Below are 133,086 nucleotides of genomic sequence, written 5' to 3' on the forward strand. Positions count from 1 at the left end.
TTTTTACACTTAAATAAAACCAAATTTTTTATTCAAAAGTTTTAAACAACCTAATAATTATCCTAATTTTTAATTTTATTTAATTATTAATGCTGAAATAAAGATAAATTAGCAAAGTAGAATATTTATTCTGACATGCAGTTATGACAGATATACAAATCTTCTTGACGAGTGCATTCTACATGTGACCATTGGTGGCAATCAATGCATTGCACCCATGAACGGCTATTTCTATATTTTATTCAATTATTTCGATTCAAACATACTAGACAAAAAAGTCTTTATTGTCACTGCTGCTATCGTCCTGACTATTCTGTTGACGAGTTTTTTTGGACACTGGTGTTTTTGATGTATTTTTTGGATCACCAATTTTTTTTTTCACTTACTTCTTTTTTTTTGCTTCATATTCTTGTTGAATAGCATCTTTTTCTGGTGCGTCCGTATAAATGGTGGATTTTCTACTTTTGTGTTTCGCTGTAGTTTTCCGAGAAAGAGCTTTTGGTAACGGCCTTATTAGCTCAGGTGAAAACACATCCAAAGAGAGGTTAGAGGCTGACTGGACACTTGTAGATGCAACTGGAGGCGGGGTGCTTGGTGGCTCTAACGAAACAGTTCCGCTCGTTGACGCTCTTGGAGAGTTAGAATTTACTAATTTTGGAAAAGAATCAGTCCTGCTTAAATCTTTATTCTCTCTTGAACCTACTGCCTGGACTTCTTGGGGGATATTTATCTGCAAACTTTCGGGAGCAGGCCTGTCAGTTACATATGATGGAGCAAAATCCAAAGCCGTAAAAATATCTCGATTAAATACCAGTGTACTGGAATCCAGCAACAATATTAGATTGTGTTAAAACCATAGAGAGACTCTGTTTAACGATGCTGGGGATGTCATAAATTGCATCGTTTTGCCTGGGTTGATTCTCATCCAAGAATCGCAAGTTGAATTTACAGCTTTTTTTAATGGACCATAAATCGATCGATCCAAAGGTTGTAGTTTATGTGAACAGTGTGGGGAAAATGAGAGGACAACAATGCCGTTTTCTTTGCAAAAGTCCAAGCATGGTATGCTTACATGTGATTGATGGTTATCTATTAAAAGCAAAACTTTATTTTCAATTGAACTGCTGGTATGTTTTTGAAAGTGTCTTAAGTATAGCAAGAATTCATCGGCATTGGAGCAGGAAATCCATCCACTAGCATTTCCTGCTCCAATGCACCCAGGTGGACTGTCACGAACGAAATGATCCTGATATCTTAATCTTGGAAAGATAAAGATTGGTGGAATGCTATTTCCAATTGCATTTACCGCTATTGCCACTGTAACCAAAGTGCCACGTTCTCCTGATGTAAGTGCCCCTACCTATTTGCGTCCCTTTTCTGCTACGATTTTAGCAGATTTTTGTAACATCGTTGTACATTTGTTGGGTTAAAACTGGTCGCTCTTGAAAGGCTTGTAGCCTGGGGACAACGGATTGATAGTTCAGGATTACGTTTCATAAACCCGGATAACCAATCTTCTCCTGCCAATGAGTTTTTAGTCCATGTATTCGGCATATTCAATAAATATTTGCGGCTATTTGGTAGGCCAGTTTACGTATTTCTTTTGGCGATAGACCGTAAAATATTTGAGATCCCTTTATTATGTATTTAACAATGGATTTTTCCTGCTCAACGTTAAATACTCGTCGTACGCACCTATACCCCATTGTTATAGTTTCAGTGGACCCTTGTTCAATAGATTCTTTCTTTTTCTTAATAAATCTGCCTAATGTAACATGATTCAATTCAAACAAATCTGCCGCAGACCTTACTGATGCTCCATTTTCAATAACCTCCCTATACGCATTTTCGTAAACCAAGTTGGATTTGGTACCTCTATTTGTTTTCCTGACCCTTTCACGCGGCATTCTATAACAAAATAATAGCCCTCAGAGAGTTTATTACAATCGGTTAATAAGTTTACGCAAAAATAATACCAAAAGCCTTCTATAAATTATGTTTCAACCGTCCCCGTAAAATTATTTACATCTTGTTTCAATTGTCCCCTTCAGTTTTTTTTGGCAAAATATTATTCTTCTTTAAACTCTTTAATTAAAACTAACAAGTTAAGGCTGCTAAACCTAAGCAAAAACATAAAAAAATTGATTAAAAACAAAAAAGTGGTGTACTTACACTTAAATTTCCTGTTTCCACACTCTTTAGATGAAACGTAAAAATTACTTTGTTGACATAAAATAAGAGAGCCGAGCGCAAACACACCCACTTTGCTCAACTGCTAGTTTCACACTGTCGAGCAGAAATGTGGAATTAGTCAAACGTTTTGAGGCTGCGTACACGAGTTTTTACCTTCGCGTCTAAAAAAAATGACGACTGTTTCAACCGTCCCCTGTTTCAATTGTCTCCGGTCTCCCCTACACTGAGTAGAAAAATCTGATTGCACGGATTGCAGGCTGACATTTTAAAAAGAGAATAGACATACAAATAGTGGATCTTTATGTTGTAAAGAGAGAGAGAGAGAGAAATTCGATAAAATAGGAAATCTGGAAACCTTTATTTTAGTAAAAATTTAGTAAATATGAATAAAAAAGCTAGTAACCAGAATCAGGAACCAGAACGGGACATATGATGCCTAAATTGATTACTAGTTGGAATGCTTTATGAAGAGCTAATTACAGATTATAAAGGAAACAATCTTGAAACAACCCAATACGTTTTTATTCATGGAAACACTGTGTTAACAAATAAAACAGATATCTGGGAAAGACCAATTAGACTTAAAGTTACTATATTCGGAGTACTAAAAGCCCTAAGCAGTAACCAGGAAGTGAAGATAATTGGGATACTAAGAGGCTTAAAATATTAGGCTGGGATATAACTTGAACTCTGTTATTTACAGAAAGTCAAACTCAAGCCAACTGATATACATTTGCCGTACATAAATATTAGTACACAGAATGTATTATAGAATATTCTAATATTCGTGTTGACGCAGCTTTATGCAGAAATTCTCTCTGCGAGGTTAAGTACCGGTGAAATACTACTATTTAGGTAATCTATAAGGACCGCATAACTTTTTTACTTGTCTTTGTCTTATCTTTCCCCTTATTATATTGTTCTATGGTCTTTGTTCTGTAAATGCTCAGATCTATACAATGCTATATAATACACTTTTGATTAGCCAAATAATACCATATATTAAATAGCAAAAGGACAACATTTCTACTAAAGCTGCAAAGACTCGGTTCATGTATTGTTCCTTTTAGATTTATAGCTTCTCTTTGAATTATATCGGCATAAGATGATCTGATTACCGATTCATGAAGCTGGAATATTTAAAAACCCAAAGCTTCTGTTTTTGGGATTTCTCCAATTACTTAGACTGCTTAAGAAACCGTACCACAGTATTCTAGACAGATATCTTGACAATTCTCGACTGTGCAACGAAAAACAAATAGAAAACTTTTACTTGCAAGCAGGTTCTAATTAACTTAAATAGGCAGGTAGCTAGCTCTAAGAGCTCTTGCGAACTCTACGGTATAATCAGAATGATACCAAACGTCAAATGAAACTAAACAATATGGAAAACGTTAACTCACACAGAACACAGTGGAGTGCCAGGAAAAGATAAATCAACAAAACTTGGAAATTTGTTATCCCCTAGTATCCCTTAAATTGGATTGAAAATCAAAATATGTTTATATAATATAATATAGACAAAAAATATTAAGAAACCTATTAACATCTAGTGGAGACAAGCTGCAAAAAATAATCAGGATAGCAAACAGACACTTGGTCATTAAAGGACACTTAAAGACAATCAGGAATTCGGAACTAGATTTTTTAACTAGAATTTAAAATGTCAAAACATGACATAAAAGATCAGTTTGATATCATAATACATCAATTTTTAATACGCTTTGCGTATTCATATTTCAAAATTTTCGTGTTTGCCTCATGAATCAGAATCGTCCATTTTTTTCAACAAACACCAACTGTTATGACGAATCCTTCACATCATCTGGTAAACAAAAAATTAAATAATCTGATACAGAGGCAATAGTAAACGATTTTAGCTCCAACTCAAGTAAACGGCGAAAACGTTATTTTATCACAAGAACAGCAACGAAGAGTGTGTGATACGTTGAACACTTCTATAGTAGGAAACCCAAATATATTTTCTGAACCAGGCAATAATATGAATCAAATATTATACGCTCAGAAGCAGTACTATCCTGGAGGAGTTCTTTTTACCTTTCCTTCTGCACCAACAACGAGTTTTGGGCAACAACAAGGGCAATCTTTTGGACCAGGATTGTAAGAAATTTAGACTAAGAGTAAAAGATGCTAAAACATAACATTATCTTACCAGATGTTATCCATGTCCACCAGTATCTTATCCAACTCCTATTCAGACCGCACCCATATCAACCCCAATGGACTTCTCATTTCAGCAACCAGCATTCCAGCAGCCAATGCAATGTGTAAATACATTTTTTCCTTCTTCCTTGGAATATCAGCAAATGAATCAAAATGCACTGCAGCAACCGTACCAATACCACAGAGAGCCATACCAGCTTAAATTTCATAATGATAGAAGCACTTCCTGTTCGGACATGTTGAAAGGTGAAACACAAATACCATCATCAAGTAAGTACTAGTTTTATTTCAAAGTTCCTTCTCTTTTGCACAAAGATTACTTCCAGACGGTCTTCCAGATTTTACCAACATTAACGGTGTCATACAAAGACTTCAACAAGACTTGGCTACCTTAAATACTTGCAAGGATCTGCCATGTACTTGTCCTATCGAGTTCTCGTCTAACGTATCAGTCATTAAATATTTAGCATTTTTCATATAATAATGCTATTTATTTTAGGTCAAAAAGCTGGTGTTATCTAAGCCTGTAAAACAACCATCTGGACATGTAATAGATGTCCTTGATGACAAGCAAAATGGAAAAAAAGATAATAAACCGCGGGTTTCTTTTTCAGATAAGCCAGTTGATGAGGGAGCTCAGGTTGATAACGAGTGCTTTTGTATTGGTAAGCAAAAAATTACACATTTACCTATTTAAATTAGAAAATTATTGGCCAGTTTATAAAGTATGTTTAATAAGGTTTATAATGTACGTAAAGTATTCGATGAAGAGGAATGAAAGCTGAGGATCGGGTTAAAATAGCATAATAGAATTTTACTGCTTACCTTGAAACGACATGGTGTCGCTGTTCCTATAAATTCGAGAACACATTTTAATCAATTTGGCAACATTTTGGATAAATCCATTCCTCATCGATTAACAAAAAGAAAACAAAATTCATGATCTATGGCATAAATAGCAAATAAAAAGATAAAACCAAACCCATGACGTTCAGACAATAATTAGTATGAGTGGCGCATGAAAAGCTGAAATATATTTTTAAGACTTGCAGAGCTGAGGATAGAAAGAGCTGTGCTTGGCATAAATATACGAGAGCATGTTCATGAAACAAAAATTCAGGACATGATACATAGAATCATCACACGTAGAGTAAGGGCGACAAATATGGAATAGGTCAGTAATATGGAATAGTTGTCATGAAGTGTCGATGTGCATTCATCTAAGGTTTTTTTCGATCGGTCCGTCTCTAGTTTGTTTTGTTGGCTCACCATGGACAGTCGTTTTTTTTGCGGCATCATAAGTTTTGCAGATCTTGCTGTTTCCGTGTGTTAGCGATAAAATACTTATTTTTTATTCAAACTGTTGTGCATTTGTGACAGTTCAAACATCATAGTCTACAATAGTTTTTAGGTAAGTTTGTTTTTTAACATAGAAATATTTTTTTAGAATATTATAAGATTAGGTTATGAGGGTCACTAATATGGAATTTTTTGAGCCACAAATATGGAATAGTATTCCATATTAGTATCCCATTAAGAATACTAAAATAGTGATATTTTGTTGCTATAAAAGCATTTCTAAATTTGCTTTTATACTAAATAATATATCAATAGCAATTATTGTAACTAAAAAAGCAAAAAAAAGTAATAAACAGAAGAGAGGCCATTGTAAACCTATTAAATCTTGTGCTTGTACTCTGCGTTAGAAACCTCAATTTTTATATGATGAAATAGAACTACGTGATTTTTTTTGTATTTCAGTATGGCGTCAAAAGGTAGTCGAAAAAGAAAATGTTATAAATTATATGATACAAGCAATTTGTGCTGTTAAGGAACAGAAAATGGGGTACCTGCAGGCAGCCAAAACTTACAATGTTCCCAGAACAACCCTTTTTAGACAGTCAGAAAAACGAAGATCCAGATATCTCTGCTGAAACAAAACTAGGTCGACCAACAGTGCTTACAAAAGAACTATAGAAGATAAACTTATAAGGTACTTACTTCATATGGAAAGTAAGTATTATGGTTTAACCAGAAACAACATAAGGAATATGGCGTATCAGCTTGCTGTTAAAAATAATCTGCCAAATCCTTTTGGCAAAGAAACAACTGGAAAGGGCTGACTTATGCTGTTTATGAGACGGCACTCAGATACATTGTCATTTAGAAGACTTACAGGCACATCTTTTGCTAGAGCCAAGGGCTTTTCCAAAGAAAACGTTATCTTAATATATGAATATGAAAAACATAACTATTCAGCAGACCGCGTTTTCAACGTTGACCAGAGTGGCCTCTCTATAGTGCCTTCAAAGATACCAGAATTAATTGCACGTAAAGGTAAACGATAAATTGGTAGCATGACTTCCGCAGAACGAGGCTCACTAATTACAGTAGTATTTTGTATGAGTGCAGGGGGCAATTTTGTCCCACCCTTAGTTATATTCCCCAGAAAAAACTTAAGCCCGCCGCTTACAAAGGGGGCTCCACCTGGGACAAAGTTCGAATGTCATCCGTGTCATCAGGGTGGATACAAAATAACATTTTTACAAAATGGTTTGAACACTTTGTAGCGACAGTAAAGCCTACACCTAAATCTCCAGTTATGCTCGTATTAGATGGTCATAACTCGCATACTCGCAATATTGATGTCATTAATATGGCCAGAGAAAATAATGTTACGATTGTGTGCTTACCGCCACATTCAAGACATAAACTTCAGCCCCTTGACAAATCTTTTATGGGACTATTCAAAGCTCATTACAGTGAGAAGATAACTGCTGCATTTGATGTGATGGAAATTTTCGGCAAGGTTTATTTAAGAGTTCAGCGTGGTGAGATTGCTGTTAATGGTTTTAAAGCCACCAGAATTTTTCCCCTTAATCCAAATGTCTTTCGTGAATCTGACTTTCTTGCCTCCGAAACTATCGAAAAAGATGAAGTTGATGCTGTTGTCCCTCTTCCAGTATCTCAAGATACTGAAAATCCGACGCCACCAACAAATATTGGAACTCCTGAGATGGCCTCGCCTGTCCCAATCATTTGTAAAAAAAAACAGCAACCCAGTACGAAAAGCAAAGAAAGCTGCCGTAATAACTGCATCACCTTACAAAATAGAATTGGAATCATCCGCAAAAGCATCTGTTTCAACTACATCAAAACTTCAAGTTAAAAAACAAATTGGGCAGAGTAAAACAAGCTTGACTGATTCCGATACTCCCAGCACGTCAACAGCCATCTCATCAAGAAGTCAAGCTAAGCCTAAGACAAAAAATTTGGGATACAATTCAGAAAAATCAAGTAGCTCTTCTGAAGAAGACTTTGTGGCAGATGATGACTCAGATGATTCATTATGTACTGGCGAAAAAGTTCCGGATGTTTCTAATAATCCAGAGTGCTTGTTTTGTGGTGGAAAGTTTTTGGAAAGCAAAAAATCCGAGAAACAGTGGATACAGTGCAAATCCTGCAACTCATGGTGTCATTTGCAATGTACCTCATATGTATCTGGCATTTATATTTGCGATTTCTGCCAATAGATTTAGTATTTAGTTTAGTTTTCTAAGTATTCCATATTTGTGACCCTATTTTTAAAAAGGGGAAATATTAATATTTTAGTTTTTTTATTACGATTTTTGAAACGTTTTTATTTTTTACAAATACAAGTTATAATAGCTTAATATAACATGTTTTTTAATTACTTTTAATACTTTTGTGTTAAAAAAATAAAAAAGTTCTTATGATTTTGCAGTTTTAAAAAAAGTATTCCATATTTGTCGCCCTTACTCTAAGTGGCGATGGACAAGGCATATTGCAAGAATGGCTAATTGCTATTAAAAAAGAAGTGTCAGGTAAACTACCACTCTCACGTGACTGCTGCTGTCTTTCATATAGATATAGGTTCTGCAATTTCATATTAAGGATAATTCAGTTTTAATGTGAATATGGCAGAGAAATGGTAGGGTGGAGAAACAAAATAGGCTGTGGTTGAAATAAATTGCAACAAGGAGCCAAATGTAAAACGTGATTTTAGGAAATTAAAGAAATAACCTTCTAGAAGAACAGTACGACCCAATTTTTGGCAAGACTAATTATATTTGAGAGAAGCTAAGAGGAACTCTAAAGATTGCATACACCAGCCCAAACTTCATTTGAATTTCGAGCATATCTATAATAATCGAAGGACCATAAACATTGCATCCACAATATCATAGAAATCATCCTAGATGTAATAACGCTTATTAAATATAACACGGACTAAAGCTCACGAGTTTTGATATAAAGTTAGAAGTATCTTGAACCAACCTAAGACACCAAAACTTAAGAAGATCCATCAAGAAACATCAAAATTCAACAGCAGACAAGGATTACATGGGACTGTGGTGATGGACCTGAACTTATGAGAATAAAGTTTAAGAAGTGTTAGTGTATCCTAAAATATACCAAATAACATAGGGAAACAAGTTTCCACCAGAACTTAAATAACCATAATAAAACTAACCATTTGAAAGAAACTATAGCTCCTACTCGAAAGTAAAATATATATGCTTTACGGTCAGGACGTCCAATGGGTTTATTTCTATCTTTGGTCACTTTGACGATCGATCATACAATCAGGATCTCTTAATCACAACAGCAAACCCAAGTTATGGCTTCGGTGTATAGACCATACTTTTATAATTTGTGATAAAGGCGCAATCAATCTCAACAAATTCATACACCACATCAATAACATCAAATCCTTTAGAAATGTAAGCACTGAGTTTTTATGCTGTTAAGGCTGAGCCTATTTACCACAAAATCAGGATTGTATTGTCTCTGGTTTGTCTAAAATTTGTTGAGTTTCCAGGTAAAAATATGTCGTCCAAAAACCGTATATTTGAATTCTGTGAAAAATTTCATTTAGATAAACCAAAAATAAGAAAGAACTTAGAATGAAACATGTAAAGTAAGTATAATCGAAAAGTAGAATAAAAATATAAATGAAATATCATCTGAGGTTTGGTTAATTTTTTATTTAATTATAACAATTTTTTTAAAATTTCCTATCTCTTATTTTTCGTCTTCTTAATGCCCGCTCTATAGGCTATTAAAATACATCATATACAAACATATACTGATGTTAAACGCTGTGCTTTTCTTGATGATATGCCGCACGTTCAATATGGATTCTCTGGTTCTCAGAAGTATAGTTTCTTTTTTTATTTCCTATACTTGGGTGATATCTGGTAAAAAAAAACATAGAACTTCAATTAGCATTCTTGTTTACATTTTCCGGAAATGAGCCGTTTGGGGTCTGAAGCAAAAAACTATTTTGTGTATTAATTAAATTACTGTTAACTTATTCATAATTTTGCTTTATCAACACATATTCATAGTTTCACAAAACCTTGATTTTAATTAATAATAATTTAATTCCTCTTAGATCAAAAAGACAGAAGCAATTCAAAAATTGTAGAAAGTGGAGACGAATCATCAGCAGATAAGCCCAAAAAACGAAAACAAAAAAAGAAGAAGCCAAAAAAGCAAGTTAAATCATCGTCAGAAACATCCGTTTCGTCAGCTGAAGACACCAAAGATCAGAAAAAAACATCTAAGAATTCGAGATGGGGCAAACATGGAAAATCTGACACAACAGAAAGTGACTCAAGTGATTCTGAAAAAGCGCATACAAAAAGCAAGAAAAAAGGGAAAACCAGAAAGCAGAAAATCAAAGGAAAAAGTAAGAATACAAAAGAAGATAAAACACAAACTGACAGCAGTGAGTTTATGAATGGCACTAGTGAGGAAATGGATTATTCCACTGATGCTGAACACTGTAAATGTGACTGAAAATGTTGATTACTAAAAAACTTTAATCAAGTAACATGTTTTTTATTTCCCAAATATCTTACAAAAATATTAATTATTCAGTAAATAAAATACAAAACACAAAAAAATAGAGTAATTTGTATTAGCATATTTAAAGATCAGCTCGTCCTTACTTTAAAATCTCGAAAATTTCCATAAATGTAACGTTCATAAAAATTAAATTCTCTTTTTATAATATAATAGGACCTTGGCACAAGATATTTTTGCAATAATCTAATACAAAAGATCACAATGCTAAGACATATTTTTTTAAAACTCATAATCCAAACATATATTACCAAGTTAACCTATATACTACCAATGGTTTTCATTTCTTGTTTTATCTGCGCCAATTGCTCTCTAGCTTCTATTATATCTGGCTTTAAATTTTGGTAAACACTGAGCTCTTTGAGCAAGTCTTCTTTTACAGTCTTCATTGTTCTTAAAGTGGCTATTTGTACCAGCATGTTTGGAAAAGCAAGATATGGCTGTTTAAGCCAAGGGTGCTTCTTCTTAAAAAAAGATTTGTAAATGAAAGATACATTTTCAAGGTAATAAAATATGACATACCTCAAATTGACTTAATCTATTTTCATATTTTTTTGCTTTTTCTTCTAGCTGCTGTATATCCTGAGAATGGGCAATTATATTATTTAGATTGGAGGTATTTAGTTCTTTTTCACTAAAAGTAAAGTCCACTATAAATAAATAAACACTTTTTAAAATGTTAAGTAGAGAATTTTATATATTGGCCAACTAAGATTTTTCTTGCATATTTCTTCAGTTAGAGAATTGCTATAAACAAAAAATCAAAAAAATGGGTAATAAAATCGTAAGGTCACTTACACACGCACCTCTTTTTAATGACATATCAAGATCAACTGCAAGATATTAAAATGTTAAATCTGGACCAAAATAGAACAACTAAAATTTTACTTTTATTTTGTAATTGAGGCTCACTAAGTAAAATTAGGGTGCTACTTACATTTCATTTAATAGCATTAGATGTAGAATCCAGTTTTGAGTACTTAGAAAGGTCTATTTACATCTTAATTTAATTTATTTTATTGACAATCCTTAGTTTCAATATTCTAGATTCTACATTTACGACTGTCACTAATTTCATAAATTTATTAGTGCCTCATTGGCCAAAACAATGTAAAATTTTCCAAGTTTCACTAAATATTCCATGGCTCCTAAGTAGCTTTAAGAGCAGTTTTATTTTTTGATTTAGTTAAAAGAAGACTCAAATTCAAAAAAGTAGTCCATTTTTCTCAAAGCGACCTCTTGATAATAAAAATTCAGAGATTAGAGGGACACAAAGTCAATGGTCTCAAAAGATGTTTATTTTTTTTAAAAATGATATGAAACGATATGATATCATTTTTTTAAAAAATAAAGACCATTGACTTTGTGTCGCTCTAATCTCTGAATTTTTATTAAAAGAAAACCTTCTGATATTCCTCTTTTTTTGAAGTAAATAGAAATTCACATAGAAAAAGCATTTAATTTTGTTAATCTAGTTTTATTTAACATTCTGTAATGAAAATACAAGAAATATTTTCAAGACGACCCTGTTAGGTTAGATGAAAAAAATTTTGACTGGTACACAACTGAGTCTTAATAGAGTTTTCGGTTTATGATAGTAGATGTCAAAATTATATTTCTGCAACACTAAACTATAATTTATCGTTTAATCCACGCTGCATATTTCAAATTTCTTAGTACTCTAATTTGTTAATTCTAAGTTATCTAATTTGTTGAGTATGCCAGATTTGGTATGTAATTGGTATCATTTGAGTTGCTGCTCATTCATTGTCATTTTATTTTCGTCAACACTTCACTCTAATGTCGTGCTGTTCTAATTTTATCAAAAACTGTATGTATTTAGAGTTTGGTTTACCATTTTAAAAGAAAATCCACAAAAATAAAAGAGAATTAAATAGAAAAAAATATCTGAAAATTGCACACACAAAAACTCGAAAACAACCAAGAGTTTCCTCTAAGATTTCCTCCTTAACAGGATAGAATATATTATTATAAGAAGTTAAGTAATTATGAAGTAAGTAAGGTCTAGGTAAGCAACTTTTCTGAAAATTGCACCTAAATTTAAATTATTTATTGTAAATGTAATTTTACCAGAAACATTATTCTGAAGTAGCAAATTTTCATGTGGACATTTTTTGTTGCAAAAAAAAATTTTAATATATTTTGACATTTAATTGCACCGGAAATTATGGAAAATGGCCTAAAACGTGTGTAATTTCAAGTCAAGCCATCCCAACCTAACCCAGGTCATTATTACAACGCCTTTATTACTGCGAGTATATTTTCTAAAAATGTGTTTCTTATTTAGGCAAATTGGTAGGATTTTTTTAAAATAATTTGTTCAGTATAGTGCACAAATTATTAAGCTTGTTAGAACTAAAGAACAGTTATTAATAGAACTAAGGCAAATTACTGGTTTATAAGGTATGAGGCACAAACTGAAACATGCTATTACTTCAAAATACAAGGAGTATATGTTGAAGGTTCAGGCTATCTTCCTAACTGATCCTAAGTATTGGCTATTCATCTCAAGCATCTATGGAGTTTTATCAAGAGTCATAGAAATTAATCCCAAATCCCTGTAACTTTAAATTACAATAAGTTACTTTACACAGGATCTCAAAACATTGCTAACATTTTTGCTCCCTACTTTTTCTAAACGTTAATATCTTCCTTGAAAGATCAACTTTCATTTCGACTATTTTTGATATGAGTCCATATTGGAGAATAATGTGTGTACTAAATAAATTAAAGGGAAATAGGGCTACGAGCTTTAATGGTGTTCCAGGATATATTCTAAAAGGCTGTTAGGACCTACTACCTCAGCCATTAACATTTATGTTTAATCTTTGTCTTAAAACATTAAGATTGGTGCTCAAAATTGTTCTTTTTGAAAAGCTGTATGAGAATATTAGACATCAAAATCTTGACTTGTGTCTGAAGTGATTTTCTCAAAGGTTATCCATAATTCACAAAACAAAGTGTCCCAAGTTGATGTTGTATTCACCAACTTTAAAAAAGCTTTTGACAACATACTATCATAATTAATGTCCTTCAACAAAGGAATGTAGCACCTGCTCTTATTATATTGTGGATTTCTCACAGAGAGGCAAAATATTGCGGAGATCAATAGTTTTAGGTTGAATCACTATCCTAGTGATTCGGGTGATCCCCAATTGTCAATTTGGAATCATCACTTTTTATTGCCCCAATAAATGTGCAAATCATGCAAATATTCTACTGCCCGTTTGTTTGCTGATTACTTCAAAGTGTTCTTTGGAATTGATGGACATGACAACATGTGCTATGTCTTGTAAGGGTTTAGTGGTGTGCTAAAAATAATTTTCTCTCAATATACAGAAATGTGCCGCCATGATTTCTTTCCATTGAATAAAAATATTCATAGACATGTGTACAAAATTGATGGTTGACCTGTGTGTGCTATTTCTAGGCCGAAAAACCTGAGTGTAGTACTTGATGCTGGTTTAACCTTTGTTGATCATATTGGTACTAAAGAATTTTAACCAAAGTATATGTGTTAAGTTGTTTGAAAATCTTGTTCAGCAAAACTAGAATATGGCTCTCTTATATGGTCTTCTTAATGTGTTACTTGGGTGAAACTATATTGAGTATGTCCAAAGAAAGTTTCTTAAATACTCATATTTTAAAAAGTCTGGGTAGTATCCAGAAAGACGCTTTAATAATTGGACTCTGCTTCATATGTTTAAGTGTTTATCTATAGAAAACAGAAGGATAAAAACATAATTTTTCTTTTTAAAATTATTAGAAATGAGGTGGATTGTTACAGGTGTTTATCTGAAAATAACTTCTCATTTAATGCCTAAAGTATTAGAATAAGAAAGTTTCTACCTAGATTTCCCATGCATTAATAGTTTAAGTCTTTACCTATATACATATAAAATGTGTTCCTTATTTAATAAATATGCCTCTGATATTTGTATTTACCAAATTTGTCTTTATCAATTCAAAATTAAAATTACTAATAGGCTTTATAAACATCAATATGTGTCATATCAATATTAGCTAAGAATTTAACATGTAGATAGACATTTCATAATGTGCGACTAATTGAGTCATACCTTTACTTATATAGTCATAACTTTACCCTAAAGGTTTTATGACACACTGTTGTCAATTGAGAGGAGGACACTGTTGTCAACAGCACATGGGTCATGCTGTTCCACATGGTCCAGCCCTTGGTCCCCTGCGTTTCCTCATTTCTAATGTTCAACATTTAAAACCTATCCTTTTTGCAGATGAAACTAGTAACATTATTAGGTACTCCCTTTCTGATCCTGTGTTGGCCATGATGAGACATAGACATAAATTTATTCACGAATGGTTTTTAACCAATACACTTTCCCTAAATGCATTGAAGACCAACAAACTTAAAAAGAAATCCACCAGGTGTGGTCTCACCCATAAAATTTCTATTTTAGATGCTAAAAATTAACATGGAAAGAGCATATATATCACCTTTTAAACAGACTAAGAACAAGAAGAGCAAAAGAAAACTTTATTGTTTCAACAAATAACATTGTTATAAACAAAGCACAAAAAGTTGTAAACTACACTAAATAAAACCAAAGCACAAATTTTTACAAAAAAATTAAACAAGGTTTAGTTTAATTTTTTTGTAAAAATTAAACTAGTTAAGGTTTATAAGGAAGGTTTAAAAAAAAATTCTACATAATAAAATATTAAAAATTAAGTCAAAGCTCAAAATTATCCTCTTAATATTCTGACAATCTATAGTAAGTCATCCCCAGCACCAAGTTCTTTAATTCCCCTACAAATTTATTCTTGCCTTTAATTTTTCGAATGGAAGAAGGAAGATGAATTGAAAAGAAATTTTAAATTGGAATAAATTAAGGAATTTTTTGTAGAATACTTTTTATGATTAGGTCCTTAAGGGCTATTACATCCTTGTCCCCTATTTTGCCTGTCTACCATGGTTACTTTTCTGCAAATATGTGCTATGCAATTCTGAACTGGGGCCATTCTAGATAGATACATAGATAACATACTTTATTGTTCAAGAACTACAATATATATGATTCTTATTGCCTGAATGACATACCTGCAATATTAAGTTCTGTAAGATATACAATAAAGTTTTACAGAACTATCAAGGATAGCAACATGTAACAATGACAGCAATATTTTACTCATGCAATTGTTGGTCAAATTACAGAATCTTAAAAGCCTAATAGAGATTAAATGCTACTCTAGATTAAACAAAAAATATTCATCAACAGAATAAAATGCATGGTCAATTAAAAGGTTTTTGCACTCATGTTGTAACATTTTCAAATTCTCAATACAATGAACACTCAATGGCAAGAGGTTAAAAATTTTAATATAAATAATGTGAGTCCTTTATGTAACTAAAGTGAGGAGTAGGCAAACAAATAATCTTCCCGGGGTGTTTGATAAGTTCTGGCACTTGAAAAATTAGAAAGATGTTTGTGAAACAAACAGTCAGGGTGAGGATTTTATTTTCAATGAATAGTGGTTTGCAATGAGTATGTGGATGTACCAGACGCAATGACCGAACAGCTCTTTTTTGTAGAACAAAAGAGGATTGAAAAAGATATTGAGTACAGAAATCTCAGAATGTAACACAGTATCTCAAATGTGACTCCAAAAAGGCAAAATAACTAGTCTGTGCAATAATGGAACCAAGTTCCCTTGCAGTTACCTTCACACTAATCAACCAGAAGCCAGCTTTGCATTTAGACAGCTCACATGAGAGTCAAATTTCAATCTGCTCAAACCCAGATATTTAGAATCTTCAAAAATCTTCAAAATTTGAGTCTCAATGACAATATTTTCCTAGAGCATGTCTCTAAATTTAAGAACATGGGTTTTTGATAGGTTAAGAGCTGATTGGTTAGCATCACACCAATCCTTGATCTTTTAAGTGTCATGAGCAATAATATTTTGCAGATCTAGAGGACTGTCCAAGTCCCGTGACCACAGTGTTGTACAATCATCTGCAAAGGCTCCAATCTCTCCTGAAATATCAAGGTTTAGCAAATCATCTATGTAAATCAGGAAGAGAGTTTTTCCCAACACACATCATGACTCTAGCCATGCATAGAAAATCTTTAAGCTTCAATGGAGATGTATCAGGGCTATGATTGGGCTGACATATATAATGATTGTTGTAGGTGATACTTTACAGATTTTCATATATTTACATTTCATTGTACCTACATCTACCAATATTTAGTTTACATTGTTAATAACAACTCATAATTTAGAACTTATTCAGATATACACCATTACAACACCAGAGATAGTAGAAATCTTATCACAGGCTCTGTAGAACTAGACGAGGCTGTGACTACTGTTGTGTCCAGTTCTTTAATGTTATTGCAGTCCATATAAGAAATCTTAAAGCGAAAATATTTTTTAGGAAGATTTAATTATACTTGGTAAATGGTGTCTTTTATTCTTTTAAGGAATACTTGGCAAGTAATTTTAATTTTCTTCAAATAATGATTCTGAATAAGGCTCTTGTTGCTTTAACTTCCTATTTTAAGAGTTTGAGTATGGATTCCTGTTGATGCAGCTATATCTGGATGCACATTTTTGTTTTATATTTTGATGTCTGACTATGTTGCCTGCATTTATCTACTGATACTGTATGAAAGTTTGTTCTGTTTGGGAGTTTTGTTTGATATATTTTATATGTTTTAGCCATTAGACTTACATTTTGACTTGTACAAACATATACTGTGTAATATATTAATAAATATTTGATTCAATTTGATAATTGTCATGTTACATTTTTATAATACTGCCTTTTAGCTTTTTAGTTGAGTATTATTACTTATAAGTATGTATATAATGTATATTCTTACTGCATTTTTGTATAATTTTTAATGTACTCTTATATTTTAAGTGTGATATTGTAAAAAAAAAGCCCAACTATAAAGGCATCAAATATGAATTTTTGGGAATTTATACTACTGTAAAAAATTTACTCATTATCATAAAATTATATTAAGTGCAGTTTTTACAAAAACTCAGTTGGGTTCATTTTATAATTCCAGATAAGATTAGATTATATAAATGTTCAAACAATTTTTTTTTGTTTTTGGAAAAAAATTCACTTGAACATTTGCTACTTTGGCATGGAAGTATTGTTTCCATTAAAATTACACATATTTTAAGCCTTTGACCATAACTGTAGGTATAATTTTTAGAGAAGTTGCTATTTTTAGAAACCTAGATCTTTCGGTAATATTAATATGGCAGTGATTTAGAAAAATTGTTAGTGAACCTTCTTAACACTTTAATTATTTCAATAACCTTTAAAAAATTAGGCTCTAATCTTATTTGTATTAAGAAAACTAGAGTTAACCTCATACATACCTTCTTAAATATTTAATTTCATTGCAGATCTGGTCATTGAGATTCTTATAATGCCTAATACAAATTTTTAACTTTGACATATAGTTCTGCCTTTTCCTAGATAAGGTTTCTGCATTTTCTAGTTCAGTCTTTTCTGTATTTAAATTATTGCAATCATATTCGATATTAAGCAGAGTAGCCAAATCTTTACGCATCTTTGGGTCCAAAGTGTTTGAATCAATTTTGGATTTCAGCAGTTTTAACTTCTCATATGTTTCCTTCATCAAGGCATCTTCAAAAGAAAAAACGAGCTAAGTAAAATAGTTCAACCCACTAAAATTAACTAAACAAGTTACTTTCTTCCCTATAAAACTGGACCCTTTGCTTGATTAAATTTCTATACTCTAGCAAATCATCTTCTGCCCTGTTTAAGATTGCATTATTTATTGAACCAAGACAATCGTCAGGGTTTACTGAGCTCATTTTGTACTTCTCGTGTCCACCGTCTATTCAAAGAAAATTATTTATTTTATTTATAATATAATTTAAAACGTGTATTTATGCAATTATTCAAAAAATGTTTTTTTTTGCTTGTCAGCTAGATTTTTTCAAATATTTGACACTTGACTTTGACAGCTAACCGTTAACACACCCACTAAATATCTAAGCATGTAACAAAAATCTCATATCTAACAAAAATCTAAGCCTGAATCCACATTGGTACGTATTTACGGATCCGTTGAGACCACGTGTTTGGTATCAGCCAATGAGAGATCCGAAAGGTTTTACGTACCTACATGAAGGAAAACACGGATAAAAGTTGATTAATTCGAACTTCATTCCGTTTTTTGCCTCCGTTGTGCTATTTGGTTTTTATTGGTATTTTTGGGTTTTTACCAAAACATTTTTTGCGTGGGATTCTGTAATTTCTAGATAAGTGTCTTTGTTTTGTTTGACTAATTTTTTTTGCTAGTTGTAATTTTGTATGTCGAGTTTGGGTTGGGACCCCGGGTTGCACGTATTTTAAATGTGGCTTTTTCATTAATAGTCGGTGCCAAAATTATTATTAGGGTTTTATCTTCGAGCTTTGCGCTAATGAGGACAATATTTTAACTTTAGATGGGCATATGTTTATTATTGATTGTTATTATTTTTTCTTTTTATCAGTTTTTTAATTATTGTCATTCTACTGTTTGTTATAGCTTTTATTAGTTATACTTTTTCGTTTTTTATTTATTTCCTAGTCTCAACAGACGATGGCAATACCAATCTGGCGATACCAATGTGGATTGAGCCTAAATCCGCATTGATACGTAATTATGGATCCGTTGGGAACAGGTGATTGCTATCAGCCAATAAGAGACCCAAAAGGTTTTACGTATTTACATGAAGGAAAAGAGGAGTTTACGTCGACCCCTGGTTCCACATATTTTAAATGTGACTATTGCGGCTTTTTGATTAGTTGTCAGTGCCAAAATTATTTCAAACACCAAAGTTTCCAAGTATATATGGAGGAGAACCAGGGTTTTACCATCGAGCTTTTGTGCCAATGAGGACAACAACTTTTAACTTTAACAAAGTTGTAACCCTTGGTGTTGCAAATAATTTTGGCACTTACTATTAATTAAAAAGCCGCAATAGACATATTTAAAATATGTGGAACCCGGGGTCGAACCCAAACGCGACATTTTAAAAAGAATGCTCAAAATAACAACTAGTAAAAAAAAATTGGTAAAACTCAAAAATAATAATAAAAACAAATAGTACAACGGACCAAAAATACGGAATGAAGTTCGAATTAACCAACTTCCATCCGTGTTTTCCTTCACGTAGGTACGTAAAACCTTTCGGATCTCTTATTGGTTGATAGCAATTACGTGGTCCCAAGGGATCCGTAATTACGTATCAATGCTCAGGCTTAGCCTGAGCCTAAATGCACATTGGTACGTAATTACGGATACGTGACGCTTAGCCTGAGCCTAAATCCACATTAGTACGTAATTACGTGAAGCTGTCAAGCCTATCCGTGACTTTTAGTCCATCTACTAGAAACATGCGTATCTGTAAAATGATGTTATATTTTTACTCGTGTTTTTGGTGTTATAACGATTTTGACCTCCCACAATTGCTATAACTTATTTTTATGCCATAATTGTAAATGGGTTGTCGGATCCCATAGAGGGTTTCTGACATAAATAAATGAAATCAATATTTCCTCATCTAATTTTCTATGTTATGCCTTAAATATTTGTCATCGCCTGTTGATACTACAAAATAAATAAACAAATAAAACAAAGTTTAAATAAGCAAAGAAAAAGTGTATCCAATAAAACCTATAACATACACTAGAATGACACTAACTAAAAAATTAACAAAAAGATAACAATAATAGCAAATTAAAACAATAACAATCGATAATAAGCATTTATTCACCTAAAGTTAAAATATTGTCCTCATTGGAACAAAGCTCGAGGGTAAAACCCTGATTCTCCTCCTTCATATTATATACTTGGAATTATTGGGGTTAATTTACTAAATAATTACCAACTAATTTTGGCGCTGACTATTAATTAGAATGCCACAATAACCACATTTACAATATGTGGAACCCGGGGTCGAACCCAAACTCGACATTCTAAAGAGAATGGTACAAATAACTAGTACAAACAAATTAGTTTCAAAACAAAGGACTTACCTAAAAATTACAGTATCCCACGCAAAAAATGTTTTGGTAAAAACTCAAAAATAACAATAACAAAAATAGACGGACTGAACGAACGCAAGAAACGACATGAAGTTTGAATTAACCAACTTCTATCCGTGTTTTCCTTTATGTAGGTACGTGAAACCTTTTAGACCTCTTATTGGATTCAGCCTGAATCCAGATTGATACGTAATTACGGATCCGTTGGGACCACGTGATTGCTATCAGCCAATAAGAGATCCAAAAGGTTTTAGGCAGCCCGCCCTTCAGGAAGCGCGAAAACATACTAGGTCACTCCAGGCAACAACTTCAAAAGGCAACAGGTCTGCTCACAGGCCATGCACCCTGCAGGAATCACCTACATAATCTCGGCAAAGTATATATACCGCTATTTTTATTTTTTAGAGGTTGTGAGGAAGAGGAAGTAACCACGTTTTTGCGAAGCAATTAACCAGACCTTGGGCAAAGCCAAAACCTCACCCTCTAAGGATAAGAACTACACCACTGGGAAAAATACTGAAAAGTCGTGTACGTATTATTGAGGAGACAAAGAGAAAACGGATGCGGCTGAATATATTATTTTAAATGTGTTCGGCGAAAGGGAAAATATGGTCCCATTACATGGAATTTTAACTAATCAACCTTTCGAAATTGCATTCAAATATGAAAATACAGTAAAACAACTATACGATAGACAAAAAACGTCAATACCCAAAAAACTAAAAAGTGTTTATAAAATCCCATGTTCTGACTTTCAAGGTGTCTATACAGGATGTCCCGGAAAATGTGAGATGTCTCGGATTCAGAGAGATAATAAAAAAATAATAAGGAGCTTTCCATATACGCCCTCTCTAGGAAGATACGGCCCCTTAAAGACGCCTCTGGAAATCGGTTTTTCTTAAATAACTAATAACTAACACTAACTTTTACTACAATTACTTTACTAATACTAACTTTTAAAGTACTTGGTATATTTTAATAAAAATTTGACGTGATGAATACTACTAAGGAACTCTTAAAAATGGAGACCTTAAAAGATAATTACCTTGTTTATTTTACCAGGGGCGGACTAGGTTGTACATTATAATAAAAATGCACTCTGTATGATAAAGACTCTGAAATAACAAATATGAAGAGCTTGAACCTTAAACTAAAGAAAACGCACTCATGAAAAAAAAATGTTAAGGAATCACTATTTTACTCTAATTAAAAAGAATGATGATATTTTCTTTTTCTTTTAGCGATGCAACAGTTATTTAAACCACAAAGATGTTCCATTTTAAGTTGTTTAATCTGAAAAAGTACATGTTTTGAAAAATTCAACGTGGCTCTTAAAAAAACAACTTGAAAAAGAATGTAAACGAAAATGTTTTTGCATCTTTTCATCGGCATTTTTCAATTTTATAAACGCACCATTCTTGCAAACTTTTCCATGGTAGACAATAAACAAATAGCTATCTTTTAAAACTTGCCATCTTTCACGTTGCTAATACATTTATCCTTTATTTCAAAAATAATTTATTGATTTTTGGATTTCTTGGTGATTTTAATTAGTGGAAACTTAATGGAATTCACGTTTACTGAATATGCAGATTTCTATCTTATGTATGGTCTTGTGTCTTATAATGCATTGAAAGCAAAAAGAGTATATGAAGAAAAATTTGCTTATCGCACTAGTCCAAATCAAAAGACAATTCAATAAATTCGCCAACGTCTAAGGGCAACTAATAGGTGATTTCATTTATTACAGTGATATTATTAACTTTCTCTTATTGTAATTTTAGTAAAGTTTGGAAAAAAATTACTGATGCTGGTCAGCGAAGAACAGTACGTACGGTACAATTGGATGAAAATATTTTGGATGCTAAAAGGAGTATTAACGAGCACTCGAAAATTAGCCGTTCAGCACTCATACACCAAAAACAATAATACATAAAGTACTTTAAGACTACTGAAGATTTATCTCGTAACATACAGTTCGCGAACTGGCTATTAGATCAGCACCGAACTAATATAAACTTCATTAGCATTATTCTTTTAACCGATGAAGCAAGTTTTTTACCAAAAATAGTATTGTAAATTTTATTGTAATTTAATTATTGGCTGATAAAAATCCTCACTGCCGCTGTTGTTTCTTATCATCAACATCCAACATCAGTTCCAATCAATTGATATTTGGGCTGCAATCATTCGCAATTTTTTGATTGGGCCATGCGTATTACTGCCACGATTGATTGGAGAACTTTATTTGGAACTCCTTCAGTAATTTTCTGGATTTTATAGAGCATTTGCCACTTGCGATCCGCCGAAACATGTATTTTATGCATGATGGAGCCCCACCTCATTTCAGCGTTGCTGTAGGGTTAACACCTGAACAAACTTTTTCCAAACCGTTGGATAGGTAGAGGAAGATACATTGTCTGGCCTCCTCGATCTCCGGATCTAGCGCCATTTTTAACTTGTGGGGTCACCTCAATACCTTGGTGTATTCAACTCTCTTTCATTTTCTGAACTGTTCTTTGAACTTCTCTGGTGTTTGAATAACTATTGATTTGCTGAAAAAACGAACATAGTACAGTTCTTTTTAATTAAAATAAAACGATTTTTTTCTCCAATACGATTCATTTTATCGATAATGGACAAGAGTGCTTTTTTGAGTTTAAGGTTCAAGTTATCTATATTTATTATATCAGAGTCTTGATCATACAGGATGCTAAAAGTTTAAGCATTATAATGTACAACCTATGTTTCCGTTTAATTTAAGTATAATATTTAAATTTTATTGTTGATTTTCATCTCTGTGTTTCAAAGGTGTGTTTGAATTTTTGAAATAGTCATTGAGTAAGTTAATAGTTTAGTTTAATGCATTTTAACCATTTTTGTTTTTGATCATTGTATGCGATATTTTTAACTTTGTTTATAATCGATATATTAAATTCTTTACTGTTTTTTTTTTTTTAATTTATAGCGCTCTAAAGAAGGTCTAGTATAATATAAGCCGAGACGTTTGGCGTATTGTATTAGAAGTGTTCTGTTTTTACCGGGTGCGCTTATCCATATCAGCTATTGGCTGCCATATTACATGTGTGCTCTTATCCACATCATCTGTCAATCTTCAAGTGGAGCTGGGCTGGTAATATCGATAATTCAAGTTTATTAAAAATGTCTGGTAGTGGAGTTTGGTATATATGCAGTAAGAATTGCTCATTCAAGGAAATCAAAAATAAACTCTTTGGGTATCCGTGCCATTTCTGCAAGAAAGTTATTTGCAGAGAATGTGGTAGCATATCCTCCAGTGAAATTAGAGTTATTGTCATGGTTTCGAGAATGATGCCATTTGCTGGTCTGGTTATTTAATATTCCGAAGTTAATAAAAAGAATAAATGACTTGGAAGCCACTATGCACAACTACAACTCAGAATCCATCGAGAGAACTGTCACATTGGAGCAACGTATTGTTGTATTTAAAGAAACTCCGCATAACTTGCCTGCTCTCTCAGCAGATTACAGCTGTCGGGCGTCTGCTCCTCCTATTTCCGCTCCTAGCACGAGTGTCACGCCCGCGCCAATCGACGAAGCCATCCTAAGTGAGCTGCATGAGCGCCAGAAAAGAGCCAACAACATTATACTTTCTAACTTTGATTCGAAAGAAGGCAGAGCTGATGTTGTCCAGACTAAGAAGCTGCTGACTGGCTTGTGCGAAACTTCCGTCATTGTGCTGGCTGTTAGTAAATTTGGGAAGCCGAATCGTAACGGGCGGCAGGCTGTTAGGGTGATCCTTGGTAGTACAGACGATGTTAGGCTTGTTTTGAAGAACAAATTGAAGACTGTCGGTAAATTCTTCATCGAGACAGACATGACGCCTCGGCAGCGCAATGAGCTTATGGCAGCCAAATTGGAGTTAAAGCGACGCAAAGAGGAAGGAGAAAATAATCTTTATATAAGATACATCAATGGTTCCCCCATAATTGTAGCAAAAAACTAGATTCGCCTTTATTTTCACATGCTAGTGATGCCCACTTAACTTGTTTTTTATCAAAATGTTCGTGGTCTTAACACTAAAACCGAGACTTTTTTTCTTGCCGCCATTACTCAGAATTTTCACACCATATGCATCACCGAGACATGGTTGAGGCCAGAGATATATCTAGTGGTGAAATATTTCCAAAGACTTATGATGTTTACCGGTCGGACCGAAAATTTGAATCCGTTATTGCCACACGTGGTGGCGGAGTTCTCTGTGGAGTTTCTAAAAACATTGTGTCTGAAAAAATTAGTTTGTCTGATTTTTGCAACAGTATTGCGCCCTCTATCGATGTTGTTGGCTGTAAATTTACTATTAGGTTACAGATATTTTACATGATTGTTTTGTACATCCCACCATCTATCACATCTGTAATTTTCGCGCAATTTCTGGATCAGTTTACACTTTTAATATCAAAGCTAAACCATAATGTAATAATAGTGAGCGATTTTAACGTGTCTGATTTCTCTATTAACTCACCTACAGGTAATCATGTTAGTCAAAAGTCTATTGCTGTGAATAATTTTGCTAACACTTTTAATCTTGTTCAGTGTAATCACATCCTAAACTATAATAACAGACTATTGGATCTTGTTTTATCTAACTTTACCTGTACTGTTTCGCGTAGTGACGTGCCTTTTGTCTTGGAGGATTTGCATCACCCTGCACTGGAAATTGATTTTACCGTCTCAGGCCAACGTGTCCATAATTTTCAGCTTAATAAAAACTTATCTCATTCTTTTAATTTTAGAAAGGGCAACTTCCATCTCCTTTATGACTCTATCCTTGAAGCTGACTGGTCTACTGTGTATTATCCTCTAACGTTAATGATGCATGTGGAGCCCTATATGATATACTGAATGGTATATTTGCCGCACACATTCCTCTTAAGCAGCAACGTAAAAGAAGATTTCCAAATTATTATTCTCGAGAATTGATTAAAAACATTTATAGGAAAAAAAAGGCTTTCAAGAACTTTAAAATGTACAATTCTCCATTCTTTCAAAATAAATTCCATTCTCTTAGACGCCTTATCAAACTACAAATACGCAATGAATATAAGTTGTATATATCAAACACCGAAAGGAATATTTCTTTGGACCCATCTAGCTTTTGGAATTTTATTGGTTCTAGGAAGGCTGGCACCAGGATTCCTGGTATGATGAGGCTACCCGATGACGTGGAAATTAAAGACCCACAAGACGTAGTTGACGCTTTTGCACTGTTCTTTGGTGAGGCATTTATACAATCAAATTTCATTAACCATTCGCCGACGTCTGATAATGTGCCCCACTTTGACATTTCCAACGTTGATGCTTCCCAGATTATTTTGGCTAGTAAAAAACTCAAAAATAAGTTAACATCTGGTGTAGACGGTTTGCCTAGCTTCTTGGTTAAAGATTGCATTGGTGTCCTGGCTAATCCGCTGACCTACATTTTCAACTTAATACTGTCAACAGAACAAATCCCTGAAATTTGGAAGACTGCTAAAATAATACCTATTTTAAAAGCTGGAGACTCTGATCAAATCGTGAACTACAGGCCAATCTCCTTACTCTGTAACTTCTCAAAAATTTTCGAAATTATCCTGAATCGGTCGCTATTTAGTCACGCAAAAGAACTCATCTCTGTAGACCAGCATGGATTTTTTAGCGGGCGATCTTGTGTTACTAACTTATCCTGTCTGTCTAGCCACATCTGTGAATCACTTGATGTTAATACTATCGGTTATTTATACCGACTTCCAAAAAGCCTTTGATCGGATAGATCACTATATTTTGCTGCATAAATTAACTCAGTATGGTTTTTCAGGGAGATTATTTAATCTATTTCATTCCTACTTGATTGGTAGATCTCAATATGTTGAATATGAGGGCTTTAAATCGAAACTTTTTAACGTAACGTCGGGTGTGCCACAGGGCTCGAACCTGGGTCCGCTCCTGTTTAGTTTTTTATAAATGACTTGATTGAGTCACTCACTTGTCATAGGCTGGCTTTTGCCGATGATTTGAAGCTATATTTAAATGTATATGGTTTGGAGGATTGTGTTTTTCTTCAGAACTATCTAAATACATTGGAGGCATGGTGCGCTGTTAACAGGTTAGGCTTGAATGCGGCTAAATGTTGCAAATGTAGTGGTCAGTTACTCTATATCAAAAACACCCTTAAATTTTAATTACTTTATTAATGATACTATTTTGAGTAGATTAGAGCAAATTACTGATCTTGGTATAACCTTTAACTCTAAATTTACATTCGTTCCACACTTCAACAACATAGTCAAGTCAGCCCTGAGAAGGCTTGGGTTCATAATTAGAAGTTCTCAGAGTTGTACTTTGGAATTTACATTAAGACTGCTTTTCTGTTGCTTTGTGAGATCAAAACTGGAGTTTGGCTGCATTATATGGAACCCGCTCTATCAGAATTATGTTGGTCTCCTATGTTGATCTCCTTGTATCTGTTCAGCGTAGATTTGCTAAGTTTTTGGCCTTCAGGCAGGATGGCATATATCCGGTAAGAGGGTTTGATCATCGGCAACTATTGAAACGCTTCAATCTACATCCATTACATCTCAGAAGAATGATCTTCTCTGTAAAATTCCTGCATGGGTTACTGAATAGATTCATTGATAGTCCTGTACTTCTTTCTGGTGTACGTTTCATGTTGCCTAGGCTTAATGCTAGACATCCCTTAACATTCTTTCTGCCAAGGCCTCATACTAACATCCTGTTGAAATCGCCACTATATACAATATGCGCTATATTTAGTCGGATCTGTCACATGTGCGATATAAATTTCTCTCCGGTTCATGTGATTGTCGATATCTTGGTAGATCATTACTCTTGGGATTAAGACCCATGTGTTTAAGTTATAGTTAGTAGGTACATTGCAGTTAATTTAATTTAATTTTGTTGAATATGTGATTATCTTGTTAAACTTTTATAATTGGGTTTTTATATCATATTAATAGTTATTTGTTCTAATTTTTTGGATAACTTTTGAGAATGTGACTTTACTTTTTTTCTTTTCTTTTCATTCTTTTAGGTTTGTTTGTGTGTGTTTTTTTTAACTATATTTTTAATTGTTTTGCAACTGTTTCCTGTTATTGGGCAAGTTGCCTGTTGCAAATAAAGGCTTATTATTATTATTATTATTATTATTATTATTATTATTATTATTATTATTATGATTATTATTATTATTATTATTATTATTATTATTATTATTATTATTATTATTATTATTATTATTATTATTATTATTATTATTATTATTATTATTATTATTATAAAAGGAAAAAAAGGGTTGAACAGCTTGGATTTTAATTGACCCCATATCTAATTTAACCCTTAAAAGTTATTTATACACATTTGAACTGGGTCACAAAAACATAAGATTAAGTAAATATATATTTTCTTCAGAATCGCTCATTTTAATTAACGTATTTTTAATAAATTGATTTGATCTTAACCTCTGAAAGGTTTCACGTCTACTTCGAATTTTGTATAGAAAAGCAGCAATCGCTGTTAATATCGAAGCGCCAACATAGACGCCACATACGAAAAGAGCGTATCGCTATGCTTTTGTCGCTGCTCTTGTCCTCGCTCTCATCGTTTATCGCAGCTCTAACATAAACGTACCCTTACACATTCGTTAACTTATATCGTTGATTGAATATTGATTGAATATTGAAATTTTTTATTAACCCAAATATTCAATCAACGCTTATATGTAGATGCTATGGCAACTCCGGAATATAGTTGTTCATTATCTGTCAATAGAAAGGTGCGATATGCTGTCCATACGCCTTAGCAACTGTGCTGCTAATAACTGCTAAGTAACTAAAAATAAATACAATTGCAAATTCAAGGTCAATTAAGTCAAAGTCAAAACAACAATTTCCACTCTACAAGTGTCAGCTGGAGTCTGAAAATTCGCAGAATCCGACCACGGCAGACGTAAAGTGTGGTGAAGTGTGAGGCGAGGGTTTCAGGGTTATTGGTTATTAAATAATTTAAAAAAAACCGTGTATAGAAGTTTTTTTTTTCTTCAGATATTTCAACATCTAAGTACAGGTAAGTCACTTTAATTTATATATTTTAAACTGGTTAATTTAACGTATTGTCACCATAATTTTCAGTTGAAAGTCATAATATCATAAGCATATCAGATGAGCCAAAGATTTAAAATTGTTAAACAAGTTCCATGACAATTAATAGCAATTGCAGTGGTGACTGCATGTCATAATAAATTAGCAAATTAAATTAACTGTCTTAAACTTCAACTGTTGCTCAATCATGAATCTTGATAAAATATGTTTTTTAATATTTTTTGGCAATGTTATAATAATGAATAAAAAAGTAGTAATGAATAAAAATTAGCAAGGGTGAGTTTTAGCAAAATATAATCTTTAATCTAATTTTTAAATTATACAAATAATATATACAGTATTGGTAAAGAATTACCTTAGCAACTTTTTTGAAAATCACACCTAAAATTAGAGGCAAGCTTAAATTGTGTGTAATTTTACTGGAAACAATACTCTTATGGTGGAGTTGTATATTTTCAATTTGGATTTTTCTTTCTAAAAAAAAACAAAAAAAATTAAAAATGAAAACCTTACTTAAAATTATGTTAAGTAAAGTATAACATGTAAGAAGTAAGCTCCATGCAGTAAGGACTGTATGCGAATTCATAATATAAAAAAAAGAGGCATTTATTTCCAACAGGTTTGTTACCCAACAGTTACCCAACCCAACCCAATTACAGGAAAGAATTAAAAAAAAAATTACCAAAATATGTATAAAAATGAAAAATCAAAATGCTTAACATTCTATGTACTTAAACAGACTATCTATATACAGTATCAGACAAAAATTAAGCGATGCTATAATATTCCTAAAAAACTTTGTGACTGTACCTCGTATAATTAGGAACAATTTTTTAGTATCAGTTCATACCTTTGTTAATCATATTTAAACATTCTTTGCCTCTTTTGATGAATAGCAAGAGATTAGTAAATTGTTGTATGTTTTTATGCATATTTTATTTTTAAAAAAGGGAGTAGAGATGATTTAAATAATTACCGTCCAGTATCTTTTGCGACTTATCCAAGGCATTTGATTGTGTAGATCATGGAATACTGCTGTCTAAGCTCAATAATTATGGCTTTAGAGGTGTGGCATTGCAATGGCTGGAATCCTATCTGTCTAATCGTACCCAAAGAGTTACAGTATCTGGATGTTTATCCGATTCCAGATCCCTTAAAACTGGAGTACCTCAGGGTTCAGTGTTAGGACCACTATTATTTTTGCTCTATGTAAATGATTTGGGTTCATTAAAAGTGCAGGGCAAAGTGGTTCATTTTGCTGATGATACCACCATTTTATGGAATCATAGAGATTCTGATAATGTTAGAGCCCAGGTTTTTAAGGATCTTAAGATTTTATCGGAGTGGTGTGCTGCAAACAGGCTTGTATTTAATGTGGGCCTTTATTATGGGATTTAAGTGTGACGTTCAGGGCCTTATGTTTAGTGAAAACTCCCCCTTGCAAAACAAAGAAAGCTGTAAGTTCCTTGGTATTACCATTGATGGTCACCTTCGCTTCGAAGATCATATCCTAAATCTTGCATCAAAATTATCCTCTGGATGCTTTGCAGTAAGAATGGCGGGGCATGAGCTGGGAGGGGTAGTAGCACGTTCAGTGTACTTTTCTCTTATTCCACCTTCGTTATGGCTTGCCTTTTTGGGGTTTAAGCAACAAGGGATTATTAAACATAATTTTTGTGATTCAAAAGAAGGCAGTTAGATACCTATGTTCCGCTGGGTTAAGAGATTCTTCTAAACCTCTCTTTATATCTCAAAAAATCCTAACTCTTTTTTCTCTTTTTATCTTAGAAACAGCTACTCTTATTCATAAATGTCCTAAACCTCCCTCTAACACTGGTCATATGACTCGCCAGGTTAACGATTTTCCCTTACCAATCCCTACATCCTTCCTCACGAAGAACTCACTTATATACCTCAGCAAAAAAATTCACAACCATGTTCCTCTATGTATCAGACAAATTTTAGAAGTTAAGAGATTCAAAAAGGAATTAAAATCACTTTTATTATCCAGGGCATATTATAGCCTTGACAATTTTTTTAATGATACCTTTTAACCTGTGCTCTGACATCATTTTAGTGTTTTAGTTTTGTTTCCTGTTAAATAATGTAATTTACTTCTTCTAAATTCTGTTTTATTGACAGCTTTACTTATTTTTTAATGAAATTTATCAAAAAGATGCTTTTTTTTCTCAATCTGTTTTGTTATGATTAGTTTTGGTAATGTGTGTAAATTTTATGGTAAAGTGTTTTAGAAGTTATGTTTGTTTGAAATTTAAAGTGAATTTGGAATTTTTTAGTTTTTAGGATGCTTGTACACAAGATTTTGTTGTTCTTTCTTTCTTTCTTTCCTTCTTTGATTCCAATAATATGGAAGGTTTTTGAGCTACTTTTAAAAAATCAACTTTATATTTATTTTGAACAAAATGAAATCCTCAAAAACTTTCAGTATGGGTTTAGGAAAAAACAATCGACTGTTAAGGCTGTACTGGATCTTCTGGTGTATGTGGTTGAGGGCTTTGAAATGGGGTCCCATGTTGGGGCAATTTTCTGTGACCTTTCAAAGGCCTTCGACTGCATATCCCATAGGATCCTTCTGAGCAAGCTTAAACTTTATGGTCTGATCCCGCCAAGTTTATCATGTCTTCAAAATTATCTTGTTGAATGTGTACAGAAAAGCTGTTCGGGTGGAGCTTTACCAGAAGAATGCAAAGTAACTCATGGTGTGCCACAGGGTTCTATTTTGGAGCCACTCCTCTTTATTATTTATGTCAATGATATCGACAGGTCAATTGAGTCTAGGCTGCTGCTGTTTGCTGACGACACTACTGCTCTTTGCAGGAGTACTAGTTTGCAAGAACTGGAGCTGATGCTGGTGGAGGTGAAGTCAGATTTGGGCAAGTGGTTCAGTGCAAGTAGACTTAGCTTAAATGTCAACAAAACGAAGGAAGTCCCATTCTCTTTGAGAAATACAGAGGGTACCAATGTTGACAGTTCAGATGGGGTGATTCTTGGGTGTTCACTTAGATCCTACTATGATATTTGATAAGCATGTGGAGTTCATTGCAAATAAATTAGCAAAACAAATATTTCATTTAAAATGCTTAAAAGGCACAGTAAATAAGGATGTTTTGTTAATGGTTTATCATGCGCTAATACAGTCCACCTGCAATTATGGTCTCTTGGCTTGGGGTCATGCACCTCAAGATAGGAGAATCTTTAAACTGCAGAGAAGAGCTCTGAGGGTTGTCGAGGGTCTGGGTTTCAGGGACGATGTGAGAGACTCTTTCAGAAAACTTAAAATTCTTACACTTCCATCACGGTATATCTTTGAATGTCTAATATATACAAAAAATAATTTACTTACATAAATATACCCAGAGATCAGAAATTCATACTCACAGCACTCGGCAAGTAGATTTCCTGGAAATGCACTTTCTAAGACTCAATAAATCTCGTATCTCAACTACTTATTATGCCCCAAGCTTTTTTAATAAACTTCCTAATAATATTAAAGCTCTAAATGAAAAACTTTTTGCTGCCTCAGTAAAAAAATTACTTGCTGATAGAGCCTTCTATAGCTACAATAGAGTATCTACAAGCTCAACTGTGAAAATTGGTGAAAATGAAACAAAAATAGGTTTTAGGAAATTGAAATTGATATTGGGGTCTCAAAAATTTTAACTGTTTGTAAATTGTGATTATTTTATTTAGTATTTGTGAAATTGTATCTTGGGTGTTATTTTTTTAATATTTTAGATACAGGTTTTAGTTTGCAATGTAAAACTTTAATAATTTGTAAGTGAAATAATTTTTTAATATGTATTTATGTACTTGTGACAATTGTAAGAATTTTTTTTCTCATAAGCATGAATAACCTTTACTTTACATTTTTTCATGGACAAAAATAAAGCGACTTGATCGATATTGTTCATACCATTAGTAGATAAACATCAGTTTTGGTCGGTATCAAATCTATATTTTGTTTAAAAATGCCTCGTGGTAAAAAAGTATTTCTATTGATCTTAAAGAAAGAATTATTGCATCATATAAGATGGGAACACCACAATACATAATAAAACAAGAACTAAGGGTTTCAAAATCTGTTGTGTCGAGGACCATTCAGAACTATCGAATTAGAGGAAAAGTAGTTAAATGTTTCTCTCAAAGTCTAATGTTTCCTCTCGAACAATACAGAGCAGACTAGTTGAAGCAGGCTTAAAAACATGCAAACCTGCCAAAAAACTGCTTCTTAGTAAGAAAAATATTAAAGCATGTCTTCTATTTGCAGGACAACATGCTCACTGGACACCAGAGCAATGGAAAAAAGTACTTTTTAGTGATGAGTCAAAGTTTAATTTCTATAAGTGATGGTGTTCAATATGTTTGTCGTATTGCAGATAAAAGACTTGACCCAAAGTATGTCCAAGGTACTGTAAAACATGGAGGTGGCAACATGTTAGTGTGGGGTTGTTTCTCTGGCTACGGGACCAATTTACCAAATTGAGGGCATTATGGATAGGTTTAAGTTTAAATATATCCTTGAAAATGTCATGCTACCTTATGCGGAATGGAATATGCCACTACGTTTTGTTTTCCAACACGACAATGATCCAAAACATACAGCAAAATGTATAAAAGAATGGTTTAATAAAAATAAAATAGCCATTCTTAAATGGCCAGCCTAATCGCCCGATCGAAAACCTGTGGGAAATTGTGGATAGGCAACTTAGAAGTAAAACCTATAAAAACAAAGAGTACATTTTTGAAGAAATTAAAAATATATGGAAAAATATTGTTCGAGATATAATTGATAATTTAATTTCTTCCATGCCTCAAAGGTGCCGCCAGGTAATCGCAAATAAAGGCTTGTGGACTAAATATTAAGGGCGCAATCTGATAATGTTTTCTTTTATTTTTATTGTAAGCGTCGCTTAATTTTTGCCGTATAGAAATATTTAACTTTTCTTTTTCTTTTTATGATCTTGTTTATATGGAAGAATTTTGGTATGTTATGTAATAAATATATTTTTATTAATGAGTGTATTTGTTTTATTGAGTTTTAATTCTTGCGTTTTTGCTTTTTTAATAAAAGAAAAAACTGTATCGTTGCTCTATTTTTGTCCGATACTGTACATACTAGAAAGACTCTGCATCACCTATTTACTTTATACTTTCTATAATGGACCTTAAACTGTCAACAAAAATATTGAGCCATTCATTGTAAATTATTATTAATATAATTCTGACACATTATATTAATAGGGGATTTAAGCAAAATATTAGTCCTAGTGGGATTTACATAAAATAATCTGAAATGCCTAGAGTTTATTTTTGGTACCCGAAAATTTAATCCAGCCAAAAGGGTGGGAGTCAATCTTATTATGAATAAGCTTATATAAGAATTTTATGGAAAGAATTTCTCTTCTCTTTGATAAGGGTATAATATTAAATTTATTTAAGTATAATTGACTATCCAAACCTCTGGCTGGAAAGACACCTTCCTCTCAAAACCAGAGATACTTCATAAACTTGCACTGAATGCGCTCAATATCATCTATCAGGTAGCTATAAATTGGGTACCAAATATTATTTAACATATATTATAATATATAAAAATGTAAAAAGTAAAAAAAGTAGCAAAAATTCGTCCTATCTCTCTTTCTGAATATTTTCCTCTCTGAAATCCCTACTAGCCTACCCCTTTTGATTGGTTATATTGGCGAACATTGACAGTCACTTACGATTCTGTAAGAAGTATGACACAAGAAATGAAATTAAACCATATCACGCGACTTACTTCTTATGGCATACAGCAAAATATGAATAGCTAGTAAATAACTAGATATTCATATTTTGATGAACAACTAGCTACTTCTTACTGCTTACCATACAGAATTTCTGAACCAAGCTTAAGATTTGAGGAAATTTTCCTATAATGTAAGTTTAAGATAGTGAGAATATATTTTTACATTAATATAAATTCTCAAAAAATTCATTTTCTATTGTTATTATAGTTGAATTGGGTTGGATTGGCATGGGTTAAGTCGGAATTATACATATTTTATATCCAAAAAAAATTAGCTCCTTCACCATCAAAATATTGTTTTTGGTGCAATTTTCAGGAAAGTTCCTAAAAAAATATGAAATAAAGGAGGAAGGCCCTAAGCCATACATACCTGCCCAAAGTCCTGAAGGGATAATTGGGCTCCTTCCAAAAAGAATTCCTCCTTTATTTTGCCACTTTTCTTTTATATAAATCCTTATTTTCAAAATGTAAATCCAATATAATACAAGAGCACATTGTATCAGAACTACTCCTAGTGGGTAGAAAATCAACAACCTTCCCAATATACAAAATTAAACTTTATTCTATATTTAATAATGATAAAGAAAACAAGTATTTGGTTTGAACACAGCACATTGACCAAAGAATTTAAATATGACATTTATATATTTTAAACAAAATCTTAAACTAGGCTGTAAGGAAAGTTCCTAAACTAGAATGTTGCCCCCAGACATAATTTATTTGGGACACCTGCAATACTGCTGCTTTTAGCTGTTACAACTATGTTGCCACCTGCTATTTACATTGTTTGACAAGTGACCAAAATAAATTATGTCTGGTGGTGAATACACAAGGTGCTTCTCCTATTAAAATTATGTTAATATGCAGATGTATATTTTTAATATTGAATTAGATTATATTTTTCCATATTAGACATTGCAAGATTACCTCAACTACCAGATTGAACTTTAGAAATGCTTTACTGAAACTTGTTACTGATGTATAATATCTTTTCCTCCCAGAATTTGGAACATCTTGAGGTATCTACTGATGTTAATATTGTCACTGAGGCTTTTTATTCTACACTTAATGAAAGTTTTTGACAAATCAGTACCTCATGGTCAAAAAGAAAAAGTCATGTCAAAAAAATAGAAAATATTAAGCTTAAGTATAAACTTTATCTTAAATCAAGAGAATCCAGATCTTTCTACTGGAAATCCAGATACCATTCCACAAGAGCTTCTGTTAAATCTAAAATTAAAGCTGCCTACACCAACTATCTAAGACATGGAATCTGCATTACAAAAAAAGCCCAGAATGTTTTGTTCCTTTGTGAAATTTTTAAAAGATTCGGCGAATATCATGGAGGAAGTGACATTTGGGAAATGAATCAAGAGGCTGCAGAAGGGTTCGCGAATTTTCTTAAGTCCATATATATTAATGGTAAATGATTTAACATGCTTGGCTTTCAAACCCATGTCCTTTTTTGTGGTCCACTGGTCTCTGAAGATGAGATTATAAAGACCATCAACAAAATTAAGGGGAACAAGGCTATTGGTCCAGATTGTATTCCAGTTAATGTATGGACTGGGTGCCATGATCATTTGTTGAAGCCGCTAGGATAGCTTTTTAATATTGTTCTCCAAACTTCAATTTATTCAGGTAGGTGGAAAAATATGAAAATAATTCCTATATACAAAACTGGCTCTAGAGATAAAATTAAGAACTATTGCCCAATTACTATTATGAGCTCTCTTTCTAAAGTCTTGGAATTGATTATCTTTGAGTGCCTATTTAGTGAAATAACTGGTCTCATTACTTTATGTAAACATAGGCTCTTGGCCAAAAAATCAACTTTCACCAATCTTATCTTATTCTGTTAATATGTCCATGAAGCTATTAATGGAAAATCCCAGGTTGATGTTATCTATATGGATATGGAGAGAGCATTTGATAGAGTGAGATATGGTACAATCCCAAAATCTTTATCGGACTTAGATGTGTCTCCTTCTGTTACTTGCCTAATTCAGTTTAATCTCAGTTGTAGGTTTCAATATGTTGAAATTAAAGGTTCCAAGTTGTGTATCTGCAAAAGTACTTCTGGTGTTCCACACGTCTCCAATTACAGGGATTATTGTTTGCTGATGATTTTAAGTGTTTTCTTCAGATTCAGTCTGAGTATGATTGTCGTTACAAGATGAATTTTGCGGTGTTGCAAGCTGGTGCGAATTAAATACCTTCATATTGAAAAGTTAGTAGGGGAAGTCAAGATTCACAATCATGATTGTTTAGAATTTGTGTATGTGTTAAGTAACTCAAGTCTGATGATGGCAAGAACACTTGCCGAAATGCATCACTCTGAAATTAGAGGATTAGCATTTTATTTGTGGAGAAAAGTCTTCCCCTAGTAACTTTTCAATATTATATTGACTCCACTTCAGATTAAATGTGGAGTAAGTGTGCTTGTATGTCACATTTACCTAAAATAGTAAACCTATAATTTTTAATTACACCTTTAATGGTGAACAACTTCAAAGAGATTTTTGACCCGACTCTTTCCTTTTCTAAATACATTTTATCTAAAGTAGAAAATGCCCACAAAATTTCTGGATTTATAGTTAGAACCACCAAGGAGCTAAGTGTTAAATTGAGTCTCCATCTTTTTGATAGCTTAGTTTTGTCAATCTTGGAATATGGGTCCATTATTTGGTTCCCCCAGTATAGTATCTGGGTAGCAATGGTTGAAGGCATTCAGAAGAGATTTTTGAAGTGCATGTATTTTAGGAAATTTCACATCACAACTCCTCAACATCTATGAAACTAGAAGATGTCTATGAATAGAAATCTATGCAACTAGAAGATGTCTATGTGATCTCTTTTCCCAGCTGTCACACGTACAAAAAAGATTGACACAAGTACTACCAGTAATAAAAAGAGGCTTCAGATCTTTGCAGAGGATTGTCCTGATACAATGAAAACATATTTTTTTGTAAATTCTGCCTGTGGATTTGGATACATGCATGATAACAGAATGTTATATAAACTTCTTCAATAATGTTGTTATCAATTCCATGATCTTGAAATACAATTTAAAAATGAAAATCTTATGTGCTTTGAATCTGATTCTTGCAAAACATCATGTTGGTTTTTTCAACTATAGATGACTATTATGCTGTTCTGTATCAGAGACCAAGAAATAATTTAATAATTGATCATGTTAAATCAGAACTTTAAATAAAATTAAGGGTTCAAGGCAATAAAACTTTAATTTTGGCAGCAAATTCTTACAATAAATATGAATTTAATTATAATAAAATAATTACCTATTTTTATTCATTTTCTTTATAATGATAATAATAATAATAATAATCCTTTATTAATTATAAATTATATGTTATAGTTCATATGGTTATTATAGACCTCTTATTTTTAGTCATACAAACAAATGTCTCAATTGAATATAAAAAATACGATATTAAGTTCAAAAAGAATAATTTTCCTAGCTTTATGTCCAAAATTATCAAGAGAAGTAAAATGCAAGAAACTTAACTCATTACAATATCTATTTACACTATTTTAGATTCTGTTAATCAGACTGTGAAAAAATGTTATATAGTATGTGTTGTGTCTAAAAGGGTAAATTATGTTTTTTGTATGCTAGCACACAAATTTTATATATTTCCAGGCACTCTCGACTCTATTTATGATGAAGTTATTCAAGACTTTGCAGGTAAAGCAAGCATCGCTATATTCCCTTCTAGCAGACAATGTGTTTAAGTTCGGGTATAACTTGATTGAATCTCTAAACAGTTCAAACCCAAACTTAAACATTTGTTTTGAATGTTGTTAATTCTTACAATATGTATTTGATTATAAGTATCAAATCAAATCAAACTCTATTCAAAATAGTTTTTGCATATACATAAATAATATTTAGGAGAGTTAGGCCTAGATATTTGAAAATTAAAGTAAAGACCTTACAACGGAAATGGTTTTAAAGCAAATAAATTTCTAAAATCTTTCCATGATCCTTTAATGTAATCAGCTTTCTGTTGATTTTGTATTATATTCTCATAATGGAAATGAAATGTAAGTAAATTAAATTTACTCTTTAAAGTCATTTTGAGACACAATGCAGATAAAAAGGTTTAGGGTTAGGTGCAAACAATAGGCATTGACAAGCAAACAACGCAAATAGGGCCTAAATGAGGCCCTTGGAGTACACCAGATGTAACAGTCATAACACTAGAAAGATGTCAGTTTAATTTGACTTCTTGCTATCAATCAGTGAGATAAGTAGTCACCAGATTTAGTAAGACTCCTACAAGCTATATATGGAGAGCTTTAAAAGTAGCAATGATTAATCTTGTTGAGGTTCCTCATTTCACCTATTTATATTATATAAAAAAAGACCCATAATCAATACTTTATATGCCAAAGCCATGTTTGACATTATAACAGGTACTTATACTATGTATGATATACTAGAATTAATTTAGCATAACTAAATCATTAGGCCTTTGATGAAAATTTGAAAACTTAACTTTATTTAATTTACAACAGTCTTAGAAAGTCAATCAGAAATCAGTCAAGAAAATGCAGTTTGCTAAAAAATGATACAATAAATGTAGGTAACTTGTAAAAGGTAAGGTTGCAGAACTAGTTAGATCAGCTGCACATAAATTATGTAAAATACAATTATGGACTAAAATAGTAATTTACAATTTTCCTAATAAAGTGGTATTTTTCTCTATTATCCTTTTATTTTCATTATTGGAATTTCATAAAATTACAAAGTCAGTATAGTAATTTAAAGATATATAAACTAAAATCTTAATTGAGCCATCTATAAATACAACCTTTTTCTGAACTTTTCATGGACTCATTAATAAACATCATATTGCTTCATTCCTCTCTGCTTTAATTGGTATGTTCCTCTGCAGATCTTGACGTGCTGGATTCAAATAGCCTAGTTTAGCTGGTTTTCTTGATTAGTTTGAGTATTTGATTTTGCATCTATGTAAGACATATACAATCCAACCAAAACTTCTACCAAGTTATTTTGTTGTATATGAGCACTACATTAACACTGCTTAAAGCTGTTAAAGGTGAAATACTTTTACTGACATGTAACAGACAAGAGTAATATCTAGCAATTCCATGTCTGAGAGAAGTTTATAATAATTACAATGTTACAAACCATATCATTGATTATTATCAGTCAAGTCTTTTTGCTTCATATGAGTGTACATTTTATCACATCTAGAATAGAATCTTTACCAAATTGGTGAAATTGGTGCTCAAAAATTGTGTTTTTATTAAGGAACATGACTGTCTGCATTACTAGTTCTACTATACTTACATTACCATGAAGATGCATCTGAGCATTTCTCTATTTGTCCATAGTTCATATAATTTTTATTTTATTTTTTTATATAGGTAAATGTTATAATTTAAATGTAGTGTGCTAATTTTAAAGTTTGAATTTTGCACCTTTAGCTATAACATCATATGTGTTGACAGTTATTACAGTTTTGTTAGGTTGGCATGAGTGATGACAGATGGAAGTACATATTATTATGAGGTGGCTCGATTATGGTGAGACGTATTAATTTATGTATTTGAAATTATGGATTTATAAGTTATGAGGTGTAATTTGTGTATTTGTTTAACCGAATAAAAAGCCATTCTACATAAATAATAGTTTTTATAAATTTAATTTATTTCATTGAGAGAAGCATTGAAAAATGTTTACTAAGAAAAACTTTTTTTTTAGTTCTTGTTTCTAAAGCATTGTACATAAAAGTTGATTTTCTATTGATGGAAGGCTGTTTTCTTTGAGTGGGTCAAATTTGGGACAGTGAACTAAAAAAAGCCACAATTCATTCATAGCAAAAACGCCAACACTCTATTTGATAGTTTAAGACAAATAAATGGAGCAACAACACTTAAAAGCTTAACATTATTTTGAAATGTTATTTTACTCTTAGGAATAATATAATAATTTTGCAGATTTATCTTAACTAAAGATCATACTCCATGATTAAGTTGTAGGTTAAATTAATAATGTAGAAAGTTGTCTCCAAATTGTGATACTATCATTTGTTGAACTATTTTTCCATGTAGTCCCTAATATTTCTTAAAAGTAATTTTAACTTTCTTTCATTGACATGCAATATTCCTATGGTATTATGAGTAAATTATTTTAGATATTGACCCCCTTGCATGTATTATATTGCTAATAAAGTTCAATCTTTATGGATCATTGGTGCATTAAAAAGTCTGGAGTAAATAAAAAATAGGTAGTTAACAAAAAGCAATAGCCAAGAAGATCCATATTACAGTCTAAGCCAAGATCTAAACCATTTACATATTAATTACATGTGTTAATACAATTAACACATTAAAAATTAAATTAAATATACATTCAAGGACGATGACAATATAAAAATTCTAGCGGATTTTTTTTTTTAATTGTAGCCAAATAATTAACTGAACCATCAAAATTATTTTTTGTTGCTTGAACACAAATATTCAAAGATTCATTAAACTACATGTGCTGGTAAGTTAAGAATGTCTGACTTTTAGCCAAAACAAAAAAAATAGGGTTCAAAGATGGTACATAATAATAGTTATGTCCACAATCATTAAAGCTAAATAAAATGGGTATTTTATATTATAACATTTTATTTAAGATATCTTAAAAGTTTTATGCAAAAAGCACTTTGCTTCTTCTGCGTATTTAGAGTACAGTGAATCAATATCACTTATTAAATGATTAACTAAAATTAAAAACGCCATAAAAAGTGGAGTAATTTGGTATTTATACAGTGTGCCCAATATATGGAGGGCCATTACAGGGATCTCTGTAACCATGTTGTTAAATGAATGTTGGTTAAATGAGAAGAATTCAGCGGCTTTGGGTGCTCAATAGTATGCCACATAATAATAGTATATCTGCTCCACGTTATAACAATCTCGATAATTTAAAATGTAACAAACTAGCATATCAAAGTTTTCTTAATTCGAAAACATTTTTACAAAATAAATTGAAACATGTTGAGTGTACATACAGTGAAATAAATCATAAATTTATGTCAAATCTCTGACTACCATTTTGTTTCCAAAACCTACTTTCTTCTGAGGCATCAAAGATATTTAATAATGTTTAAAAAAGGTCTAAAACCTAATTGAACCACAACTTGTAATCCACCGGAATTCGGAATTTTGTTTAATATTTGATATCATATGTATTTGAAAAAAAAACTTGATGATGGTGGTCCGAAGACAAAACGATGGATCTAAAATTTAATAACGGCATCTTAAAGAGGGAAAAAAGTGGTTATGACAGTGTCATTTATTTTCAAAAATCTTTTGTAATAAACTCAGCACAAAAAATTTTTTTTTCAAAAATTCTTTCACGACAACATTTTTGACGAATGATTTAACATAAATTTAAGGTAAATCTAAGAAACAACCACATTTCAGAAAGATATTGATTATTTAGCCCTTATCGCAAATCCATTTAATCCCATTTTAAGAGGTGCTTTGACAAAGATCTAGTTTTGTAAAACGTCTATCAAGGGTGATCTTAATTACAACATATTTTAAGAAATCCAAAAAACAAGTCAAAAACATTTCAACAAGTATAGCAAGAGATACTTCGGGTAAACAAGAAGGTCCATCTAATACCAGGGTTAAGAGAAGTATAATATATTACATAGGCATTGAAAATTTAATCTTTTTTCTTGTGTATAATTTAGCCTATAATTAATTTATATTATTAAGCTTGTTAATTTTTTAGTTTAGTTTTATTCTTCTAACGATAAAGATTCTTACTTCTACGATAATAATTCTAACGGCTGTTTAAAGGTTTAAGTTGTTTGGAAGTAGTAAAACTATTTTTGTTTTAGTGCTTTTTGTGAAGTTTTCTGCTAAAGCCTCTAGTTCCATCAGGCTTTTTAGTATAATACACTTTGGTTGTTACATTTTTGTAGTTTTTAGAATGAATAGCCAAATGCAAAATATCTACGACTCATTGTATTCTTGTCTACGTGACACTCGAACAATAGCAGCATTTGTAATTTAAATTTTTGCTTTTAATTATAAACCGCGCAAAATTTCAATTGAAAACTACGCCGAAGTCCAATCATTTTAAGTCATGTTGTCAAAAAAAAAGTTTTATCGATTTTTAAGTATTGAAGTCGATTAGATATCGATATAGTCGGCATATTAAATGTTGCGTGTTTTTCCATTGAGTTGGAAAAGCAGTGGAATGACATTTAGTTTTACAATAATTATTATCTGTTTTAAATTATAGATATTCAGTGGTTTAAGTTGAAAAAATATGTCAACATAAAAGACCTATACTGAAGGTTAATGATAAAATGGTTAATTTTTCCACTAAAATAATTGTATATTGCTGTTGCTTAATGCAAAAATGAATATACAACTTGTATATTCTATTTTAGTCTATCAGATTTTTCACAATAAATGATTATTAAAAAAAAACGTTGCAGTCCTATGTATCTTAAAAAGGAAGAATTATTGGACATGTTTAGATAAATGTTCATCACTTAGTTACCCCTTAAAATTACATCATCTATTTAACCTTTAACATTGCGTAACTCTAAGTCAAATATTTCTTACTTTAATATCTTTAGCAAATAAATGAACAATAATTGGACTAAGCTTGTCAGACAAAATGTCTACAAGCGTCGTGAAGATGGTTTGAATATAAGCCTCCATAGATGATAGAAAACTGGGATGTGAAAATATATTTAGAATACTAATAAAGCATGAAATAGCATTCCTAGCAATTAACTTTATTTTATTTTTAAATGAAGAGAATATCGAGTATACACAATCATCAACTATTAATTATCTAAGACGACTCTTATCAGTTAGACGTTTTAATCGATTAAGCCAAACCTACATATATTGATATCATGAACAAAGTTTACATAAAGAACATCGCTGACCATATTCATTGCTATGTCACAGTGGATATTCAACTAATTTTATTGTCTTGTAGTTCATTGTATAAATCTAAGCTGTAGATTTATATTTCTGATGCCAAGGTAACAATTAATGCGTCCATAAATAACATTTAATTAAAAGATTGCTAAATATATCCTTTTGAATAAGATAACTAATATCAATATAGTGAAATCTGAATTTATGTATATAACACTACACTATTCTAAAATATATCTTAACAGGCAAGAATACGAACACAATGGCTCTATATACTAGTAGTTGGCATCACCCAACTATTAATATCTCTTTTTCTGTTAATAACAATTCCTCAAACTTGAACTTTGCACCAAATCCATGCAGTAGAAATTATAACTTTAAAAGGGAAATTTTCCATTTCTTTATAGACTGCTATTAGAGACTAATTGGAGCTTTTTAACCTCCATCCCTGATCTCAATCTATCAGTTGCACTTGTATAATACTTTATATAAAACAGTACCTTTTCATAAACCTAAGACATATAAAGTTAGATATCCTATCTGGTATACAGGGGAAATTATTAGGGACTTAAAAAAAAGGACAAAGTTCATAAAAGGTACAAAAAATATAAATTGCATACTGATTATATAGCATACTCCCAGCATAGGAGGATTATTAAGGGTAAGATTGATGCTGCCGACAGAACCGACTTAAAACAAACTGAGTCATCCTTGAAGAATGATCCTAAACAGTTTTGGAAATATATTAGTCAAAAAAGAAATATTTCTCGCATACCCGGCTCAATGATGCTAGGCCAACATTTAGCTGAGACTTTTTGCTTTCTTTTTTCAGGGAATTTCTATAAATTCTAAAGTATTTTTAAATTGGCAATTGAATCATGTACTTTTCCGGACATCCTTTACACAAGGGTGGTCCTACAAACAATATAGAATTACAGACCAGTGGTCATCTTATGCAACTTTTCAAACGTCTTCAAACTGTGTGTATATAATGAACTATTTCACTTATTAAAGAATCAAATATCTATCAAGCAGCACGGTTTTTTCTCCAGAAGGTCTACAGTAACTAATCTTACATGTTTTTTAGAAAAGACATACAAGGCTATTGGAAAGGGGAGACTGCTAGATGTTCTTTATTCTGATTTTTCGAAGGCCTTTGACAGATTGGACCATGGTCTGATTATCGAAAAAATGTCTTTGATGGGATTTCATCATGATCTTCTCAAATTCTTTATCTCCTACTTGAAGTCCAATTTATATCCAGCTCTGAATGGTTCTCCTTAAGGGAGTAACCTTGCCCCCTTAATTTTTGCAATTTTTGTTAACAACATCACATCCAGTTTAACATCTGATTGGCTTTTATTTGCAGATAACCTAAAATTATTTTCTACTATAGAAAACAGCAACCACTGCACTCAACTGCAAAAAGACATAGACACTTTATCATCCTGGTGCTCAATAAATAAACTGCCTCTTAACATTAAAAAGTGCAAAATTTTGTCAATCTCATATATACATATATAACCGGGGTAACTTTGCTCTTGAACGAGTTAGCTCTACCAGGGACTTGGGGGTGGAAATTTACAACAGACTCACATTCAGTAAACACAAATTTGGAAAGCCTTATTGCCTTATATAAAAGCTTGATAAAATCTAAAATAAAAATTTTTAAAGTATTTAAGCTTTAAAGCCCCCAAGAGGTTGTAAGCATAGCTTGCTTCTTCAGAGATTTAACTTTTTATCCCTTAAACATTGTGTCATACTAAGCAGCCAACTTTTTCTATTTAAACTCGGCTGCTATAAAGTTGATGCTCCAGACCTTTTAAATTTTTTTGTACCTCCTATACACGCAAAATGGCCAGTTCAATTTTATCTTGAGAATACCCGTACCAACTTGACCAAAAATGCTCCTTTATACCGAGCCTGTTCATGGTTTAACACACTAAATAGTGAGAATAACATTGACCTTTTTAATGGCTCTACAACTGCTTTAAAAAAAAATATTGATGCAAGCATTATCTTCTGCAGCATAAATTATTGGTCAATTATTGATTACAGTAAATTAATTAAAATTGTAGCAGCAGTATCCTTTTTTTCGGATTACCTAATATGTACCTTAAATAATTATTATTCAATATTAGTTACTTTTAAAGATACTAGTAAAATCGCTATATTTGCATTTTTTTATCATTTCAATATTTATCATCAATTAGGATTCAACCAGACTTAAGATAATTTATTCAGGTCAGAAAATATTTACACATGCAATCTAGTTAATAGTATAATCCCTAATACTATTAACTAGATTATAAATATACTGTTTGTTGTTTGGTTAGATAAACTTAACAATTACTACACAAAAAGTTGACATTTGAAACCAAACAAGATTATGCATCCATAATATAGTTATATCAAAAAGGTGCATAAAATAGAATTGATATTGACAATAATGCGATTGTTGATGCTACATCCCATAAGAAATTAAATTAATATTCTTCAATAGAAAACAGTCCGATTGGAATTGTTATAGATATTTAGTTGGTTAGGCTGATGATGCGCGTAAATTGAGCGAAACACCTGTAAAGAACAACATTTTTTGAATTATGGACTTAATATTGGAAATTATTTTTATGATTTATAAGATCATTCACTTTTGTTCTTGACAGTAGAAGACTGCTTTAATATCCTCAGCCCAACGAATTGCATGTACCCCTGGTTACTAAGGTTTAACGTACTTTTGTTTATGTAGATATTCAACAGAGCTTGAAAATATTGTAATATAATAAAATATTGAATGATTTATAACAAAAAAGTATCTTAAAAATATCCTGTTTTAATAACGGTTTTATATTGAAAAGTGCTTAAGTTGACAGCAACAATTAAGGTATACAAGTTTTGTATACCTGTAACAGCACACAACTATAATTATCATATTAATACCAAAAAAAATCCGCATGTCAACAATCAGCTGTAAATAAATTAGCAACTGACCCTAGCGAGATACCATGTTAAAATACAAATATATCTCTAATTGTGATCTAAAAATATCAATATATCTATATATACTATATGAATTTAATGTATACATCACTTTTTTTTTATCAAAAATTTATTAAGCTTATGGAGTTTTAAGCATTATTATCTTACAAAAATTCAAGTTTTATTTGTGGTAATTCAAGAGAGATTAGTAAATTAAATATTAGTAATTATTAATAATTAGGTAATAATCTGTTAATAAATAAGGTGCTTAAGTTGACAGCAACAATTATGGTATCCAAGTTTTGTATACCTGTAGCAGCACACAACTATAATTATCACATTAATACCAAAAAAAATCAGCATGTCAACAATCAGCTGTAAATAAAGTAGTAACTGAGCCTAGCGAGATACCATGTTTATTATTAAATTGAGAGGGTTTAATTATAGTAATTAGGATAAGATTAAATTTTAACAAGTTTTATATTTAATCTGAGGCCAATTTCAGTATTGCTCATTTAAATCTTCGCTCCATAAAAACTGGTTTCGATGAATTTCTAAATTATGCCAGTGAACTTTGATATTTTGGGAGTTACAGAGACTTGGCTTACACCAGATGATGCTAGCTTGATTTTTAACATACCTAATTATAATTTTATAAGGAAAGATCGGAATGGGCGGGGTTGGTATTTATGCAAAGAAAGTCATTAAGTTCTCTTTAGTAACATTTCCCCATATAACTGATGAGTTTGAGTATTTGAGTATAAGGTTTATTGCAAATAAAAGAAATATTTTATTAGTAAATATGTATAGGCCACCGTCTTCTAGCATGCCTACATTTCTTGAACTTGTTGAAGAAATTTTTACTATATCTGTTCCATGCTATGTTAGTATAATTTTTATGGGGTCCTTAAATATAGATTTACTGAGACCAACTGCAGCAAATCAAAACTTTAAGTATCTTTTGGAAGTATTCGATCTTCGGCAACTGATTAATAAGCCTACTAGAATCAACAATCGGTCTAATACCCTTATTGACGTCATTGTAGCTAGCAGTAACATCGAGTGTATTAGCTCTCAATCTACCTGTATATCGGAGTCCATATCTGATCACAATCTAGTTCAAGCGATTTTAAACATACCAAAATCTAAATTATGTAAAAAAGTTGTTAGGTCCAGGGACTACAATAGTATTAACATGACTTCATTTGGGGAGGAGGCCCAGCCGCTACAGTGGCATAATATTTATTATATTTCTGACATTAATCAAAAAGTGTCATTACTTACCAATAATATTTCCTATTTAATAAATAAATATGCTCCGTTTAAAACAACAATTACTACACAAAAAGTTGACATTTGAAACCAAACAAGATTATGCATCCATAATATAGTTATATCGTAATATATTGTAATATAATAAAATATTGAATGATTTCTAACAAAAAAGTATCTTAAAAATATCCTGTTTTAATAATGGTTTTATATTGAAATACAGCATTCAAAGTGAGGTGGACTAAGTAGAGCCATACAGAGAGCTTTAATTATCATGACGTTACAGTGAGTGTCTCTTACAAGTCCCATCATTCTTAATCGTTTATTATAAATTTATTTATTTCTATTCTTAATAACATGCCATAATTTTAAATAATTAGGTAATAATTTGTTAATAAATAAGTGCTTAAGTTGACAGCAACAATTAAGGTATACTATACCTGTAACAGCACACAACTATAATTATTATATTAATACCAAAAAAAAATCCGCATTTCAACAATCAGCTGTAAATAAATTAGCAAGTGACCCTAGCGAGATACCATGTTAAAATACAAATATATCTCTAATTGTGATCTAAAAATATCAATATATCTATATATACTAGATGAATTTAATGTATACACCACTTCTTTTTTATCAAAAAATTATTAAGCTTAAGGAGTTTTATGCATTATTTTCTTACAAAAATTCAAGAGAGATTAGTAAGTTAAATATTAGTAATTATTAATAATTAGGTAATAATCTGTTAATAAATAAGTGCTTAAGTTGACAGCAACAATTATGGTATCCAAGTTTTGTATACCTGTAGCAGCACAACACTATAATTATCACATCAATACCAAAAAAAATCAGCATGTCAACAATCAGCTGTAAATAAAGTAGTAACTGAGCCTAGCGAGATACCATGTTTATTAAAAGACGAATATAACTTAATTATGATAGACAGAGTGCATCTAGAAATATCAATATCTCCATAAATTTCATACTTGACAATGAATATATACTTGAGAGATAAATATCTCTATAAATTCTATATTAGATGAATTTATTGTATTAACCATTTTTTTTAATTAAAAATTTAATAAGCTTAAGCAGTTTTAAGCATTCTACCCGAAGGTAAAGCACTTGATAAAAAATTTTAGATAATTATGACAAATTTTTGTAGCTTAAAAATAGTTTTCTGAGCTAAGCTCAAATTTATGAGGAAGCGAAAAGGGGAGTTTTAGAAATAAGCTTTGCAATGTTTTATAGATTCTTTTGAGTTATACTCAAAGTTTTTTCAGCCAATTTTTATTTAATTTTAGGAGCGTGTAGAGGGATTTTTAAGGACGAATTTCTATAAAAAAAAAATTGAAAAATTTGCAGCAATAAACGCATAGAGCGGCGGAAAATAGTGTGGGAACTTTTTTAACCCATTTCACCCTGAAACTATATTTTCCGAATTTGTATATTTTTTTCTTAAAAACGGTCAATAGAAGGTCCCATAAGTCGAGAAAAAATCATGATTTTTTTTTCAATTTCCAGTTTTGGAAAAAACGTCGGTCCTTTTAAAAGGACGGTAGGATAAAGGGCTACTATTAGAAAAATAAGTAAAGATTTAAAAATATGTTTATATATCTTACAAAATGCTTAGCAAAATACTTAAAACTTAAACTTGAAAACTAATTTGTATGAGTCCACAAGACAGTAGTTTTTTGGGTAAAGACCAACTTCACATTTTTGGCACACAAAATTTGCTTTTTTGTGGCACACAGCACATTTCCGCTGACTCTCGTGATATGTAACTAAATGATCTAGTCTATCGTAACGTGAAAATTGGAATGCAGTTTTTGGCAATTTCGAAGGTCCTCTCTTAGTTGTTTTCGTGTACGTTTCGAGCAGCTGTGTCCTTAGGTCCCTTCTAAACTGAAGTTGGTCAAGAGTACCACCATTATTCCTATGGAGTTGCCAAGAGTTTTGTGAGGCCATGTCTACACAGTGGGAAAATAACGGAAAATACCACTTTTTACCTCGTACTGAAACTCTATATTGGCTTATGTTTTGGTCACTACGGGCTACACCTCCCATATTTTCGTTGTATGTTTTGATCAATTGAGGCTGATCTATATAAACATGCTTTTTTCAGCCCGTGAAAATCGTTTGACCTTATTTACTGGCAAAACTGAACATGCATTGGTAGCTAAAGTAACAACGCTGTTGTCATTCCATTTGCATAATGCGATTTCATTATCGGCAACACCCCATTCCAATGTACCTCGTGTCTTTTTCTTCAGAACTGCCGCATTGCTAAATGGAGATTGTGGGATCCGGTTTTCACGTATAGTACCAGTTGCCGTGATGTTCCTCAATTTTAGCTCCTTTAGAAGTGACAAAGATGTGAAAAAATTGTCAAAAAATATGTGAAAGGGCTGGTAAGGCATTTTCTGTAAAACATCTGCATATTGGAGAACAACTGACGCTCCCAAACCCAGGTGTTTATATTTGTCCGGAATTGTTGTCGACGCATCTTGGTAGGGATCAAAATAAACAATGTATCCAAGGCGTAGGGTACCTACCCAAAATTTATACCCCCACTTTATAGGCTTGCCTCGAATAAATTGCTTACCGCTATGTCTCCCAAAATACGGTATCATGGCCTCATCAAGGCTGTGATTCTCTTCAAGTAGAGCATAATCAAAAAAATTTTTATTTAGGCTCTTGAAAAGAGGACGCAGTTTAGAGTACTTGTCTTTTTTATCAAGGGAAGTATTATCACTGCAATGAAGATAACTCATTATGAATTGAAATATATCTCTGGAAATAGCGGCTAATATAAGTTTATTCTGGGTATCGTTGCAATTTTGCCAATACATATGTCGCCTTGGAACAGTTGTATATCCACTGACAAGTAACACGTGATGAAGCAGTACATCTCGTCTGCAGTAACGTTACCGAGGCGGTTTTTCTGCTGTGCATAAATATTGGTAAAATTGACAATTTCTCCTACCAAGTTCTCATTAAAGAACAGCTTGAAAATATTTCCAGGGGAACGATTGCTTTGTGCAGTTTGAACTCATTGCTATTGCATAAACGTAGACTCTAAATCTTTATTGAGAGTATAGTCTTTATGTGTTTAGGTCGCCTTTCAACAAAAGTGGACAGTGGTAGATAGTCATCACTGTCCCAGTCGTCTTCACCTTCTACGTCAAATTCAATTTCCGCCGGGGCCCTTAGTTGCACTCCGGGTAAATTATTTGGTACTACATCGTCTTCAGCCCCAGAATCTTCATCGGTATCGCAGTTTTCGTTGGCATTTTCGGGTGGAAAAATTGTAATGCCTGTAGGAATGTCCGACGTAGAGTCATTCTCCAATTCCTCTAAGATTTCTGCCATGGTTAGTAACTTTTTCCAATACCTGTAAAAAACCACATAGTAGTGTATCTAATCCTACCGTCCTTTTAAAAGGACTCGTTTAATTGAACGCTCCTGGATTGATCAAGAAGTGTGAAACATAACCACAAATATATAAAAAGGTTAGTATGTTATGTTAATTGTTAAAAACAATCAAAACAAGAACGAAAAAATAAACGAGTTTTAACATATCTTACCTTGAGTCACTCATTGCAAAATCACTAAAAACACAGCGTGTTTTATTCGTCACTATCGATCCAAAAATTAACAAAATTCTAACGATCGCGATTGATCTTGTTTAAGATGTTAACTAAATATAATGTGACACTGGCGACATCTTCAAACCGTCAGCTGAATCAGAAAAATACAGGTTTCTTTTTGAAATCCTTTTAAAAGGACGGTAGGCGTAAATGGGTAGAAGACGACAAGTATATTTGTTTCTGCAATTTATTAGAATTTGCATAAAGAACTATCGTTTTATTTTCCAATTTTAAGAAAGTTATTTTTGTTGCGATTTATATTTTTAAGTGACAAGGCATTTTCAAATTGCCGTTGGAAATAGAAAAAGCTGTTTTCTGTTTCTGGCCCATGTGGCGATATCTTGGACGACTTGTCTTTCCCCAAACCATAACCTGTAATATTCCCTAAAATAACTCATTTCTATTATTCTAGGAATCTTTTAATTGCAGCTTTTCTTGCTCTGATAGGATTGGTCTTAGATAGGGTTTACATATTTTTAATAGTGTTGGGCCTTTCAATCCACATTCCAAATTTTTTACTCGAATACAGTTTTTTTACCATCCCCTCTATATCTAGCTGTACTACAGGTATACCTATTCTTTAAATTTTATTTTCTCAGTTTACTGCTTGTACGCGTCTACTTATATTTCAATTTAATATCGTGCAAGTATCCAGATATCATAGCAGCTTTCTTAGCTTAGGCTTTGACTTCTCCTTGGAGGTTTCTGCTGGTGATGATGATTTGAAACTAATAACTTAAATAATAAAAGATTGTCACTTTTTTGATAAGCCAGTGGTCTGTGAAGGCTATACAATATTCAAATATTTCTTAAGGAGAAAAGCTTATTCTTTATTGATGTTCTTTTGCAGTAGTGAATGATTTTATCTCTTTTAGCTTTCTGATAAGGCAATAACTTATTTTCCGATTTATTCTAAACGAGGTAAAACCTTATTTACAAAATTTAATGTTCAATAGATTAATACAATTTCTTTAAGATTTACAAAATAAATAAATGTAAAATTCATCATAAGCCATTCGCCAGAAATATACGGTGGAAAAACGTTCACTTTTAATCCTAAAATACATTAAGAAAATTAAACAACTTTAAATGTAACAAAAAAAAATTCCATATACGGTATAAATACCACATCATATCCTTAAAATTGTACGTAATAAATACTATGTTAATATAAGGTAATGTATTATCATTAAATTAATCATCTTGATAACATGCTTAGAATAATTTTAAAGAAATAGCTTTAATTAAAAGAAACTTAGGAAAATAAAACTGCAGATTTCTGGAGCTGACCTATAGCCCACTCAGCATTTTCTTTTCTTCGGTGGTTTTTTTGCAAGTTGTGTGTAATTAAGAAGAACTTTATGCCATTCTTCTTTTGCAGATAGCTCACATGTATGCGGTACGGTCAGAAGAGATATTATTCAAAACAATGTATTGGATCATATCGCATCTCTTAAAAACCATTACTAAAAAAAACCTACTTTATACATTCTCTATATTAAACATCATTAAAAAATCTGAAATTTTGTCTTGCATCATTATTTTGTATTAAAAAAATTACAGTGAAAATCGAAATTGAATATATGATGGTAGTCAAAGCTCAAGGTTACTACGTAACGTATGTAAAATAATTACGGCTTGCAATTTGTAATTTCATGAATTTGAAGGAAATAACATAACATTGTTGAAAATATACCAGATATAATTTTTGTAATCCCATTAAATGTGATGATCAAATTTATTCGACGTCATTTGGTTTTAACATTGTGTGAACCGTTTAATCATTTTTAAATTTTATATTAAAATTACGCCGCTATTTTGGAAAAAATATGTAGATATGCATTAAAAATGGGTGAATATCAGACGAATTTTTAGTCTCGTCACATTATTACTTGATAATTTTGTGATAAACACTTGTAATTACGATTACGTGATTTTATGCGAATATTAATCATTATTTACTTAGATCCCATAAGGATCTCATCGTTCTGAGTTGTATTGTTTGTGATAGAATTGTATTGATAAGAACTCGTTTATTGTAAGTATTTTAAAAGATTCGTTAAATATCTTACAAATTCGTAAAATACATACATATGCACATGATGCATATTGATTTAGTTCACTAAGTCGATTAACATTCAAATTATAAAATACGCGTTTTATATCATTACCACGTCGCTTTTTATGAGTCTTGGGTTCAAAGGTTTTTATGTTGTATAATTATGTTTTAAACATTCATCTGATAATTGCCTATTGAGTACATTTTAAAACTGATATACATACAGTGTGTCCCAGAATGAGCGAATTTATACGTAAAGATGACAAAAAATTTTGTAGTTGAAATTTGACTGTTTTGCATCCAGCCCTGCTTTATTAAAAAATAAAATTTAGCATATTTTTATATCATAACCATAGGCCTACTTTGATTTTTACATTTTGTGTACCAATTAATATTTTTATTCATATTTAATTATTAAAAAAAAACTAACTAATTAATTTATCTAATAGTTAAATCACTGATCTAAGAATTACAAACCATCCTCAAAAATATGTTTGTAATAAAATGTACATAGTACGTCTAATTTAACAAGAGAATTTTATTTTATTTACATATTATAAATTTATTCAATGTCGAAACATTTTTCAATATCTTTCCTAAACATTTTAAAATAATTTCTAATTTCTTCAATGGAAATTGAATTGCAAGCGTCTCTAATTCTTTGTTTTAGTAATTTTTTGTTTTAAATATTTTCTTTGTTTTAATTCCGTGTCATTTGGTAATGGCTCGGAATAAACAATTTGCTTGAACCGACCCCATAATAGGAATCAGAAATGGTTAAATCAGGTGTCCTTGGCGGCCACTCAATTGGGTTGAGTCTTCCAATTCATTGATTCGGAAAAGTTCTATTCAATCATTCTGCTACTCAAATAGTGGAGTGCGCTGAAAATAAAGATTTATTCTTTGATCAACTGGTAAAGGTTCTAAAAATTCTTCAAAAAATAATTCCAAAATTTGAAGATACGTTTCTTGATTAAGAGATCCTTCAATAAAGTATGGTCCAATAATACCTAAATGGTAAGATATGGCGCACCTAACGTTGAAAATATTGCCTCTTGCCATGGATTACAAATTTTGGCGTTTCATTGAACCAAAATCGACAATTTCGGGATGAAATTACACCATTTGCCGTGAAAGTAGATTCGTCCGAGAATATTATTTTTTTATGAAAAGTGTAGTGGTCATTCAGCTGCCTCATTTAACTGAGAATGTTTATATTTTAAAAAGTTCGACAAAAACTCGTAAATGCAGCAAAAAAGAACCCAATATAATAAGGGGAATGCATTCCACAGGCAAATTCGTACCGATCGTAAACAGAATTAGACCAATAATGGCAATAATTTTCACCATTTTAACTATTAATGTTTATTTGGTTTTTGTTTAAACTGTTAAAAAAGGGAGAATAAATAACTAAATAATTAATAAATAATTTGAACGTAAAAATCAAAGTAGGCCTATGGTTATGAAATTCGGTATTCGGGAATAATTTTGCATTCTAAACAACTTTTTTTTAAAAACTTTATTATATCTTGCCTAGAAATACTACTTTATCTACTCATAAAATTTTAAAAATGCTCGTATCAAAGCATGCTTGATTTAAAAAAAAATAAAAATATGCTAAATTTTATTTTTTAATCAAGCAGGGCTGGATGCCAAACAGTCATATTTCAACCCCAAAATTTTTTGTCATTTTTACGTATAAATTCGCTCATCCTGGGACACACTGTATGTATAATGAAAACGTCCTTACAATGTCTTAAGCGTGATTGACATTGGAAAAGTAAGGTAGAAAGTTCAGTATTATGATTGAAGCAATTGGCTTTATTTGAAATGCAACAATTTAGTCAAAGAAGAGCTATATAAAAGGAGAAAATGGCCTTAAATGGTTGTACAATTCCTGCGTAAATCTGTTTTTTTTTCAATTCAGGATAAGGTTCTCTTTCCAGCTCTGAATTAGTAAGTAGGTCATCGCATTATAGGAAAGGAAAAATCTTTAAATTAACTATTAATTCTATAAATTAACAGATATGGAGGACTCATCGACGACTTAATATCTACAGTTGAAGAGGTTGCCATGGATAATAAGAAATTAAAGAGTGAACAAGATACATAGAAAGATATGATTGTCGCTTGAAAACAGAATGTGCACAATGGTAAAACTTATTTAAAGGTTTTACAGTTGTCAAATGGAATAGGCACTATAGGAACAGCTTGAGGCTGAAGAAGATCTAATAGTAGAGACTCAATACTGGTAAATAAGAGGGAGTTTCTACGGGGTTCCAACCATTTAAATAATGCTTGCCCACATCGTTGTGGTCCATTGTCATGGCCACCACGGTCTCCGAATCTAAACCCCCTTGATTTTTACTTATGGGGACACATAAAACAGCCCGTTTATTCTCGCCCAATATCCAATATTGATGTTCTTTGACAAACAATAGAGGAAGGATTTCAAACAGTTAAAAACAATCCAAGAATGCATATCATAATCTAATAAAAAATTAGCAGCTTGTCGTGATGCTAATGGTAAATTTTTAAATAAACATGTTTTTTTTCTATGCAAATACAGAATACCTAATTTTCATCAGTAAACATACGCAAATTAAACTTATTTTCAAAGTTCAATTTTCTCGTAAATGGAACGCTTTATTGAAATGAACTAAGAGCAACTTTTTTACGTAAAAAACTCTAAAGATTAATAATTTTCAAATAAAATCGCAATAACCCAGAGCGTAAAAGAAATAGGGATGTTTTAACCCTTACCCACCCCCGTATGTGACACCACCGACTAAAATTTTTATTTTTTTTTATTTAGTATTTTAACTACCATCTAATGTTTTACAGTACAATTTTCAAAATTTGATTGTTAACGGTTTTAAAGTTCCGGAAAAAATCCTCTTTCACGTGTCTTATTAAAAGGGGAATAACTCTTTTAGGAAGCGTTTGGGGATCCATAAGAACGCGACCAATGGGAATTTTTGGTCGTATTTTTATTCCAGAAATTTGAATCACCTAGTATTTGTTTCTGCAACTTATTAGAATTTGAATCATGGACTATCTAGTTATTTTTCAATTTCAAGAAAATTTTTTTTGTTGTGATTTATATATTCAAATTACAAGGCATTTGCAAATTACAGTTGGAAATAAAAGAAACCTTTCTTTTTTTGGTCCATCGTACAATAATTTATATCTTGATATATTTTCCCAAAAACGTAGCCCTTAATATTCCGTAATATAATTTCTGTTATTCTAGGAACCTTTTAGTAGCATTCGTTCTTGCTGTGGTCTCGCTAGCAAGCTTTCATATTTTCATCATCGTTGGTCCTGATGATAGTCTTTGAATAAAGACTATTTTTTTTTAGTTGAATACCGTTGATACCTACGAGTAAAACAACAGCAACCATTTTTTCAAATTTACATTTACATTTTTTATTTCTTCATTTAATGTGGCGCAAGCATCCACATATCATTGCAGTTAGTTGCTTGACTTGCGCTTTGACTTCGTCCTGGAGGTTTGTGCTGGTGGTGATGATTTAGAAGTAATAACTTGCTCAATGCTTTGATTTTTTACATATAATTTTCATTTAGGTTTTTTGATAAGTATATTAAATTCCTCTGCAGTGTTTAATAATTGTTGTTAGATTATCTCTCTGATCTGATATCTACATCGTTAGCATAGTAACATATATATATTTTTTAATTTCTGCTGTTGTCACTTCTTTCACTCTTTCATCCCTCTTAGATTGTCTTTTTGCCTTAATGACATTTGAATAGATATTTTCTTACAACTTTTTAATTAGATGACTTTCCATTTGTATTGTGTTAAATATTCATATGTAGCATTGAATTACCGCACAGATAAAGAAATTACTATGTTACGTACTTGTTTATCATTGATAAAACATTATTACTTTGAAGTAACGTAAAAACCAAAAAGTGTACGTAAAACTCATAATGATCGTGTGATTATAGTGACACTTTGTTACTACGATAACAAGCATATAATCGCATACATATTCATCGGAAAGGTTATTCCGTTGCCTTTCCTAAAACGTATAATAGAAGTTGTTATAGTTTTTTTTTTGAAATATCATTGAATAATTAATAGACGAGCAACATTCTATAAATAATTTTATTAAGGAACATAATTATAGTGTTAATTAAATTGCGATACTTATTGATTTTTCCAGTAAACGCATTTACTATTTTATAATTCCATGCCAATCAAACAACAAGTCAAAGGATGGACGTCGTAATTAAGCATATTAACAACTCTCAGTAATCACTCACAATCAGGTCTCATGCCATCAAGGTGCGCCATATTATTCTATTTGATAACTACTGAACAAATAATTACTGATATTTTGAAAGACCCAGATAGGAGGAGTATTTAAATTGGTCCAAGAAGCATCATGTTCATAAGAAATGTGATGCAGGATGTTACGAATTACAGACCTCTTTAATTTCCGAAATTTCCAAGAATCCTTTTTTTTGCTCATAATCTACTTGCAGAGATCTGGCTTTATTTCTAACTTGCCAATGCAGGTATTAGTTTTTAAGATCTTTTATGATTTGCATTAAAATGGTCGCTAGCCTGTTCTTTGACTTATCCAAGACTTTTTACACAATTGTTTTTTTTTTGGATCCGATTCTATTTCTGAACGAAAATGAACACTTTGATGACAAGTTGATTTACTGAACAATCAACTTCAATCCTTAAATAAAAACAGCATACTGATTATATTCCAAATATTGCCGAATTGGGATTTTCAGCATCTGAAAGAGAATTGATGCTTATTTTCTAAGTGTAACATCCAATAAAGTTTGTGATACAACTACAACTCAAATAAAGCAACGCCTCTTGTTACTCATGTCATGAAAGTCGGAGACTAGAAAACAGCTCACAATTAAACTATCAGATTTAAAATGTAGTTTATTACCTATCAAATTTGCTCTAAACCAATGGGTATCTGCAATTGCAAATTCACTCAACAGTGATCCCCATCTTATAGTCAGACAAAAACTCATTTTTGGAATATTGAAATGTACTCACCGGGGAATCTCGGTCCGCTTGCAGTACCTCAGTTAACATCAATTCACACAATGTTACATTCCAATATTTAGATATGCGGCAATAGGATTTCTCTTTGTTTGACGACTTTCTTGAGCTACTGTCACCTAAAATAGTAACGGATTTTTCAGGCGCTCCACTGTCGCTAAACCAGCCTTGCCAGCCAGCATTCGAGGAATTGCGCATTCGTTTCTAATTATTGAACAGATGCTTTCACACCTCATTGTGCGGGCACCAAAAGTGCGCAAATAAAGCAGATCTCTACACACTTACTCATAATGGCCATACTTCTAAAGATCAACTATTCCTCTTATATTCACAACTACGAGGGCGGGTCAATAAGTCCGTGACTTTTTGGATAAAAGACAGGTTTTTATATAAAAAGTTATTTTATTTTTCAACATAGTCTCCTTTGAGTCCTATACACTTAGTCCAACGTTTCTCCAATTTTTTTATCCCTTCGGAAAAATATGATTTGTCGAGGTCATCAAAATAGGCATTTGTTTGAGAGATGATTTCGTCGTTGGAGTCAAATCTCTTTCCGCCGAGCCATTTCTTTAAGTTTGGGAATAGGAAATAGTCACTGGGGGCTAAATCTGGAGAATAGGGCGGATAAGGAAGTAATTCGTAACCTAATTCATGGATTTTTGCCATGGAAACTGCACATGTGTGGACCCTTGCATTGTCCTGGTGGAAAAGAACTTTTTTTTGAGCCAAATGTGGTCTTTTTTCTTTCAGTTCCTCATTGAATCTATCCAATAAGTTGGTATAATATTCTCCATTGATTGTTTTCCCCTTTTGAAGATAGTCAATGTGGATTATACCGCGTGCATCCCAAAAACGGTCGCCATGACTTTATTGGCTGACAAACCCACCTTTGCCTTTTTCCGCGGCACTTATCTTGCGGAAAGCTTTCTCATACCCAAATGACCATTCAAAATTGAAACTACTGAACCATGTGAGATGCCTATGGCTTCCACAATCTCTCTCACTTTCAATCTCCGATGGGCTAAAACCATATCGTGAATTTTTTCGATTGTTTTGGATGAGACCTCGACCGGGCGTCCAGAACGTTCGGCATCTTCCGTGCTTGTACGGCCACATTGAAATTCAGTAAACCACGTCTTTACCATGGAAATGGATGGTGCAGAGTTCCCATTATATTTATCAAGCTTAGCCTTGGTTTGAGTGATGGTTTTTTTCCGTAAAAAATAATGCTTAATGAGCACACGAAATTCACTTTTTTTTCCATTTTCTTCTCAAACCGAGTAGTAGTCTCCTATTAATAGCTGTCAAACACAAACTAAATGACGCAGCTTTTTCAAATTTTGACAGGCGTCAACTGACAGTTCTCTGTTGAGAGGAGCAGAGCTTGCCATTTCCATTAAAGGGCGGGAAATTCAAAAAGTCACGGACTTATTGACCCGCCCTCGTATTGAATTCAACATTAAATTCATGCCCGTAACACCTTTCCACACACTTCTTTCAAACGTTACTTTCTGACTGACTCAATATTTTTTGTGTATCCTCCGGACCAATTATTAGAGAGCTTTAGCAATATACAGTTTATTAAATATATAAAGTTATTTATTGATTATAGAATATATTGACATAGATTAAAAAAAATAGATTGAATGAATAAATATAGATTAAAAAAGTTTGGTTTTAAAAAGCACACACATGTATAATAAAATAGATTTTACAAATAATATATTCTTCTGTTACACAAATATCGTCGTCTTGTCCAAATATCGTCTTAATAACTCACTCGTCTTTTACACTTACACCCTTTTACGTCTTAGACATACCATCATCATTTTTATATAATTCACGAGTGGTTCCCCGCGTTCGTCTTTCACTGAACACGTTGAGGGCGCTATTTGTAACAGCGTGGTCACGGTTAATTTAAATTATTGAAATTGACGGCAAAATATTAAAAGTTCTATAAATTAAGTAAAATTACACCTACACTTATTATAATAAAGGTTATTTATAGTGATCACACAATTTTACTATGACTTGTATTTTAGTTTTTAAAAGTTTGTTGTAGAGTTTTAAACCGTGTATTTAGCACGTCATAATCTGCACTTTTTACATTAGTATGGCTAGTCCTTATTCTTCTAATGTTGTTTTGCAGATCAAGCCAGATTTTATTATCTTAGACTTGGTTTTACTCATCCTTTTGCTTCTGATATAACTCCCTAAAATTCAAAAGTAATTAAACAAAATTTCAAAGGCTTCACAATTGAAGGTCAAAAGCTTCAGAACTTTTTCTCTTTAAGTTAATTTTTCAATTTTTCTGTGCTATTTTTGGCACACTATTGTTTATTTTTTATTGTTAAATTTAATTCCTTCATAACGTCATAACTTCATAGCAGAAGTTACAAAACCACCAAATCCTATTTTTTTCTCTTCTTCTTCTTTTTAATTTATCCGATGTTAACCAAATAAGGATTGAGAACTGAAGTAAAGCTGACCTGTTCAAGAGAAGCTTCAAAAGAGATTGCTGAAACAAAGAATCTAATTTAGAGAAAATAATCTAAACGAATCGTTTATCAATTGAGACAACTCCAACCAGAGGACAAACGTAGCTTTTTGAAGCTTAAGCATATAAAAACTTTTTTGCGAAATACCATGCTTAATTTTAGACTTGCTTTAACTTTGATGTAAATATAGTGCATGAACTAAACAATTTTAAAGATAAAGTCCAAAGGATCGTAGGGGATCACTCTTTCTGCTGCCAAACATAATTTATATGTTCTGTTTGTGTAAATTGTATTTCTGCTTTTTTAAGACTTAGATATGATATGCACGATGCAGGCCATTTGGTGTTTGGCTTTTGGTACAATTCTCGAAAAAACACACCACAATGACTCTCTGTAAAAAGTTCCTCAAATTAGTTATTTATTGCTGCGAGGTCTATGAGTTCTTTGTCTCGTGGACGCACGGATCTCTCTATAGAGCAACGTTCAATTTTCCTTCGTAATTTGTCAATATCCATTTTAATCGATGTAATAATTCCAAGCAGGCTTAATATGTAAAAGTTATAAGTAAAGGAAGTTTAAAGTTTTGCTTAACAGATTATTGCTTAACATCTGGTCAGCCAAAGCGTGTATTCGACATTTTTATTAAAATTTGGTTCTTATATCAACTATAAATGATTTAAATATAATTAGTTTAAAACGTTCCTATATAGCTCACTATGGTAGTAATCTGCATCCAATAATAAAAATATCTAAATATTTTAGAGATTTTTTTTTAATAAAGATAAAAAATAATAATAATAAGCATTGTTAAGTATGCATTATTTATTAACAAAAAAAAATATATTATATTTAAAAAAACGAGATTTAAGTAACTAAATTCAATACAAGGAAAAACATCGATTTTCACTAACTTTAATTTTGATATAATAATAAAACAATAGACCCATCATGAATTTTTTTTTAATATCGTGTATTGCTACCTCTAGTTGCAATGACCGCTTGAAGTCTTCGCGGCATTCCTCGTATCACATTTTGAAAACTTTCCTGCGGAATGTTTTCGCACTCCTCACGAGCAGCATGTTCCATGATAGAGCATAAACATAGTTTTTGTCCAGTTCCGCTTTTTGTATGAGATAAGATATATAACTGTTTTAGTTGATATTTATTTTTATTTCAATTTTCTTGACAAAATAATCAGTGCTGCGATCATTTTGTCTAGGAATATATTTGAAAAAACTTAATTTTATAGAACAAATGTGTAATTTCTATACAGTGCATTTTTTTTATCTCGGGTCATAGGGTTTTACGTGTAATATTTTCAACCCCATGTTAGAACCTGTTCTATTTAATCAATAGGATTGAAACTTGGAACAAGTGAAGTTTAAGTTAACAGACTTTAAAAAATCCCCATTATTTTGCAAAAAATTTGCGAGAAATCTATTTAAAATACGTTTTTATGATGAAAAAGTTTGCTTTTTTTGCACCTCGTAACCTTCATTACCTTTACACTTCAAAGCAGGTAGACAAATATCTGACAGTGACACAAAATAATTTTTAAATTGCTCCATTGAAATTGTTCAAAAACTTTTTAAAATGTCGATTTACACTACGGAGGAACGTATTGAGATGGTTTCAAACTACATTAGAGGAATGTCGGCGCAAGAAGTGGTAGATAATTTTGCCGTGTCTTATCCTAACCGTCCCGTCCCGTCTAGATCAACTGTACAACGGTTTCATGAAAAATTTATTACGATTGGATGCATCATCGCCAGTTCTCACTTAAAACGAAAAAGAACCGAAACTGTAGTAGACGAAGAATTTAAAATGGAGGTATGCTTGGCCGTTGAAGAAAATCCAACAAATAGTCTTACTCAGTTTGCTGAAGTTACTGGAAAAAGTAGGAGTAGTTGCTATAAGGCAATCAGAAAAGAAAAATACAAATCTTTTAAAGTTAGAAATGTTCAAGAACTCTTGCCTAATGATTATTTTCTTAGAGTGCAGTTTTGTGAATAGTGGATGGAACGAATTAACAACGACCCCACAATTCCAACAAAATACTATTTTCAGACGAAAGTACTTTCTGTACAAATGGTACAGTCAACAAACAAAATACTCGAATATGAGCGCGAGAAAATCCTCACGTCATCCAGGAAACGCATACCCAAACAAGACAGAAACTTAACGTGTGGGCAGGAATTCTTGGAGATCGAATAATTGGACCATTTTTCATAGAGGGTAGCCTGAATACTGCAAAATATTTAAAATTACTTCAGGTGCAAGTCATTCCCGCATTAGGAATCGCTGTTCAAAATGGCAGGATAATTTTTCAACATGATGGAGCCCCCGCTCATAGTGCAGCGACTGTTACCGAGTTTTTGAATGCCACGTTCCCAGGACGCTGGATTGGACGTTTTGGACCATCTAAATGGTTGGCGCGAAGCCCCGATCTTTCGCCTTTAGATAACTTTTATTGGGGCTATCTATCATCGAAAGTCTTTGATATTGTAGAGGCAGACCCAACAATATCGAAGAACTTCGTAATAGAATTATCGAGGCTTCGCGTACCATTACTCCCCGGCAGCTCCTAAATGTTAAAAGACATTTCTACAACTGTCTGGGCTTTTGTTTGGCTCAATTTGGGGGTCACTTTGAACAATTTATTTGAAAGGTTTTATTTGTTTATTGTTGATTTTTGAAAATATATTTTTGAGATTTTGAGGAAATTATTTTGTGTCACTGTCAGATATTTGTCTACCTGCTTTGAAGTGTAAATGTAATGAAGATTACGAAGTGCAGAAAAAGCAAACTTTTTCATCAGAAAAACGTATTTTAAATAGGTTTCTCGCAAATTTTTTTGCAAAATAATGGAATTTTTTAAAGTCTGTTAACTTAAACTTCACTTGTTCCAAGTTTCAATCCTATCGATTAAATAGAACAGGTTCTGACATGGGGTTGAAAATATTACACGTAAAACCCTATGACCCGAGACAAAAAAAATGCACTGTATAAATATCATTAGCCGTATTTTTTTAATCAAAATATTATTGTCCTTGTTTAGTTAGGTTTGGTGTTTAAATCTTAAGCCCTTAATAGATAAACAATTTAATGCTTTATTCACAAATTAGTGCTTGGTATTATAAAGCGTTTTTCCGTTTTTTTCTTATATTGTATTAAGAGTCATCAAATAATTCCCTTTTAGGTAAACTTTTTTTTTTGAAATGATGATGTGATTTGAATTTATGGTATACCACAGAGGACAGTCTTGGGCCTCACTTTGTTTATATTGTACATAATTGTAAAGGTAGTTCGTAGGTGTAAAATTCAACTTTTTGCAGATGACACAATTATTTATTGTATTGGGGACAGTGCCGCAGAAATAATAGAAACTTTAAATATGGAACTTAAAAACATATATCAGTGGTTAAACACCAATGGTCTACAGCTTAACATTCAAAAGACAAAATCCATGATTATAAAAAATAAATATACTAATATAAACATAGTACATGGTGTGTTAATTAGCGATCAAGTTATAGAATATGTCAAAAAGTTTAAATACTTAGGTTAAACAATTGATGAAACTCTAACTTTCTCAGACCATTTTAACTACATAACAAACAAAATAGCAAAACAAATCAATCTTTTAGGTCGTCTGTCAAAAAATTTAAGTGTGTGGATCAAATTAACTGTATTCAAGACAATCATTGCTCCTCATCTTTGATTTTGTTTAACTCTTTTATTTTTAATGAATAACTCCAAAATCGATTTGCTACAAAAAAAAAAACAAAATGGAGCGTTAAGAATTATTTTTGGTTGCAGTCGTTATACAAGAAGGACAGAAATGTTGAACTGTGTCAATGTGTTGAGATAGACCGTCACTTAAAAAATTATATTTATTTATAAAATGTTACACCACTTAGTTTTAAGTCATTTAGTAGAAAAGTGTAAGTTTGTTAGTGACATTCATAAACACAATACAAGATTAAAAGATAATTTTTACATAGACAGGGTAAATACTGGTGCAGGTCAAAATAGTTTATATTTTAAAGGTTTAAAACAATATGTACAATGAGTTGCCAGATTATGTAAAGAGCTGTAATAATATAAATAGCTTTAAAAGGGAATGTAAGCAATATATTAAAACTTTAATTGTTATATAGTTAACCCAGTGTATCAAATTGATGCTAGCCTAGTGCTATTAATAAAGGTTTTTATTTTTTTTTAAACTGCGTTAGTACGCACAGCTGCCATGGTATCCTACAACATGTTTTTGAAAATGTCCGTCAGGAATTTGAACATCGCCTATATAATTGTTTGGCCAAAAACGGACAACATTTTGAACACTTATTAAAAAAAAACTGATATTTTCATGTTTTTGTGTTCTATCTGAACAAATTAAGATAAACAAAGATTTTTCTAATTTTCTCGAAAACGAATCGACCTATTTAAAAAATGAAACGTCAAAATAAAAGACCTCGAAAGACCTTTTAAACAAGCTATTACTCGATACCCCTTGCCATTTAAAATTTTTAAGGGGATGACCCTGGGAGGCAGAGGGTGAAAGGGGGTGAAGTAATTTTAGGTTAGAAAGTTGTCCTCCTTGACAAACCTTTTGACGTATTTCAGCGTTTTTTTTAAACAGTGGTTTTCGATAAATCCGTGGTGGGAAGTTTTCAAATGAACACCCTGTATATGTATTATTGCTTATCATGGAAACGTAGATAATGAGGTTCGTTGAATAAATAAGTATATACTATAGACTAAATAATTATTTATGATAATTAGTTGAGAGGCAACTATATGATATTTGCAAGAAAATGTATTAATAAGACTCATGATCTTAAATTCTCAGGAACCTTTAGTACCAACATGTTCGATTTATTCGTTTAATTTCCAAAAAAAAATCGCATTACGTAAAATCTAGATATACGGGTGCATTAATTATTTTGTAATTATTGTTGTAAAGGTTGATGACGTGGACGCGAAACATTGATCCATGTACTTATTTGTTACCAGTTGATTTGACTCCACTCACTTTTTATTTCGCGCCGCGAGAGGACGCACACGACGATTTGGCCGGTGCTATTGGTGCGACACCCCTTAGGGATCTTGGTAGTTTTTTTTTGGTTTATTGCTGTTTAATTCTGTGTTTTATTATGGTTGGTGTATTTAGTTGGATTACTGGATTTTTAATGGTGAGTTTTGTCGTTCGCGAAAAAATTTACGGAAATTTATGTTTTTTTGTGTAAGGAAATTATGGTTGGAAATCGATTGATCCATGGAAACTATTTATATTTTGGTTTCTAAAGTATGCAGTCTTTATTCTCCAGTACCAATATTGTGTTAAATATGAATTTATCATGCCGATACATACTCGTTATTTTTATCCGATGTTCTTATCATTATTTCTTTCGTTCTTAATTACAAATTACGACACAGACATCATAAAAAAGAAAGAAATTTACATAAAATTATTTTTTTACTCACGTACTTATGGTTAAAGTAAATCTGGCATTAAATTTTATTTATTACTTTACTTTAATTTTAAAGAAAAAAATTAATTTAAAAAGCATTGCCCTGAAACTGTGTTTGCTGGTCTCTTTGACGGTGAAGTTATGGTATTTAATTTCGTTCAAATCCGCGCATGTTATATAATTTTTTTTTGTTGGTTGGCTTAGAAAGTAAATTTGATTTATGCTTAATTTACTTTTTTTTTCCATTAAAATCTTTGAATGAATTTATTTTTTACACGCTAAAATAATTATGAATCTAGGCCTGAATTCAGAATATTTTATCCCCCTTTTTATTCAATACAATTATATCGAATTCATTAATGGTATAGTAGGATTTTTCAATTAAAATCTTTTTTGCGTGATTTATAACTGTAAGAGCCCTAATATCTCAAAAGTTATGGTTATAGTTTTTAATACCTAAAAAATACATTTTCGACTTCAACTGGTACGCTTACCAAAAAAGAATTTTTAGCCAGAATTTTTTAGGATCCCTTACGTAGTAAGGGAAGCATTTGATTTAGCAAAGGAGTATACTAACAGCAATACTTACTATATTCTATTTAAGTTGGAAATAAAATAAATGTAAGTTTATTATATATTTGTTAGCATCAAGATTTTTTATTTTAATTTACATTTTTATAAATGTGTTATTACTCTATATTTTTAAACCTTTATATAACATGTAAAGGTCATGTTTTGTACGTATTACGAATATATATCAATTTTTAAAGAGATTATTGGGTTTTATAGTATGTATTTTCATACGTAAAATGATGCCGATTTTTATGAATAACGGCGACGGCTCATAAAATAAAGAACCAATGCAATTAGTATTTTATATGCATTTTAAACCTACAAAAAGCTTTATTTTTAGTCAAACTTTGTCTCTAATTGTTCTCTTTTATAAGTAAATAATTATATACATTTCAACCTCCATCAGTTCTCTTACTATTGGTTTTACCGCATAACAACCTGAGGAAACTTTACCATTCAGTCCTAACATGTGGGATTCATTCAAATTTAAGGCATTCGTTGCGATGCATATTTTAATAGGACAATGAACGGAAACCTGCATCCAGATAAAATATTTGTTTGCACATGTAATTATACTTGAAAGGGCAACCTTATCGTCAGACTTAGACCCTATTGATAACTTTTTGGAACTTCTTAGATCCCCATATTCGAATTCATTCAAAAATTAACTGTTTCAAATCATTAAATCATAGTGGTCGTAACTTCGTCTATACATGGTGTCCTGAAATTACGAATCAGGATTTCGGTGGGCGATTCTACATGACAAATTAATGCAACAAACTTTTATACAACTTTTTCAAAAACTCAAAATTAAGAAAGATACAGGATGTTAAAAATTTTTTTTTTTTTTAATAACTTTCTTCTAGTGTACTGATTTACGCCAAATTTTGCATGTATGTTACTAGTGTTTCTTGGTATTCACCCTATTAATTTGATGCTAGTCGTCAATGACAAAAGGCTTAAGCTGTCCTTGACCTCAGGAAAATGACTTAGAACTTTTTTGTTTTAATCTTTTTATAAATTTGGATGTCAAATTAGTAAAGAGCATCAAAATATCTTTTAAAAAGGTGCTTCTGTTGCATCATCGTAAAATTAACGGTTTCCGAGAAAAATGACTTTAAACATTAACCGTACCTTTAATAATTAAAAATTCATATTTTCAAAATTAACACAGCAAGTCTTGAAAACATACATTGTTTTACAAACTTTTGAGTAACCCTGTATGTAAATGTACAGGGTGTCTCACGACGAATAGACGCGATCGATATTTCGGAAACTAATTTTTCAAAAATTTTGAAAATTTGGCAACATGGCACTGTCGAAGGGGGCTACACAACTAAAATATTTTGACAGTTGTGACGTTTCCGGTTATACCGGAAGTAGGTGTCAACTTCGTTATTTTAAATGGAACACCCTGTATATTTTTACTTTTTTGGCTTTTACGTGAAATTCTAAGTATATTTTGTGTATAATGTCCTATACCTAAGTGTAACCGTTTTTGACATATTTTTAATTTCATGTGAAAAACTATGTTTATAAGCCCTAACATAATTACCGATTACTCCCTTTTAGTAGCCTTTATTTATTGGTTAGTTTTGGTTTTATTTTAGAGGAAGGACCACTTTAAAAGACTATTTTAAAATTTGGCTAAAAAAAAGATACAGGGTGGTCAAAAACTAGCATTAAAAATTAAAATGAAAAAATCATTAAAAGTCAATTTTTTTAAATGGAAACCCCCTATTTTTATATTTTTTTCATAAAGATAATTAAAAATAAGGTTAACTTTGTATAAGGTTATCTAGTCCAAAAATTGATAGTTTCCGAAATATTGGCAGTTTAAATTTGGCCTAATATTAAAAGCCGTATAATAACACGGCTCAAGGATTGTTGATTAGTTGGGCATGACGGTTGTCATAGTAACCGCTAGAAGCGGCAGTAAGATAATGGATTATAACAGAAATGTACACTTTTTAATTAAATTACACTTTTACGAAGAAAACTTAAATAGCAAGTAACTTATAAATTTAATGCATATAATCCATTGTCTTACTGCCGCTTCTAGCGGTTACTATGACAACCGTCATGCCCAACTAATCAACAATCCTTGAGCCGTGTTATTATACGGCTTTTAATATTAGGCCAAATTTAAACTGCCAATATTTCGGAAACTATCAATTTTTGGACTAGATAACCTTATACAAAGTTAACCTTATTTTTAATTATCTTTATGAAAAAATTATAAAAATAGGGGGTTTCCATTTAAAAAAATTGACTTTTAATGATTTTTTCATTTTAATTTTTAATGCTAGTTTTTGACCACCCTGTATCTTTTTTTTAGCCAAATTTTAAAATAGTCTTTTAAAGTGGTCCTTCCTCTAAAATAAAACCAAAACTAACCAATAAATAAAGGCTACTAAAAGGGAGTAATCGGTAATTATGTTAGGGCTTATAAACATAGTTTTTCACATGAAATTAAAAATATGTCAAAAACGGTTACACTTAGGTATAGGACATTATACACAAAATATACTTAGAATTTCACGTAAAAGCCAAAAAAGTAAAAATATACAGGATGTTCCATTTAAAATAACGAAGTTGACACCTACTTCCGGTATAACCGGAAACGTCACAACTGTCAAAATATTTTAGTTGTGTAGCCCCCATCGACTGTGCCATGTTGCCAAATTTTCAAAATTTTTGAAAAATTAGTTTTCGAAATATCGATCGCGTCTATTCGTCGTGAGACACCCTGTATATGCAGTCTTTTTATTTTGATAGTTTCTCATATTATCTATTGCAACTTACAACAAAAGTTTATTTTAGTTAAGCATTAATTAGTACTTTTACTGTATACAAAAATTTAACCTTTACGGCTATGCCAGAATGTATGATTTGATTTGCATTTTTGTGTATCTTTTGAGTCCTGAAAATGATTTCATAAAGACCGAAACGTCGACCAAAATCTATAAATCGAACGTGTGAAGTAGTTTTTTTGACCTATATTCACCAAAAAAAAATTAATCAAACTTGTAAACTGAGGTCACGAGAAATAATTCACATTGAAAAAGTTTTCCCACATTGTATGTTAGTACAAATTTTAGAAAATGCTGTTATTTTATCACCAATAAACACTTAGCGATTTTATTGAGATTTTCAATTCAAGAAACGAGCTTTTTGAGATTTTCACCAGCGGAAATTTTAATTTTATAATGAAGCTCATCATATTTATTTTAAAGAATTAAAATACGGGGTGCTCCAACTAAAACTATCCACCCCAAATAACTGCTTCGTCTTAAAAAAGCCACAAAAAAAGCTTCAACCGTCGATTTTTGTTTTGAGGTGGGCACATGTTTTTTCAGCATCGTCACTTTACCCCTTAAGCGGGGCAGATATTCACTTCCAAAATGTTAAATGGAAAGGGGTGTTGACTGATCCCTAATTTGAAATTCTTAACAATTTCCAAAATGACGTTCACGTTACAAGAAAGAATTAAAATTATTGTTTTTTACATTAGAAGCAAAAATTGCGCTGTAGGTTTTCAAGTTTTAATGAAATTCATCCTGCACATTCTTTGACCCATAAAAGTGTGTTAGAATTGTGCAGAAAATTTACAGAAACCGAATCAGCTGGCAATAAAAAACGTGAAAGACCTGTACGAGACGAAATCGTTGAAGTTGCAGTCCTTGGCCATGTTGATATGGCCCCAACTAACTCTTAGAGACACAGTTATAGTTTCAGGCATTCATCGAATTTTAACATAACATAAGCGTCTACCCTATAAATCAGTTGGTCGGGGAAATGAACGAACATGACTTTGATCGCACAGTAGAGTTTTGTGAAAATATTTCGGAAAAATTGAACAACCATGACTTGTCATTGTCCAGTGCTTGCGAAGGCAAGTTTTGCTTAAATGGAGAAGTAAAGCGTCACATCTGCATGTATTGGAGCGACTGTAACAGTCATTTAAATCGTGTAACACATACCCAGCGTCCTTTAAAACTAAACTTGTTCAACAAATCACAAACAAATCACATTGTTGGATTTTTTTCACACAGGCCAATTTAAATGGTGAAATTTATTTTAATTTACTTGAAAATGTCATCAATCCCCAGATCAGAGAGATTTTAGAAAACAACCCGGATTTAGTGGTTTTATAGATGTTACTTTTTCTGGCGATGGATTGAAAGGAGAGGCCCAATAGACTGGCCGGCACGATTACCTGATTTAACACTATTGGACTTCTTTCTTTGGGGTCACCTAAAATGAGACACAGCCAGAATCATTTGAGGATTTGAGACAACGAATCGTAGTTGACTGCCATCAGCTAAAATATTTCAAAGAGTTCGAGAGGAATTCGATTAAATCACTGCATAGAAGTAAACGGCGAACATTTTTCAACAATTTGTAAAATAAATTATTCTTTGTACAAAACATTATTAATTACATTTAGTATTATTAAAAAATCACAAAAAGTTTTTTGTTTTTTTCTGAACCTGAGTATAGGAGGAGTAATACTCCAGCAAAAAATTGCCCCTTTTAATCGTACTTATTTTGCGATTCTCTTTTTCACAGTCCACTACCACCTTATTTTAAACATCTTCTGACCCTTATTTAAGCGGCTAATTTTTGTGATTACTTAATTTAAAAAATAGCTAATCTATTTGACAAGCTGTCAACAGGAGGCCTCAAACTTGGCAGTTGTACTTAAGGTCAAAAAAAGTTAATGTTTAAAGAAGAAAGTTAATGTGTTGAACAAAAAATAACTACATCAAATAGTACACCCAAATCTTTAATAGTTAGCTACCTACTTTTCTTTACAGTAGTTAAGTAAATTTTATTTTTAATGCACTATTTATAAAAATCATCCCTATCAGTCTGCAGGAAATGTTTTAACTCACAAGATAGCTGTTATGAGACAAGAGTGTCAAAAAGCTTAGAAATATTAGATGAAAATTTTCCCTTGAAAAATTCTATATTGACCCTTAGGACTATTAAATAATTAAAATAATATGAGGATCATCAATTCAAATAAATAATTCTTAGTACAGGCTCGTGAAAACTTTTAAAGTGCAACTAATTAAAATTTTATGAGTTACGCAGTGCGCAGCCTTGGTGTAATCTTACAGCATCAATGCCGTAATTTTTTGTTCGTTTAAAATGTTGTGCTTGCTTAGTAGTGGTAGAACGATGAGGATGCTTTTTTCAGTCGCTTTTTTTACTGTCACCAATGTATCTTTCGGAATACATATGTTTTCCTAAATTGATCCAAGTGGATGTCGTTATGCTATTTCCGAACTTCTCTTGGTGTAATAATACTAGCACTATATAACGCAATACAGTGCATTTTTTTTATCTCGGGTCATATGGTTTTACGTGTAATATTTTCAACCCCATGTTAGAACCTGTTCTATTTAATCGATAGGATTGAAACTTGGAACGAGTGAAGTTTAAGTTAACAGACTTTAAAAAATCCCATTATTTTGCAAAAAAATTTGCGAGAAACCTATTTAAAATTCGTTTTTCTGATAAAAAATTTGCTTTTTCTGCACCTCGTAACCTTCATTACCTTTACACTTCAAAGCAGGTAGACAAATATCTGACAGTGACAAATAATTTTTAAATTGCTCCATTGAAATTGTTCAAAAACTCTTTAAAATGTCGATTTACACTACGGAGGAACGTATTGAGATGGTTTCAAACTACATTAGAGGAATGTCGGCGCAAGAAGTGGTAGATAATTTTGCCGTGTCTTATCCTAACCGTCCCGTCCCGTCTAGATCAACTGTACAGGGTGACCCAATAAGACTGTTCCTCGGCCATATCTCGGAAACTGTTCGTAAAAAAAATTTAAAAAAAAAAATTATTAGGTAAATCGGTCATGAAAAATCATTGGAAAATATTTTCAAGTTCTAAAAATTACCACCAGAGGGCGTAATTGCCATCTTAAATTTTAAAATTGCATTTTTCTTTAAATTTCGCATAACAACCAAATTTTTTTTTTTACATTTTTAAAGAGAACCAGGTTATCTATGATTTTCGTAAAATAAAAAAATCAGCCATTTCAAAAACAAAGATGGTGGAGCGCGTTCAGTTGTTTTTGCAATAACTTGCTTTAACTTCTTAACGGTTTGACCGATTTTAACAAATTTGGTATCGTTGAAAAGAGCATTCCTTGGGCAATAAGAATCAACCAAAATATAGTTGATTTAGTTGAATCCTTTTCCGCCTGGGGGCTAGCTTTGACACCATCACCCAAAATTCTAAAAAAATCAAAAAAATCAAATGGAATGATATGACTTTTTCTTTATGAAAAAGTAGCCAAATAACATCCAAAGAGGCCAGTGAAAACCGTTTGTCAAAATGTCTTTCCTAACCGCAAATATTGGGAAAATAAGGAAAAAAAAACGCATCCCGAACGTAATAAGTCACTTTAATATTATAGGTAGGCCTTGGAAAATGAAACAAATGAAACATGAAAGGAACAAGAAAGTGATCTAATGGCGACCCAGGTGTTCAAAATGCCCTTCGTCATTTTGGACGCACATCTGAAGACGCTGATGAGTTGAAGAAACAGCAGTTTCAATTTCAGCTATTGGGATATTTAAGATGGCATTCCTAATTCTTGCAATCATATCCTCGCGGGAAGTTGGCCTTGTTGCATAGACTATATCCTTAATCCTTCCCCAGAGATAAAAATCAAGGCAGGTTAAATCGGGAGACCTAGAAATATTCATTAAGTTTTAATACGTGTGCAATTATAAACAGAATCAGTCCAAATAGGCAACGTCTAAAGATTCTTGTGTTAAATACTTGCCTTGGCGCCCAAGGGAATAGGCTTCCTCTTCCGATCCAACGGTCAGGGAAGGTGGCATCTAAATACTGGCGAACAGCAAGAGCATAATGGGCGGGGCAACCATCATGCTGGAAAAACATATTTTGGCGGACGTTCAGCGCAATATCTTCCATTAAAATTGGAAGAACATTTTCTAAGAAATGTAGGTATGTTAGACCATTTAATGCGCCGTCCAAAATATATGGACCAACAACCCGCCCTCCAATTATCCCACACCAAACATTTACACTATATCTCCCTTGATGCTGAACTTGTCCAAGCCAGCGCGGATTATTTCGGGCCCAAAAGTGCATATTATGTAAGTTTAAGTGCCCATTGCTATTGAAGGTGGCTTCGTCAGTCCACAACACAGTTGAAAGAAATTGAGGATTTTCTGTTATCATGCTTAATAGCCAGTGGCAAAAATCTAGCCTTTGGTCGAAATCCGGAGGAGAAAGGGCTTGGTGTAAGTTGATATGGTAGGGATGTAGCCTAAAATAGCAAGAAATGTAAAAAAAACCCTAAGATATGATATTTAGCAGGTTACATACCTATGGGTTCGAAGAATGCGGTGAACCGTACTTTGAGGAATACCCAAGTCTCGAGAAATCTCTCTAGTACTAATTTGGGGATTGATTTCTACAGATGCCAGGACATTAACTACATTTTGTTCGTTATTTTGCCTATTTCTAATCATGGCAGGTCTATGGATGCTACCTGTTGTTAACAGGCGCTGGGCCAAACGCACAAACACGCGGCGATGGTATCGTGGTCGATTCGGATAGCGCAAATAGAAGGCGCGGGCAGCGATGGTCGCATTTTGCAAACACTCAAAATATATCGCCAGCATATTAAATGCTTCTTGGTTAGAAATCGGCATTGCAGAAAAGATTCAAAATTCAAATAACTACACTTTCTGAATGTAACACAGCAGAATAATGACAATAACAATGACAACAACACAGCAAATGACAGCTGTTATTATTTTATAATGCATCATGTTTCATTTGTTTCATTTTCCAAGGCCTACCTATAATATTAAAGTGACTTATTACGTTCGGGATGCGTTTTTTTTCCTTATTTTCCCAATATTTGCGGTTAGGAAAGACATTTTGACAAACGGTTTTCACTGGCCTCTTTGGATGTTATTTGGCTACTTTTTCATAAAGAAAAAGTCATATCATTCCATTTGATTTTTTTGATTTTTTTAGGATTTTGGGTGATGGTGTCAAAGCTAGCCCCCAGGCGGAAAAGGATTCAACTAAATCAACTATATTTTGGTTGATTCTTATTGCCCAAGGAATGCTCTTTTCAACGATACTAAATTTGTTAAAATCGGTCAAACCGTTAAGAAGTTAAAGCAAATTATTGCAAAAACAACTGAACGCGCTCCACCATCTTTGTTTTTGAAATGGCTGATTTTTTTATTTTACGAAAATCATAGATAACATAGTTCTCTTTAAAAATGTAAAAAAAAAAATTTGGTTGTTATGCGAAATTTAAAGAAAAATGCAATTTTAAAATTTAAGATGGCAATTACGCCCTCTGGTGGTAATTTTTAGAACTTGAAAATATTTTCCAACGATTTTTCATGACCGATTTACCTAATAATTTTTTTTTTTTTAATTTTTTTTACGAACAGTTCCCGAGATATGGCCGAGGAACAGTCTTATTGGGTCACCCTGTACAACGGTTTCATGAAAAATTTATTACGATTGGATGCATCGCCAGTTCTCACTTAAAACGAAAAAGAACCGAAACTGTAGTAGACGAAGAATTTAAAATGGAGGTATGCTTGGCCGTTGAAGAAAATCCAACAAATAGTCTTACTCGGTTTGCTGAAGTTACCGGAAAAAGTAGGAGTAGTTGCTATAAGGCAATCAGAAAAGAAAAATACAAATCTTTTAAAGTTAGAAATGTTCAATAACTCTTGCCTAATGATTATTTTCTTAGAATGCAGTTTTGTGAACAGTGGATGGAACGAATTAACAACGACCCCACAGTTACAAACAAAATACTATTTTCATACGAAAGTACTTTCTGTACAAATGGTACAGTCAACAAACAAAATACTCGAATATGGGCGCGAGAAAATCCTCACGTCATCCAGGAAACGCATACCCAAACAAGACAGAAACTTAGCGTGTGGGCAGGAATTCTTGGAGATCGAATAATTGGACCATTTTTCATAGAGGGTAGCCTGAATACTGCAAAATATTTAGAATTACTTCAGGTGCAGGTCATTCCCGCATTAGGAAACGCTGTTCAAAATGGCAGGATAATTTTCCAACATGATGGAGCCCCCGCTCATAGTGCAGCGACTTTTACCGAGTTTTTGAATGCCACGTTCCCAGGACGCTGGATTGGACGTTTTGGACCTTCTAAATGGCCGGCGCGAAGCCCCGATCTTTCCCCTTTAGATAACTTTTATTGGGGCTATCTATCATCGAAAGTGTTTGATATTGTTAGAGGCAGACTCAACAATATCGAAGAACTTCGTAATAGAATTATCGAGGCTTCGCGTACCATTACTCCCCGGCAGCTCCTAAATGGTAAAAGACATTTCTACAACTGTCTGGGCTTTTGTTTGGCTCAATTTGGAGGTCATTTTGAACAATTTATTTGAAAGGTTTTATTTGTTTATTGTTGATTTTGAAAATATATTTTTGAGATTTTGAGGAAATTATTTTGTGTCACTGTCAGATATTTGTCTACCTGCTTTGAAGTGTAAAGGTAATGAAGGTTACGAGGTGCAGAAAAAAATTTTTTGCAAAATAATGGGATTTTTTAAAGTCTTAAACTTCACTTGTTCCAAGTTTCAATCCTATCGATTAAATATAGAACAGGTTCTGACATGGGGTTGAAAATATTACACGTAAAACCCTATGACCCGAGATAAAAAAATGCACTGTATATAAATTTGATCAACTTGAAATCCTATATACCCCTTATATAAACTAAAAAAAATATATATATTTATAACACCATAAACAACTCGAGATTCCATGCATGTTGGAGCCCCCTTGCGATACTGATTTACTAAACTGATATTTATTTGTTTGTCTGTTGATATTCATAATAACTGAATGTAATAACAAGATAATAAGGGTTTTCAAAGCGTGAGCAAACTGTGACGCAGCAAAAACCATAAGATTTATGCTGCATATTCACGCGCTAAAAATGAATTGAGCAATTATCGCAGTATCTGTTATCAGTAATTTATGTTTCTGCGTGAAGGTTGGATTAAATAATTTTTCGCTGTTTTAAGTAGATACGTTAAGTGGACATCGCGTGTGGATGTGTGATGTGTCTGAATAAAATATACGCAGTTGGGGAGTAGGCAATTAGTAAAATAGTGTCCTCATCGATCTTTGAATGCACGAAACGACAGTTCTTTGTTATTACTGACGAGTATTTGGAAATATTAATGATAACTTAAATATATTATTGGGTATAAATATATTACATTTTTAGGTGAGTGATTTTGCAGATAATCATTGTCCATTTATCATTTGCTAATTTTAAAATTTATTTACTTACGTCAAAAAAGCCTGTACGCCTTCTTCAAAAAACTCATTTTTAAATAGACTGTAAGTGGTTTAATTTATTTATGTACATATATATATGCTTATATTATAGTTAATTTGTTATATCATCTAATATTTAAATAATATACCTATTCATCCTTGAACCTTATTAAAGTGTATTTTAGTCGATTAATGAGAATATTCGTTATTAGACTTTTAATAGAAATATTTATTTTCTTATGCTATAGGTACTCCCTTAAATTTAAAATATTTAAAAAATATTTATTTATAAAATCATTATGTTGTTGTTAAGATGGACTTTACCTATATATCGCAGAATAATAATATATGAATAAGTAATCAGTTAATTCATTATTTCCTCTCCAGTCATTTTTCCTCAATTTATAATAATTAAAATAATACGCATTAATTAATCTGAACACATTCTGTATCTAGAAGCCTTAAAAGTGTTAATATGAGGAAAATCTCGATGAGGCTGTTCTGGTATTTTCTTCATTAAAAAAATTATGTCAGCTAAGATTTCTAATTGTTTTATTTTTCTGTTTGTCATTCATAAACAGGTAAAAAATTTTATTAACATCAAATGATTAAATCTTGCCTCTAGATATCGAATTTTATTTGAATTAAATCCGTGTAACTAATGCACATCTCTTAGTGTGGAAACCCCAGGCATACGTCTTATTCCAACTTAGGCGCAATTAGGCTCTCAATGTAATCACCCATGTTAGGGAAGAATAATAAATTACACCTAAATCGTCTGATCAGACTTCCTCTTTAAATATATAGATACATTTTTGGAATTTTTATTTAATATGAAATATCATTCTTTATGCATGAAGACGAACCATTCATATCATACCACTTTCTGTAAGACCCATAATCATGTCCACTAATCGTTGTGTACCTGACTTACTCTAACATGGGATATCTGTCATAATTCCACTAATCTTATATATATTTTGTACATAGTCCTATATTTGATTTCTATTTTTTAAGGAAATCATAGAAAAAGTTGCTCTGCAAAAACTGCTGCTAATCTTTCCTGTATTTTTAGAATTGAATTTAAAAAAATAGTTTACTATTTAAATCGATTATCTTACTTTTAGGTTGTTCCCTTTTCAATAATCAAAATCGAATTTTTCATGTATATTTTATCTGATCATAGTATAAGACTCGGGTCAGGCCTCTAACTATTATAATTATTAAAACTTTATCCAAATATAAATATTTCTTACATATTTATGTTATACCAACTAATATATTTAAAATAAATCATATACACCTATTAGTATATCGACCTAAAACATTTAATCATGTGAATTCTCTAGATTGAACTTATTTGAAAGGGCCAATTATTTTCAAGGCAGACAAGTTAACTTGCTTGTTTACAATATTAAAAGATGAATCATTATATAAATAGTGTGCAACTATTAGTTACATTTTCTATTCGAGCATAACTCTACTGTTTTATCCCGAATTTATTCGAGTTTTCTGATTCCCTGAAGGAAGTGTAGAAATTTAAAAGGACGGACCTTCATGAATGAATGATCATTGACTGTGAGTGGCTACTAGCTCCCGTGTATTTCTCTTATTCTGATACCACCGTACTGATGGACTGACGTGAAGGCGACACAGCGTTTTTCGGCCCTTCTGGATTTAAAAAGGGCAAAACAAAAATAATATACATACGAGGGTGGTCCCAGAAGTACCCGGCCTGACCTAGAGATGTCGGTAGTAGTCTGAAAAATATCAGTGTATTAGAAAGTATACAATCTATAAAGCATATGTTTCAAGTTTGAAGATGCCACGTTGTTTAGTATTTGTTTGGCAGCCATCAATAGTGAACGTTTTCAGTGAATTTGTGAAAATGGAGAAAATTGGTCATCGTTATGTGATACAATACTTTTATTTGAAAGTCCTCAGCCCAACCAATATAAAAGCTGAACTGGATTCTACTCTGGGTGAGTCTGCTCCTTCGTTAACAACAGTAAAATATTGGTTAGCAGAGTTTAAACGAGGCCGTACGAGCTGCCAAGACGAGCATCGCAGTGGTCGACCAAATGAGCTGACGACTCCAGAAATTTTAAAGAAAATTCACAAAGTGCGCGAGCTAGCGGACATAGTAGGCATTTCAAAAAGTGCGGTACATCGCATATTAACTGAAATTTTTGACATAAGAAAGTTGTGTGCAAGATGGGTGCCGCGTTTGCTCACACTCGAGCAAAAACAGTGTCGTGAAGATGTTTCAATTGAGTGTTCAGCGAAATTTAATAGCAACAAAGCAGAATTTTTGCGTCGTTTCATAACCACGGATGAAACATGGGTCCATCACTTCACACAAGAGAATAACCAAAACAATGGACTCAAAAGGGAGAACCGGCTCCAAAGAAGGCGAAAACCGTTTCGTCTGCAGGCAAGGTCATGGCGTCGGTTTTTTGGGATGTGCGAGGGATAATTTTCATTGACTATCTTGAAAAAGGTAAAACTATCAACGGCGAGTATTATGCGAAATTGCAACGTTTGAGCGAAGAAATCAAGCAAAAACGGCCGCATTTTGTTAAGAAGAAAGTGTTGTTTCATCAAGACAATACACCAGCTCACAAATCCGTTATTGCATTGGCCAAAATTAACGAATTAAAGTTTAAATTGCTACCTCATGCACCCTATTCGCCAGATTTAGCCTCCTCAGATTATTTTCTGTTTCCAAACTTAAAAAACTGGCTTAGTGGTCAAAGATTTTGCAACGATGAAGAAGTGATGTCTTCAATTAATGGCTATTTCGAGGCGCAAGACAGTTCTTATTATAAAAAGGGTTTCGAACTTATAAAACATCGCTGGGAAAAGTGTATAGAGCTGAAAGGAGATTATGTTGAAAAATAATTACATTTTTTTCCAAAACATTCGTGTTTTCTTTCTTGGGTCGGGTACTTCTGGGACCACCCTCGTATTTATCTTTATTTTCCAACAGGCCAAAGGCGAGGGAAAATCAAAATTAGCAGTGTTAAAATATGACAAAATAAAGTACTTAAAACTAACAAAGAAAAACTAAACGATGGACTAAATTATTCAAAAGGGCCAGAGTTGAAATTAATTATAAAATGTAATACAAAGTAAAATAAAATTGTGAGTGATATAAAAAAGGTTTATAAAATACAGAAAAAAAGTCAACCCATCTTCCAGTGACTGCTCAACTCACTGTGTATCAATTCTCAAAATCACCTGTGAAACTAGGTGCCATTTGTGCCAGAAGGTGGATACTAAACCAGAGACCCATATTCGAGCTTGGATCGAACCAAAGAGAAATAGAGCATTATCATAGAAAGTGAATTGCTAAAAAGCCTGCAATTTCACATAATAAACCCCCCAATAGCCTTGATGAAGCAGCCACTATATTATTAGTATGAGGGACGATAAGTAAGATTTAGATGATTGCGATAACACCAATTCTTAACCCGGTTGATGTTGCTTTGCAGCAACAAGCAACCGATCTCATCCGTGACACGCCAGAAGATTTTCAGGTAGTTAGCATAGACTAATTTGCATCAAGAGGTACTTAAAATCAGGTCATTGACATACAGGTTGAATAGCAGTGGACCCTAATTGGACTCTTGTGGAACTCCAGAGATAGGCATAAAGGATTTTGATTTGTAGCCTTCAATTTTGACAATGAGATAAAATTATAACAAAGCAGTAGGCTTCTCGGAAAAATTAAACAGTTTTCTCAGCTTTTTGAGTAAGATGTAGTGGTCTAGTTGGTCAGAAACTCTGCTGAAGCATATATCACATCAACTTAATATTTTTCATTGAAACAAGGTACAAAGATTGGTTATACGTGATCTTTTGGCAAAGAAACCATGTTGATCTATCGACAGTTTTGATTGAACTTATACTATATGAGGAAATATGGAATTGTAAATAATAATCTTAAAGATTTTGGAAAAGTTACATAGAATGGATATGGAACGATAATTTTTAATGTTCTGTAGGTCATCTTTCTTGTATATGGTTATTATTTTGGCACTTTTCCAATAAAGCAAAAGCTGAGACAATATTAGCAGGGCAACAAAGACTGGCCGCTCCTTGCGCTAATAAAGGACGAAAAAGAGAAACGGTTGTCAGAGATTGCTTCCTGTGTTCTCATTACATATATTTTGAAGGCCTTCCGAGCTTGATATTTTATTGTTTGACGTAGAGAGCCTAATTTGCAGCGATAGCTATCAGTACCATAAAATTTAAAATCTTTATATTGTTAATTATGTTTTTGGAAAACCACACTAGAAACCGCGTACGTCACTGATGCTTCAAAGAAGTTGATGCAGCAAAGATATTGTTAACGATATAATAAAATCCACTGCAGCATGCATCAATATTATTCCAACATAAAACAGTGGACCAGTGGGCATTCAGTATTAAATTATATATAAAAGGAAAGTTGAGCTTCGTAAAGGTAAAGAGAGGCAAACTTTCACCATCATGGCAAGATGATGCAAGTCCTCATTGAGTAGTGGGACCCCATTCTTGTTGACTTCAACGTCATCAGTTGCAAAGACCAAATCAAGCCACCTGCCATTTATGTTCGGAACACGGTTGTACTGTCTAAGTTTAAGAATTTCAGAGAAGGTATTTCATTGTTTACTTTTATTATTTAAAACTTAATTCACTTGAAACGTGGGGACATTATATTGTCCAAGGACAATAAGTCGCTTGGAAACAAGTAGATTTAAGGAGGTTATTAACTCAGAGAAAGTCTCGAAGTCGCTGTCACAAGTGGTAAACGACCAGTACATAAAGTAAAAAATAGTTAATAGTACTCTTGCAACCTACGACATCTAACAAATCGTGTATGTTTCCAAGATCAACTTTCTTCGATTTAATGGAGTTCGCCATCAGAGATCTGCCCCCACGCAAGACTTCTACTTTCCCTAGCTGCCTGTCTAGCTTCGATAGATAAGACGAAGTGATGGGTTTATGTAGTTTAAAACAAATATGGATAGAGAAAAAAATATGAATATAATTTACGGTACAACGGGTCGGATAGCGTACTGCAGGTCGGGGACGGTGCTAAGAAATCTGGATCTGATACTGACCTACAGAGAACAGACATTAAAAAGAGGCTGAGACAAGACGATGATCCTGCTGGATCTAGTCCGTTTATTAGAAAGGCAAGCCTAAATAGAACGAAAAACAAGTATTTTTAAGACCAGACAAAAACATAACTAGGTCTGTACGTACGGTCACAAAACACTGACATAATGACCGAGACAGAGACAGAAGGAGATACATGCAACGACACAATAAAAAGTTAGAAAAATACAGAAAATCATGGTCAAATCAGCAGCAAGCAAGCAAAATTAGTATATTAAATACTTACTTAAAATTCAATGTCGTAAAACAACAAAACTTAAGCGGCAACGAGACCGAGGAAACCAGCCAGTCTAATAAAGAAACTTATGAAGACAAAAATAGTACTTTACCAGACAATGTTCGGTTCGGTAAAATGATCGAACGAGCGATTGAGTACAGGCTACAAAGATGGAAAATACAATTCAATAAAGACAAATAAAATATTGTACAAACAGACCTGGAAAGACTAACGGATATACTGATAAAACTTACTTGTAATGCGGGACAAAATCTGAAAATAAACAGACTAGAAAAAAAATAGAAAAACAAAACAAAATAATACATGCAAAAATCAAGTAATAAATGAAAAACTATGGGTTGCTAAAATAAAGAACAAGGAAAAAGGTATTAGCACCTACCCAAGAAGTACAGGCACGTAAAGTCACTGCTTCCAACAAAAAGACACAGTCAGAAAAGAAAGTAGGGTAACCTAATAAACGGACAACAAAAAAAAGTGGACCAAGCAGATTGCAACAGGCAAACAAGACACACATTTTCACACAAACCGCGTTTACTGCTTCAGGAACTGACGAAATGGACACAAATCTCGTGAGCACTGATGAAAATAACGATAACAAGAAAGAGAAAATAGCCGAGAGCAAGAAAAAGATAAAACAGTAAATGAAAAATTAATACATACGCAGACATAACCAAAATAGAAAGAAAACCAAAATAAACCACAGAAATAAGTCAATGGGAAAGCCCGAGCAATACGAGTAGATCACAAATAATCATAAAGAGACAAGAGAGATAACTAAAATCTTTAAAGAATTACTCAAGGAAAAGAGAGCAGGAATCGTAGAATTGAAGTATCTGACGTCTGGCCGGGTCTCAAAGTTGTTGAGAGATCGAGAGGCGGGATAAAAAGATAAAAACAAGGTAGCAAAAAATAACATAATAAAGATGTTAAAGGACGTAACGAGCAATTCAAAAATAAAGATTAGGGGAAAAGAAGGCTATAGCGATTAGAAGATAATAAACATAATAAAAGAGGAAAACTAAGAATTAGATAAAAAATTGCCGGATAAAATTGAGACTTGGAAGCTCGTAGCGAAAAACCTTGCTAATAAACAAACAAAGAAAGAAAATCTCATACAGGAGATAGACAGCAGTAGCGTGAGTAGTAAATAGGGGATGAATAGTAATTGACTTTAAATTCTACTTTGTGAGGGAGGACAAAAGCGTAGCTTTCTGCTTCAAATGCCACAATTTCGGCAACACAGCTAAAATTGTCAATTACCAGAGGACCAGAAACGCTGTTTTAAATGTGACAGACTCGGGCATATACCGAGTAAATGCAAAAACACATACAATTTCAAAAATGGTTATAACAAAACACTTACGAAGACATACAGCAAGATGGTGCAGATCTGAAGTAGACTATGTACAAATAAACACTGAGACAAGAACAGAACAGTAATGTCACTAAAAGTATGGACGAGAGGCTTCTTTCTTAATGTAAAAAAAGTTAGTCCTATGGTTGGTAAAAGAAGGTGCAACAATACAAACCTGTACCAGTACTGGTATCATACAAGAAATACTAGTTACAAGGATATAAAAGACACACAAAAGGGGATACAAAAATAGAGATATGGTTACACAACCAGATTCATCCTTCAACACGAAGAGAGTATACAGACACAAACAAAACAACTATAAAACTAACAGACAAGACGGGGATGAACAATAACATGCACATCTATGATGAACTAGGTGGCAGAGAATGCAACAGACTAAATACGTGTGCAATGATCCTAAATTAAATCACATCAATGCTGGTGACTTAACGCACACAGTGAAGCCCTGGGGAGGAAATAAAATCGATGTCATAGGAATAAAACCACTAGACTGGACCACAGAATGTTGTAATGAAAATAAATAAACGTAATGAAATAGTGTAGAGGCTTCATAAATTAATTAAATAATAAGAAAATATAGCAACGATTTTCAGTCTCATTTTCAATATACAGGCTTGTTGGTGTATTCTTTTTTTGGTATCATTTCCTTTTACAACTAAAAGATTTAATAAGGACTTTAAAAGAGAGAAGACTTAATGATAATGAAAAATTATATCTAAGCATAAATATAGGTGATTGCGCTTCTTTTATCTTACAGTATTTTATCAGTTACAGTATTTTAGTCGACAAGTCGGACTATGATGTATGTTAATCGTAAATTTTCTTAGGGACTTATAAATTGTCGAAATTAGTTGAACAATTTTGAAATTGATTTCATAACCTTCTGCAGTAGGTTACATGACACCAAAACTTCTTTTATTATTGGCTAAAAAGAGCATTTCAAGAATATTTGCCCAATCATTTTTTCTTATCAATCAGGCATCATAATCATAGAATTATCAGTATTATAGTATTAAACTTTCCTTGGCTGGTTATAAGAAGCACAATCATCAACATCTTCTCTAGTAAATATGAGAATGTGGCACCCTACAAATTTTTTTCATTTGAATACAGCTTTTTCTAAATTTGTCTGGTGCTAAGTTGTCTACAGTAACAAATAATAAACTTTTTTTTGGGTTGTTCCTTTTGAAATCCTACATCGATCATTTTGTGTACCAATTGGTCTGGCTTCGATTTCAGAATATTCTTCTCTTTCAGTTCGGTACTCATCAATCTACTCTTTAAGTATGCAGTGAATCAAGTTATATGCAACTTTAAATTACTTTTAAAATTCAAATGATCTGTTTTCAAAAAAGTTTCATAAGACGGTTCTTCAGACTGTATAGTTAAAAAAATCGTTAAATTTTTTAGCACATTTTAAAAAGATTAAAAGGGAAAAACATGGTGCAAATCCTTTTTGATACAACTTTAATATAGTATTTAAAATAATCTGCAAATTTGTCAAACTTTATGTAAATTAAAAGATCTTTCGTAATAAATGAAAAAAAATAATAAATAAAAATAAAAATATAAATATAAAAAAAGTAATAAAAAAATCGTAATAAATAAAAAATTAGTATTATTCTTCTGCAGCCTAAACCTATTAGCTCTAAATTGGTGTCGCTTCTTTATGGTATCTAGCAATGTTAGGGCTTATATAGATTTATTTCTTTATAGAGGACTAACAGCTGTTCGGATGTATAGAGGTGTTTAGATTTAAATAAAATGTCTTGAATATGCTCTCTTCGCAAGCCATGCTGTAACCTGTTTGCATTGCCTAAAATTTCAAGAAAGCTTAAACTTGTAATGGAGGTACCTTTCCACACAGCATAATATTTGCAGCACTATAAGTACTACACTATAGTAATGCTCTTTTTTGTGTGTAATAAAGTCTGCGTTTTTAGTCATTAAACTGGTTTAGATTTTTGTTTCCTCAATCTACAAGACCTCATCATAGCACAAAAATTCGTCTGCAAAGCAGCGGCTTTTCGAGTATCTTACAGTCCTATCATAAGAGTATTATTTTTCGTCAATACTGAAGGAACACATCACTTGAGAGAAACTGGCTTTTTCTATTTTCATTTAAAAGAGAGCAAAAGAGAGAAATAAATGGATTTTTGCAAAGATATTTGGAATTTGCGGAAATATAATTACAGCATAATATAGTATATTAAAGTATAATTGGACTGTTTAATTAATATAAAGGGCAATTAAATTAATGAAAATTTAAACTTATATGCATATCTAAAAACTACTTTTTAGATAGCTATTTAATTTCTAGTCAATTCTACCTATAACAATATTCTACATAAGGCATAATCTAATTGTGCAATATATAGGTAATATAAGTAACATGGTCGTGTTGCTCGTTATAAAGTAGTCGCTATTGAACTAGACCCACTTAAGCTTACGTATGACGCTACGACGTATGATTCAAAGGTGCCATTTATCTATAGTGTGACATCAGCAAACCGAAAAAAAGCTAAAATTTGTAATGCTCCAATTTTAAAGTCAAATTTCCAATTCCGTCTGTGACTTTTGTAACCTATTTTAAATTTTAAAGTTAAATTAGTCCTATGGCCGCATGTCTCGTGATATGGTATGGTACGGTTTAAAGGGGATTTGAAAAATTTTTAAATAAAATTAAAATAATACCAATTTTATTACTATTTAAGTATGCAAGTAATTAGAGGCTAAAAATACGGTATCATTTACATAAATATAGTGCGGCTCTTAATTGTCCCCCCTTCCTCTCCCTGTTATCTTTTGAATGCGTTTATATATAAATTTGAAAATGCGAAGAATAAGACTTTGAAAGGCTGCTATTTTGCTATGGGTAGAAGTAGTGACAAGTATTCTAGGACTGTAAACAACCCGCCACCATTTTTAAGTTTTAAATTTTTATATAAACACTTTCAAAAGATAAGAGGGGGAGAGGCAATTAAGAGCCGCACTGTATATGCTTGTTTTCTAATATTCGACACACATGCACCTTGCTGATTTATGTAATTCTTTTCAGGGATCCATAATGGAAGAAACAAACGCCGAAATGGGAACAGAAAACATAGAATCAGAACCATTATTTACTTCGCTAGATATTGTTATATTGGCCCTTATCATAGGGGGCGTCAGTTGGTGGCTAATCAAGAGGAACCACCGTTCTCTCAGTACCTTATCAAATGGAAAGTCATATACAATTCAGTAAGCAATTTTATTGTATTTTACAAAAACCCATGCTCAAAAACTATATGTTTAGGCCTACATCACTTACCCTGCAGAACACCACGGACAATTCGTTCGTTAAGAAGTTACAGTCTTCGGGAAGGAGTTTGGTGGTGTTCTATGGTAGTCAAACTGGTACCGGTGAGGAGTTTGCTGGAAGGTTGGCCAAAGAGGGTGTGAGGTATAGAATGAAGGGTATGGTGGCTGATCCTGAAGAATGTGATATGGTAAGCTACTAGGAATATTATTAATTTAATTTATGTTTGCTCGTTAACAATGTTCTTTCGATTTTTTTGATTATTTTTTCAATTATATTTTTTTGGCTAAATTATTTAATGATTTTGCAGACCCGCTAAAATACCGTCACAAGTATTAAATTTACATATGAATGATGTCAAAAAACAATTTACCTACTACACGTGTGTGCATAAATTATACTATTACGTTAATTTTTGTGTTTATGCATTTTTTAAATGATGTTTAAACAGAGTAAATTTTGTTAAAAGCGTTTTTTAAGATACTGGGCAAATAATGGGGACTCGTCTGCTCTGCGGATGTTATGGCAATATTCTACATATTGTTACCTCTAGGACACAGAGTGATTGACAACCGATAATTGTTAAACGTATTGGACAACATTATAGTAACAAAATTTGTTTTTGATTTTATTTGACCTACAGGGCGTCGGGTAACTGCAGTTAATAAATATGTGTATAAAAAATATGAAATGAAAAAAATCTTTTTGGAAAACATTACATCAATAGCTGCTGTTCCAATGCATGTATGTACATTGTAAATACCATATATGCACTACTGATAATATGCCTTAAGTTAAGCTAACAACGAGATATATTACAGAGGGCTATGTTATAATGCAAAAGTGTTTTTCTCCTTTCTTTTGGCTTGAGCTCCTTTCAAGCAATTTGCCAGCTCATTATAATAATAATAATAATAATAATAATAATAAATGCCTTTATATTACGAAAATAGTTACAAAAGTTATTATCCAAAAATGCGGCGAGATCTAGCCTGGGGCTACTCTATCTAACCGCACTGCTAACTTAACATACGAAAGCATAACAATGTAAATATTAAATAAATTGAATAAGTTTTAACCATTACGAAAAATATACAGAAAAAAAAAACAGAAAAAAAAAGAAAAAAAAAGAGAAGCCTAAAATTATAAGAAACCTAAAATAGAATTTTGCTTATATCACAAGACGTAATTAATTATTAAAATAATTATAATTATATCTAGTTTATAAAAGAAAAAAGTAATTAGTGATATAACTTAAAATTAAATGAAATATATATTTTTTATATTTTAGTTATTAGTTCGCAGTGTTAGAAAAGTAAGATTTGACAGCTTTTCGAAATAAGACAGCCGAGGTTTTAGCTTTAAGGTTATTTGGCAATGAATTATATACCTTAACCGCACTATAACTGAAAGACCCTTGGAATTTGGAAGTTCTATGATTTGGTATCAAAAGGTTTGCAGAGTGGCGCATTTCACGGCCATGTATGCTGTTATGACTGGATAATTTGTCATATAGATATTGGGGAAGTTTATTATGGAGTACCTTATAAACAAGAACAGCCATATTGATTTTATAACGTTCATCCAAATTCAACCAGCCAGAGGCATGAAATAAGGGGGTGACGTGATCAAATTTTCTTCTATCGTAGCAAAACTTTAGGCAAGCATTTTGTAGCTTTTGTAGGCTTAACTTGTCCTTTTGAGCAAGAGCTGGCCAGAAGAGTACACTACCATAGCTAATTAAAGAGAGAACCAACGAATCACTTAATTTGAGTTTAACATCAGAAGATAAAATATCCTTATGCATGTATAGAATTCTCAATTTATAATAGGCTTTTTGTAAAATACTGGAAATATGTTTTACAAAATTAAGCTGATTGTCAAGAAGAATGCCTAGGTTTCTTTCGCAGTCAGATGGTTGTATAATATTTCCATCGATAATAACATTTAAATTCAAATGATAAGATTTAGGCATTCCAAAAAGTAATAGTTTAGATTTAGTACCGTTGAGAGCCAGCCTATGAAAATTAGACACCTGTACAATTTGATTTAAATCGGTATTAATGCGTTCTAAGCCAGTATTCAGTTCATTTATTAGAAAAGCTGAGTAGAGTTGGACGTCATCTGCATATTGGTGAGACTTGCAGTTATGCAGGAATTCAGAAAAATCACAAGTATAAATCGAAAATAGTAGTGGCCCTAAAATGCTGCCTTGAGGAACTCCCTGATTAATATTTAAATATTCTGAAAAGGTGGAATTTAAGCGCACTCTTTGCTTTCTATTACTTAAGTAATCACAAAGTAGACTCAGCGCCGACTCATGTAATCCAAAATATTTTAGTTTGGTAAGAAGAAGAGAGTGATCCAGAGTATCAAACGCTTTGCTATAGTCCAGCAGCACTAATGCAGTAACCTCTCTATTATCCAAAGCACTAAAAATATCATCACATACATGCAATAGTGCTGTCATGGTACCATGCTGCGATCGAAACCCTGACTGAGTACTAGGAATTATGGAATTAAGTCTAAAAAAATCATTTAATTGCATATACATGGCCTTTTCCAATATTTTAGAAAAGGTTGGCAATATACTTATAGGTCGATAATGAGAAAATTCCGTAGGGGTATTATTTTTTGGGATGGGCAGTAAATCAGCATTCTTCCATTCAGATGGAAATTTTGATAATACAAGTGCTTTATTAATTATAAAAGTTATATAGGGTGTTAAATAAGGAACTAAAAGTGAAATCATTTTAATGCCCATGCCATCAGAATCAGTTGCAGTATATTTTATACTACAAATTATTTAGTATTTAGTCAGTATTTGGGTTTTATATGGCTCTGGACATACCACAGGCACTTCTAGTTCCAATTTGACTGTTTTTAACCGTTCACTTTTTCTTTCCCTACAACCCCTGGAAAGGTAGTCTCGAGTTAAATGATCCAAAATCGTAACACATACGCCTAAAACAATTGAAACAACATTAGGTTTTTTTTTTACTTAACCCAGAAGCCATTGAATTGATGGTCACTGATAATTTTTTATCTTTTTTCTTACTATGCTATAATATGATGTATGTACACCATATTATGTACGGGTGATCATAAACCACTAGTGAAGCATGGCTATGCAAGTATGTACATACAGTATCGGACAAAATTAGAGAGACTTCTCTATTTGCCAACTCCAATTTTTTGTACTTGAAATAATATTAATATTTGTTAAGCAGTGTATACCGGAGTTGACAAGAATTCTATTATCAACAATTCATTTTTGTAGCTCATGTTTACATTTATTTAAAGAATGTTTTTAACATTGATAAAGAATTACTGCGACAGAATTAAAGAGACTCATTTTGTATTTAGTTTCGCTGAAGTCGCGATTAGTTTAATTTCTGTTTATTAGTTTGAGAATATCATTAGCAATGCCTCGTGGTAAACATTATTCCATAGACCTAAAAGAAAAAATTATAGAAGCCTATAACTCAGGTCGCTCACAAAAATTAATAAAAGAGCAATTCAACGTCAGTAAACAAATGGTTTCCAGAACAATAAAAATTATCAGCTCCGTGGAAGAGTGACAAACCTTAAAAGAGGTGGCCGCAAGAGAAAAACCTCAGTACTGCTGGACAGGAGAATTAAATGACTAAGTCAGAATAATCCGCGTCTATCTTCAACACAGATTTTGGCTGAATTGGAGGCGCCTGGGGTTTCATCCAGGACTGTGCAGCGGCGATTAGTGGAGGCGGGGCTTCCTGGAAGGAGACCAGCAAAAAAACCCCATCTATCAAAAAAAAATGTAGCTGCTAGAATGTTATTTGCAACACGTCACCTTTACTGGACAGCTAAGGACTGGAATAAGGTTTTGTTTAGTGACGAGTTTAAATATAATATTTTTGGAAGTGATGGAGCGCAGTTCGTACATCGCCCAGCAAACAAAAGGCTTGATCCAAAATATGTTTCTGGTACTGTGAAGCACGGAGGTGGCAATTTAATGGTTTGGGGTTGTTTTTCGGGTTATGGAATGGGTCCTATCCACAAAATTGAGGGCACTATGGATAGATTTATGTATCGGACTATACTGGAAGATGTAATGTTTCCTTACGCCGAATGGGAAATGCCGCTAAGATTCACGTTCCAACACGATAACGACCCCAAACATACGGCCAAACTTGTGAAGGAATGGTTTTTGGCTAACAAAATTCAAGTTTTAAAATGGCCACCGCAATCGCCGGACTTGAACCCAATTGAAAATCTTTGGGAGATTATAGAGAAAAAGATTCGCACTAAAAACATCGGGAATCGTGCTCAATTATTTGAAGAAATCGAGAATGCCTGGAAATCAATGGATCCGGCTGTAATTTCGAATCTCATTGGAGCGATGCCGAATAGATGTGAAAAAGTTATCCAGAATAAAGGGTACTGGACAAAGTATTAGGTTAGTTTCATTAGTATAGGGTACAAATGTACTTTAAGGATAAGTCTCTCTAATTTTGTCGCACAGAATTTTTTGCATTTTTTTATTTTTCCTAATAAATCTTGAGAAATGTTATTTTTTTTTAAATTTATTTTAGTGCCTTTTTAAACTACTTCAAAACATCCTTCAGCACAAAAAGAGGAATTTAATCATTTTTATCTTACATAAAAGACGTAAGTAGTCGAGTCTCTCTAATTTTGTCCGATACTGTATATAGTACAAGCTTTTTGTTTTTGTTTTCGTGAATTAATTAGTGAATTAAATTGAGAAGAATTGAATTAGAGTAGAAGGAGGGAATTTATACATTTTTTTTAGCTTAATAACTGAGTCTTAAAAAGATTAGTTTAGTCTTACCTCATCAATTTAATCTTTTGTATTACAAGAATTTATCAATTATGATTATTGTGTCTCTCTGAATTATGATTCGTTTCTTCTTCCTGAGTATAATGTAGGAAAATGGAATTTATGTTCTCTTCTTGGCTGCACTAACATCTTTTAAGTTTTTAATTCATAGGAAGAAAAACATTAAAATGCAAGTGTGATTTGCCTAGTTATGATGTTAAATTTAGATTTATTGATAAATAGTTAAGCAAAATATGCTTGACTTATAATAAGCAAAACAAATAAAAAGCATTAATTAGGTATTACAGACTTTAAGTCTTAAGGTTATTGGGCATTTTAGGAAGACTAATTTCAGTCATTAGTCACAGTCAATCAGTCTTAGTTTTAGAAAAGGTTAAATTTTTTTTCTCTATCACACAAATATGATCCGTGAATATTAAAAACTTTCTTATCTGTTTTAATTAGAAAAGATACATACATGTCACCATAAATAATATTTTTTAAGAATACTTTCAGGTAAATTTGTTGACGTCAAGCTTTTTGGCTGAATCACCTATATTTGTTGTTTTTTTTTGCTTTAACAAACCTTCAATAACACATTTTTTATTTATTTTTAATATAACATTCTTTCTTATTAAAACTTTTTTATTATTTTCTTAATTTTATGATTATTTAGTTGCATAAAATAGCCAAATGTATTTGTACTTTGAAGAAATATGAATCATTTGTGTTTATTAAAACATTCTAAAAATTGGTATTGTTTACTAGCATATTATTAAGTGACTGTTAATGGTGTCCATATATAGATCATGTTACGTTTATTCAGAACTTTCCTTTAATATGTAATTCATAGAAAAAAAAAAACGCTTAAAATGCAAATGTTGTTTGCCTAGTTAAGCAGAAGATTTTAAATTTAGAGTGATTAACTATTATTATAGAAATTTATGGAATTATTTCAGTTTATTATGGTTTAAGAAAAATTCTAACATAGATTTTTTTAAAATTATTGGTTCTTGTATTATTCATAGAAAATATCACTTTAAAATTAATACATTATATTATGTGTTTAAAATGTTACATAAATCAAATAATATCTCTATTAATATTATATATGGAAAGTCTATTCAAAAGCTAAAATACTTATTACAGCATGAAATTGAAAAAAAGATAAAAATAAAAAATTTAATTAAGAAGTATTTTGCCGATTAATTTAACAAAAAGTAATATAAAATTGCGATAAAAAGCCCGAACTTTATTGAGAAAACAAAAATTTATATTAACGTTCTTGGTAAAACAACAAATATCTATAAATATAACCAGCCAAGTTTGCAAATCTTTTCATGATTTCCTGACTATTAATAAACTTCCTGAGCTGCACTTTTTACCACCAATAAATAATATTTTTATTTGGACAATGAAAATAAATCATCTTGATATAGCTTATACAAAGTGCGCCAGAGGAATAGGATGTTTTTGAAATAATCATAAAATCATTAGTTTTTGCTTTAGGGAAAATTTATTGGTAGACAACATGTGCAAAGACATTTGATAATACTCGAATGGAATTTCAGTTGTGGAAAAGAATATCAGGCATATGGTCACCGTTTCCATCGATACATTTTTGAAGGCGTTCGCGGAAACTAGCATCGACTTTTTGCAACAAATCTCTATTGATTTCACTAATTTCCTGGCAGATTGCATCTTTCAATTCATCTAAAGTACGAGGATTATTTTCATAGACGTGGGACTTGAGGTACCCCTTTTATAAAAAGTGGTCGTGTCCGGGGACCGAGGAGGCCATAAAACGTCACGGATTCTTGAAATTAAATGGTTGGCAAACAAAGGACGAAGAACATGGATGCCTTGGCGGTATGTGCTGTGGCTCCATCTTGCTGAAACCACAAACGGTCACGGTCAATACGTCTTCTTTCTAACTGGGGGATAAAGAAGGCGTTTACCATATTAACGTAACGTTCAGACGACGGTACTGAAACGGTAACCCCATTATTAAAAAAAAATCGGGGCCTATCAAGCCGAATTTGAAGTGAATTGAAATGCTTTGATGTCACCGAACTTATGCCACTCTCATGCCACCAGTTCACACACCTCTTTCACACACTTCTTCACTTCTTTCAAACGTTAATTTCTGACTGCCTCACTCATCAACTTTTTTTGTGTATTCTCTGGGCCAATTATTAGAGAGCTTTGGCCCTGTACAATTTATTAAATATATAAAGTTATTTATTGATTATAGCATCTATTGACATAGAATAAATATAGATTAAAAGAGATAGGTTTTACAGTAGTTTTAAGATTACATGGATAATCCTGCTCCTCATTATATTAAATAGAATCCTAGATTCTAGCTATTCTATTGAAACAACCCCTATAATTTTTAGACAAATATTGTTGGTAAGAAAATACCTAGAAAAAAAACAAACCTAATGGAAAGAAAGAATAAGAAAACATATACATCTAATTTGAAGCTCAAATACGCATAATTCAATTTGATTTTGAGCTACAAGTGTAAAATTACGTAATTTTCATCATACGAACGGTTAAACACAAATATTATATTGTAACACAAAATTTGACATTATTTGAAAGGATATAAGAGCGTGTCCCGCGAGGTAAATAAGGGACAAAATACCACTACGTGTTTTTGGTAAATTCGAGTCGAAAATATTTGCAAATGCTTTCTTATATGATTTTTTTTTAAATTTAATAGTGTTATTGTGAAACTACAATGCTTTAATAATTATCTCTAGTATGACATTCTATCAATATCAAGTAGGCCTAGTGTCATGAGTATTTGTTTTTTTTTGTTTTTTGCTATGGGTACTTCTTTCATTTGTTATTCTTGAAATGCATTACTCTTGACTAAAAGACTGCAATTTTCATTTGTGGAGAAAAGTCTTACCGCCCTTCCTAACCTCCTAATATTATAGCTATTCCACTTCAAGAATGTACTTCTACTTACATACAAAAGAGTCATGTTTGTTTTTACAAATGACAAGTATGCAGTCATACTGCTAGTATACGGATATTGTAACGGAAGTGGTAGGACAGCAGTGGTTGAATACTTCCGCCGGTACTCAAATCGAAGAAAGTGTATAGATAATGTAAATCTCTTGCAAAAATGGTCAATGAAATCGTTAAAAATTGTCGTTTCAAATAATTTTCTGGGGCATCAGAAAGAGTGCAGCAACTATTCATCAAGGCATCAGAATCCTAGAGTCTCTTTATTTATCTCTATCTTGTGTCAAATTTACATCTTAAATTTTAAAAAGTAAAGCTTTTGGGCCAATTTGCATTCCTGCATATATTGATGTGGAGAGGTTTTTTAATGATGATGGAACTGTGAATTTTTCGAGATTTTCGACTTTCATTTAATACTTTGCGGTTTTGATTTATGGAGAATATAGTAAAATATTATGAGAATGTGTTTGATCTTTTAAGTAAAAGAATTAAAAAAATTTGCAAAAAGAAAATTTTATTGCAAATCTGGGTGACATTAAAAAATGTACTACTGTATATAAATGACAACATTATGTTTGTACCTTTTTCAATATTTAAATGTCCTTGCCTTGCACGAGTGAACTTCTCTGACTTTATTATTAGCAAAAATCCTCTAATTAAATGTTCATTTATTACCATGATTTACATAATGGACTTTGTAATTACATGACGTTTACAATTATTTTAATTTTTTCACTTTTAAAATTAAGCATATGCCTACTTTTATAAGTTTTAAATCTCAAAATATGATTTTTGTTTAATTTTTGATATTGAATATATGAATTTAAATTTTTGATTCTCTATCGAAAGATGTAAATGGTGTTTTAGGAAAGCATTTATAAAGTAAAGCAAAATTATTGCAGTACTATGCTACTGAATGCTAAACAGTTAATGACATTATATATTCTATGAGTCTTTTATTTTAGGAGGAACTTGTAAATTTAAAAAACATTCCCAACTCTCTTGCTGTGTTTTGTATGGCCACGTATGGTGAAGGAGACCCAACCGACAATGCTATGGAGTTCTATGAGTGGTTGCAAAATGGAGATGCTGACTTAACCGGACTTAATTATGCCGTAAGTGTTTTAATTTTGTTTTTAATAATAATAATAATAATAATAATAATAATTTCTTTGCAAAATGATAGGGTTCGTCGGAACTTAGGAGTAGGTATAAAACACTATTACTTTAGTACGACCTTTCGCCGGTTTAATTCCAGCTTCTTCAGGCACATAAAGACAAGGATTTACATAACAAAATAGGGAGAAGTCCCGTTTCTTAAAAGAATTAGAGACTTTGTTCAAATATAAATATAAAAAAAAACGCAGTTAAAAGAGTTAGAAACTTAATAATGAGAAATAATAATAGATGAGGAAGTTTGAAAGAAAAAAAAATAGTAAAAAAAAACAAACTAACTAATTACCTTAACAATCAGTGGTAATCCAAAATCACGTAAAAAAAATGAAAAGACAGGTGAGATACATTACTGATTTTCTTATTTGGATAACATCTACTTCACACAAATAGACACTGATAAATGAATTACAATAATTTAACAAAACTCACTCTTGTTTGGTATTAACCGCAAACTGATAAAAGAGAACACCTATATCTACGCGATGGTGACAGCTATGAGGTAGTCAGAAAAAAAGAAATAAGGTAAAAAAACATGGATTCCGTAGGTCTATAAAGCGATTTATTTTTTCGTCAAATTTAATTACTAGTTCTATTATTTAAGACTAATTAATCAGTTATGATTAAAAAGTAAGTAAGTACGATGTATAATAATTATATTGAAATACCTTGCATAAGATTTAGTTATTTAAATAAATTATATTTATTTAAAAGGTTGCTGTAGCTATGACTTAGGCCCAAGGTATCTGGTTTTAAATTTACACTATTTTTACATAAATAGATGTGAATCATTTCGCTAATATTTCTTTTAGAGTTGTTAGCCTTCCGATCTAAAATACCGACATTATTAAATAAAAAATGCATGTTGCATGTTGAATACGACAATCGTTTGTGTGTTTAACCCTTAAACTTAAATAATGTCTAGTCGGTCCGACATACGATTTCCCGCAAGAACATGGAACACGATAGATAACACTCGATTGCTTGTCTAATGGAATCTTATCCTTAAGCCTAGTAAACAATGGGTAGGTGGATTTTACATTATAAAAGGCTAGCATAGTTCCAGTATTCTTAAAACAACTACTAATTTTATGCGATAAACCTTTATTAAAAGGAAACTTAAAATACAGAACATTCCCCTAATGAGTCTGTTTAGCATCTCTCTTTGTAAAGTATTTTCCATGAAATTTATATATACAAGTGTTAATAAAAGTAGTGGTATAATTGGTTTTTCTAAGTAGTAATTTAATCTTGTTAATATTTTCATGATGAAATGATTCGTGACTTCAATTAAACGATCTATGGACTATGGAGTAGTCCCATCACAGTTCCCACCTTATTACCCATGGGATGACTAGAGTAAAAATTTATAATTCTTCCACTACTAGTTGGTTGGTGCTTATCGTGCCATTTGTATTTCTAGTCACCATAGCGTCAAGAAAAGGGATAGTCATTCTCCTGCATCTCAAAAGTAAATTGTATTTTATTATGATACCTGTTAAAGTGGTGGAGAATATCATGTAATTTATCGTTAGGAATTATAAGAAGAGTGTCGTCAAAAATGTTGTTGTGTAATCTTCCTAATATGCTTGAAACAAGATCCACAAGAGTATAAGATGAAATGTACCGCCATTGCTTATTTACTACTTCTATATCTAGCGATTTTGGAATATTAGTAAACTATGATTTTACATCAAGACATGATCTTTCGGCACCTTTATATCTTTAAGCGACTCCACAAACTCATAGGAGTTGCTATTTTCCGCCTTATAGTTCTTGCCTGTTTTAAGGAAAGGGATTTCTCCCTATTTTGTTATGTAAGTCCATGTCTTTATTTCGGTACCTGACGAAGCTGGAATTAAACCGGCGAAACGTCGCATTAAAGTAATAGTGTTTTATTCCTACTCCTAAGTTCCGACGAACCCTGTCATTTTGCAAAGAAGTTAATTTAAGGAGACAAAACTTACAATAATGAATAATAATAATATTTCTTTTTTACTTTTCGTTTTCCTGCTGATTATATAATCGAAGTCGGTTTATTTGCTACAATAGTGTTTAAGATGTGACAAATCACTCGAGTACAGAGAAAAATATTTAAATAATCTTATTAATTACATTCGCTTAAACCTGTCTCGTTTATTTTACGTACATCGACCTTGTCTGTCTAGGATTCCAAATTACCAAATATTTTTTTGATATCAGATTGTGCACGTGGTTTGGATAAATTTTGATTGTTCTCATAAAAGCATTTTGTCACAAAAATCAAACACACTCATTATTTAATCTTGATTTATTGCAGGTATTTGGATTAGGCAATAAAACTTATGAACATTACAATCAAGTAGCCATTTACGCTGACAAACGATTAGAACAATTGGGAGCCACAAGAGTATACGAGTTGGGTCTTGGAGACGATGACGCAAAGTAAGATACGATTTTTTTGAAATAATTATATAAACAAAAAGTGAATAGATGTTCTTTTCGAGCAAAATGTTGCAACTAAATTATATCTAAATGGGATTATTGTTTAAAAGTACTTTAGATACAAATCTATTTCTTATTTAAATTAAAACTAATATATTTATGTATTAATTTATACGATAGTTAATCAAAAAAACTGTCAGCGCAAACGATTCAGAGACATCATTGGTTAAAATACATAAATCTTGTTTTCGAGGCTAATAATTTTGCTTTTACCTTGGCAAATAGTTAAGCAAACGCTAGATGAGGACAAAAGTTTCATATTAATATTGAAAACTGATTGGACTCAAAAGTAGTGTAGATAAAATATAAAAATTAAATATCAAATAAAATGCTAGCATGCTGTAGTATCTAAAGAACTTGGTTTACCTTATTTTATGTTGGGCCCACTGTTATTTATTTTATATGTCAACGATCTCCTCCAATTTTTTACTGAAGGGAAGTCCACTATGTTTACAGACGATACAACTATCTTATGGCATGATGCAGATCCGTCTCAATTAAGCAAAAAAATAACTGCCGGTCTTCACAATGTAAAAACCTGGTGTGACTCAAATTTGTTGAGTTTTAATATTTCAAAGACTAATATTGTTATTTTCAAAGGTTCGATTAATAATATTCTTATGGACTCTCGTCTTGTTGCAACCCAACAGTTTAATAAATTTTTGGGTTTAACCATTGATGATACTTTAAAATGTGAGGAACACATCTCTCGTGTTTCCATTAAGGTCTCGTATGCTCTCAGAGATAAATTCATGATAAATTATTTGGATTTTGCAATAGCTAAAAATGCATATTATGCCCTAATCGAGTTGCACCTTCGGTATAGTCCTGTTCTCAGTATTTTTTAAATGGCTTGCTTGTTTTTCAGAAAAGAGCAGTTCGTTATTTATGCGGGGTAAGGTCTGCTAATCAGTCCTGTCATCCTTTATTTGTTAAATGTAAAATTTTGACTTTATGCTGCCTCTTTGTTTTGTAACGCTTATTTTTGGGAAATTTAAGGGGGACCTTGAGCTTGAGAGACACTATGCGACCCGCCAGGTCTGTTTGCTTGGGTTGCCTATTCCTCACTCTATTCTTAGGTCTCTAGTCTCGTTAGGAATTCATTTGTATTTAAAGGTAGAATACTTTTTAACCATTACCATATAACCATACCCTTAAATATAAGACAACAGTAAAACTAGGGTAATTGTGTTTTATGCAATCATGTACATTTAAAATAATAACTTTTTCACTCAGTGATACTGGAGAATTATTAGAACATCTTTTCGTTGGACTGAATAGCTCTATTTTTTTAAATATTGTTATAATAATATTCTGATTACACTACAGCGTAGCACTGAATACCAACGTTTAAAATATGATTTAAGTTACGTTATAAGTATTTATATTCTGTATATATAATACCTGTCCTCATTTTTGCATGCTACAAATCGTTAAGAGGTACCTATACAAAAGAATTAAAAGTATTAAATTAGTATTTAATCTCTTTTAAAATAGAGGCATTTAATTCATGAAAATTAAATTAATAAATCTTATAAGTACCTATGAACGACCACGAAATTTAGCCAAACAGAACGGAATTCCCCAGTTTATTACTCTATACATTCCTGAAATAGAGTATAAAGTGCACAAACAAGTTTAAGAGAGCAGCAAAGACACTTTTGGTAAATAAGGGATTTTATAGCTTGGAGGAATTTTATGCAGAAAATTTGATCAAATTCTTCTTTTAATGTTCTGTTTATCGCCATTCACGAAATTTTAATTTTATTACATCTGGGTTACTTATGTGTTAAGTATGTAATTTTAATCTATAACTGTTCTTATTTTATTTTTTAGTGTTTCATATTTTCTCAAGTTTTTTGTGTTTCTTGGTTCCGATTATAAGGATTATAATTTATATCTTAGATCTACATTTAAATTTTTGTTTTGCCAAATGGCTTTGTCAACAACTATGTTATTGATAATAAAGCTATTTTTGACTTTGACTATTTGCACTACAAAAAGCGACGTTTATTTAAATATGTTTTTTAACATTAACGTTACATTTTACTAATAATATAGGGAAATGGTCTATTCTTCTGCGGAGTAGTTTGAGATTTTTTAAATGTAGTACCTAACTTAACCAATATTTTATTTCTGCGCAGCATCGAAGATGACTTTATCACATGGAAAGATAAATTTTGGCCAGCCGTTTGCGAGTTCTTTGGAATTGAATCCACTGGTGAAGACATCAGCATGCGCCAGTACAGACTCGAAGAATACGACGACGCCCCTGACCGTGTATTTTCCGGAGAAATGGCTAGGTTACATTCCCTGAAAAACCAAAGACCGTAAGCCAAGAATTAAGGTTGTTTCAACAGATGGTGTATCAATTGTGTTATTTTTCAGACCGTACGATGCCAAGAATCCCTATCTGGCCAAAATCTTGGTTAACCGCGAATTGTTTAAAGGTGGCGACAGAAACTGTATGCACATTGAATTTGATATTGAAGATTCTAAAATGCGTTATGATTCTGGAGATCATTGTGCCGTATATCCAATTAACAATACTGAACTTGTTGAAAAGGTAAGCTAATGTCGATAGTAAACGAATCTCATAAAAGTTTATTGTTTCTTTCTTTCTCTCTATCCTTTTTACCAGACGTATTCATACTTTCTATAAAATATTATTTAAACTAATTGACGTTTTTAAATGAATCAGGAATTTGTTTTTGTTTAGTTGACAATGGTTTACTTATCTCTTACCATTTTTCCTTATATGTGCGATTTTTTTAGATTGGAAAACTTTGCGAAAAGAACTTGGATACAATCTTCTCTTTGATCAACACGGATGAAGAATCAAGTAAAAAGCACCCGTTCCCTTGCCCTTGCAGTTACAGGACCGCGCTTACTCATTATTTGGATATCACGCAGAACCCAAGAACGCACGTGCTTAAAGAATTGGCTGAATACTGCGCCGATCCTGCCGACAAAGAAAAACTTAAGCTTATGGCCAGTACCAGCCCTGAAGGTAAGATATTTTTAATTTTGTAAAGCATATTGTGAGATAAGTGGCTGTTCTTAATTACCCACCTGTGGCAAGGTTAACCTTAATTTTACCACGCTTATGTTATTTTTAATATTTAGACATTTTTAGATTGCTTACTCAGATATTTATGAATTTTAAGGTTTAATATATTGCAAATAATTAGTGGAATCTGATGTTATTTTTGTTGATGGTATACTAAATATATGTAGGTAAATAAGTTGGGGAATTGAAAAATTACGTATTGTCCAAAATAATGGCAAGACCGCTTCTTCTTATCGATGTGTAACCGTATCCGGTCGTCTGATAATACAGGTATTTGCTGTATTTACTTTTTACAGAATAATAATAATAATATCGGCATGCCTCATTTTGCTGTCTGAATACACGTTGCGCTGTTGAATTTTGAAACCTAATTTTTTTTTCCCAACTTATTAAGGCTGTTTAATGTTTATACTTTTTCCGTAAGAGTTAAATGTATTAAACGGTTTTCTTAAGTCGATTCGGCAATACAATATAAGGATTTGTTTTCAATGATATTTGAAAATAGACCGATTCTTTGCGAAAAAATAATCTTAAATATGGTTTTAAATATGTTGGAGATGAACTGGGGAAATATACTATTCTGAAATGAACATCTTTCAACAATCCTTTCGTTGTAAAAAAAATTATATTGAAAATTTGCTCTTTTATTCTAAAATAGTAATATGACGTTTGACAAAATATGATGTGTTATTTCATTTGAAAAAAATACGAAGGCGTGTCATTACAATGCTTCCTGTTCGTTCATTTTTGTGAATTAGTTTTTTTCTTTTTATGGGCTTATTTATCAACCGATTTAAGAAATAACCATATCAAATTATTGGAAAAAAACGCATTTCAAAAGTGATTGTTCCCAATAATGTGCTATTTAAAAAAATAAAGTAAATGCCGAAATTAATGGTTTGGACAGCTTAATATAGGCGTGTAAAAAGCCGAGCCCGGTAGCACCGTGGGCAAAGCGTTCACGATGCAATCGTGTGGTCTCGGGTTCGAATCCCGGCATGGGCATGGTTGTTTGTGTTTGTCTTATAAAAACAAAACATTGTGGTTCGAAACCCACGTTAAACTGTAGGTCCATAAACAACAATATTGGGCGGCCGTCGAAATACGACGCGAGTCCATTGTATTTGAGGAAGAAAAAGAAGAAGAAGAAGGCGTGTAAAAGATTTAATGCAATGAAAACTATTTTTCCGTGATTACTTGATTAAAAATTAAAACTTTTAACGCATTCATGGCACCCTATTTTAAGATTAAAGTTTTTTTTCTATAAGTATAAAACAAAAAGTAGAAAATACAGTATCATTGTTTTCAGAATATTATTTTTTATCGAAATACGTAATAAAATAAGTGTCCCATTTAAAATAAGAAAGTTAGTATTACTTCCTGTTAAACTGGAAGTGATGGAAAACAATAGAATATGTCAAAAGATGCTCTTATAACTATTCTATCAATATACCAAATTTCATTTGTTTATTTTAAAAAGTAAAAAAGTTATTAAGTGTTCCATTTTTTCTGTGTCACCCGGTATAAAAGAAATTATGTCAAGCAAATATGATCAATATCATTTTTTAATAGTTATAATTTAGTAATAATAAGTTATAAAAATGAGTTATACATACAATAAGAATGTAATAAGAATATTATGAACTGAAGTTTTATTTAAAGTGATGATCAAATTGGAAATGGAACTGCTCTAGGAATTCTTGTGATTGGAAAGTGATTGAATAAACTTAAAAAAAATTAAATACAATATTGAGATGTGTCAAACTTGTATGTGTTTTACCTTACAAGGGTCAATACTTATTTAACCCCCGCCGTACCGAATATGGGTCTTCGATGACCCGAAACTTCCTGAAATATATTTTGCTTCTGTGATTTTTTTTCAGTGAGCGTCCATGAATTCTCAAATTTTATCATAACAATGCTTTATTTTGTAAAAATTTAAGAAAAAACTATTTTTTTTCTGAAAAAAATTATGAATGGGTCACCGACGACCCGGTTTTGGGATAAATAGATATATGCTAAAACTCCCTTTTTTACAGATCTAAACAAGATAAGTTGCGTATACAGTATACGAGTAATTCCTCTTAACCGGCCTGTTTACAACAGCCGAACGCAACGCAATATTTTCCAAGAAATTCACCGGCGAGGCGATTCGGCTGGGATTTCCCCGTTATTACGGGGAGATCCCTGTGAACTGAACTATAAACGATGTTGGATAGGATTATTTTGTCGTTTTGATCAGTTTGGTTTGTTCTTGCTGTGGGTACGTACAAAACATAACTATTTCCTTAACAATGAGTGCAAAGCGCAAAAGAATTGTGTTTTCGATGGATACACGTTTAAAAGTGTTAAAGCGGATTGATAATGGTGAATCTGTGGCGAAAATCTGTGCATAATTTAATGTTGGAAAAAGCACTGTAAATGACTGGCGAAGAGATAGGCATTCGATTGAGGAGTTTTGTTCGAAAATGGAATCTGATAAGAATCTGGGCAGCCGTTGTACGAGAAAAAACCGATTTGCTAGGTCGTCGATGAAGCTTTGTAGATCTGGTTTCTTCAGGATCGTCGAAGAGGTACACCGATTGATTTTGAAAGAAAAAGCTCTGGCTATCCACCAGAAGATTAATAATGGAGGCGAATTTGTGGCAAGTGATGGTTGGCTTAATCGATGGAAAAAGCGACACGGAATTTATTTCGCACATGTATGTGGAGAAAAACTGTCTGCTGGTACTTCAGGTGCGACAGAATTCAAGACTAAGTTTGGAGAAATGGTTAAAACAGAGGAATTATCTCCAGAACAAGTTTATAGTATGAACGAGACCGGGCTAAACATTAAAATGTTATCAGAAAAAACTTTTCTAGGCAGTCTGCCTCTGGCTTTAAAAAGAACAAAGAACGTATTACAGTGGCCGTTTGTTCGAATGCAGCAGGAACTCATAAAATTCCTCTTTTCGTTATTGGCAAGTCTGCTAAACCACGGGCCTTCAGAAACTTGAATCCATCGTCGCTACCGGTCTATTATAAGTCACAAAAATCAGCGTGGATGAATTCAGACCTGTTTAAAGAGTGGTTTAATTTAGAGTTTGTTCCAAGAGTTAAAAAAACATTTTAAAAGTGTTCTATTTTAAAATGATTTGATATATTATTAATATATTAAAAAATTTTAAACTTGCCTATCAAAGCAGTTCTAGTGTTAGATAATGCTCCAACCCATCCTCATGACTGGATGTAGATGACATAAAATTAGTTTATCTTCCTCCTAATGTGACAAGCTTAGTGCAACCAATGGAGCAAGGAGTGATCGAAAGCTTAAAAAGTCGATACAGGCGTAAACTTGTTTCTGAAATTCTGCAACACTCGGAGAGTGAAGACAAAGGTCTTTTAGAAGTCATCAAAAAGATCAATATTAAGGACGTTATCTATATGTTAGCTACAGCATTTCAAGAAATGCCCTCTTCAACGTTTATTAAATCTTGGAGAAAACTTTGGCCAGATGTTGAGAATCTAGTTGCGATCTCGAATATTGCAGGGACTGAAGAATGTGGAAAATTGGATGATAAGTTGTGACGATCACCTTGAAAATGAATTTTTGAATGATGAAGATATATACACTAAGAAAAATACACTTCGGATTAACCGGCCAAAACGGCAACCGGCCAGGTATGCAGTCCCGAGGTGACCGGTTAAGAGGAATTCTACTGTATTTCCAATTTATTGCTTTGTTGTTCAGTTTGCTGTCGAACGTTACTGTGAGAGGGTTTTGGGTATATGTATTTAGAATAAAAAGTTTTAGTTATTTATTTTTGTAATAAACGTAAAGCATAATATAGAAACATCTTTTGTTATGATTCCCATATTTTTTCAAATAAAAATTTTACAAAAAAAAGGGTCAATTTTGACCCGGCTCTGGGATCCAAAAAAATATTATTATTTTGGGACGGCTAGGGTTAATAGTAAAAGTTTTTATTTTATTAAATAACTTTAAAAAAAAACCACAACTAAAGAACTTCCCAACTGACTCAAGCTGATATAGATTTAATTCCTAATTTTTTAGTAGAAAATATGCATGTAAATAAATCTGATATAAAAATAGCAATCTGAAAGCTTTAATGTGTACTACAGTAATTGTTAAATCATGTATTAGACTGCCATTTTTTTTTAAATTTCAAACATTAGAATTAACTTATCAGTCATCACTCGATAATGGCATGCCATAATTTTATTTATTGCTTAAATGGCCTATTTTTTGAAGAGATGCTTGTATATGCAAAATAATTGGGATGCGTTTGATAAGGAAAATTAATTGAAATTTTAAAAGGTTTCCAAATCCTTAGTATGTAATTATTTAAATATATGTATTTCGTAGTATCCCTAGCCAATAATAGGTTAATCTGTTGGGATTTTTAGTCGTTTTTCTTCTCTGAGGGCTCTAATTTAGATTATTTATAGAAGTCCTTGTAGTTTTTATACTTACTTGCTTATACTGTATATGAAATTGATGAATCTCCGACAGCAAAAATAAGGGCATTTTTCCAATCATTTACAAATTATTGCATTGGTCTTTTCCGTTACAATATGTTTTATTAGTATTATAATCAATTACAAACCCTCAAAAATTGGGCCACAGTACATACGACATTCTAAATTTTTATAATTAAGAAAAAAAGAGAAAAAAAACTAAAGTAAAAATTAAGAAGTAAAACAAGATAGTAAAGTTTTATAGGATATTCGCTATAAGCAAAGAAGTCAAGATCACCTATTTTAGCTAGTCGCCTATTTGTTAACGGATTAAAAGTTTTTTAAAGTTTCCTTTAAAAATATTTATTAATAGTTTTCTATTTCTGACAACTTAGGCAAAGCTCTATATCAAAAATGGATCATCGAAGACAACAGAAATATCGTGCATATTCTCGAGGATCTTCCATCGTGCAAACCTGCTCTGGATCACCTTTGCGAATTATTACCCAGATTACAACCCCGATATTATTCAATTTCATCCTCGCCGAAACTTCACCCCACCACCGTGCATATCACTGCTGTTGTAGTCGAATATAAAACACCTACCGGACGTTTTAATAAAGGCGTCGCTACTACATGGCTACAAGAGAAAATTCCAACGGCAGATGGCGCCCCACTTACAGTTCCTATCTTTATACGTAAGTCACAATTCCGCTTACCAACCAAACCACAAACGCCTATTATTATGATCGGACCTGGCACGGGTGTCGCACCCTTCAGAGGGTTTATACAGGAAAGGAGTTATTCGAAAGAAGAAGGAAAACAGGTAAGGTATTAGTTTTTAAAACTGCAAAAATAAATTAGAGAGGCGCCATCGAAAGAAAACATCCATATGAGTATCACATTTACCATCGATATCGAGAAGAAAAACTTCGATAATATAATTTTCTTCCTTAATATGGGCATAATTGATAGGAATGATTATAGCAATATTGAGGTTCTTGCATGGGTCAACTTTTTAAGTTGAATCTGCATAATGAAGTGACGTGAAAAGTTAGTTTTTTTGTTATTGTAATCGATTTCTTTTCATCTTTTTATTTCTGATTATGCCTGAATAGGAATATGTAAAAGCGTAGTGAGATAATATATCGAAAGTAGAGTCTGTAATGAATGCAGAGTGTTTAGAAAGAGTGAGTACAGAATATGTTTTCGTGTGTAAGGTTAGCATTTAACTACCAAGTGACGTCCCACGCCGTATTGATCTGTGGGTGTTGAATTGGTGCCAATCTGACATACTCAAAATCTAAAGTAATTAATAACGTTTTCATTAAAAAAAAACATTGAAAAGTAGTTCTGGGTATTGTTTTTATTATCGGTTAGGCTATTACATTTTTTTTTGATTTATGCAAGAATTCCTCCATTAGTAGAGGTATATTACAAATATAGTCCATCTAGAGAGTATCTAGAAAAAAAGAAAGCACAATTATAATTTTGAAGTATATATTTAAATTATAAAATAACAACAAACGATTCATTTTATTTACTTATACAACTTCCATTTAATTCTTAACATTTAACTAAATATTCAAGTAGCGTATTTTCAAAACCTAATATTGTACCGGGTGTCCAAATAAGAAAGGACGCCGGCTGTATCTCGGAAACTATTCATCGCACAGCGCTGAAAAAAAAATTTCTTAAAAGGAAAGTGGCCAAAAAAATGGCTGGAAAATATTTACAAGTTCCTAAGACTACCTACCACAAGAGGGCATAACTGCACAGTAATTTCAAAACATTCAAATTTCGTCTAAATAGCCATTTTGAAAACATCAGAATAATCTTTATTCATTTTGCCTTAATTTGGCTAAAGAATTTTCTTCATATCTCCAATTAGAAGGGTGGGGGAAGATAAATAATGCAACTTTTTAATCGCCTTGTACTCAGATTCTTTATTAAAAGTAATTCAAGTGGGTACGCGTTTAAAAGGAAATTCAAAGGGCTTTCAAAATATGCACCGGTCAATGTCACTTTGTTTTCAGTGAAGTCGTCAGAGGGCGTTGTTTAATAGAGACTGGGTTTTTAGAGATTTTCTCTAAAAAGTTAAATGCAATATGATTTTTTCCTATATATAAGTACCTATTAATAATTTAACAAATGATTCAGAATTAGCAGGAATTGACAGATTAGATAAGTCGGAATAAGTTTGTCTCAGCGTTTTTACATATATTGAGTCGCATTAATATACAGGGTGATTCACGGTAGATGGCCTAATAGACGTTTTAGGCGAATGGCAACGCCGATCAATCTGAAAAAAAAAGTTACAAAAATTAAACTCCCCCGACTTGATAACAGTTTATTTCAAATGCAATCAGAACTCAACGGATGCCTCTAGAATAATATATATGCTATGCGGTATCCGGAACAGAGACATTATACGAAAAGGACATTTGCAAGATTAGCTACTCGGTTAGCAGAAAATGGCAGTATCCGTTTACCTCTTATTCAATCAAATTCTCTTATTCAATTAGATTTTGGGTAGTGCGTTGTAACCAACTAGATTTAGAATTAACCAATCACAATTGAGAGAAACTTGCCGGTGTTGTACAATATTAGGTTTTGGAAATACACATCCAGGTACACCAGAAACTAGGTGACTGCCATACTGCTCGGTGATATTGGGCCAGGCCTGTCAAACCAAACGAATCAAACTTTCTTTCTTTGTTTGTGCCACTTCAATCTTCATTAATGTTTCATATGTGCTCATAGTAATTCTTTATATGGTTTTAATGGGACTAAGATCTGATGAAGCTGCTGGCCATGGAATTGTTGTCAGCTGGTATTCTTGCATCCAAGCTTGAGTATAGGCAGAAGTTTGGCATCTTGCACTATCCTACTGAAAACACCACTCCTCTGAATATAAAGTCGTTTCAAGGAGAAACCCATTTTAAGTAAAACAGTACTTTGCACTATTAACGATGCCATCAACTACACAGAGAGGCGTAGCATTACATAGAGATATTGCTCTACAAACCATTATTTTAGTGGAAAATTTGGAAGGTAACTGTTTTGTTGCTGCTCCGCTGCTGGATCACCAAATTGTGTTGTGTCTCTGCTGCTGGGAACAGCAAGGGTTATTTGTGGACTGTATTTTCATAGGTGAATTAAACAAACAAGTCCATCGTGAATCACTTCTTTATTTAAGAAATGCACTTAATATGTAAAGAAGGTGGAGAGCTTATTTGATGGCGTTATGTTGACAACAACGTGCCACGATCACCTTTTCTCTCCGCCATGAGCTTCTGACTTCTGTCAAAACGATTGAGGTGTTTAATTAAAGTAAACCTTAACAGTAACATTTTCACTTGACAAGATTTTGAGATGCTTTGCACCAATCTGGAAACAACTCTCGGCAGATAAAAAAATGTTGCTGAAATTATCTTCTTGAAAACATTGACAAAACTCCATTCTTCTTTGCTTTTGTAGAGGTGTTAGTGCAGGAATCTTTGTCGGTTTCCTTTATATGTCGCCTTGTCTTTTCAATACCATGCAGACAGCTTCTGGACACACATTTACTCTTAGTTGATTTGTAAATCCGCTGAGCAGTTTTCAAAAGCCTAGGCTCGGATTTTGTCTTCCTAAATACATTAAACCGTTTAAATTGTTTCCGCAAATCTTACACGGTCTTCTCGAAACTGGTCTATCTATGTCTTATATCTGTACCAGTTTTTATCCTCTTAATTATCTCATAGACTGCACTTTTTCCGAGTTCAGTCAATTGCACTAGTTTTTTTTACTTTTTCTTTTTTCTAGTTGCGACATTATTTCACAAAACTTACGCCTGCTTACAATCAAGAATATTTGATAGATACTGTGGTCATGCGATTTTATCCAAAGCCCACTATCGGCACAATTTATTTGACGCAGTACTTTCGACCTATAATGTTACGAAAAGAAAATATATATAGAAAACACAAAAAATCCGGATGCTTTCCAGATGGACTTATACTTAAGTGTGACAATTTGTTTGAAAATATCTGAAAACACTACATATATCTGTGTTTCCTGAGATCCAAGATCTCTGTATAGATCTTGTATATTTCTTTAATATTTTATGTCATAAAAAAATTATAATTAGTTGTTCAAAAAGAAAGTTAAACTAACAGAAGTATAGGTTAGTCGGGATAATCCTTAAATATTAAGTGTTTACAAAAGATGTTGAAAAATAACAAAAGATAAGTAGTACAAAAATTCAGTATTGTGTCAAATTTAAAATAATATTTAAAACAACGGAAATAGAAACTTTGACAGTTTTCGCCGACAATTCAAAATAATATAAGATTATTGAAGATTGGGATTCTCAGATCTTAGATAACTATGATAGTTTAATTTTTCGATTCACCTTATAGGCCAATGACCATTATTAATCTGGTGTGATTTTATCATTAATGGTACTCATGGTACAATGAATACAAGGTATGATATTCCCAGCCGTCAATTCGGTCAAGTTTCGCGTATTAAGTCACAATGAGAGTGATTTTGAAATGTTGGCGTTAGGAGCCACGGGATCCATAGAATTTAATTGGCTATTCTTTGTTATTTTAATAAAAAAATGCAATTTTTTGAGAAAATGCGAAAATTAATATGTTCTTGTTGATTCAAGATTTAAAAATTATAAATATTCATATTAATTTTAAACAAATCGAAATTCCATGGAGGTGTAATTTAGTCCACCCCTGTCTATTACTTCTTGTATCCATTTATTATCAAGTCCTTTGAACATATTTTGGTGGTTCCAAGAAAAAACAAACACAATATTTAATTCAAATAATTAAAGTAATGGTAATTATATAAGTAGAAAAAATATTAAAATATTACAACTTATATAGTTGATTTCATTTTTCGATGGAGTAGGCTTGTACCTGTAACCTGAGGGTGAAGTTATATAAGTAATATACAGGGTGTTACTTAAAGGTATGTCATAATTTAAAAGGGACATTCCTGGACCGATTTTAAGTCGAAAAAATCATATAAACATGGGTCCTAAAATGCTTAGTTTTTAATATACAAGGTGTTAAAGTTTAATTTTTTTTTCGTTTTTAATAAATTTTTCAAATACGGTTTAAAATATTGAACTGAATTTTGACACAGGATATTATGGCATAAAAACATATTTTTTAGATGTTCACCTACTTTTTTTTAGCAACTAGTGGCGTAGCTATGATGAATTTTTAATACAATTTAATAAAAAAAATACGCCATTGACTTACGAAAAAAATTGTGATTTTATCTTAATTATCAATCAATTATAAACAAAAAATTCCTCCATGACTTTTGCCGTAAATCTTACCGTTTCGGTGTAATCGTTAATTAAAAAAACGTCTTTTATGCATAAAATGCATCTTTAAAAATTATGGAAATAAATCAAGTTAGCTTTGCTCGTTGCCAGAAATTGTTTTTTGTTGTTTTAAACATTATGACACTTGCGTTAGTGATTATTCTTGACAGTTTGTTTTAAGTACCCTTTGGATCTTAAAACGTGAATTGTACTAGTTAAAAAATGATAGATTGTTCTAATTTGGAAATGACGCAAATGCATTTCCTTTATGGACTTGCCAATGGTAATGCTATGGAGGCGCGGCGTTTGTATCAAGAAAGGTATCTCAATCACGCTGTCCCAGATAGAAGAATATTTATAAACATTCATCGTCGTCTGGCTGAATCTGGGAGTTTTAAGGCTAATTCTGCCGAGGGAAGGCCCCGTACAGTTAGGACACCGGCAGTTGAAGAGGCTGTCCTACATGCAGTCGAAGCGGATCCGACCACAAGTACACGAAAAATTGGTATGGTATTGAACATCTGCTACAAGACGGTATGGGAAATTTTAAGGGATTCTTTGTTATATCCTTTTCACATACAAAGGGTTCAGGCATTGCTTCTTAAAGATTATGAACCGCGTACGCAATTTTGTAGATGGTATCTCCAAAAAGTAACACAAAATCCTCAATTTGGTGCGAACATCTTGTTTACGGACGAAGCTAATTTCTCTAGAAATGCAATAATCAATTTCCATAACAATCATTACTGGGCTCAAGAAAACCCTCATGCGATTAGAGAGACACATTTTCAGGAACAATTTTCAATAAACGTTGGATCGGTATCGTATCCGATCATTTAATAATTGGACCATCTTTTTTACCAGGACGCCTTAACGGACAAAATTATTGTAATTTTCTCCAAAATGATTTGCCTTTGCTTCTCGAAGATGTTCCTCTTCAGTTACGGCAACAACTTTGGTTTATGCATGATGGTCCTCCAGCCCACTTTAGCATATTGGCTCGTGAGCATTTAAATAGAGTCTACCGAGGCCCTGGAGGACGACAGTTTTGGCCACCTAGATCACCTGACTTAAATAGCCTAGATTTTTTTTTGTTGAGACACCTAAAAACATTGGTTTATCAGACACCAATTGTGACATTAGAAGAACTAAGAAATAGAATTATTGACGGATGTGAAACTATACGAAACCCGCCTGGAATTTTCGAAAGAGTTCGTGATTCTATGAGAAGAAGAGCAGAAGCCTGCATAGAGGCAAGAGATGGTCATTTCCAACATTTGTTGTAAATTATGTATGTATGTATGTATGTAATGTTTACAACAACAAAAAAACAGTTGCTGGCAACGAGCAAAGCTAACTTGATTTATTTCCATAATTTTTAAAGATGCATTTTATGCATAAAAGACGTTTTTTTAATTAACGATTACACCCAAACGGTAAGATTTACAGCAAAAGTCATGGAGGAAAAATAAAAATTCATCATAGCTACGCCACTGGTTGCTAAAAAAAAGTAGGTGAACATCTAAAAAATGTGTTTTTATGCCATAATATCCTGTGCCAAAATTCAGTTCAATATTTTAAACTGTATTTGAAAAATTTATTATAAACGAAAAAAAAAAATAAAACTTTAACACCCTGCATCTTAAAAACTAATCATTTTAGGACCCATATTTATATGAACTTTTTGACTTAAAATCGGTCCAGGAATGTCCCTTTTAAATTATGACATACCTTTAAGTAACACCCTGTATAAATATTTGCTTTTACACTTAGTTCTTGCAGTTGTAAGGTGCGGAATTTTATGGAGGAACACTGAAAACACATTTTAAATATTTTCAAAAAACAATATTTAAATAAACGTTGACAGGAAAACGAGAAATCTTTTTTAGTTTCTAAGAGAATATCCATTCTCAGAGAAACTCTTATTACGTTTCAGTTTAAACTAAAAGTATTTATCTAATTTAACATTTCCATATTTTTGTAAATATGTATTCAAAATCTTGAATCTATTGTACTATTGAAGTGACAAATAATTTAAAAAACTTACCTAGAATAAGCAATGACCGCTTTCATATACTTCTTCGATTATGTCTTCAAAAGCGTTTTCATTTGACTTACCAATAATAAACCTTTTGATTGCTAGCCCATTTCTTTTATAATCTTACTTTAAAAGGTTTCGAACAAATTCTTGAAAATTTAGTATTAAAACGATTCTTACGAACATGCAGTAACCTACAATATTTTCTTTGAGACAACATGTATTTACAACAGGATTTATTCGCATCTTTGGTTGTCTACATACCACACAGACAAACAGCAACAGTCATTTAAACATCACAGAATTTTTATCTTGTGTTGGTATTAGTGAGCAATTTATTAAACTATAAATTAGTATTATAAATTATTACGAACGTAATAAGTAGCTAATACGTTGCTAAATAATTATTAACAATACCTTTTATAAATAGGCATGTCACTTCTCTATAGTGCCTCAAAATTAGCCTGATTTGTTGAAATTTGGTATAATAAACAGTCTTCGAATCAACTTACAAGCCACAAATTTTATGAAATGGTCACAAAACACAGCAAAATCAATAAGTCTCAAAAAATCGTAGTAATAAGTCATGTAGGCGGGATCGATAGGCGCAATATCATACCCTGTATTCGTTGAAACTTTTTAGTACTTAAAGTATGTAAAGAAATTTAGAAAAAATCAAGGCATAAATATGGTGCAATAGTAAACTTGATCATAAAGTCTAATTTTATTGAAGATTTTTCGATGATTTTTTTGTTCTACGATGTTTACTATCGATGAGCTTCTCATATTCCTATAATAAATGAATTATATGAGGAATGATTTTTTTGAAGGTTGGACAGACTATTTTATACTTCGGCTGTCGAAAGAAAAACGAAGATTTTCTTTACCAAGAAGAAATGACAAATTACGAAGAGAGTGGCTTGCTCACGCTGAAAACTGCATTTTCTAGAGACCAAGCTCAGAAGGTGTATGTTACACATTTAATTGAAAAGGACGCAGACCTTATATGGAACGTCTTTGAGAATAACGGACATCTTTACATTTGCGGGTAAGTGCATTAAACTAACTAGTAGTGGTGGTGCAAAAGCTTAAATTATTACCTACCTTCTTTTTAAACAAATGTATTTGTATAATAACCATCATATATTACAATTTCATGATGAGTCAATTCAAAAATTAAATTTTTGAAATTGATATATGAGTCTAGACTTAAATGTCAAGTTGTTAACAATCATACGGATGATCTAAAAGTCAGAAAAAAAATCCATAGGCTTTTAAAAATATATGTGGTTCAGAACAGTCAAGGTTCTTTTAAGGACTATACAAACAAAAATTTGCTTTTATAGGTTAACTACATTTTTAAATGTTTAAATGTTTTTAAAGCATTTGACAAGGTCAATCGTGAGGCGCTTCGGGGGAGTTTTACATATGCATTAATGTATAGAAAATTTCCGTTTCGATTCTAATGGTAAAATTAGCACGATTTGTTTTTGATACAGTTCGTGTGAAGTATCATATCAAAAGTGTGCACCCCCTCAGTTTACCCCTTAAAATTAGTGTTACGCCTTTTCTAAGATAAAGAGTAAATAGACCGCCTAAAATAATGGGGGGTATTCCAAATTTCGTTAAATTTGATGCAAAACTGTAAACACAGTTTTAAAAAATCGATTTTTTTTACAACTCTTGCGATGGTTGTAGCTTGAAGGGGGTGCATTTTAGGACCCATGTTTATAGGAAAAAAAAGTCTTATTTTGACCTCAGGAATACGCCCTTAAAATATATGTAGTGAATTTTGAAACACCCTGTATGTTACGGTTAATGTAATAAAGTGGTTAATATATATATTTTCCGCTTAATATATATAATCACCAAAGACAGTGGTATATTTGAAAAATATCAATACATTTATTATTTGCACCTGTCATTCTACCTACTTTCCAAAAGGCATTTGGTTGGGTTGGGGTGGAGACGACCGGTTAATGTAGCAAATTTATATTAACACAAACGAATTGATTACATTCGCCAAACTTGCTGGCTATAATGAATATTTACCGGTTATTATATACAATATCCGGATTAATTACATGAGCCGCAACCTATATAGATTCCCTTTGCTGACCCCAGTTAGTAAGTTCTCATTAGAATAACGCCTAGAAATTGTTGAGTGATTCAGCCCAGATGTTGAGAAGCAGTAAGGCTTTACTGTGTGCTGATAATACCAAGATCATTAAGAAAATTAGATCTGTAAGGATCTAGTCATGGATGGATGATAATCTGTTGTTCACATACTCATAGAAAATTAATTGCCTGATAAACTGCCTAAGAAAATAAAATAAGTAGTTTTATAATTCTAACAGATGTCACTGATGTAATTACATAAAAGACATATGAATACCAAAAAAAAAAGATGTATAATACTTTATAACAAGATAGTAATAATAAATAATGTAGCTAAAATTGATATAAGTATGTAAAAATAATATAACTATAATTCTTCCATTCATTATGATTAACTCCAATGAATCCCTAAAAATAAGAAACTGAAAGACAACAGGGAACGGTATGTTTCTATCACTTATTACTCTATAAACATAAAAAGCAAAGTCAAATCCGAAAGGATTAATACGTATATGGGTGTGCAGGGGGGCTCCGTGCAGCTCTCAACTCTTTGCAAATGATATGTCTATAATAATGTCAAATAAATCGGATGATATCCTAATTAGGGAAATAAATAAAACTCTTATTCATATAAACTACTACTACTTTTTTTTCTAATTTCTTATATCAAGCAGAACTTTGGAAGATTTTATTTAAGTCTTAGTCCGGGAAAGAGGCTTGATCATTTAACTTGAAATCAAATTTATAAAAAAACTATAGTATATTGTAACTTCGATAAGAGAAAACTCCTTTAATTTATGGTCCTAGCAATAGCTAAAATTAAGCAAACATTTTGTGAAGTAAAACTAAAATTATTAAAGAGAATATACAAGAATTAACTGCATACTAAACTCAGAATTAAGCATCATTTAAGGATTTTAGGAAAATTGATGTCATTATATCTCCAAATGCCTCAGATTATTTAGTAGGTACTCTACGAATAATGTCTTCTTAAAGTCACGTTATCGAATTTGGATGTGGGCAGAATATGTCTAGAAAAAGTGGGCGTAGATTAATTAAATAACCAGTAAAACATTAAAAGAACATGCGTTAAAAAATTAACGCATATAACAAAAAATAACTTAACCAAGGTAGATCTGTTTATTTTGCTTTGATTGAGTCGCATATTAGGTATGGTATTTGTTTCTGGGGAAATGCTAGCCATTATCTTTTCCAGTCAATCTTTATTCTGCAAACACGGACTCTCTGGTACATTTCCAGGGCAAAATCCAGAGAGTCTTGTAAACCTATGTTTATCAAAGATAGTGTTCTTGTCGTCACGAGTATCTATATCTTGGAAGTGGCTAGCATCTCATACAAACATCGTCATAAATTCAGGACAGAAAATCCCAAGTACGTGACACGTCAAGTAAACAACTTGCATCTGCCTATCCTTACATCTACCTTGGCGTAGAAATCTATCATTTATGAACGTATAAAACGTGTTTAATAATTTATCACGTAACATTAAAGAGGCAACGTCATTTAATATATTTAAACAGCGACTGCGTATACTCTTAGTGGGGAAGGCATATTATTCTTTATTGGAAATTTATGAACATTTATTTTCATTTAAATATAAATCATTAAATGTGTTATATATTTATGTTTGTTCTTGTCTGCATGTGTGACGTTGTTTGCGGACAAAAATTTTATTAATAATGTTTGTATGTTTTCTTATTTTGTACACTTATAAGTGCTATCTGTTTTATTAGTTAAATAGGTAAAGTAGATATTTTTAATGGCTTTGTAAACAATTGAACACATTTTGATTTTGACTTAAACAAAAGACATCGAGGCATAAAATATATATAAAATCTTTAATGCATGTTATGGGCTCAAAATAGTACCAATCAAAAGTTTGGAGGTATCACCTGGCCCAAGAACGAATCCATTTTTTTAACTAATCTCTCCACAAAAAGTGACATTTCTCCAAAACAGTTAAAAAAGATCCATAAAATAAAGTGCAGTATGTTAAAAAAAAAGTTCTATAATGTATGTACAAAACTTAAAATGATCTAAATAAAACTTATAAAGAAATTAATCTCTATGAAACTCGAAAAATTCATCCATTATCCCAAAGATGTTGGTCATACAATTTTATAAAAGGTAAAAACACAAAATCTACAGCATCACAAATTCACACTATGAGTTAAGCCCTCTAGATCAATTCTTTAAGGTTCTATATTTTGTTTATACCAGAAACATTAACAATTTTCACATCCCATAGTACTCAAATAACATACAAATCACCTAACATGATAGGAATAAATATGTCCGAATATAATTTATATTTTAAGTGTAGTCTCAAATCGATCTTAGATTCAAGGTTCAAACTTATTTTAGTCAGTTTCTGTCTTATTCTTATCTCTGGTGGTATTTTTTGTCTGCTGTCTTTGTGTTTTTACCTTTTTCTTTGCAATTATCCGTAAGTTCAAGTTAATTTTTTTTTCTTGCTTACAGACAAAATAAATGTGTTTTAGGTCGTGGACCATAAAAAATTAACAAACTTCTAAGATTTAATATAAAATTGGGATAAATCAAATCTAAATAATATAAGTAATATAAAAAATATAGTAGATAATTGACCTTTTGACGACCTGCAAACGTCATTACAAATAACATATGTTTAGATTTTCAAATTTTTTTCACAAATTTTTAGAATGTAATAATATATGGGGTGTTTTTATTAACTATTCAAATTACCAAAGTTGACATCTAATTCCCGTATAATTTGAAATTATTATTTATAATTTGAAAACATAGAGATAAGCGCTAGGATCAAACATGAGGTGGTAAATATTTTTGGCTACTTTTTACTAAATTTGATATGGGTATTTTAAATTTCGAAAGTTGAATCATATTTTACGACTGTCGTTTTAACAAAATTGGTTTTGATATATTACATTAACCTTTTTTAATTGTCACAACATTTTTGTTATTGAAATTGAAGAAGTAGTCCATACTTGCAGTGGAGTTAATAAATCAAAGGGTAACTAAAATTGTTTCTGTCATCCTCCACTAAATTTATTTGAAAAATATTCATCATATCATTAAATTTTGATGATAATTTATAACGCCTTTTCTTTCTCTCATATTAGAGTCAAAACATTTTATTTATAAGTATCATTTCTAGTACCGCTATCTGTAGCCAACTTAACAAAGTCTAATTTTACAAATTACAGGTACCATATTTTAAATAGGACGCGCCCTATCTTTTGAAAAGTTATCTATTTCTTTTGTTCTTAGTTCTTGTTGACATAACAATTATTATCCTAGTTTTGTAATTATGTGATTTTAATGTTTGTATAGACCCTGTTTAGACCCTTCTCATGCATCTTAATGTAAGTTTTTTTTAGTCTTTAACGTCCAATTGTTTATTTGTTAATTAATTAAGCCTTTTTATCATTATTGTAGATGCCCTTTTATTTATTGTTGAGATTTTAACTTTTGACCTTGCCAGTAGCACGATAGCTTGTTAAATGTTGTGACGAAGACCCTTATTGTATGTAAGTTAATTTTAATACCTTTTATTTCAACACTTTTTATCTTTAGCTTATAAGTTTTCTCGGTTCTTTATAGATCCCTGATGATGGACATCTTATATGTCCGAAACATGTAGGATAGATGATTTTTCAAATAAATTTAGTGGAGGATAACAGAAACAATTTTAGTTACCCTTTGATTTTTGTTATTATTTGCTCCCCTGCGAACTCCAACGGTAAACATACCATATTATAGAATTAATTATATCAGTTTAGTTGTATTGTCCTGATAGTAACCGATATTTTATTTCCAGTGATGCAAAATCCATGGCGGTTGATGTCCGTAACATTATTTTAAAAATCATTCAAGAAAAGGGAAACATGACAGAAGAGCAGGCTCAAGTATACTACAAGAAGATGGAAACACAAAAGCGCATTTCCATGGACGTTTGGAGTTAATATGCCAGTAAATAGGTAAACAACATATGCGATATGTTGACTTGAAATAAATAAACCTCAAGTATTAAAAAGTTACGTTAACTACTTGTTAAAGAGATTGAATTAAGAAAATAGATAACGTAGTTTTTTAATACTCATTTCTGGCGATAAACTGGTGCATATTTAGTTTATTGTCGGTATGATTGAGTTTGTTATTTATTTAGGTAGTAATTTTTTTAAACAATTTTATTAGTTTATAAAATGCTAAATGTGATTTTTTGACCTTTTTTTATATAAACTGTTCTTTCTGATTTTAATGGTAGGGTTTAAAATTAATTTTTGACCGGCGATCACCTTGGCTGATTGATTATATAGGTTCAACTATAGATAGTAAAAATTGTATATTTAAATGTTTATGCCGAAGGGCTGATAAATGGTGCCTATTTTTAAACTTGTATATACAATTTATAAAAACCATTGTAACTGTCAATTTTCTTGCTTTAATAATATTTTTTTAAGAAATTAAAAAGGGATCCCGAATGATGTTCATAAATTGGTCAAGCTATTAAATAAGCAAGAAAGTTGACACTTTGAGAGTAATAATTTTAAAATTACATATTAAGGAAAAAGGGTGATTATTGTGCAATTATTGTCTGCATTTTATCCTAACTTATAAGTATTTTTTCTAAAAAGGTTGCTTTAAGTTAATTATTACTTTAATAGTGTTTATAGTAATTTTTTTAAATATATTGCAATATATTCTTTATCTATTGTTTAATTTTATTAAATTTGTTGTCCCTTTATTTAATTGTTTAATGAAAATTTAAATGTATATTATATATTGCATGCCCCTTTAAAACAGCAAGGATTACTAAACCATGGGCGCCCTGGCTCTCACCAAATATTAAGGTTTTTATGCGACAAAGAGACGCAGCGCTTCAAGAATTCAAGAGGTCCCGAAATGTACACGACTGGGAAAACTATAAAAGGTTGCGAAATCTTACGTTGTCTATGGTACGAAGGGAAAAAAAACTATATTTATCTAATATATGCGCTGAAAAAAATATTTAAAAAACCTGGAGGACTCTTAAATCTTTTAATGTTTGTTCAAATAATGATTTGAATATTCCGGATTATTTACTTAATCCTGAAGATATAAACTCATTTTTCAGTGAATTTTTGCAGAATACGTCAGACTGTTCTTCTAAAATTAATTTTTACAATCAAAATATTTTCAACGACAATATTCAGTTTAATTTTAATTTAGCTAGTGTTTCTCAAATTAATAAAATACTAAATAGTATAAAAACAAATGCTTCGGGGGTAGATGGAATTAGTGCCAAATTACTTAAATATTGCAGTCCCTTCTTAGATGTTTACATTACACACATAATCAATTGTTGTATAGAACAAAGTTATTTTCCTGATCAGTGGAAATTATCAATAGGTAAGCCACTTCCGAAAGTAAAAAATCCAACTAACTATGGTGATCTGAGAATAATTAGTATATTACCGGCTTTGTCAAAGGTTTTCGAAAGGGTTCTGTATAATCAGTTGATTGAGTACTGCGGTGTGAATAAAATTATCCCGGAGACTCAGTGTGGCTTTAGAAAGGATTTGAGTACTGATGTTGCCCTAATTGGAGTTACTGACGACATAATAACGTCAATAGATAAAAAGTTGTCTTCTGCTTTGATTCTGTTGGACTTTTCGAAAGCGTTTGACCCGATCAATCACGAACTTTTATTGGCGAAACTGAAATTTTATGGACTTCTCGATGGTTCGGTAATGTTGATTAAATCATATCTTCATAACAGATTTCAAAAAATATTTTTAAATAATTCATTTTCCGAAGAAACTAGAATTTTATCAGGCGTACCTCAAGGGTCAATCCTAGGACCATTATTATTCATAATCTACACCTCAGATATACTTACATCATTAAAGTACTGTAAACTGAGAGCTTTTGCCGATGATACCCAGGTTTATCTTCACTTCAATCATCAGGATTATTTGCATGCATCTTCTTTAATAAACCATGACCTGAATTTACTTAACCAGCTTTCTTCTTGCCATAATCTAAAACTTAACCCTCTTAAATCAAATGTTATGATTTTTGGACCTAATAAAGATTTTCTTAAAAATAATTTAAATATCTTATTAAATGATGTTCCTCTTCCCAAGATGGATCGTGCAAAAAATTTAGGCATTGTCCTGGATACTGAGTTGAGGTTTCGTGAATATGTTAAATTGTTAATTCAGAAGTCATTTTTGTCATTGAAGATTTTATATAATAGTCGTCAGGTTCTTAGTTTTCATTTGAGAAAAATGCTTTGTGAGTCTCTGGTCCTGTCCAACTTCAGCTACTGTGATTTTATTTATGGTCCTTGCTTAGACATTGCAGATAAAAATCGTATTCAGAAAGTTCAAAATGCTTGCTCACGGCTAATATTTGGATTACGAAAATACGATCACATTTCACACACATTTAAAGAGCTTAACTGGTTGAGGATGGACAGGCGCAGAGAGTTACACTTAGGTAATTTTTTGTTTAAAGTTTTATTAAACCCCTCCCTTCCCTCCACTTTACGGAATAAATTTGTTCCTCGTTTAAACGTTCACACAAGAGTGATCCGATTTCCGGAGAGGATGATACTTCTTCGTCATTCGACTGCAATGTTTCAACGTTCTTTTACGTACAATGCCATTAAACTCTACAATAACCTACCAACTGAATTGTCAACTTTAGATCAGAAATCATTTAAATCAAAGTTTAAGAAATATCTTTTACATTTAACCTTCAACCCGTAATTTAGGCCTTTAATTATTTATTTTATTTTTGTCAATCTTTTATATTTAGCTATTTATTATTTATTTAAATTATATATAAATTGTTCTTTATTTGGGTATTTAATGAATTTAATAGAGTTAATCTTTATATTGTAGCTTAAGTTTATGACCGTTGAGTAGGGTTCAGTAGAGTAGCTGTCTTAGCTAGACTGCGCCCTGCTTCTCGGGTACTTAATTATAGAATATTATTATTGTACTACATCTGTAAATTTTGAATAAAAGACATTTATTATTATTATTATTATATACCTACATAATTATTATATCATAATCATATCAACTTAAATGAATTTGCAATAAAAAATGTAAAAGTGTGTGTATAAAGGTCCATTTGATCTTTTGTAGTGGCGAATCAAAAAGATATAGAACTGGGTTCCTCAGGACAATAAAATAATCAAATTAATTACTTAAATTATTTCGAATAAAAATTATTAAATAAATGGTCTAAAATATTAATTAGATGTGGAATTGAATTGAATTAACGAAACAGTGGGCTGCCAAGGCAGTTGTGCATATAGGCCTCCTGATGGACCCGTCATGCCCCACCGGGGGTTACCAGAGCCCAACGGCCTTAGAGAAACCGATAAGGCTCTCTGATCTGAAGGACTTAAAGTCACTCGGTACACTGAAAGTGTTACTCAAGTATTTGAACCTGGCGCGCGTGAGTGCTGGGCACTCCCCGACTACATGGTCAACGGTTTCATCCTCCTCACAGCACCATCGGCATTCCGGGTTGTCCGCAATACCGATAGTATGGAGTTGGCTTCTTAAGTGCCAGTGACCGGTTAAAAGACCTGTCACTAGCCGAATTTCGCGTCTTTTTAGGCGTAGTAGATTTTTGGTGAGACAGGCGGTGGGCCCACCTATGTGCGCCTTGGCCTGTCTCATACCAGGGGACTCAGTCCATCTTCGGTGGGTCCACTTGTCCAGCAGACCCTTCATTGACGCGACCGCAACGCATTTGGTGATACCAACTATGGGTTCCGGCCCCATCGGCACATTCGCGGATCCCAGTCTGGCAAAAGAGTCCGCTTCCTCATTACCTGCGTGGCCAGGTGTCCAGACGAGCTGGACCCTGCATCCAACCTGTACCAGTTTTTTCAGGACTTATGCACTCTAGTACAAGCTTGGAGCTTACCTTTGCGGCCGTGATAGCCTTAATGGCAGCTCTGCTGTCCGAGCATATTGATACGACTGTATTGCGGTGTCCGCAGCTTAGGATTTTCTGTCCACATTTTAATACAGCGAATACTTCGGCCTGGAAGACAGTGGCGGGCTTCCCCAGCGAGTATGCCCCACTGATATGTGGGATCCCCCACAAAGCCCTGATCCAGCTCTGTTATTCATTCTGGAGCCATTTGTGTACCAGATGGTCCCCCTATTTAGCAATGCAGGTCTGTTGGAATGCTGCTACTCCTCTCTACCTGCAATGTGCGTCACCAATCCCTCGCAGTCCACAGTCACTGGAGCCATGCAGTCACTGCCCATCAGAAGAAGAGGACATTCCTGTATGGCCCGTGACCAAATTTTTGCGTGACCGGTCTCGCCAGCACGTAGTTCGCCGAGGACATATAGCCTGTACGTAGTCCTCATTGTCTCGAATTGCACAACGAGGTCCAGAGGCGGAAGGCTCAGCAGAGTCTCGAGCGCTCTAGTTGGCGCCGTCCGCATGGAACCCGTTATGCTGAGACATGCAAGACGTTGGACTCTGTCCAGTTGAGCACGAATTTTCGCTTTCTCCGTACATGGCCACCAAACGATAGCCCCGTATGTGAGAAGAGGTCTGTCTGAAAGCCCGTCTGCAGGCCCATAGCGCGCAGGTGGCATTCTTCATTCTGGTGTCTGCATGATCGTGCCAGGAGAGTTTGGGATCCAACTTGATTCCCAGAAATCGAACTGTTCTGGAGTAATGCAGCTGCACGCCACCTAGAGATATAACAGGGGGCGTGCCAAAGTTACGTCTCCTCGTGAATAGTAGGAGCCCTGCTTTTTTGGGGTTAATCCTAAGACCCCCCGAGAGGCACCATATGTCCACCATACGCAGGGCTCTCATCATAGGGCCCCGCATTGAGACGGCGTCTTTCCCTGGGCAAAGGATTACCAGATCATCAGCCTTGTGCCTGTGTGTATAGGCCAGCATTGTTTAAAATATTTATCAGGCTGTCGACCACAAGGTAGGGAACAATACTCCTCCCTGCGGGCAGCCCCTAGCCGCCAACGTTTCGACAATCTCGTTGTTGAGCTGGGCAGATACGTGACGTTTCGAGAGCAGAGGCCATGCTCTCGAAATCCAGCTAACCAAACAGGGTCCTGAGCCACGGCTCTCGAGTGCTTGGCAGATTAATGCAAAAGGGGTGTTGTCGAACGCCCCTTCAATGTCTAGAAACGCACCCAGACAGGCCTTGCCACTACCCAGAGCACCCTCCACCTTCCTAACGAGGTGGTGTAGGGCCAGGTTCGTGGATTTGCCCGCCTGATAGGCGTATTGGTGCACATGCAGTGGTTTGTTGACCAAGATGCTTTCCTTAAGGTATCGATCAATCAGCCTCTCCATCGCCTTCAGCCTTCAGCATAAAGCTGGTAAGGCTGATAGGTCGGTACGATTTAGGATCTGTAAAATCGCTTTTTCCGGGTTTGGAATGAAGACGACTTTCACTTGACGCCATAACTTTGGGACGTAGCCCTGAGCAAGGGACGACCTGAATAGTCTGACTATGTGTGGGGTTAGTACTTCTAACTCATTTTGCAAAAGGCATGGATATAATCCATCCATGCCCGGAGATTTAAAGGGAGGGAATGTCTTGATTGCCCATTTCACCCTCTCGTAGGTAATTATTCTTCTAGCAGTCTCGAACTCTAAGCGAATCGGAGCCCGAGAACAGCTAGAAGGATCGCGAGATGAGTTGGAGTCTGGGAAGTGAGTGCGCAGCATGACCTCCAGTGACTCCCGCTCATTGGTAGTAAAGCCGCCATCTGGAAGTGACAGCGACCCCAATTTAGTTCCAGGTTCCTTGGACAGTACTTTGCACAGTCATGCTGCGGATGGTGTGTTTTCAACGTCATCGCAGAACCGCCTCCAGCACTGTCTTTTGGAGTCCCTGAGTGTCTTTTTGTATTGCCTTTGAGCTGCGTGGAACGCATCCCAGTCAGTGGCAAGCTTAGTGCGCTCAGCCCTGCGAAGGAGGCGACGCGCGTAGTGTCACGGTGCTTTTCCGTGTTCCATTCTTGGCATTGGCGGGTCTCCGTCTGAGGCGACAGCTGAGTCAGGTTGACAGTCCCGATCTCTGTGTCGGCCGGAAGTGTGTACCTTGCCGGCATGTCCGCAAGACCACCGACTAGTTCCTCTCGAAATTGGTTCCAGTCAGTGCACCTTGGGTTTCTGTAGGCTGGGGTATCGCACCGAGCCTGCTTCTTTAATTCAAAAAGAATGTGCCTGTGGTCCGACATTGTGACCTCAGGGGACACTCTCCATGAGCTGAAAAGGTTCACAGTACTAGGTGAACAGATAGTAAGGTCAACAATTGATTGACCCCTATTGCAGTAGAAAGTTGGGACACTGCCTCGGTTGAGTAGTTCTAGGCCATTTGAACACAGGAAGTCAACCAGGGAGCGGCCCCTTGGGTTCTCATCTCCGCATCCCGAAAGGCCGTGATGTGAATTCGAATCGCCGCCCATGAGAAACGGGAGACCCAAGTCTGCACAGTATTTGACCACCGCAGTGACGGCCGTGGGGGGGTGATTCAATTTCGATGGGAAAGTAGGCAGAGCAGACTACCAAATCCTTTCCCGTGTCCATTGACAGTTTGACGGCTACTAGGTCCCTTGTACAGAGACCTGAGAGGAGAAAGCACCGCACATTCCTAGTAAGGATGATTGCGCGGGGATTCTCATAAGGTACATGTTTATGTATTGTGCCGCCAGTTAAACCCAGGCCTTTAACAGAGCCCTGGTAAGTCCAGGGCTCCTGTAATAAGGCGACGTCGATATGGACCTCAGTGAGCCTTTTGCACAGAACAGCGGTGGACGCTCTTCCATGCTGTAGATTCGCCTGCAGAAATGTTAAAGGCATGCTGTATGGTGTGGGGATAGGTGACTGTCAACACGCTTAGTCCTTGGAGCTGGAAGGGCCATCGTCTACGGATAGCCCTGGACCCTCTGAAGCTGCGGTGTCAACAGTAGTGGCTTTTTCTAAATCCACTACTGCTGACTATCTAAGTCCAGTAGATGTGGTATTTTGTGGGTAAATTAGTACAATGCTGAAGAACACTATTTGTTTTTATTACCAAAAATTGCATGTAATGTTTCTTAATCTACAAGAAATGTTCAAAATGACTACTCCCCGCTCGGATGCAAGAATCCAATGCTTCTTCCTCATCTACTCCCGAACTCAAAAATACCAGATCGTTTCAATTTGCGTTATATCCAGCAATCATCCGATTTCTCAAATCTTCTACATCTTACACTGGAGTAGTAGAAGCTTATGACTTTGGTTGTTCCCATAGGAAATAATCAAGGGCATTTCTTGTAGCCAATGGTGCATCCTCCAGAAATTGAGGTAACATTTGTTCTAAAAAGTTGTAGTATACCCCGCCGGTAAGTTTTCCTGACAGAAATACCGGTCCAATTACGAAGTCATCTATAATATTCCCACCCAAACCTTTTAACGAGAACTGATGTTGAAAGCGATCTTCAAGCACCTCATGTAGATTTTGTTCTACCCAAACATGGTTATTGTGAAAATTCCTGTTGCATTTCTTGAGAAACCGACTCCATCGGTAAAGTCACTAGTTGATGGATTTGAACCAATGTGTGCAAAATCCATTGACAGAATTCAATACGTGGAAGAAAATCTGCAGGAAGAATTGGCTGAACATGTATGTGTTTTATGGCTACAACAAAAAAATGCTCTCTAAGAATCTTCCAAATTGTCTCGTTAATTATATTTAAAGTATTTTGCAATTTTTCGAGGTACCTGGATCTTCTACCATGGCCAGTATATTGTCTTGTAATTCTACCGTTCTTACTGTCATTGGCCTTCCTGGTCTTCCATTTCGCTTCAATGCTCCTGTTTCTCGAAGGTTTTTTTATTGGTGAAAAGTGATTGGGATAGGTTTCTTCATTTGTTGCTGCTGGCCTATCCATCGGCCATCCATGACAGTCCAAGAGAGTCTCCGGCTGAAGTTTGGTTGCCCCCTAATCGATATTCCGGCGGTCAAACTGCTGCTGGGGACTGGTTAATAAGCCTTTCTCTACACCTAGAAGCATCTTTGTTTTCATTTGAATTTCAGAACAGTGCCTCCGAGACAGAGCGGAATAATTTTTAACGAGGAAATCCTTTTTACTACCTTTCCATCCTTTTCCATTATTTTTCATTGGCTTTTAATGTGTTTATACCAACCTGCAACTAAAATAAAAAGTGGTAAAATCCTTTTTATATGGGTGAAAACCCTCTCGATCTGTAGGGCCGTGGTCTGTGCAGACGCTCTCGGCCAATGCCAGTTCATCCCTAAATTACAACAGAATTGCATATCAATATTTCATCAAAAATCTGATGTGTGACAGAGTCACACATTTCAGATCAGTTCAGTGCGGAATTTTGGAGCAATATTTATATCAGACATAAATAGGAGTAAATAATAAATACGGTGCAAATAAATATATTTCTAGTAGTCGTGTTCAGTAGTGTAAATAAATCAATTGATTATTTTTGTGCATCAAGTATTTTAATTCACACCGTAACGAATAGTAAAAACGCTACAACACGCTCCAAATTGAATTGAAAACTTTGACCTGGCATTATTGAAGTGCAGATTCGATTTACATTGCGTTTTTAAATTTTAGCTCAAAACTACTACTTTTAGTGAAATAAAATTTGTCTTTTATGCAATATTTTAATTCCATTCCTATATATTCCTCAATAATATACAATTGTTCCTACTTATACGTAATATTCTTATTTTAAAACTTATTTCCGAGCCTGTAGCAATGTTGAAATTACTTACCTCAAAAATATTGTCTATTTGTTGACATACTTTTTTTGGCGCATCTAATTCTAAGGAGGAACATGAGCAAAACGTACTAATGGCTGGATTCTAGCATAGCCAGACTTCTACTTTCTATACCGAAGAAACGTTCGTAGATTTTTTAGTCTTTTTCAAGAGTCTTTCTCAAAGATTTGAACTTTGTAGTTTCTCCCACACCTTCAATTTTTTTACGACGGATTCGCGTTTATACAATTCTCCAAAAATGAAGGAAAGGAGTTGTAACAGAATGAATTCCACTTAACATAGTTTCACCCATTAGAAAGATCTGGCGCCTTAAATAATTTGTAATTTGCTCAAGGAACATTCTACAAATTCTTAATATTATGTTCCAATTATCGTCCCATTTAACGAGTAAGTTCATTGCACTTAAGTGTTGTAGAAGTATCGGATCAGTGCTTTAACTCGCTCTTTGGTTCTCAATCGAGCACCTATTTACTATGCATATTTGTTTAAAGATATTACAATTCTAGTTATAAAGTGCTATTTCTTTACTGATATACAGTGTGTCCAAGAAGGATGTCTATCATGGAGATCTCGGCAGCTTTAGGAGATACGAGGTTGATTAAATTAGAGAAAAGTTGCGCATTTTAGAGCCTAACAATACGCCGTTTAGAAAGTTTTAAAATTTTGAGTAGTTCCGGAAACATTCGAGAAAAACCGAAATTTGTCGATTTCGTTTTTATTTTTTTCTGGCGTTATTTAAAGAGATATGGAAAAACAAAATACATTTTCTCATGCCCACTTTTTAAGCTCTAAAAAATAACATTGCGAGATTTTTCGTACGACGTTTCGTTTCGAAGAAACAATCAACTGAATTTTTTTATATGGCGCGTAAAAAAAGTACACCCTGTATAAAATAGCATATTCTTTTACCATTACAACGATGTATGACACAATATGTTTTTACATAATTTAAATTGTAGAAAATGATTTTTTATTAAATTCTGATAGTTTTGATGTAGTAGGCTGTGAAATAATGACGTTGAGAAAATGTCAAAATTAAATAAAAATTAAATGTCAAAGTGGTTTTTATTATAACCATTATTTTTTATTCTTTTTATCTTAAGTGAGGTAAATAGTTTTAATTATTTGATAAATTTAGTTGACATTGTGTTTTTGAACTCTGTTTTTGCCTTGTTGCTAGTTTTTTTTTGTTACAAAATGGAAGACGCTTTTTTACCTGAGGAAAAGTTTGATATGTTGAAATATTATATCCTATGCTACAGGAACGCCGTTGAGGCTGGTCGTATGTATTTAACTAACTATCCAGACAGGAAACAACCTAGTACAAAAATTTTCGGACCATTGGTTTCCAATCTTAAGCAGTATGGTGCGTTTAAGAACCAGTATTCTCAAAAAATAAGCCCTGCAATGAAGAAAAAGAAAATAATGTGGTATTAGCTGTAACTGAAAATCTGGAAATATCTGTTAGAAAAATTGAAAATACCACTGGAATACCAAAATCTACTGCCCATTTCATATTGAAAAAACATAAATACCACCCGTTTAAATTCAGAATCTGTCAAGGCAGAACATTTTGTGAATGATACACCAGGAAGTGTCAGGAGGATGGAACATTGATAGAACACATTCAACAGTTCCGTGACCTCCTCGTTCCCCAGGCATAACTCCGCTCGACTTTTTTCTCTGGGGCTATTGCAAAAATTATGTTTACAGTCGTGTTTTTGAATCTGAGGATCAGCTGAGAATAGTTCTTGAAGCATTTGAGAGCATTACACCTGATATGTTAAGAAGTGTTTTAAACTCGACTGTTAAAAGATGTTATCTGTGTTTGGAGAATAATGGTAATTTGTTTGAACATTTATTACTATAATTTAAATTAGTATTTTTGGGTTTCTAGTAGGTAGTTTTTTAATTTAATAATGTGTTTAATTCTTTAAAATAATCACGTGACCTAGCTACGTGACGGTATATGAATAAAGTTTTTAAGTTGTCAATAACGTGATTTTTATTTAGTATTTCAAAATATGAGTAATAGCAGCCTACTGCACCATACTCAGCGTCATCATTTTACCGCCTACTACATCAAAACCGGAATTTAATAAAAATCCAATTTTTAACATTTAAATATTGTAGGAACATATTGTGTCATACATCGTTATAATCGTAATAAAATATGCTATTTCATACAGGGTGTACTTTTTTTACGCGCCATATAAAAAAATTAAGTTGATGATGGTTTCTTCGAAACGAAACGTCGTACGAAAAATCTCGCAATGTTATTTTTTAGAGCTTAAAACGTGGCAATGAGAAAATTCCTTTTTTTTTCATATCTCTTTAAATAACGCCAGAAAAAAATAAAAACGAAATAGGCAAATTTCGGTTTTTCTCGAATATCTCAGGAACTACTAAAAATTTGAAGACTTTCTAAACGGCGTATTGTTAGGCTCTAAAATGCGCAACTTTTCTCTAATTTAATCAACCTCGTATCTCCTATATAGCACAGGAAACATAATCAGCTTACAATGGGTGAGGTAGCACAAATTAGAGACAAGCTAGTTTTTGTGTATATGAATTCATACAAACGTGTACTATAACATACTGAAAGTCTCATTTGGTAAAAGTATGGCAAGTATGAAAAAAATGGCCGCCATCTTGTTTTTTATAATTTTTTGTTAATATCTTAGTAAATTGAATTTTTATGAAAATTTCTGAAGAGTACTTTTTTTTAAGAAATGAAAAATGGATAATATACCATTACAATTTTTCCACGATTTTAATATATAGTATAAAAATATATATTTTTACTATAAAAAAAATTAAAATATATGATTTAATAGCCATTACTAATGAATATGCAACTATTTAAACCTATGCAACTTTTTAACCGAATTGTATGTTCCAACAAGTCTCCCTAAGAACTCAAAAATTGTTTCGTTTTTGAGTTGGCTCCATATTCTCCCTCAATTTTTAAGGATGGTAAGATAAGAAGTAGTACAAAATCACAGCTATTACAAGAATTTGATTCTATTTCGCCACCAGAACAGCACGCGCCCAAGAACACTCTTTATGTTTTAGATGGTGGTTTTCTTTTTACATAAGTTAGTCTGACAAAAGCCCGCCACCTATAAAGACATATGTGGAGAATATGTAAAACATTGTTATGGTGCAAACTGCGTTATCGTTTTTGATGGATATGACGAAACACGTATTTCGACTAAAGGTCTGCTACAAAAATCACGATCAAAACAAAGCCGTGTCGTTGATCTTATTATTCCAGATACCACAATTCCTTGCACGCAAGATGAGTTTTTAAGAAACAGTAAAAATAAAAAAAAGTTCATTGCTCCGCTTACGAACTGCTTTCATGAAAAAGGAATAACTGTTTATCAGGGTGAAAGAGATGCAGATGTTTTAATTTGCTTAACGGCTGTAAAGCTGTGCTATCAACATGAATTTGTAACACTTGTTTCGGAAGATACTGATATCATGGTTTTGGCTCTACACCACTCCAACAAAAACAACTTGTATTTGCTTCGTCCTGGCAAAGCTGGAACTCATGATAGGTTTACGAACATATCAAAATTACAAAATTGCCTTGGTCCAGTAAAAGACAAGATTTTGTTTTTGCATGCAGTTTCGGGATGCGACACAACATCTTTTATGTTTAACAAAAGCAAGAAAACATGCTTGTCTATTTTAAGGAAGAATCCTCAATTGTATGAAGAGCTTTCTTCGTTTTATACCAAAGGCACTTTAAAATCAAACCTTTTCAAAGCAGGCTTCGAGTTTCTATTGAAATTATATAATGCCAAAAAAGCCAAAAGTTTAAACGAACTTCGGTACTACATGTACCATAGAATATCTTCAAGGCAGGGCCTGTCAGGTCATTTTAATCTAGCAGTGTTGCCTCCCACTGAAAAATCTGCTGAACAACATTTACTAAGAGTATATTATCAGGTAAATTAATTAAATCCATTTAAAAATGATTAAGATTAATAATTTTAATCTTGGATTTTTTAGATTCAAGAATGGCTCAGTAATAAGATGGACCCTACCAATTGGGGTTGGATAAAAACGCATAATGGTGACCTCATTCCGGACAAAACAAAACAAGATGTTGCACCCTCAGATCTGCTCAAGCAAGTTTTTTGCAATTGCAAAGTACTTGTGGACGGAATTGTTCTTGCAAAAAGTTAGGGATTAAGTGTTCCTCAAAATGTGGCCAATGTTGTGGAATAAACTGTACTAATGCTATTTTTGAACTGGAGGATAAAGACATAACAGAGTTTTTATAATCAGCAAGTAAAATCTTTACTTAACTTACTTTTCATTCAAAATTTTCATTTTTTTGCTCGTACCATTATTTAGAAAATCTGCAACTTTTTTATTTTTTGAGCTAAAATATATTTTATTACATCAAAAGATGCGTCTCTTTAAGTACTAAAAATTAGGTATCTTCGTAACTTTCGATAATTACCTAAATAAAAAAGTTATTCTATAAAAATTAAAAAAACAAGATGGCGGACATTTTTATAAC

General features: G+C 32.5%; 3 protein-coding genes across 10 annotated transcripts; 2 read left to right on the forward strand and 1 right to left on the reverse strand.

Annotated features, from left to right (window-relative positions):
• Nucleotides 1-3,867: 3,867 nt before the first annotated feature.
• On the forward strand, nt 3,868-10,237 carry LOC126742294 (uncharacterized). Of its 4 annotated transcripts, none has more exons than XM_050448925.1 (6): nt 3,868-4,021; nt 4,074-4,314; nt 4,370-4,647; nt 4,704-4,822; nt 4,877-5,042; nt 9,797-10,237. In XM_050448925.1, the coding sequence occupies exons 1-6, from the start codon at nt 3,955-3,957 to the stop codon at nt 10,201-10,203; spliced, it is 1,278 nt and encodes a 425-aa protein (XP_050304882.1). In that variant the 5' UTR covers nt 3,868-3,954; the 3' UTR covers nt 10,204-10,237. The 4 variants fall into 4 exon arrangements, 3 of the variants coding, with proteins under 3 accessions (XP_050304882.1, XP_050304883.1, XP_050304884.1); XM_050448926.1 differs by having other exon boundaries at nt 4,716-4,822; XR_007662525.1 differs by lacking the exon at nt 4,704-4,822.
• Nucleotides 10,238-10,307: 70 nt separating this feature from the next.
• On the reverse strand, nt 10,308-18,284 carry LOC126742295 (uncharacterized). 2 transcript variants are annotated; one of them, XM_050448930.1, is made up of 4 exons: nt 18,009-18,284; nt 17,674-17,944; nt 10,792-10,903; nt 10,308-10,730 (listed from the first exon to the last, which is right to left on the reverse strand). In XM_050448930.1, the coding sequence occupies exons 1-4, from the start codon at nt 18,133-18,135 to the stop codon at nt 10,530-10,532; spliced, it is 711 nt and encodes a 236-aa protein (XP_050304887.1). In that variant the 5' UTR covers nt 18,136-18,284; the 3' UTR covers nt 10,308-10,529. The 2 variants fall into 2 exon arrangements, with proteins under 2 accessions (XP_050304887.1, XP_050304886.1); XM_050448929.1 differs by having other exon boundaries at nt 10,308-10,733; nt 18,009-18,280.
• Nucleotides 18,285-28,290: 10,006 nt separating this feature from the next.
• Nucleotides 28,291-120,457, forward strand: LOC126742500 (NADPH--cytochrome P450 reductase). Of its 4 annotated transcripts, none has more exons than XM_050449145.1 (11): nt 28,291-28,456; nt 87,019-87,200; nt 87,256-87,448; nt 96,022-96,171; nt 98,529-98,653; nt 100,858-101,043; nt 101,102-101,279; nt 101,489-101,723; nt 106,637-107,067; nt 114,442-114,659; nt 119,568-120,457. In XM_050449145.1, the coding sequence occupies exons 2-11, from the start codon at nt 87,028-87,030 to the stop codon at nt 119,710-119,712; spliced, it is 2,034 nt and encodes a 677-aa protein (XP_050305102.1). In that variant the 5' UTR covers nt 28,291-28,456; nt 87,019-87,027; the 3' UTR covers nt 119,713-120,457. The 4 variants fall into 4 exon arrangements, with proteins under 4 accessions (XP_050305102.1, XP_050305104.1, XP_050305101.1 ...); XM_050449147.1 differs by lacking the exon at nt 28,291-28,456 and adding an exon at nt 53,051-53,194; XM_050449144.1 differs by lacking the exon at nt 28,291-28,456 and adding an exon at nt 65,801-65,967.
• Nucleotides 120,458-133,086: the final 12,629 nt, after the last annotated feature.

The sequence above is a fragment of the Anthonomus grandis genome, chromosome 11, assembly GCF_022605725.1.
Source record: "Anthonomus grandis grandis chromosome 11, icAntGran1.3, whole genome shotgun sequence".
Taxonomy (NCBI): Eukaryota; Metazoa; Arthropoda; class Insecta; order Coleoptera; family Curculionidae; genus Anthonomus; species Anthonomus grandis.

What these genes read in the sequence shown, in the direction of transcription:
- LOC126742294 (XM_050448925.1), top strand. Translation starts at nt 3,955, where the DNA reads ATGAATCAGAATCGTCCATTTTTTTCAACAAACACCAACTGTTATGAC. An exon ending in CGAATCCTTCACATCATCTG is followed by an intron (nt 4,022 to 4,073) that starts GTAAACAAAAAA and finishes AAACGATTTTAG; the next exon opens with CTCCAACTCAAGTAAACGGC. An exon ending in CAATCTTTTGGACCAGGATT is followed by an intron (nt 4,315 to 4,369) that starts GTAAGAAATTTA and finishes TTATCTTACCAG; the next exon opens with ATGTTATCCATGTCCACCAG.
- LOC126742295 (XM_050448929.1), bottom strand. Translation starts at nt 18,135, where the DNA reads ATGAGCTCAGTAAACCCTGACGATTGTCTTGGTTCAATAAATAATGCA. An exon ending in CCAGTTTTATAGGGAAGAAA is followed by an intron (nt 17,945 to 18,008) that starts GTAACTTGTTTA and finishes TTTCTTTTGAAG; the next exon opens with ATGCCTTGATGAAGGAAACA. An exon ending in GAAATTAAATATTTAAGAAG is followed by an intron (nt 10,904 to 17,673) that starts GTATGTATGAGG and finishes CTTTACTTTTAG; the next exon opens with TGAAAAAGAACTAAATACCT.
- LOC126742500 (XM_050449144.1), top strand. Translation starts at nt 65,929, where the DNA reads ATGGTTGGTGTATTTAGTTGGATTACTGGATTTTTAATG. An exon ending in ATACTGAACTTGTTGAAAAG is followed by an intron (nt 101,280 to 101,488) that starts GTAAGCTAATGT and finishes CGATTTTTTTAG; the next exon opens with ATTGGAAAACTTTGCGAAAA. An exon ending in GGACATCTTTACATTTGCGG is followed by an intron (nt 114,660 to 119,567) that starts GTAAGTGCATTA and finishes TTTTATTTCCAG; the next exon opens with TGATGCAAAATCCATGGCGG.